At 53.2% G+C, this 135,397-nt stretch overlaps 10 protein-coding genes and 2 pseudogenes across 21 annotated transcripts; 3 read left to right on the top strand and 9 right to left on the bottom strand.

Annotated features, from left to right (window-relative positions):
* Positions 1 to 4,549: 4,549 nt before the first annotated feature.
* On the bottom strand, positions 4,550 to 14,609 carry ASGR2 (asialoglycoprotein receptor 2; the record flags this gene model as incomplete). Its single annotated transcript, XM_081110175.1, has 8 exons — positions 4,550 to 4,906; positions 5,291 to 5,397; positions 7,895 to 8,040; positions 8,118 to 8,204; positions 8,530 to 8,601; positions 9,108 to 9,203; positions 10,728 to 10,847; positions 14,486 to 14,609. 8 exons carry the CDS (start codon positions 14,607 to 14,609, stop codon positions 4,750 to 4,752), a joined length of 909 nt encoding a protein of 302 aa, XP_080966301.1. The 3' UTR covers positions 4,550 to 4,749.
* Positions 14,610 to 36,025: 21,416 nt separating this feature from the next.
* LOC308531807 (keratin, type II cytoskeletal 8-like) lies at positions 36,026 to 37,732 on the top strand (annotated as a pseudogene). The gene is made up of 3 exons: positions 36,026 to 36,102; positions 36,422 to 37,052; positions 37,306 to 37,732. The product of its transcript is annotated as a keratin, type II cytoskeletal 8-like (transcript).
* A 9,977-nt stretch (positions 37,733 to 47,709) lies between these two features.
* On the bottom strand, positions 47,710 to 51,920 carry LOC308532342 (asialoglycoprotein receptor 1-like). Its single transcript, XM_081109745.1, has 8 exons — positions 51,826 to 51,920; positions 49,806 to 49,922; positions 49,569 to 49,664; positions 49,420 to 49,491; positions 48,709 to 48,795; positions 48,454 to 48,605; positions 48,274 to 48,380; positions 47,710 to 48,119 (listed from the first exon to the last, which is right to left on the bottom strand). Exons 1-8 carry the CDS (start codon positions 51,890 to 51,892, stop codon positions 47,945 to 47,947), a joined length of 873 nt encoding a protein of 290 aa, XP_080965871.1. The 5' UTR covers positions 51,893 to 51,920; the 3' UTR covers positions 47,710 to 47,944.
* A 7,157-nt stretch (positions 51,921 to 59,077) lies between these two features.
* DLG4 (discs large MAGUK scaffold protein 4) lies at positions 59,078 to 82,150 on the bottom strand. 2 transcript variants are annotated; one of them, XM_081109889.1, is made up of 20 exons: positions 82,032 to 82,150; positions 74,630 to 74,695; positions 71,141 to 71,194; positions 70,950 to 71,009; positions 70,682 to 70,806; positions 70,415 to 70,584; positions 70,186 to 70,322; positions 69,911 to 70,055; positions 65,848 to 66,143; positions 65,614 to 65,716; positions 65,349 to 65,463; positions 63,829 to 64,005; positions 63,506 to 63,542; positions 63,389 to 63,416; positions 63,211 to 63,258; positions 63,031 to 63,132; positions 62,519 to 62,691; positions 61,466 to 61,575; positions 60,848 to 60,939; positions 59,078 to 60,606 (listed from the first exon to the last, which is right to left on the bottom strand). In XM_081109889.1, the coding sequence occupies exons 1-20, from the start codon at positions 82,059 to 82,061 to the stop codon at positions 60,500 to 60,502; spliced, it is 2,175 nt and encodes a 724-aa protein (XP_080966015.1). In that variant the 5' UTR covers positions 82,062 to 82,150; the 3' UTR covers positions 59,078 to 60,499. The 2 variants fall into 2 exon arrangements, with proteins under 2 accessions (XP_080966015.1, XP_080966016.1); XM_081109890.1 differs by having other exon boundaries at positions 70,950 to 71,000.
* A 2,820-nt stretch (positions 82,151 to 84,970) lies between these two features.
* Positions 84,971 to 90,228, top strand: ACADVL (acyl-CoA dehydrogenase very long chain). 2 transcript variants are annotated; one of them, XM_081109891.1, is made up of 20 exons: positions 84,971 to 85,130; positions 85,205 to 85,280; positions 85,547 to 85,612; positions 85,713 to 85,785; positions 85,882 to 85,946; positions 86,054 to 86,188; positions 86,571 to 86,715; positions 86,960 to 87,089; positions 87,180 to 87,305; positions 87,639 to 87,837; positions 88,067 to 88,171; positions 88,609 to 88,695; positions 88,777 to 88,839; positions 88,944 to 89,045; positions 89,119 to 89,216; positions 89,290 to 89,362; positions 89,462 to 89,534; positions 89,623 to 89,695; positions 89,784 to 89,859; positions 89,934 to 90,228. In XM_081109891.1, exons 1-20 carry the CDS (start codon positions 85,069 to 85,071, stop codon positions 90,072 to 90,074), a joined length of 1,968 nt encoding a protein of 655 aa, XP_080966017.1. In that variant the 5' UTR covers positions 84,971 to 85,068; the 3' UTR covers positions 90,075 to 90,228. The 2 variants fall into 2 exon arrangements, with proteins under 2 accessions (XP_080966017.1, XP_080966018.1); XM_081109892.1 differs by having other exon boundaries at positions 84,980 to 85,115.
* A 56-nt stretch (positions 90,229 to 90,284) lies between these two features.
* Positions 90,285 to 99,833, bottom strand: DVL2 (dishevelled segment polarity protein 2). 2 transcript variants are annotated; one of them, XM_081109887.1, is made up of 15 exons: positions 99,406 to 99,833; positions 95,346 to 95,415; positions 94,864 to 95,009; positions 94,633 to 94,742; positions 94,377 to 94,512; positions 94,177 to 94,267; positions 93,964 to 94,033; positions 93,726 to 93,865; positions 93,572 to 93,648; positions 92,879 to 92,946; positions 92,585 to 92,713; positions 92,347 to 92,478; positions 92,045 to 92,224; positions 91,424 to 91,642; positions 90,285 to 91,286 (listed from the first exon to the last, which is right to left on the bottom strand). In XM_081109887.1, exons 1-15 carry the CDS (start codon positions 99,597 to 99,599, stop codon positions 90,838 to 90,840), a joined length of 2,211 nt encoding a protein of 736 aa, XP_080966013.1. In that variant the 5' UTR covers positions 99,600 to 99,833; the 3' UTR covers positions 90,285 to 90,837. The 2 variants fall into 2 exon arrangements, with proteins under 2 accessions (XP_080966013.1, XP_080966014.1); XM_081109888.1 differs by having other exon boundaries at positions 94,645 to 94,742.
* On the bottom strand, positions 95,762 to 96,795 carry LOC308531731 (small ribosomal subunit protein eS1-like; annotated as a pseudogene). The gene is made up of 2 exons: positions 96,633 to 96,795; positions 95,762 to 96,384 (listed from the first exon to the last, which is right to left on the bottom strand). The product of its transcript is annotated as a small ribosomal subunit protein eS1-like (transcript).
* Positions 99,834 to 100,274: 441 nt separating the features above from the next.
* Positions 100,275 to 104,571, bottom strand: PHF23 (PHD finger protein 23). Of its 3 annotated transcripts, none has more exons than XM_081109690.1 (6): positions 104,296 to 104,502; positions 102,805 to 102,836; positions 102,556 to 102,648; positions 101,965 to 102,007; positions 101,170 to 101,806; positions 100,275 to 101,065 (listed from the first exon to the last, which is right to left on the bottom strand). In XM_081109690.1, the coding sequence occupies exons 3-6, from the start codon at positions 102,582 to 102,584 to the stop codon at positions 100,851 to 100,853; spliced, it is 924 nt and encodes a 307-aa protein (XP_080965816.1). In that variant the 5' UTR covers positions 102,585 to 102,648; positions 102,805 to 102,836; positions 104,296 to 104,502; the 3' UTR covers positions 100,275 to 100,850. The 3 variants fall into 3 exon arrangements, with proteins under 3 accessions (XP_080965816.1, XP_080965817.1, XP_080965815.1); XM_081109691.1 differs by lacking the exon at positions 104,296 to 104,502 and adding an exon at positions 103,166 to 103,290; XM_081109689.1 differs by having other exon boundaries at positions 101,170 to 102,007; positions 104,296 to 104,571.
* A 789-nt stretch (positions 104,572 to 105,360) lies between these two features.
* GABARAP (GABA type A receptor-associated protein) lies at positions 105,361 to 108,443 on the bottom strand. Its single transcript, XM_081109546.1, has 4 exons — positions 107,138 to 108,443; positions 106,503 to 106,581; positions 106,266 to 106,384; positions 105,361 to 105,822 (listed from the first exon to the last, which is right to left on the bottom strand). Exons 1-4 carry the CDS (start codon positions 107,225 to 107,227, stop codon positions 105,757 to 105,759), a joined length of 354 nt encoding a protein of 117 aa, XP_080965672.1. The 5' UTR covers positions 107,228 to 108,443; the 3' UTR covers positions 105,361 to 105,756.
* CTDNEP1 (CTD nuclear envelope phosphatase 1) lies at positions 108,436 to 114,649 on the bottom strand. 2 transcript variants are annotated; one of them, XM_081109544.1, is made up of 8 exons: positions 113,785 to 114,649; positions 111,180 to 111,246; positions 110,965 to 111,083; positions 110,692 to 110,763; positions 110,189 to 110,305; positions 109,854 to 109,965; positions 109,339 to 109,423; positions 108,436 to 109,074 (listed from the first exon to the last, which is right to left on the bottom strand). In XM_081109544.1, exons 1-8 carry the CDS (start codon positions 113,884 to 113,886, stop codon positions 109,014 to 109,016), a joined length of 735 nt encoding a protein of 244 aa, XP_080965670.1. In that variant the 5' UTR covers positions 113,887 to 114,649; the 3' UTR covers positions 108,436 to 109,013. The 2 variants fall into 2 exon arrangements, with proteins under 2 accessions (XP_080965670.1, XP_080965671.1); XM_081109545.1 differs by lacking the exon at positions 110,692 to 110,763 and having other exon boundaries at positions 113,785 to 113,988.
* Positions 114,650 to 115,084: 435 nt separating this feature from the next.
* On the top strand, positions 115,085 to 123,626 carry ELP5 (elongator acetyltransferase complex subunit 5). Of its 4 annotated transcripts, none has more exons than XM_081109541.1 (8): positions 115,085 to 115,158; positions 115,310 to 115,370; positions 115,443 to 115,523; positions 118,794 to 118,870; positions 121,218 to 121,399; positions 122,078 to 122,173; positions 122,314 to 122,414; positions 123,030 to 123,626. In XM_081109541.1, the coding sequence occupies exons 1-8, from the start codon at positions 115,113 to 115,115 to the stop codon at positions 123,142 to 123,144; spliced, it is 759 nt and encodes a 252-aa protein (XP_080965667.1). In that variant the 5' UTR covers positions 115,085 to 115,112; the 3' UTR covers positions 123,145 to 123,626. The 4 variants fall into 4 exon arrangements, with proteins under 4 accessions (XP_080965667.1, XP_080965665.1, XP_080965668.1 ...); XM_081109539.1 differs by having other exon boundaries at positions 118,650 to 118,870; XM_081109542.1 differs by lacking the exon at positions 122,314 to 122,414 and having other exon boundaries at positions 118,650 to 118,870; positions 123,030 to 123,625.
* Positions 123,605 to 126,092, bottom strand: CLDN7 (claudin 7). Its single transcript, XM_081109543.1, has 4 exons — positions 125,396 to 126,092; positions 124,471 to 124,635; positions 124,288 to 124,372; positions 123,605 to 124,200 (listed from the first exon to the last, which is right to left on the bottom strand). Exons 1-4 carry the CDS (start codon positions 125,616 to 125,618, stop codon positions 124,038 to 124,040), a joined length of 636 nt encoding a protein of 211 aa, XP_080965669.1. The 5' UTR covers positions 125,619 to 126,092; the 3' UTR covers positions 123,605 to 124,037.
* Between the last annotated feature and the right edge of the window lie 9,305 nt (positions 126,093 to 135,397).

The raw sequence follows: 135,397 nt of genomic DNA, 5'->3' as shown, positions 1-135,397 counted from the left end.
CTTGAAGATATATCATATCATGGATCATACAACAAACTTTAACAAACGTGAACAAATTAAAACTTTATAACATATGTACTCAGATCATAATGGAATTTAACTAGAAATCAATAACAGCAATGTAATTTAAAAATCACCAGAACCCAGGAACTAAGCAACCTGTTTCTAAATAATCCATGGATCATAGACAAAGTCTCAAGAGAAACAAGGAACTAATTTTGAGCTCAACTACAATTAAAATACAGCATATCAAATTTGTTTTAAAAAGGAACACAAGGAAAAGAGGCCCGAGACCTGGTGCTACTGTGGTGGTCAAGATGTTCTTCACAGCAGGCATCCAACACCAGCCTCTCATTGGATCCTTTGGTGCCTTCGAGACCCCCCTAGGGCAGTGATGGCGAACCTTTTGAGCTCAGCGTGTCAGCATTTTGAAAAACCCTAACTTAACTCCGGTGCCCTGTCACATATAGAAATTTTTTGATATTTGCAACCATAGTAAAACAAAGATTTATGTTTTTGATATTTATTTTATATATTTAAATGCCATTTAACAAAGAAAATCACCCAAAAAAATGAGTTTGCGTGTCATCTCTGTCATGCGTGTCATAGGTTCGCCATCACTGCCCTAGGGAACCCTCTCACCATGGAAGTCCCTCATGAGGACCATGAACTCTCTGGCTTCCTCTGTAATGGTCACCATGGGTTCCTGACCAGATGGCAGCTGTCACCCACAGTCGCTTTCAGCCTCACTTCTGATACGGCTCAAGCCTGACATCCACGGAGTCCACTAGGCCCCCTTGTCCTGGCAGACGGCCAAGTATAGCCTGGTTCGCTGATGAATGGGACAGCTCCAGCCGAGGTTTACATCTGAAATTTCCTTGAAATAATCTCCTTAGCTCCCTCCTCTCTTACAGAGGCTGGGAAGAGTGGTGGTTGCTTGTCTTCCCCTCTGCCTACATGGGTTCAACTCCTGTTTTAATGTCTGGGCTTTTACCAATAGTCATTTTCAGCTTCAGTAACCCAGCAAAATTTCTATGAAAACAGAAAAAGTGTCATTAACTTCCTATTTTATGTGGTTGTCACTTTTCTGTTCCTTAATTGAGATTGCCAAGATTGTATTTATCACATTAGTCTTTTCGGAAATGGATCTTTGTCACGAAGACAGAAAGACAAGCTGCACACTTGGAGAAAATATTCGCAAACTACATAGCCCCCAAAAAACTGACATCGAGCCCTGACCGGTTTGGCTCAGCGGATAGAGCGCCGGCCTGCGGACTAAAGGGTCCCAGGTTCGATTCCCGTCAAGGGCATGTACCTTGGCTGTGGGCACATCCCCAGTAGGGAGTGTGCAGGAGGCAGCCAATTGATGTGTCTCTCTCATCAATGTTTCTAACTCTCTATTCCTTTCTAAAAAATCAATAATAATATATATATATATTTTAAAAAACTGACATCAAGACTATATAAGGAATTCTCAAAACTCAACAGTGAAAAAACAAAACACAAATAATCCAATTGGAAATTGGCAAACACACACACACACACACACACACGCACAAGCACACATGCACACATGCACACACACACACACGAAAAGACATTCCTTCAGAGAGAATTACAGATGGAAAATAAGCACATGAGCCCAGCCAGCGTGGCTCAGTGATTGAGTGTCAACCTATGAACCAGGAGGTCACGGTTCGATTCCCCATCAGGGCACATGCTCAGGTTTCTGGCTCGATCCCCAGTGGGGGTTGTGCAGGAGGCAACTGATCAGTTATTCTCTCTCATCATTGATATTTCTATTTCTCTCCTCCCTTCCTCTCTGAAATCAATATATATATATATTTTTTACTATGTTTTATTGATTTTTTACAAAGAGGAAAGGAGAGGGACAGAGAGTTAGAAACACTGATGAGAGAGAAACATCCATCAGCTGCCTCCTGCACACCCCACTGGGAATGTGCCCATGACCAAGGTACATGCCCTTGACCGGAATCGAACTCGGGAACCTTCAATCCGCAGGCCGACACTCTATCCACTGAGCCAAACAGGACAAGGCTAAAAATATATTTTTAAAAAGAAAATAAGCATAAGAAAATTGTACAAATTATTAGCCATCAGGGAAATGCAAATTAAAACCACAGAATTATTTCATTACACACTCACCAAGATAGCTAAAATTTTAAAATAGTGTTAGCAACCAAATGCAGGTGAAGATGTGAGCAATCTGGATCATTCATACACTGGTGATCCTCTTATATAATAAAATGCTAATATGCAAATTGGCTAAACGGCAGAATGACCGGTCACTATGATGCTCACTGACCACCAGTGGACAGATGCTCAATTCAGGAGCTGCCCCTGGTGGTCATGCATTTATATAATATTTTTATATAAAAATTTTTATAAAATTTCCATTCACCCCTGTGACTCTAGGAAAAAAGTGCAGCTGAAATACCAGTTCTATGACCAGTTTGCACATGTAGATGATTATACTGCCAGACTTTTACAGTTAAGGAAGATTTCACAATAGGTTCAAAGAATATGGAGCATGTTCTTTTAAATAATTATAAACTTCAGAAGAAACAAAAGTTGTGCAAGAAAGGAAATGTAATCAGCTGATCCTACTTGGCTCAGCAGTTACCACTACTGACGCAGCCATAGTGGTAAAGATACACATTCTGAATTACGATGTAAATAGCAATTATTGTGAACTCAGTTGAAAGATTGTCCCGTATCTACAGGGTAGAACTAACCATTGGCACATAAAGATATATCTGTTTGTGTGCATTATCTAGAAATTGAGATGTCACTGGAAGAAACAGCTAAAAAGCACTGGGTGGTTTCTCTAAACAGCAGAAATGGCTTTTTCTAGCCTCACAAGACTTTACTTGTATGTATTACTACTTACATAATTTTTAAATATATTTTTATTGATTTCAGAGAAGAAGGGAGAGATGAAAACATCAATGATGAGGGAGAATCATTGATCAGCTGACTCCTGCATGCCCCCTACTGAGGATCGAGCCCAGAACCCGGGCATGTGCCCTTGAACAGAATCAAACCCAGGACCCTTCAGTCCGTACGCTCTATCTATCCAATGTGCCAAACCAGCTAGGGCTCCATGATTCCTTTGTACCTCATGCCAATCATACACATTTGGAAGGAGAAGTCCTAGAAAATTTTTCAATTCAAAATCAGGAAGTCTTTACCTATCACAGGCTTAGAAGAAAATTCGTTTGAAATATTATATGTGAAAACATACAAAAATGCCAACTCCTTATATACCACTGGGAATGAGTAGCTAACATAGGGCACATCCATATTTTGGAATTCTCCACCCTTGCTAAGTTCCACGGAAGAGCAAAGATTGGATCAAAGTGCACAAGGCACGGGAGAGCGGGAAAAGCCGCTGCGCAGTGCAGTGCAGTGTTGCAAATGTGCACGTACGCAGGGCACACCCACGGGAAACCGTTCATGTCCACCTGACTGGGCCACAGGTGCCTGGAATCGGGTCAGTCTATCTGGGTGCGCCTGGGAGGGTGTTTCCACGAGAGGAACGTTTGAGTTGGGAAAGCAGATTGCTCTCCCCAAGGGTGGGCCTCCTCCCACCGTTGGAGCCCTGCATGGACCCAGGGGCTGAGCCTCGTGACCCCAGAGAGGTCCTCCTGCCTGACCCGCTCCGATGGGGACATTGGCTTTTCCTGCCTTTGGACTCAGGGGAGACATCACCCCCTGGGCGTTCGGGCTGCTGCCTTTGTCATCCCACCATCGCTCCCTGGGCCTCCAGCTGGTCTGCTCACCCCAGGACTTGGGCCTGTCAACCTCCATAATCACAGGAGCCAAGTCCTTGTAATAAATCTCTTCGTGTGTGTGTGTGTGTGTGTGTGTGTGTGTGTGTGTGTCTCTAAAACATGTTTCACTAATTGTATATGTCACTTTTGTAATAAGAGTAAAAGAGAAATGGAATTGCTTGAAGACCCTTCTAAGGTTGGTTTTGGATGATGTTGGAGCATGAGGTCTGCCCGCGGTGGACATGTCGGGGACACCCTGTGCTGGACATCCGTCTAGATCTGTTTGGGTCACAAAGAGGCCGCCACGCTGAAAACAGGAGGACAGGGCGCCACCAGCCCTCCCTCTCTTACAACATTCTTCACCGCCTTTCGGCCCAGGCCACAGCTCCCAGGCTGAGGGGAGTGGGGTGCCCCTGCAGCCTCTTCTGGAGGAGACCCCATCTGCAGGGAAAGTGCTTCCCCCAGGAGCCCCTCAGGCTGTGGGCGTACCCTCCCACCCCGCTCTGGCACAGCCAGCTCCTCCCGCACCCCCAGCCCCGGTGCCTTCCACTGAATGCTCCTGCTCCCAGCTCTTCCCTCCCCTCCCTGGTCCATGTCCCTCAGGAATGGGGACCCAGGAGAAGCTGCCTAGGGCTAAACCTCCTCCCAGACCCTCTGCGCCCCCTCCTTTGCACCCTGCATTCCCCGTTCCCAATAACCAGTCCACACAGAGTGCCAAGTGTTTATTTTTTCCTTCTCCGCCGAGGAGGCTGGAAATGGTAGACCCCACAGTGAGTGGCAGGAGGAGGCGGGATCTGTGTCCCGGGGTCTGAGATTCTGAAACCATTCTGTTCCATCTTCCCTCAGCTCCTCCCAATGCCTCTGCCTGTTCTTCCTTTCTTCCAAATCCCCAGTAGAGACGCTGGGAGCGGGGTAGGGGTGGGGTGCAGGTGGAGATCTGCTGGGGTCAGGGCTCCTAGCCGGTGATGTTCCCCGTCATCTCGCAGGCCCAGCGCTGCACCTGCAGGCAGAAATCGTCGTTCCAGCGCCCATCATCCCGGACTTCGGCACAGTCTTCATTTCCGCCCTCCTCGTGCCCCTGCCAGTTGTTTGGTTCGCCAAAGGCCCAGTTCCTAGGAATGCAGGACAGAGCTCAGACTGACCACCCCATCCCAGCAATCGTCACCCACCTCACAAAAGCACAGCCTTGCCCAGCCGTGTGGCTCTAAGGTTGAGCATTGACCTATGAACCAGAAGGTCACGGTCTGATTCCCGGTCAGGGCACATGCCCGGGTTGCAGGCTGGGTCCCCAGTGTGGAATTTGCAGGAGGCAGCTGATCAGTGATTCTCATCATTGACGTTTCTATCTCTCCCTTTTCCTTCCTCTCTGAAATAAAAAATAAAAAAGTACAGCCTCGGACAGTTCAGGGAACATAAAGGAGCAGGTGGGAGTCTGGAGGGGAGAGGGTTGGGGATTTGGTCCCTAAGGATGGGTGGGGCGGGGAGGTGACACTTACCTGTAGCTGTTCCCATAGTCTGTGCCGTCCACCCACTTCCAGGAGCCATCGCTCTCAGTGAGTCCTATCCAGGTGTGAAAGGGGCTCGAGTGCTGTGCAATGAATCTCTGGAAAACAGGTGGAATGGAGTGTCTAGATCAGTGATGGCGAACCTGTTGAGCTCAGCGTGTCAGCATTTTTTATATATATATATATATTTTATTGATTTTTTACAGAGAAGAAGGGAGAGAGAGATAGAGAGCTAGAAACATCGATGGGAGAGAAACATCGATCAGCCGCCTCCTGCACATCTCCCACTGGGGATGTGCCCGCAACCCAGGCACATGCCCTTGACCGGAATCGAACCTGGGACCCTTCAGTCCACAGGCCGACGCTCTATCCACTGAGCCAAACCGGTTTCGGCAGCTCGTCAGCATTTTGAAAAACCCTGACTTAACTCTGGTGCGTGTCACATATAGAAATTTTTTGATATTTGCAACCATAGTAAAACAAAGACTTATATTTTTGATATTTATTTTATATATTTAAATGCCATTTAACAAAGAAAAATCAACCAAAAAAAATGAGTTCGCGTGTCACCCATGCTGCATGCTTCATGGGTATTATTTTATCTAGCCCTCAGAAGCCCTCTCATGCTTCTGATGTAAGGACCTCGCGGTGGCTGGGAGAGCCCCCTAAGTCAATGCAGTGCTGTTTGTGACGCCCCCACTTCATCCTCAACCCCTGGCTGCTACCCCAACGCGAGTCCTCTCCTTGTCTTCTGCCCACAACCTCAAACTCGGGATCCTGACTCTGGCCCACGGAGCCATCAGTGTCACCCGCCCCTCAGAGGCTTCTGCCCCGCTCCTGCTTCTGTGTAGCTGTCATCTCCAGAGGTTCACCGGGTCCTGGGGCTTCCAATTGGACCCACTGCCCAGAGCCCCAGATGGCGCCGCAGGTCTCACCTGCCCACTGCCGCCACCACACCACAACCCAAGCACCATCGTTCACGGGGAAGAGCCAGCCTGTTAGAATAGGCGGGGCCGTTGTTTCAGGAGCATCTTCGTGGTAACATTTGCTGAGTCTTTACTATGTGACGGGAATCCTGCCCTCTCTGCTCCTTTCACCCAGCTGCCCGCCACATCCCAGGCTGGCACACAGCGAGAAGGGCTCTCAGTGCCCCTGCGCTCTGCACCCGAGTCCGGCCTTTAATTAGTTGGTCTTTGCGTTCTGTCTCCTGACCTGCTCCTCACCCCCTGCTCACCTGGCTCCTGCCCCTTTGCCCGAGCTCCTGGCTGTAACCTTCCACCTCTGAGATCAGTGGCTGCTCCACTATGAACCGCCCAGCGTTCTGCCAGCCTGCTGCTTCTGGACTCTTCCCCAGGTTAAAAAAATTTTTTAAAGTGGCCCTAGCTGGTTTGGCTCAGTTCATAGAGCATCTGCCTGCGGACTGAAGGGTCTCAGGTTCAATTCAGTCAAGGGCACATGCCCAGGTTGCAGGCTGGATCCCCAGCAGAGGGTGTGCAGCAGGCAACTGGTCAATGATTTTCTCTCATCATTTATGTTTCTATCTCTCTCTCCTTCTCCCTCTCTGAAATCAATAAAAATATTTTAAAATAATAATAATAAAAACACCTGGCCGGTGTGGGTCAGTGGTTGAGCAATGACCTATGAACCAGGAGATCACAGTTCAATTCCAAGTCAGGGCACATGTCTAGGATGTGGGCACGATCCCCAGTGTGGGGTGTGCAGGAGGAAGCCAATCAATGATTCTCTCTCATCATTGATGTTTCTGTCTCTCTCTACCTCTTTTTTCCTCTCTGAAATCAATACATATATCCTATATAATAAAAGCCTAATATGCTAAGTGTCCGGTCATCCAGTCGGCCATTCAACCAATCGAAGTGTAATATGCTAATAATATGCTAAGGCCACTCAACTGCTTGCTATGACATGCACTGACCACCAGGGGGCAGACACTCCCACCAGTAGGTTAGCTTGCTTCTGGGGTCCGGCCGTTTGGGACTGAGCGAGACAGGCTGGACATGCCCTGGAGCCTGCCCACGGTCCCTCCAGCTGGTCAACCTCCCGCATCCCTCCCCAGCCCCGATTTGTGCACCTGTGGGGTCCCTTGGCCTGGCCTGTGCTCTCTCACAATCTAGGACCCTTTAGATTGGAGGATGTTGGAGAACCGGTTTCAGCCTGTTGGCAGAACAACCTGTTTCTATAACGTGCACTAACCACCAGGCAGCAGACACTCCATGCAGGAGCTGCCTCCTGGTGGTCCGTGCACTCCCACAGGGGGAGCGCTACTCAGCCAGAAGCTGATGCACCGCTGGCAAGTGCATCAGTGGTGACAGGAGCCTCTTCAGCCTCCACGGCAGCGCTAAGGATGTCCGACTGACGGCTTAGGCCCAATCCCTGATGCACTTAAGCCATCAGTCAGACATCCCCTGAGGGCCCTGGACTGTGAGAGGGCACAGGATGGGCTGAGGGACACCCCCCCAAGTGCATGAATTTCATGCACTGGGCCTCTAGTATTTTTATAATAATAATAAAGCGCTGATCCAGCCACCCAGGGTTCGCATTCCAGAGGCGCCTCCTGCTGGGGAGGTGCGGCCTCACCTGCTCCTCTCTGGAGTTGATGACCACCAGGTGGGCGTTCTCCAGCTGGCAGTACTTCTCGGCCTCGGGCCAGGTCAATCCAGAGCGAGAAAACCAGTAGCAGCTGCCTTCATACTCCAGCCAGTTAACCGGGCAGCATTCCGTGCCTGCAGGACGAGTGGGCAGGGAGGTGAGGTCCCGCTGGAGGGGCAGGCGCACTGGGCCTGGAGGCTCCCTTCCCTACCGTTGCTTCGCAGGAAGGCCATCTGACAGGACAGGATGCGCACGTCAGCTGGGAAGTGCTTCAGGTGAAAGAGCAAGGTGGTGTGATCTAGGGGACGGAGCAACAGGCCCGGGTGTGGGCAGTGCAGGCGCCCCATCTACCAGCGTCCCACACAGGACACACACACACTCACACTCATATGCACAACACACACACTGCACCCCACACACACACTCACACACATACACACACACACTCACACTCACATGCACCACAACACATACACACTCACATCCATACTATTATGTACAACACACACACACTCACACTCATACACACAACGCACACACACAACAACACACACACATCACTTACACCACACCCCACACGTACACTCACACACCACACACCAAGGGGGGCGGGGCTCTCAGACCTGCTCTCAGCTCCAGCTGCTGTTTCTCCAGCTTGGCTTCCAGAGATGTCACTTTGTCACCTGTGCTGCCTCCTGAGAAAGAGGAAAGCTGAGCGGGTTTCCTCCATTCCGCCTCCTTCCATCCTCCATGCTCACCCCCTGGAGCACCAGCCACCATCGCCTTCACCTGGGTCACCGGCTCTGCCCCCCGGGCTCCCTGCGCTGCCCGGTCTCCCTGCGGCTTTCTGAGGAACAAACCTGCTCAGGCCGCTCCCCTGCCTGAATCCTTTCCCTAGGTCCCCACATTCTCAAAAGAAAGCCTCACTGTATTAACACAGCTTCTTCCGTGGCCTGGCCCTGCCCACCTCCTTGGCAGATTCGTTCTCTCTACCTGGCACTAAGCCCCCTCCTCTTCACCTGCCTACCCATCCTTCAGGCTCCCTCAGCCCAGGGATCCGCTGGGGTATCCGCCCACACACCTCAGACACGCCCCTTTGCGGACCCAGCACCGGGCACCCACCTCGGAGTCCAGCCTGTGCTGCTAAGGGGGTGCCTCAACTAGCCCCCCACTGGCCCTCCCGGCTGGGGAGCGCTCTCACCATGGAAGCTGAGTGTCCGGATCTCGGCAAGGGTGCTGGCGGAGAAGTTGCTGAAAGCGTCTTTTAGGGCCCAAAACTCCCTTTGCATCTGTGCTCCTTGTCAGGAGAGAGAGGGCACTGGGCAAAGTGGAGGGGACTGTGCGCCAGGTGACAGCCTCATCACTGTCATTGCACCGTCCCCCCCACCTCCCCTCATCGTCCCAGCACTGCTCCTTACTGCCTCCAAGTCTTCCCCTGCTGTAGCTCTCACTGCCCCAGCACTGCCCCCAGCACTGCCCCCAGCACTGCCCCCAACACTGCCCCCAGCACTGCCCCCCAGCACTGCCCCCAGCACTGCCCCCAGCACTGCCCCCAACACTGCCCCCAGCACTGCCCCAGCACTGCCCCCAGCACTGCCCCCAGCACTGCCCCAGCACTGCCCCCAGCACTGTCCCCAGCACTGTCCCCAGCACTGCCCCCAACACTGCCCCCAGCACTGCCCCCAGCACTGCCCCAGCACTGCCCCCAGCACTGCCCCCAGCACTGTCCCCAGCACTGTCCCAGCACTGCCCCCAGCACTGCCCCCAGCACTGCCCCCAGCACTGTCCCCAGCACTGTCCCAGCACTGCCCCCAGCACTGCCCCCAGCACTGCCCCCAACACTGCCCCCAGCACTGCCCCCAGCACTGTCCCCAGCACTGCCCCCAACACTGCCCCCAACACTGCCCCCAACACTGCCCCCAGCACTGCCCCCAGCACTGTCCCCAACACTGCCCCCAGCACTGCCCCAGCACTGTCCCCAGCACTGCCCCCAGCACTGCCCCCAGCACTGCCCCCAACACTGTCCCCAGCACTGCCCCCAGCACTGCCCCCAGCACTGCCCCCAGCACTGTCCCAACACTGCCCCCAGCACTGCCCCCAACACTGCCCCCAGCACTGCCCCCAGCACTGCCCCCAACACTGCCCCCAGCACTGCCCCCAGCACTGCCCCCAGCACTGCCCCCAACACTGCCCCCAGCACTGCCCCCAACACTGCCCCCAGCACTGCCCCCAGCACTGTCCCCAACACTGCCCCCAGCACTGCCCCAGCACTGTCCCCAGCACTGCCCCCAGCACTGCCCCCAGCACTGCCCCCAGCACTGCCTCCAACACTGTCCCAGCACTGCCCCCAGCACTGCCCCCAGCACTGTCCCCAGCACTGCCCCCAGCACTGCCCCCAGCACTGCCTCCAACACTGTCCCAGCACTGCCCCCAGCACTGCCCCCAGCACTGCCCCCAGCACTGTCCCCAACACTGTCCCAACACTGCCCCCAGCACTGCCCCCAGCACTGCCCCCAGCACTGCCCCCAACACTGCCCCCAGCACTGCCCCCAACACTGTCCCAGCACTGTCCCCAGCACTGCCCCCAGCACTGCCCCCAACACTGTCCCAGCACTGCCCCCAGCACTGCCCCCAGCACTGTCCCCAACACTGCCCCCAGCACTGTCCCCAGCACTGCCCCAGCACTGTCCCCAGCACTGCCCCCAGCACTGCCCCCAACACTGTCCCAGCACTGCCCCCAGCACTGCCCCCAGCACTGTCCCCAACACTGCCCGTATCTCCTCCCATCACAGCCCATCCCACCAGCCTCTGCGATCCTCACTCTGAGTCCCGATCACGCAGACAGCCACCAGCAGCAGGACGTTGAAGCCCAGGACCAGCAGGCTGAGCCAGAAGCTGGAGCAGAGAGTCCGCAGCAGAAGGGGCTGGGGAGGGGGCGCTCCTGCGAGGGAAAGGGTGTCAGGAGGAGGTCTGTCCAGAGCCCACCTAATGGGAGCATCCAGGGGAGCAGAAGTCTCAGGAAGCACAGCCCAGGTGGGTGGGAAAACTATGGGCTTTGACCCTAGCGTTTCAGCATTGCACACGCATGCATTTGCACACTGGCACCCATATGAACACATGCATATGCTCACACCTACAAGTGCATGCAACATACCTGCGCATGACACCGATAGTCACATCATCGGTGTGTAAAGGCCCAATCTCAGACCCGGGGACCTAGGGAACAGGCCCTGTGTTCTTAAGATCCATGCCTGGGCTCCTCACGCAAGTCTAAAACCGGAACCACCACCACCCAGTTCCCCCGGGATGTTCAGTCCTGGTCATCCCACCACAAGCCACTCCCCACGGGCTGCTGTCCAAGTCCCCTCCTCTCATCTCCCACCCCTAGAGCCTCCCCTCCCACGTCTCTGCCCTTCCACCCCAGAAACCCTGTTCCTTCACTGTGAACTCTCCCCCTTCGCCCTCAGTCATCTCACAGAGACCTCTCCCTCCCTTTAGTCAAGCTGAATCCTGAAAACACTCACACACACATACACACACACACACGTTTTTCATTTCACTCTCACACTCATGACTGATACTCCTTGGCTCGGCCTCTGACTGCTCGCTCTAATACTGTCCATTTAGTGGGCCCTTGTCCTATTCCCAGCCTGACCTACGGCCTATAAAACCTCAACTCTGGGTCGGCTCAACCATCTGTCTCCGCACCTCTGTCCGGACAGCAGACCACCCATGGCTGAGTCCCACTGTGCCACCAACCAGCTCTGAGATCAGAGGCAAGTCATTCAACCTCTTGGCGCCTCAGTTTCCTTGTGTCCACTTACCCAACAGTCAAACTCATAGGAACAGGGTGGGATGGTGGTTGCCAGGGGCTGGGGATGGGAAATCGGGAATTGCTGCTCAGCGGGTGTAAAGCTACGATCACACAAGACCTGTGCGTTCTAGAGATCGGCTTACAACACCGAGCCTCGTTAACAAGCAGTGTTGCGCACTTTAAATTTTGTTGAAAGGGTCGATCCCATTACGTGTTCTTACCACAATAGAAAAAAAGTGGGTAAGAGCAGCAGCTACCTGATTGGGTTGTTCTGAGCATGAAATGGGTTTAATCGTGTGACGTGCTGCTCAGGCAAGTTGGAAAATAAAAGAAAGGGTCTGCCTTATGGAACAATAGGACTAGATGGGCCCTCCTCCCAGAGACACCAAAACAGGAAACAGCTACTATAAGAAACAACCACTTGCAAGGGACTGGCCTTCAAGCAACACAGAGCAATGGTCCCCGGGAGACAGGAGGCCAACAAGAGGAGGCCTATGAGTGTCCCCGCCTCGTGCTGGGGGAAGCTTTCAGACCACGGGGCAGAGGAGGGCAACCCAAGCAGAGCCCAGCAGACTCCCCCAGTTGAGGAGATGGGGCCAAGAGTCTAAGGAGACATCACAGGACAAAGTATCAGGGGAGAGAGCTGCACAGAGAAGTCCAGAGATCTGTATGGTGTTCCCTTCAAGCCATCGGCAGTAAACAAAACCACCAAGACCAGACAAAAACAATCTGCAAGGATTAGGGGGCAGTGCCTGGCACTCACACAGGGCCAGGAACAGTGCCTGCTCCCACCAGCCGGACTGGGAAACATAACCTACAAGGCACTGGGTAGCGGACCCGAGAAGCCCTTGCCCCGACATGCTCAGACCCACCTGACAAGTCATAAACGCAGCACCCAGAAGGACCAGATGATCCAAGTCACTTAACTACATCCCGGAATAAAGCTCAAGAGTATTTAGAGGAGCCGGAACCGGTTTGGCTCAGCGGATAGAGCGTCGGCCTGTGGACTGAAGGGTCCCGGGTTCAATTCCGGTCAAGGGCATGTACCTTGGTTTCGGGCACATCCCCAGTGGGGAGTGTGCAGGAGGCGGCTGGTCGATGTTTCTCTCTCATCAATGTTTCTAACTCTCTATCTCTCTCCTTTCCTCTCTGTAAAAACTCAATAAAATATATTTTAAAAAAAAAAGAGTATTTAGAGGAATACAAATATATCCAGCACACAAGAGGCAGAATCACAATGTCTGGCGTCCAACCAAAGATTCCTAGACATTCAAAGAAGCAAGAAAACACATTTTGTAACAAGAAGGATAATACATCTATCAAAACTTACCCAGAACTGACACAGGTGTTAGAATTAGCAGACAGGACACTAAAACAGATATTGTAACTGTGCTCCATATGTTCAAAAAGTTAAGTATCAAGGAGGATATTTAAAAGGCCCACGTTGAACTTCTAGACATGAAAACTACAGTCTACAAGATAAAAAATACACTGGGTGGAATTAATGGAAGATTAGACATACATAAGGAAAGATTTGTAAACTTTAAGACACAGCATTAAAACTATATAAAAAGAAACACCGAGAGAAAAAAATAATTTTTTAAAAATGGAAATAGCATCAGGGAACTGTGGGCCCACCAGTAGATGCAGAATTGGAGTCCTTGAGGGAAGGGGGAGGGGGGCGAGGCAGACACTGGCCAAAGTGTTTCCAAATTTGCTGAAAACAGGCATACAAGGGGCTTGGACATGGGAGAGGATGGCGGGCAGGCAGGAGGCCGACGCCAGCTCCCCTGCCCACGGACGCTTGCACCACCTCAGCGGTGCCCTGCAGTGTCTCCATCGGGCCTGTGGGGTGAGCTCCTTCTCCCATGAAACCCCAAACCTCTGGCCTGTCTCCAAACCACCTGCTTACACGCTGAACCCTCCACCTTCGGGAGATTCAACAATATCCCAAATCATTGTGAGTGTTCACGGCATACCAGGTGTCACGTGGGCACTGACAACGCAGAGGGAGTGAGGCAGATGAGGCCTCCGCCTACTGCCCACCTTCAGTAGACATGCCCGTGCCTCCTGCCGCTCCTGCCCTGCCCAGCTCCCCCAGCCACAGCAGCAGCCTCCACAGTCCGCCAGCCTCAGAAATGAGGGGGCTCTCCTCCCAGCCCAGGCTAACCAGATCCTCTCCCTGAGCTCCAAGCCCCAGCGCCCCCACCACCACCACCCCGTCTCCACAGAGCCTCACTCCATCACCACTCACCTGACACCCCCTCCCCACCCCTGGCTCCAGCCCTTCAGCCTAGAATGCCTCGGGTCTCTTTGCCTTAAGCCCATTTCCAAGACATGGGCCTTCCATCAAGATCTGCCAGAGAAAGATTTGGGGGGATGGAGGGGGGTGTTGGGGGGAGTGGGAATGTTCCAGAATATCTCTGTGTCCATTGCCCCACCTACCCATCCCCACACCCTCCCGCATACACAGACGCTCTCCTGGCTGAATGGGATTTCCCTGCACACAGCACTCGTCAGAAGGAAGAGGGGAGGAAGTCATCTCCAGCTCCCACTTACTCCCTCACCTCTGGGCACACACCCTTTCCTGGGGTCCTGAGGGTGGAGAGGAAGGTGAGGTCAGGGAGTAAACAGAGGTGTGGGCACCACACACCTACACGCATGGCGGGGCCTGGGGCCTGCCCACGGAGTGAATGACAGAGACTCAGAGAGACAGAGCAGTCGGGAGCGGGGGGTGAAGCAGAGCCCAGACACTGGGTACTTGCCTTTCCAAAATGCATCCTCTCTCCCGGGACTGCGTCCACGAGGGCCTGGCCCCTCGCCCCTGCCCAGCTGGTGGTCATTTTCCTCGGGGTCCAGCTGCTGGATGTCTTGGAAGTCCTTCTCCATGCTGGGTCCAGGGCCGAGCTGCACCTGGGGTTGAGTCAAGGCTGCTCTTAGGGCTGGGGCTCAGTTCGGGGCTGATGTTGGTGCTGAGATGCTAACTCAGGTGCAGGCTGGTGATGGGGTTGGAAGTAGGGTGAGAGTAGATCGAGGAGATGGCTTGGGTTGGGTCTGAGGTTGGAGGTGAGTTTGGGGACAGCCAGTCCTGTCCCCTCTCAGATGATTGCTTAGGCCAGTCATGGCGAGCCTTTTGAGCTCGGCGTGTCAGATTTTGAAAAACCCTAACTTAACTCTGGTGCCGTGTCACATAGAGAAATTTTTTGATATTTGCAACCATAGTAAGACAAAGACTTATATTTTTGGTATTTATTTTACATATTTAAATGCCATTTAACAAAGAAAAATCAACCAAAAAAATGAGTTCGCGTGTCACCTCTGACACGCGTGCCATAGGTTCGCCATCACTGGCTTAGGCGGTGGCATGGCCATGGAGGAGCCTTCCCTCCACACACTCATCTTCCCATCCGGTCCCCACTGCCCCTCAACCACAGTCTCCTAAATACCAAACATCCCCAGTCCCACCTGCCTCCCCGACATTGGTTACCTGCTAAAGGTGTGGAGGGCTTTCTCCCGGTCCCTCAGGCAGCCCAGGCCCCGAGGCTAAGGAGGAGCTGGAGCCAGGAGAAGGGGGGCAGGTGCTGCTGGCAGGACAGAGGAGGGGAGGGGGCTGGTCCAGGTGAGGGCCCTGAGCCGTGTGTCTGAATGTCCAAGTGGCTGTAACCTGGCATCTCCTGACCCCGGGACTTTGGACAGTAAACAAGCGGACATGGAGTTGGGAGGCAGGCGAAGCGTGGTGGGGGCTGGGGCAGGACTGTCTCTGTCTTTCTAGAGAAAGGGTCTCCTGGCTGCCCCCCTCACCCCTACAAGTCGGTCACCTCGAACCTCATTGCACAGTTTGGAAGGGAGGCCTGGCCAGGAGGGTGCAAGTGCAGTTCAGGGTTTCCCCTCGTCCCACCCCCTTTCACTTCCTGCCTCTGAACTTCCCAGAATTGTTGGTGTCTCCAAACACCCTGACCAGGATCAGAGGGGCCGGTTCCCTGTTCTTGCCCAATCTGGCATCGGAGCCCTGGCCCAGCTTCCCCGGCTCGGCCCAGGCTCCCCTGCGCTGGGCTGACGAGCTTCCCCCCACTGGGGACTGACACCCTGGAGAACTGGATGTGCGGGACGGGGCGGGGCGGGGTGGGGGGGGAGAGGTGTTAGGGGCAGAAAGAGAATATTGGGGACCAGCTTCAATAATAAGAAATACGAATCACGCTCTGTTAACCAGGATGGTTCTGTTCTGCTTAGAGAAAGCGCATTCTAAGCTGGCTGGGAGTTGCACGCCCTGGGACATGGGAGCTAACATCGGAACGCAGTCCATCCTCCTGTCCGAGAACTGCCTTTCATTATGGAAGGATTTACAGCCTCGTGGCTAGTCCCAGAGGCACCTGCTCTTTACAACCCCCTCCCCCATTGCCTGTAACCTGGTCCCAGGGAACCTGGAGGCACCCGCCCTCTGCGAACCCACTCCAGCCCACATGGCTTGAAACCTGTGATGATTATCCGTGCCTACCTCCCCGCGCCTGCAATTCCTACTCCCCCAGGTCATCTTTGTCCTTCCACCGTAAGCAGCTGGCTTATGGGGGGCTGCAGAGCAGATTTTTGTGGGTGACCTGCTGCTCTCCCATGCTGCCGGCAGGATTGGGATAGACGCTCATGTACGATTCAACCCTGTCTCTGCTGAATTGGCTCAAGTAGCAACAGGCAGCCCGGACCCCTTGGTTGCCGGGTTACAGAGGGAGGACTGGGCAGAAGGCAGCGCTCCTGGGGCAGGAGGTGTGCCACCCCAGGGAGCCCCTTGCATGGCCCTGGCAACACAAACCTTTGCCCTCACCCCCAGCCAGTTTCTCAGGTAACTCTCACCACACAGCACCCAGGGGAGAAAATTACCACAAAAATTAACCTCGAGGGAGGGAAATGGGAAGCAAAGCAGGAAAAGCAGGGGGTGGGGGGAGGCAGAGCATAAGAGAGGAGTCTTCACAGTCCTATGAGGAAGGTGGGCTCCGTGGACCGAGGAACGTGAGTAATCGCTGCCCTCACACTAACAATAGTCTGGGGAAGAAAACGCAGTTTCATGCCTGACTTTCAGACCCTCACCTACTTGGGCTGCTCATGAAGTAGCCCGCGGCGCCCTGGTGCTGAAAAGGGGCGGAGACAGAGGCCTGTGCTTTCCTTCTGTCTGTCTCTGTGTGTTTTTAATTGACATTTAACATTGTGTTGTTTCAGCTGTACCGCCTGTGCATTTTTTGTGGTAACTTCCCGACACACGTGGGAAGTGGCCACTGAATTCAATATCATGACTTTTCTACGAAGCCACCAAGGCAGTGGTGGCTGCTCTGCTGTGGGACCGTCGCCCACAGTAAGAGATGGGTTCTACCACGTGATCCAGGACACACTCACAAGCACCTGCCCCCGCGTGCACGTTCGTAGGTTTCACTGGTTTCTGAATCCCTAGTGCCTGGCATATAGGAGGTGCTCAATAGGTACTTATTGAATGAACACGTGATTGAATGAATGAACTTGTAGATATACTATTGACATGAAAGTTTCATAAAACAATGCTTACCTTACTACTTGCATTCTATTTCTTTTCTTAACAGTCTTTATGATCTTTTTAAAAATATTTTTTATTGATTTTAGGAAGAGAGGAAGGGAGAGAGAGAAAGAGAAACATCGATCGGTTGCCTCCCATATGCACCCTGTCAGGGATTGAACCTGCAACCGGGGCATGTGCCCTGCCCAGGAACTGAAATGGCCACCTTCTGGGGCATGGCATGACGCTCAACCAACTGAGCCACACCGGCCAGAACTGCTTGCATTCTATTTCATGACCAACTAAATTGAGTTTCCTGATCCATTCATCAGTCACCAAAGTTTGAAAACACTGTCATGAAGCCGTGCTTTTGGCAAGGACGTGGTTTCCGTTCTGAGATACAAGCAAGAGCTCAGCAAATAGATTATCAGCTGCATGTCCAGAGTCACCGACTGCCATCCAGGGATAGAGGGAGCCTCACTGGCCACCCACCTAGACTGAATAGATTCCAAGTTTCAAGGTACAACCCCCCCTCCTGGCACTAGCGAGGTAGGACAGAACACTATCTGAAAGTCAACATTTTAATTTACCAACATTTGACATATACTTAGACTATTTCTTACGTTTCCACATTGACTCATTACTTTTATGTTAGGGTTTTTCTGATTTGGGTTATAAAGTTCCATTTTATGTGGTTGATTTTGGTTTTGGCTGGGGGGAGGTTGTGTACCTAAGGCACAGAAAGTGAGGTGAGTCAATTTCTGAGTTCACAACACCCAGCTTCCTCTGCGGTCTGAGCAAGACCTTTCTCTTGTTTTATTACCTTCCCCCCGCACCCCAATTCCTCCACTCTCCACAGGCAGCCCAAGTGGTGTGTGTACATATACGGCAGTCTCCAAAGATGGCAGCCATCACCTTCTCCCTTCACTGTGTGTGCAAGTCACACTACCCATCCCTGGTAGAGTCCATTCCCCTCGCCTTGAGTCCAGGCTGACAGTGTGACTTGCTTTGACCAATAGAAAGTGCTTGAAGTCACACTCTGCCTAGCCCAGGGGTGGGCAAACTTTTTGACTCGAGGGCCACAATGGGTTCTTAAACTGGACCGGAGGGCCGGAACAAAAGCATGGATGGAGTGTTTGTGTGAACTAATATAAATTCAAAGTAAACATCATTCCATAAAAGGGTACGGCCTTTTTTTCTTTTAGTTTTATTCATTTCAAACGGGCCGGATCCGGCCCGCAGGCCGTAGTTTGCCCACGGCTGGCCTAGCCTTTAAGAGACCTGGAAGGTTCAGTTTTCACTCTTGGAAGCCAGACACCATGCTATAAGGAAGTCCAGCTATTAGGCGAGAAGTGGGGAGGGGGGGGTTCATGGAGAAGCCTGGACTGGGGGACTGGGCTGGGGCGGGGGGGGGGAGTTAAGACACAATATGGAGAGAAAGAGAGAGGGAGAGAGACCACCCAGAGGAACACCAGGCCCCCAACATGTGAGCAAAGCCTTCTGGGAGCTTCCAGAGCAGCACAGCCAATGGCTGGATGCATTCAAGCATATAACATAGCCAATACCACACGGTCCACCTGACCTCACCCTTTCTGTGTGACTGTATTTGGAGATGAGGCCTTTAAGGAGGTCATTAAGGTTAAATCAGGTCATACGGGTGGGGCCCTAATCCAATAGAGTTGATGTCCTTATAAGAAGAGGAAAAAAAAAAAAAGGAAAAAGAGAAAGAAGAGGAAAAGACATCAGGAATGCACACACAGAGGAAAGGCCATGTGAGGACACAGAGAGAAGACAGCTGCTTACAAGCCAGAAAGAGTGGTCTCACTTGGACTTGTCGCTTCCAGAACGACAAAAAAATAAATGTCTGCTGTTTAAGCCACCCATTCTGTGGTATTCTGTTATGGCAGCTCAAGCAAACCAATGCACTTAGGCCAGTGGTTCTCAACCTTCTGGCCCTTTAAATACCGTTCCTCATGTTGTGACCCAACCATAAAATTATTTTCGTTGCTACTTCATAACTGTAATGTTGCTACTGTTAGAATCGTCATGTAAATATCTGATATGCAGGATGGTCTTAGGCAACCCCTGTGAAAGGGTCATTCGACCGCCACAGAGGTCGTGACCCACAGGTTGAGAACCGCTGACTTAGGCAAAAAGACAGCATTTTTAAATAGGACATATGAAAAGATACATCAAGTCAAAAGATGGAAATAAATCAGATAAATGATCCTCTCAAAATAGACTTAACTGCACCAGGCTGGTGTGGTTCAGTGGCTTAGTATCAACCCATGAACCAGGAGGTCACAATTCGATTCCCCATCAGGGCACATGCCCGGGTTGCAGGCTCAGTCCCCAGTAGGGGGTGTGCAGGAGGCAGCGGATCAATTATTTTCCCTCATCATTGCTGTTTCAATCTCCCCCTCCTTCTCCCTTCCTTTCTGAAATCAATAAAAAATATTTTTTAAAAGAAATAGAATCAGCAATAAACAGGGCAAAGTTTTTAAAATATCCTGGATAGTTTATTTGCTAAATGAATGAATCTTGCTTCTACAAAACAAGAGCAGGAAATCACACCAGAGGAACAACTGATAACAGAAGAACAGTTTGGGGGTGTAACATGACCGTGGATAATTTCAAACACGATGGAGTATGTGAAGCGCCAATTGGTAATAGCAGGAAACAGAATCAGTGATGTAGACAGAAATGGTAAATTTCCCCCAAACTCAACGCTACAGAAAAAAGATTGTGCAGCCATGTTCGTAGCAGCGTTATTCACAATAGCCAAAGGGTGGAAGCAGGCCAAGTGTCCAGTGATGGATGAATGGGCAGGCAAAAGGAGCTACCTATGTAATGGAATATTATTCAGCCTTAAAAGGAAGGGAAATCTGCCCAGCCAGTGGCTCAATGGTTGAGTGTCAACCTATGAACCAGAAGATCACGACTCGATTCCCCGTCAGGGCACATGCCTGGATTGCAGGGTCGATCCCCAGTGTGGGGCGTGCGGAGGCAGCGGAACAATGATTCTCTCCCATCATTGATGTTTCTCTCTTTTCCTTCCTCTCTGAAATCAATAAAAAAAATTTTTTTAAGAAGGAAATTCTGACACATGCTACAATATAGATAAACCTTAACAAGGTTATGTTAAGTAAAATAAGCCAGTCACAAAAAGACAAATACTGTATGTTCGCATTTATATGAGGTGCCTAGAGTAGTCCCATTCACAGACAGAAGTAGGAGTTGGGGTGGTGAATATAGGGAGTAAACATTTAATGGGTATACAGTGTCAGGTTAGTAAGATAAAAAAAAGTTCTGGAGATGGGAGGCAGTGATAGTCTCACATATTTACTTAATGCCATCAAGCTGTACACTTAAAAATGGTCTAAATCAGCAGTTCTCAACCTGTGGGTGACGACCCCTTTGGGGGTTGAACGACCCTTTCACAGGGGTCGCCTAAGACCATCGGAAAACACATATACAATTACATATTGTTTTTGTGATTAATCACTATGCTTTAATTATGTTCAATTTGTAACAATGAAAATACATCCTGCATATCAGATATTTACATGACGATTCATAACAGTAGCAACATTACAGTTATGAAGTAGCAACGAAAATAATTTTATGGTTGGGGGTCACCACAACATGAGGAACCGTATTAAAGGGTCGCGGCATTAGGAAGGTTGAGAACCACTGGTCTAAATGGTTACAAAACCGAATATGGAGAACACGTTTCCAGGCTTGGGAAGAAGTTTTTGGAGAAGAATCCAAGGAGTTTACTGATGATTTGGGAGAAAAGAGTATCTTGAGACTGTGTCCACCCGAGGAAGCAGCAGCAGAGCTCCTCAGCGAAGTCCTCAATGGGAACACGTGGCCCCTGAGGCACTAGCCAAGGCTGGGCATCAGGGTGGTGCCTGTCTGACCCGACTCTGATCCGATAGAGGCCTCCCTCCCACAGGACGTGTTGGGAATTTGGGTGGATCCCATAGATTCAAGTTATCAGTATGCACAAGGTTCTGCTGACACTCAATCCATCCGAGGAATCTTCCCCAGGGACTTCAGTGTGCCCCCATTTTAATCGGTGTCTATGACACACAGACAGGGGTGCCCTGATGGGAGTCATCAGCCAACCTTTCCTAAGACCCAAATACCCTCAGATGGAAAGGATGGTGCTACTGGGGCCTTTCTTGCATGGGAATCAACATCTATTCATTTCATCTCTGAAAGAAATGGCAGTGAGCCCTGGCCAGTTTGGCTTAGTTGATAGGGCTTCGGCCTGCAGACTGAACGGTCCTGGGTTCGATTCCGCTCAAGGACACATTCCCCGGGTTGCGGGCTCGATCCCAGTAGGGGGCGTACAGGAGGCAGCCAATTAATGATTCTCTCATTGTTGATGTTTCTTTTTTTTTTTAAATATATTTTATTGATTTTTCACAGAGAGAAGGGAGAGGGATAGAGAGTCAGAAACATCGATGGGAGAGAAACATCGATCAGCTGCCTCTTGCACATCTCCTACTGGGGATGTGCCCGCAACCCAGGTACATGCCCTTGACCAGAATCGAACCTGGGACCTTTCAGTCCGCAGACCGACGCTCTATCCACTGAGCCAAACCGGTTTCGGCACATCGTTGATGTTTCTATCTCTCTCTCCCTCTCCTTTCCTCTCTGAAATCAACAAAAATATATTTTTTTTGAAAAAGAGAAAAGAAATGGCAGTGAACCTCCAAGCCAACTGGCTGAAAACACCAGCTCCGAGGCTGAACTCTGTCGCCGTTTTTTCAGCTGCCATTAGCACACGCGAAAGGGGCTGGCAAAGTGGCATTGTCGTGTGTGTGTGTGTGTGTGTGTGTGTGTGTGTGTGTGTGTGTGTGGAGACTGCACATTGTGGGCAGCGGGGCTGGTTACAAGCCCGTGTGTGTTGCCCAGGGCCTGTGGACCTTTACATCTTTGCAGAAGATGCCACATTCGAACGGGGCTCCCGTGCTGCGCATGCCACACTCGGGGCCAGGGCAGGGGATGGTGGACTTTAAAGAACGCGTGGATAGACATCCAGGCGCGGGCTTCCCTGGCACAGCTGGTGAACGAAGGCCCGTGGAGCGGATGGCTGGGCCCGCAGGGAGGACTAACTGCTACCCTTCTTCTCCACCCTCTTTTCCTCCATAGCGCTTGTCGGCGTGTCATATAGCATGCATTTGGGTGTGGTTACTCCCTTCCTGCACATACGGGAACGCAGGCTCATCGAGAGCAGGACTTGCCTCTCAGTCCTGGCTCCCAGGGTCTGGGTCAGTACTTGCACACGGTCTGCTTCCAACACCAGCAAGTCCGTATTACAGGAGTGAACGGATGGCCCGTGTCTCTCTCTACGGCGGGGTCTCTTTTTCCACGGCCAGCGCGGAAAGAGAGTGGTCTGGTTCTTCGAGTAGGGGCTGCTGGGGATTGAGAATATGAAAGAAAGAGACAAGGCACAAAGATGGAAGAAAAAAGCTGGGACCTGGTGGGACCGCCGCCCTCTTCTGATGGAGAGACAGGGACCCAGCACCGAAACCGCGTTTTTTATTTTCTATCCCAGTACCAGGAAGTAACGGCAGTTCTGGGCGATGCCTGTTCATTCCTGGTGCTTGGCTGGATTTACATAATGAAACCCACTCCCCGATACCTGGGCAAAGATGAAAGTCGAGCTGAGAACACTTCTGCCTTTTTGGTAAGATGTGTATCCAGGACGTGGCTCTGCCTGTTGTCGCCTTGGATTCAGCTGACAATTATTAAACAAATGCCCGTGTGCCTTCCCAGGGGGCCCTCTACATCTCTCCCTGTCTGGATGCCAGCTCTTTGAACTCAGAAACTACCTTCCTCACCACTCAACCTCCATGCCCAGCACCAGGCCCCCCAAAAAGCGAGGAAAAGGGAGACCCACCCTCTGTCTGAAGGCATAAGGAGAAGACCAGGGCTTTGGGAGTCAAACACAAGTTGGAGTTCTGGTCACGCTGCTTACTAGCTCTGTGTGAATGATGGACCAGCTACCTAAGATCTCTGAGCTTCCACTTCTTCCGCTGGAAATGGACATGGTAATAATACCTCCTTGCGTTGTCCTTGTGGGAATTGAGTGCGTTAGTGGAAGAAAACGCCTCTAACACTGAGCCTGTACGCAAAGCCCGCCTCAGAGCAGGTGCTCGATAAAAAGCCATTCCCTTCCTCCGTCCTGCCTCCTCCAACTGCTGCAAAGAAAGCTCTCCTCCCCCTGATGTTCGGGTGTCCACCTGCACCCACTCCCTGGGGGAGATGCCACAACAGGAACTGGGGAGCCTGAAAGCAGCTGGGACCCGGGGAAAGCCACCCCTTTCTGTGGCTCCGGCAGGGGGTGGGCGAGAAGAACGGGCCCCGGGCTGGGGACTCAGAGACAACCAAGAAGTTGGACAGGAAGTGAAAGGAGGCATGAGGCAAAGGGGAAACAGCAGCTTCACCCCTGGCCCCTTCTGGACGGTGCACACACTCCTACATCACAAAATGGGGAACCAGGAGAGCCAGCAGGAAGGGACAAGGCGGGGAGACTCACCAAGGAGGAGGAGAGTCAAAACGGCCCCATCTGGGCAGACACACACACCCCCCAATCCTACAAGCCCCATTACCCTGCTCTCACCCGGCTGGTCCCTGGCCACTGGCTGTGCTGGCTGCAGGTCTGTGTCTGCTCCCACCCTTACCTGCACCCGCCCGCCTGCGGCCCCCGACACGCCTCATTCTCCCTGCCTGGCTTACCCGCTCCATGTCACCCCAACTTTCCGTGGGGGGGACACACTGTGTTGAGAGGACAAGCATGCGCTTAAAGTTCACAAGGGGTCCTGGTGATGGACTCAGACGCCCACTGTGTGCAGCCCAGGGCTTGTGCCGGGGGGACAGACGTGAACAGGGACCGCTCCCTCAAGACCACAGATGAGAGGGAAGCATGGACTCATACACAGCACAAGCTCAGGATGAAGGGGGATGATTAGGGGGGCGGGGGGGACTTTCTGGAGAAGATGGCGGCTCAGCTGTCCTTGGGGGAGCCTCACCCACACCTCTCCCCCCCGACCCCCCCCCCCCCGCCCCAAGATCAGAGGATGGTCAACTCTAGGAGATCCACAGCCACACCATAGAGTGTTTATCTTAGTACACTTCTGTTTTTAATATAAAAATAATTTTAAATTAAATACTACTGAGTTGAGCCCTAGCTGGTTTGGCTCAGTGGATAAAGCATCGGCCTACAGACCAAAGGGTCCCCGGTTTGATTCTGGTCAAGGGCACCTACCTCAGCTGCAGGCTCCTCCCCGGCCCAGGCCCTGGTCAGGGTGGGCACAGGAGGCAACCAATAGATGTGTTTCTCTCACATCGATGTTTCTCTCTGTCTTTCTCTCTCTCTTCCACTCTCCCTAAAAATCAATGCAAAAATATCCTTGGGTGAGGATGTAAATATATATATATATGTATGTATTACTGAGTTGAAAGGATTTCCCAAGGAAAATGCACTGATACATGACCAAGCAATGACATAATCACGTGCATTGAAAGCTTTGGAAAACATGCTCTACCTCCACTACCTCAGTTAAGCTTAGTAATAGCCTATGGAGACGGTACGGCTATTACCCCCACTTTACAGATGAGCAAACTGAGGTGTAGAGAGGTTAAATCACTTCTCTCAGTCACTCACAAATCAGAGGCCGAGCCAGGATGCAGACCAGGTCCGTCCGACGCCAGAGCCAATGCCCTTGTTATTCTGCACCCGGAGCCATCCCTTGCCTCGCAGGCTTGTGTCTGTTTGAGAAGCACAAGCTAAGAAAGGTGCAAACTCCTTGCCCCACCTCCAAGCTGCACACATGCTCCGTGTCCCCCTCCCCACGTGCTGACCCCTCCTGAGCTGCAGGACACGACTTGTAGCCACCAGACCACAAGCTTTTGGCTTTCTTTGTTCCTTCGCACAAGCTTCTCACTGTCCTGGAATCCCAGCCCAGGCACCGTCTCTCCCCTCCTCCAGGAGGCCTTCCCTGACTCCCCACGTGGAGCTCACCAACCCCCGCTCGGCACCATCTCCATGACAAGCCTATGACTCTGTCATTGCTTCCGGGCGCTGTCTCCCCTGCTCCACCCTGACACCCTCCTGGCAGGAACCATGGCCTTGTCACCTCCTTGTCCCTCACACCCTGCCCAGAGCCTGGTACACAGCTGCCTGGATTCCCCTTTTGCTTTTTTTTTTTTTTAATAAATCTTTATTGTTCAGATTATTACAGTTGTTCCTCTTTTTTTCCCCCATAGCTCCCCTCCACCCAGTTCCCACCCCACCCTCTGCCCTCACACCTCCCCCACTGTCCTCATCCATAGGTGCACGATTTTTGTCCAGTCTCTTCCCACATCCCCCACACCCCTTTCCCCCCACCCCGAGAATTGTCAGTCCACTCCCTTTCTATGTCCCTGATTCTATTATAATCACCAGTTTATTCTGTTCATCAGATTATTTATTCACTTGATTTTTAGATTCACTTGTTGATAGATGTGTATTTGTTATTCATAATTTTTATCTTTACCTTTTTCTTCTTCCTCTTCTTAAAGGATACCTTTCAGCATTTCATAGAATACTGGTTTGGTGGTGATGAACTCCTTTAGCTTTTCCTTATCTGTGAAGCTCTTTATCTGACCTTCAATTCTGAATGATAGCTTTGCTGGATAAAGTAATCTTGGTTGTAGGTTCTTGGCATTCATCACTTTGAATATTTCTTGCCACTCCCTTCTGCCCTGCATAGTTTCTGTTGAGAAATCAGCTGACAATCGTATGGGTGCTCCCTTGTAGGTAACTGACTTTTTTTTTTTTTTGCTCCTTTTAAGATTCTCTCTTTGTCTTTTGCTCTTGGCATTTTAATTATGATGTGTCTTGGTGTGGTCCTCTTTGGATTCCTTTTGTTTGGGGTTCTCTGCGCTTCCTGGACTTGTAAATCTATTTCTTTCACCAGGTAGGGGAAGTTTTCTGTCATTATTTCTTCAAATAGGTTTTCAATATCTTGCTCTCTCTCTTCTTCTGGCACCCCTATAATTCAGATGTTGGGACGCTTGAAGTTGTCCCAGAGGCTCCTTACACTATCTTCATATTTGTGGATTCTTTTTGCTTTTTGCTTTTCCAGTTGGGTGTTTTTTACTTCTTCGTATTTCAAATCTTTGACTTGATTCTTGGGATCCTCTTGTCTGCTGTTGGATCTCTGTATATTATTCTTTATTTCAGTCAGTGTATGCTTAATTTCTAGTTGGTCCTTTTTCATGTCCTTGAGGGTCTCACTAAATTTATCAGCGGTTTTTAGAAAATTCTTGAAAAACCTTATAACCGTGGTTTTGAACTCTATATCCAGTTGTTTGCTTTCCTCCATTTCTGTCATTTGTGACCTGTTTCTTTGTCTGTGCATTTTTTATGCTTCCCTGTGTTGATAGAGTGGCTTTGTGTGCTAGGTGTCCTCTAGGGCCCAGTGGCTCAGCCTCTCCAATTACCTGAGGTGGACACTCTTGGTAAACCCCTTTGTGGGCTTTGTGCACAGTCTTGTTGTAGTTAAGCCTTGATTGTTGTAGGTATCACTGGGAGGAATTGACCTCCAGGTCAATTGGCTATGAGAATCAGCTGTGTCTACAGTGGGAGAACTTCTGTGCTGGAGACACCCTTCTGGGGCAAGACTTGCTTCAGTGGGGCTTTGGTGCTCCCTGAGTCTGCCCCCTGAGTGTGTCCCTTATGGATCTGAGGAGCTGCAATCTGGATGGTCCCACTCTGACCACCAGGCACACTGGCTCCTGGATCTCTAAGGAGGTGCTAATTTAGCCTCTGCCTGAGGCTACCCAGCAGGAGCTATGGAGAGATCTGCAGGTTCCTCTTCCTTGTTTGGGTTTTGGAGGTGCCCAGATGAGGCCCAGCTGTGAAGGAATGCAAGCTGCTGTGGGGCCTTGGGCCTTCTTTTGGATGTTCTGGGTCTTTCTGACCCAGCTGCAGTTTGTTAGGTAATTTTAGATCTAAAAGGCCAGCCCATTCATATGCAAAAGCCTCTGCTCACAGCTTGGGTGGGGCGGAGTCTCAGGGAATCAACAGGGCGGAGCAAACAGCTATGGCTGCTCCTCAGTCCTGCCCTAAGAGATCCCGGGTCTCAGTGTCCAGGTAATCGCTGCAAGCACCTCTGAGAGAAAGCCGCCCTCGAGTTCCACCCGCTGCCAGACAGTCCAGTTTCTCCCCAAATGAGTCTGGGTCCCCAGAGACTCACCTGGAACTGGAGTCAGGGCCGCAGGGAGCTTGTGACTCCCTCCTGATTGAAAAAGACAACAGTGTCCTCAGTTGCCAGCCCTTTCCATGTGCGCCTCGGTACCTCTGCACTTTACTTCCGCACCTCCTCTGAGTCTCAGTGTGCCTTTATCTTTCCTTCTAGTTGTAGAATTCCCACTCAGACAGCCTTCCTGTGGTTCTGGATGATGTCCATTTTGTCTTTTAGTTGTATTTTTGAAGTGGTTGTGCGAGGCAACAATTTCCGGTGTTTACCTATGCCGCCATCTTGGTTTCTCCCTCCCTTTTGCTTTTAACGTCTAGGTAGAGGACAGCTAGCATTTGGGTACAAACACTGGAATAGTCTGAGGAAACAATTCATCAAGAAGCATGCAGCACTGGATTCTTCTACCAGCTTTATAGTCCTTTGCGTCTTCTCACTCCCTTGGCCCTGCCAGGACTAAGTTGAAGCTGCTGTGGAGAGGGGGGAGGCAGAGTTTCAGCCGAGGAGGTCTCTGGAGCTTCACCTCACTGCTCCCCCCTCTCCCCTCCGCGCCCCCCCCCCCCCGCCCCAGCACCTGCCAAGCCGTAGTGTCCTCGAGGGCCCAGGCTGCAGGGAAAGGACCGTTCCCGTCTTGCTCAGTGCTGAGTCCAATTAGAAGAGCTTAGGCACATAGTAGGCTCTTGAGAAATGTTAGCTGTCTCAACAACTATTTGTTTTGAAGAAATAATGTTTAAAATTATTGTGGTTAAAAAAAATGTTGAAGGACATGAAGTAAACGGAAACTCTCCTCCATGCTGGTGGGAGCGCGAAGGGCGCAGCCATTGGTAAACTGCTTGGCAGGGTCTCCGAAACCTGGCCATGTGGCCCAGGAATCCCCGTCCTGAGGTGCACCCGACAGAACCATCCATGCGCTCCCCAAAATACACATGCCGTGTTCCAGCAGCAGCCCTCATAGGAGACAACACTGGGGAGCTCCCCGGACGCCCCTCGGTAGAGTGACTAAACCATGACGGGAACCTGTACAGCCACGAGGGTGAACCATCCACAGCGTGTGCAACGATTCAGATGAACCTCACAGACGATCGTGAGTGAAAGAACCACATGCATGGTTCCATTGACTTAAGTATGGAAACAGGCAAAACGAACCTATCCTGTTAGAAGTCAGAGAGAGAGAGAGAGAGAGAGAGAGGGAGAGAGAGAGAGCCATGACAGGAAGTGGGCATAGTACAGCCCTGGGTGCTCATAATGTTCTTTCTCGATCAAATTTCTGGCTGCCTGTGTGTGTTCGGTTTGTGAAATCTGGCCTGTGCAGACAATAGAAAACATGCATTTGTGCTGGTCTCTGGCACAGAGCTCCTAGGACCCTTGCATATTCCTAAGTGGTAAGCATCTCTTGTTCTAATGGGCTCCTGGGTGGCTGCTGGGTGGGGGTTGATCAGCAGAAAGACCAGGCCACAATTAGGGGCATTTTTAGCTCCCCCTCCCCCCATTCTCCAGAGAGGGAAGAAGGGCTGGAAATGGAGTTGACAATTGGTCCTGCCTGAGCGATGAAGCCCCCATAAAATCCCAATAGTGAGCGGTTGGGAGAGCTCCCAGGTGGGCGACACGTGCACGTACCAGAGGGTGACACACCCCCACTCCACAGGGGCAGAGGCCCGCACTTGGGACCCTTCCAGTCACCGCGCCCTTCTGTCTTCTCTTCTGGCTGTTCGTCCGCATCCTTTATCATACCCTCTAATAAACTGGCAAACATAAGTGTTTCTCTTCAATTCTGGGAGCAGCTCTATCAAATTAATTGAACCCAGGGACGGGGTCATGGAAAACTTTGATCTATAGCTGGTCAGTCAGAAGCACAGGTGATACTGGGCTTTCGATGGGCAAGGGTGAGGGCAGTCTCATGGGACTGAGCCCTTAACCTGTGGGCTCCGCCGCCATCGCTAGGTAGATAGTGTTAGAAATGAGTTAGATTGCAGGATGCCCAGAGAATTGCTTGATGGGGGGGAGGAGCAGGAGTGGACCTCCATACTTTGGTGACCAGAAGTGTCAGAAGTGAAGTGTTCTATGTACTAGTAAAAGAAAAGGAGAAACACAATAGGGAAGACCTGGATTTTTCCCTACCCAGGAAGAAAAAAACTTGAGTTTTTCCCAGTTTAGAAAGTTTCTGTAAAACTTCTTTAAGTTACTATAATAGGCATCAAAAGTTACTTTGGCTTGAGGGGGGTGGGGGGATGGAGGACATCTGTAAACGTGTCAACATTAAAAAGTTATACTTTTCTTATGTTCCCAACATTCAGGGTGGCAGCACCACCTTGTGGTCACCCCTGTGTGACGCTCCAGTCCATGAGGAATGACTCTACCCGCCACCAGGGACTTCCATCATGCTTCTCTCCAAATAGCTAAAGTGAAACATTAAATGGTAAAGAAACCATTCTTATCATTAAAAGTGTAGGCCTGCCCAGCCTGTGTGGCTCAGTGGTTGAGCGTTGACCCATGACCTAGGAGGTCACGGTTTGATTTTGGTCAAGGCACATGTCCTGGTTGCCCACTCGATCCCCAGTAGGGGGGGGTGCAGGAGGCAGCTGATCAATGACGTTCCTCTCTCATCCATGTTTTTCTCTCCCTCTCCCTTCCTTTCTCTCCTCTCTCTGAAATCAATAAAAACTTTGTTTAAAGTGCTCTAACAGGATCCATGTACTGCAGGCTGTCTGGGCTCAAAGGGTGGGTGACTGTCTTGGATGTTGTGTTCATCTGTATTGAACGATGACCAGTGACCACAAAGCAAAATTGGCTTTCAAGCCTGGTGTTACTAGTGGACAAAAAGGGAGCCACATACTAAACCTGACAAGCTCAGGGGAGGCCTGCATGGAAGGACTTATAAACTCAGAGACCTCAGGTAACCACATGGGATGGTCTGAAATTAAAACTTAACTAAAGGTGGGTCATGGCGGGTTGTCACATCCTAGGCTGGTACAGTCAATGGAAAAATGGCACCAGCTGTTACCGGTGAAGTTAGACCTCAGTCCTTGAGTTTGGCTAAGAAAGAATTCAGAGCCAAGAACTCAAATACAAGCAAAAGTTTTAGGAAATCACATAGCATGAGCCAGCTGAGCTGTGTGAACTCAGGAAACAAGTTACTGAGGCAAAGGAAGGGCCCTTGGAGCTTAGGAAAGAGCAAAGGTGCAGGCCTTGAGGGAAGAAAGGGGGAAGGAAAGGCAGGGACCTGCGAGAGAGAGAGAGAGAGAGAGAGAGAGAGAGAGAGCGCACACGTGCCCTGGGTTGTCTCAAGAGTTTTTATCTGGTTTCTAATGGCAGGGATTAAGGGGGAGGATTTCAATGGAATATTCATCAGCTTTCCAGGTGTGTCCTTTCATGGTTGTGGTCTCTACCAATTGGTCGGCACAAGGGTAGCGGGTCAGAGGGTCATTGGCCGTTGCACCTGGTCCTGATGTCAGCCGTGGCGTCACTTCACCTGGTTTTGCTGCTTTTCTGGGCCTGGCGCCGAAACAACTGAGTCCTAGATGTGATCGCTAGTTTGACAAAAACTCTGTCTCTGTGGTCAGTAGATGCGAGGCTTTGTTTCTAAGATTATTTGGTGCCTGTCAGGACCTCCCTGTCCTGAGGGCTTGCTGCTTCAGGGAGTGGCCGTGCAAGAGCTTTTATGGGAGTCATCAGAGGCTGTTCTCTGGCCCCCGTGTTCCTCCTCTAAGGGGTCTGCCATGTGACCAGCAACATGCCAGGGGAGACAAGGTCAGAGGAGGGTGCAGACTGCACGGCCAGCAGTATGAGGGGTCAGGGGGTCTAAGCTGTCTGATCGGCAATATGCTAGGAGGGGAAAGGTCATGCTGGAGGTGAGGTCCCACCCTACAATACTTGTTTTTCCCGGCTTTTCCATTGCTATGCAACTGGGCTTTCTGCCCTGGTGACCTTCAATGCCTGGCCTATCGCTCCTCTGCTCATGTCTAACTGCCTCCTGTATCAGTATCTTCCTTGACAAGAGTCAATCTTTACCTTAACTAAGCCAGTCTACTGTGACTTTTTTTTTTTTTTTTTTTGCATCTACAACAACATAAAAGTAATCCCCTTTATCCCCTTTATTCCAGACCCTCAGGGCACGATCTCCCACCAGAGCAGAGACCATGGAAGACATCATTGTTATCTTGTTGCCCAGATACCATCTCTATGTGCCCTAAGTGTTCATTGCTAACTAGCCTACACCCTACACCAGCCAAGGTACAAAGAAGTGTGTGTCTTCACTTTACTCTTTATCCAATCTCAGAGATTTCCCTATTCTCCCACCAATGCATTTCATGTAACCCTCCTTGGATTTTAATGTATAAAATAAACTGCAAAACTGCCATTCTCTGGAACATTCCCCAATCCATTGAAATTTTGCTTCTTGGCGTTTGTCATCAGTTTGACTCAAATAAATTCATAAAAATTCTTTACACGTTTGGACATTTCTTATGTAGACATATTTTATTGTTTACAGTTAAGCAATTTTGAAAATGCTCCCAAAAATGTAAATGGATTTTGTCACATCACTTCATTAATTAAACATAAAACAACCCCTTCCTGCCCCTCTCCCCCACCAACCCAGCCCCTCTGGTGTGGTTCAGTGGTAGAGCGTAGGCCCATGGACCAAAGGGTCCCAGGTTCAACTCCTGTTCAAGGGCACGCACCTGGGTTGCAGGTTCAATCCCTGGCCCTGGTCAGGACACATGCAGGAGGCAACCAATGACTGTGTCTCTCTCACATTGATGTTTCTCTCTCTCGCTCGCTCTTCCTCTCTGAAATCAATAATTCACAGGCAGTCCTCGGGTTACATCAGACTCCACGTATGTCGTTTTGTGGCCATCTCCATTTACAAAAAAAAAAGTTCCGTCATTTCGACACATGTACATATGTGCTTTATGTTTTTTATTTATTTACCAGAAGGTCAGGAATTGTTACCTTTTAAATTTTTTTTACTTTCACTTCATTACTGCTGTGTATGCGCTCCATGTGAGCGAGATAGGTGCTTAAGTAGGTGGGTTCCGACTTACGGCGAAAACCGCATTACGTCTCGCCATAGGAACGGATCTCCGACGTAAGCCCGAGGACCTACTGTATCTTAAAGAATAGCTAACTATGCTTCACTGCTACTCTAAAACCCCACTCTTTCAGGTGAATAGCTTATAGGTCCTGGATCTGATGTGTTATGGAATCTTAGCCTTAGTATTTTCATGTACAATTTATCTATCTTGGAAGTTAGGCCCTCTCGTCTACCCTGGGAGCAGTGGCACCATTCTCTAAACGAGCAAAGCAGGAGGTCATTGTCTTAGCCAAAGTCACATGGTCAAGACAAGATTCAGACGAGGCGGCCGGGGTTTCCTGCCTGGGTGCTCTCATGGCATGTCCTAAACTGAGTCCAGGTCCAGTGTCTGGGGAGCAGTCCTCACCTCCCTCAATTCCTGCCCTTTCCAGCCACCTGGGCTTCCATCCTTTCATTGATATCGCTCTCATTTTTCCATTGATCTGTAGTCCACTCTGCCTTGGAAACCTTTCCTTCTTGCTGCTCATTGAAGCTTCATTAGGAGGCCTGTTCTGCAGATGAGCTTGCCATAGGCCAGGTGCACGTTGACCCCAGAGCAGTCCATTTTCAAAGAGGGATAACATGAGAAATGAGCCTTCCCATGCCGTTGTTGGGGAAGAGGGACTGTAGCTGCTGGTTTAGCGGAGTTTCAAGTCCATCACCCGGGGATGAGAACCATGGGAAACTGAAGCCTGCGGATCTGGAGGGAAAGGCAGTGGTATTCCTGATGCCTTTCACTGGTTTAACTGTTGGCATAAAGTGGTGTGCAGTAACAGCAGAATCTGCAGAGAACGGAGGCCTCTGTGCAAGCATCAGTCTCATTTATGGCTGGGCTAGAAAACTAGTTTAAGGATCTCTGATTCGATACGTAAAAAACAGGGCCTCAGCCCAGCCGGCGTGGCTCAGTGGTTGAGGGTGGACCTGAGAACCATGAGATCACAGTTCGAGTCACCAGGCAGGGCACTTGACCTGGTTGCAGGCTTGCTCCACAGGGCGGGTTGGCGGGGGGGGGGGGGGGGGGGGGTGAAGGAGGTGGCCAATCCATGATTCTCTCTCTCCCTCTCCCTTCCTCTCTGAAGTCAATAAGAGGACAAATTGTTCCCAATCATTTACATTTTGATGAGAAGCTCATCCTCAGGCTTTGCTCCACTTCTTGCCTGTGATGAAATGAGAGGTCCAAGCACAGTCCTCAGCCAACGAGGCCGCCTCTCCAGAAACGTCCCTCCTCAAAAACCGACAGGGAAGGGATTACAAATGGCAGCAGAGTAAGTGGATGCCGCACAGACATGCTCCCAGGAACTGAAAAAAATAGGGTGCATTTAAGAAAGAAAGCACTCCATTAAAGAAGTTCGAATGAACCCAAAACTTGGACAACCATTAGAACGTAAGACGTCGAACTGGAGACTGTATAAGAGGAGGAGGCTGTAGAAGAGCGAAATCACACTCAGAGGCAACTTTCTCACGAACAGAACGCTGGAATATGACAAGATGGAAGTGTGACCAAACACTTTTGCAATACAAAGGTGATAGAAATAGCTCACAAGAAAATGAACTCTGAGGTTTCTAATAGTTCTGACAAAGAAAAATGCCTGTTGCATGAAAATCCCGGATGTTGCGGGATGAAATTGCCAAGCTACGACTGGACTTAGACACAGCAAAAAATCAGACCCAGGAAATGGGAAAAAATATTTTGAGAACATTGCAGTTGTCAAAGAAAAGAATGACCATCTTCACAAGACAACAAAACTGAATGAGGAAACATTAACAAAAACAATATTTCAATATAATGGACAGCCTGAAGTTCTGACGGCTGAGATGACAATGCTAAACTGTAAACCAGAGAATGAATAACAAAGCAGAGGAAGACTGGAAGCAGAAGTTGAATCATACCGGTCTAAGCTGGCTACTGCTGTACAGGATCATGAGCATTGTCAGACATCAAAAAGAGAGCTAAAACTTGCTGCCCTGACCGGTTTGGCTCAGTGGATAGAGCGTCGGCCTGCGGACTGAAGGGTCTCGGGTTCGATTCCGGCCAAGGGCATCTACATTGGTTGCGGGCACATCCCCAGTAGGGGGTGTGCAGGAGGCAGCTGATCGATGTTTCTCTCTCATCGATGTTTCTAGCTCTCTATCCCTCTCCCTTCCTCTCTGTAAAAAATCAATAAAATATATATTTTAAAAAAAAGAATGTAGGGGAGATGCTCTCAACGAAAGGACACTGGTTTTGGAAAGTCTAGAAAGAGACCTCAGCCAAAAACAGTGTCAAGAGAAGGAAACTGAACACCCGTATTAAAAGGAACAAGGAAAGTAAATAAGACATTGGAAAACAGGAATCATCACCGGAGAGTCTATCTCACCTGCAGAGTGAAAATATGTTGCTTTGACAGCAACTGGATCATGCTCAAAACAACGCTGACAGGAAAGAAGACAGTAATTAATATCCAAGATCAGTCTCAGAATGTCATAAAAATAGTGAATGCTGACAGTGAAAAGCATGTTTTTATGTTGAATGTAGTAATTAAGGAGTTAAACAAATGGCATCATTTTAAAGAAAGAATATGTCAATCTGAAAAGGATAATGTAGAAAGAGATAATGATGATCTTAGAGAAAAACTGCAACCTTCTTCAAAATGTATACATCTGGATGAAGAAGACACCCCTCACCAGGAGTTAGCAGTGGAAGCACTCAATTCTAAGGAAATACAAAAAACTAAAGGATGAAAAAGAGAAGTGGAAAGAAAAGGCAGTAAACCTCAAAACACACAGGGAAATGCATATGGTAGAAGACTGTGAATGAGGAGAGTATGAGCTGAAGATTGAAGGAATGTAAAGGACACAGCAGACAAACTGACACAGTCTGCTCATTTTCTCAGGGCTCAGAAGCAGCTGGCAGAGGTCAGCATCGAGTCCTGCTTCTTGCAGAAACAACTGAAGATGCCTGAGCACTGCTAAAATGAGACCGGTCCCGGAGAGACCTTGTGTTGGAAACCCTACTCTCAGTTTTGTATGCAACAGGAGATTCCTACTGTGAGAATCTTTTCTTATAAATTTAATACACTTGTAGTACTAAGATGATTAATTTCTGTTTTTAAGTGAACATTTTTGTCATCTTCTTACGTGAAAGAACATTAATTGCTACTTACAGCATTTTTCGGTTTTTAGAAAATGTCTTGCTGAGCAGTTGTACGTTTTCTAAACAGTTAAATGAAGGAAATATTTGAATTTGAGTTTAAAAAAACAAACAAACAGGGAAATGTGAGCTCTGTGTGTCCCCTGCTTTGTCCCATCTTTATCCTCCTCAAATTTACCTCCATCTTGCGTTTGGGTGAGCATCTCTCATGCAGAAATACAGGAGAGAGCCCTTTGGAAGTAAACGCGTGCCGACAATCAGTGATTCATGCCCTGTCCCATGTTTTTCACATGTAGCTCCGGTCTCATTAGGGCTAAATGGGCACATGGGTCCATGCTCATGAGCAAAATCACCACAGACCTGGGCCCTGAAAACGAGCCCTTCACGCTGGGCTTTTCGAAGTTCCCTGTGTCTGTTTCAAATGCCCCACCATGTGTCTGGGGAGACCTGTGCATGTGGTTTGGCCTGGAGTACAGGCAGGACTTTCAGCCCCACTCACTTCCTTGGCCCTTGGCCGAGTGCCCTCGCGCAGAGTAAAAAATGCACAACCAGCTGGGCAGAAGCAGTTTCCTCTCGACAGAAGCAGTTCCCATCGGTCCCCTTTAGACTTAGTCTCACAGGCACCCTTGGAGGGTGCTTTTACTTTCCTCACTTTTTTTATCCCGGAAGTTAAATCACACCAACTAGAAGCAGCTTTTTGGCTCCTTCTCAAACCTCTGTGTGGTTCAGCCTCCTCACCTCCACTCCGGCCATCATGATGTCCACAAGAGTGACCAGGAGACCCCCAAGTCCCCCGGGGCCTTCACCAGCCCCTCATGCTCGAGTGGGCCCGGCACCAACGGCGGCTTTTCCCGGTGGGCAGCGGCTACCAGCTGGCCTGGATGCCAACGTGAGTCTGGCCGGGGGTTACGGCAGGGCTGATAATGTGGGGAACCTCACAGCTGTCCAAGTGAACCTGCTGAGGCCCCTGAAGCTGGAGGTGGACCCCAACATTCAGGCGGTGCACCACCGGGACAAGGAGCAGATCGAGACCCTCAGCGACAAGTTTGCTTCCTTCGTGGGTGAGGTGCGGAGCCGGGAGCAGCAGAGTAAGATACTGGAGACCCAGCGGAGCCTCCTGCAGCAGCAGACGACTCGCAGTACAATGGACGACATGTTCGAGAGCCACATCAACAAATTCCAGCAGCAGCTGGACACACTGGCCCAGGACAAACTGAGGCTGGAGGCAGAGTTTGGCAACATGCAGGGGCTGGTGGAGGACGTGAAGAGTAAGTCTGAGGATGAGATCAGAAAGCGCAGAGATGGCGAATGAATTTGTCCTCATCAAGAAGGATGTGGATGGCCCTGGCCAGTATGCTCAGTGGTTAGAGTGTCAGCCCATGGACCGAAGGGTCTTGGGTTCGATCCCCAGTCGAGGGCATGTACCTCCGTTAAAGGCTCCCCAGTCCCTGTGACAGCATGCACAGGAGGTGACCAGTTGATGTGTCTCTCACATCAGTGTTTCTCTCTCTCCCCGCTACCTCCCTCCCTTCCACTCTCACTGGAAATCAATGGAAAGAGTATCTTCAGGTGAGGATTTTTTAAAAAGAAGATGTAGATGAAGCTTGCACGAGCAAGGCAGAGCTGGAGCCCCTCCTGGAAGGGCTGGCCGATCCGATCAACTTCTACAGGCAGCTGTATGAGGAGATTCATGGCCTGCAGTCCAGACCTCCCACACATCCATGGTGCAGTCCATGGACAACAACCGCTCCCTGGAGCTGGATGGCATCATCGCCCAGGTCAAGGCCCAGTACATGGAGATCCCCAACTGCAGCCGGGCTGAGGCTGCGATCATGTACCAGATCAAGTATGACGAGCTGCAGACATTGGCTGGGAAGCATGGGATGACCTGCATCGCATGAATACTGAGATTTCTGAAAAGAACCAGAACATCAGCCAATTCCAGGCTGAGATCGAGGGCCTCAGAAGCCTGAGGGCTTCCCTGGAGGCCCTATCACTGTTGGTGAGCAGTATGGGGAGTTGGCCATCAAGGATGCTTAGACACTACCTCCAGGGAGGGTGGGCGCTGAGAGGGTGGACTAGGCATCGAATGGCAGGACACATTCGGGCTGGCTCCTTGCACTTCTCAGGGCGGCACTGGAACCTTCAGAGCTCTACTGATTTTTTCTGAGAAAAAGAAAGAGAGAGAAAGAGAAACATCAGTTTGTTGTCCCACCGATTTATGCATTCATTGGTTGATTCCTGTATGTCCCTGTGCCCTGACCGGAGATTGAACCTACAACCTTGGCACATGGGGTGACACTCTAACCAGCTGAGCTCCCCGGCCAAGGCCTATAATGCCTCGCCTACCAATTATCACTTTTGATCATGAAAAACTCATGTTACAGATTTTTGTCCATCCACAGCCATACACCCCAGTCGAACACATTGGGAATCAGCAAGCATTTGACTGCCCGTTAGAGAGAAGAAAAATGAGCCCCAACTTAAACCTATCACTGGCAACACAACAAAAGGCTTCTTTGGAAAAAGTGGTTATTTACTCAGAACGTTCCATAGTGTGAACTACAGTAACCATAGTGAGGATTAGTCCCTTGGTCCCCAAGGGCCAAATGCCCGGTACTGAAGAAAAGCCAAGGCTAGCTAAAAATAATAGTAATAATAAAATAAAAAGCCAAGGCTAGAAGACCCCACTCAGTGAGACCCTCTGCAGGTCTACTGTGACTCCTCACATTCACATACCCCTTCCTGTCCTGCCTCAGACGCAGAGGGAGCCTGAGGCTTCCTCTCTCCATCTCCGCAGGGTGCCCGTGCTCTTGCTACCATCACAGGTGACCATGATTAACACCCACGGCTAACAGGTCCTCATCTGGACACGCCCTTCTCCATCTACCCACCGATTCTTTAGCTTGGTTCCTGATTCCACATATCCCAGCCCACATAACAGAAGGCTGTCTACAGAAAAAACCACCATGTCCACCCTTGCTCTTTGCTTACATTTAGGCAGGCATCTGGGATGTAGACTGAGATTTGTCGGGTTGTGTGCCAATAGGAATGTTCAATAAATCTATGGAATAATACTTGGGGCCCTAAAATACATTAGGAAAAAAGCAACTCTTGTCAGATGCCTACTTGGCTTTCATTTCACGTCATTTCTTTTCTTTTCAGCTTTACTTGGGGAACCATACAAAGCTCCTGACTGTGTGAAGGTCAAGTGCACCAGTGCGCAGCTGGGTGGTGAGGGTCAGGGGAGAGGTAAGGGCCCTGAAAAAGGAGGAACATGAGCTTGTGAAGCGCCCAAAACTGGGAGCCAGAGACCTGGGCAACAGAGGATAGCACTTAGCACTTTCTGATCGTGTTTTTACTCAGCTGTGGAAGGAGACTGAAATGCATGTCCTGCCCACCCTTGGGGTAGAAGGGAGTAATATAATTGGCCAAAACACTGTTTTGAAAAATAAGCAGCGCTATCTTTATCTAAGTAGCAGCGTCATCGTTTGTGATGTGCCCAGATCACTGACAGAGACCGTATGCAAGCTGTCCAGGCAGGAAAGCACATTTTGGACGTTACCAAGTAGGTGCCAATAACCTAATATGTAGAAAAATACCTAAAAGCAACCGAGTGTTTGGTGGGTGGATAGCCTGGAGCTTCAGAGCACATTTGGAGTTGGAAGTCTAAGCACATAAGAGCCCTCCCATCCATGAGAAGGGCTGGGTAGAAGCCTCTGTGATGGAACTAGAAACTCTCAGGTTCCAAATAAAACTTTCATAGGACAGTATCATTTGTCCTCTTTTTATAAAATTGCAAAACAAACAAAATAAACATGTATCTTCCTAGCCAGTTTTGTTCAGTGGTTAGAGTGTCAGCCCGCAAACTGAAGGGTCCTGGGTTTGATTCCGGTCGAGGGCATGTACCTCAACTGCAGGCTCGATCCCCAGCTCCAGCTGGGGTGCACATGGAAGACAACCAATCGATGTGTCTCTCTCACATAGATGTTTCTCTCTTTTCCTCTCTCTCCCCCTCCCTCCCTTCCACTCTCTCTAAAAGTCAATAGAAAAAATATCCTCATGTGAGGATTAACAAAAATAATAATGATCCTATCTAATAAAGACAGAGTATGCAAATTAACCATCACTCTGTGACAAAGATGGCGGCGCCCACAGGCAATAAGGAGGACATATGCAAATTGATGTGACAAAGATGGTGGCGGCCGGGGTGTACGGGACGCCTGCTATGGGGGCGTGGGGAGTGGAGGGAGCTCCAGGAGGGTGGCAGGGCCGGAGCAAAGGCAGAAGGTGGCTCCAGCCAGAGCAAAGGCCCAGGTCCCGGGTGACAGAGGGAAGCCGGTGCCAGCTGCCAGGGAAAGGAAGGCCTATTCTTGCCTGAATCTTCATGCACAGGGCCTCTAGCAGTAGTAGTAATAATAATAATAATAATAATAATAATAATGCAGCTACATTATTTGTTTAAAATTTTATCATTGATTAAAAATAAATTAAAACAAATAAAATAAAAAAATTTAATTTTATTATCAGGCAATTCCGACTCACCACAGTGTGTGTTTGGCAGACATTCAGTGTCAAATGCAGTTTGATTGTCTTGCCCACAGTCTCAATATTATTTTTAAATTGGCAGAGGCAGCAGAACAAAGCTAGGTAAAATCCTATAAATGGAAACACAGAGAATTCAATCAGTGGCAAAGGAGTTACCTGAGTAGGTAGAAGAGGCAGGCCACTTGCTACTCCTTAACACTGTAAATAAATAGAGAGGAGGACAGACATGCCCAACAGAAGGGTAAGTATGGCAGAGGGTATGGGAGGCCTAGAATAGAGGTGATAAGGACTAGAATTGGGTGACACTAATGCACAGTTTAATTCAGACGTATCTCCTTCTCCCAACCCAAAGTCTCACTTTGGGTTGAGAGTCCACAGGAAGAGGAAGACTTCTCAGAAGACTCCGAATAAGTCGCCAACTTACGGAGTCCCTTTCTCAATTCCTAATTGTGAGTGGGAAATATATAAGAAATTATTCTGGGCATAGAAACATTGTGTGGTGGGAGAGATCAACCAAAGGACTTGTATGCATGCATATAAGCCTAACCAATGGACACAAACACCAGGGGGGTGAGGGCATGAGTTGGGGGAGCTGGGGGGAGCAATGGGGGGATAAGTACACATATATAATACCTTAATCAATCAAGAAAAAAAACATTGTGTGGCTAAATAACAGATTACATTGGTCAAATCTGGGCAATTTGAACATTCAAAAGAAAACTGATAAGTTACAACATAATTAATTTAAAGAAGAGTTCATGAGTTCATAATGATACTCAAAAAGAAAAGAGGGGAAGCTATTATTTATAGAATAATGCTGCCAGCTAATAGATGTAGAAGGAATAATAGAATTAGAAAAAACGTGTCATTTTGTAACCACCAATAATCGATTCATGCGCAGATTATCGTTGATGCACAGTTGGTAAAAAGCTGAAAGTAGCCGAAACCGGTCTGGCTCAGTGGATAGAGCGTCGGACTGAAAGGTCCCAGGTTTGATTCCGGTCAAGGGCATGTACCTTGGTTGCGGGCACATTCCCAGTGGGAGATGTGCAGGAGGCAGCTGATTGATGTTTCTCTCTCATCGATGTTTCTAACTCTCTATCTCTCTCCCTTCCTCTGTAAAAAATCAATAAAATATATTTAAAAAAAAAAAAAAGCTGAGAGTAGAATCTTCCCTGATCCCAAAGTACCATCCCACAGATTTATTAATTACCAAGGGGAAAAATAACTTTACAACAGAGAGATCTGCACCAAGTGATCAAATGTAGCCCACTATGGGCCACCTGAAGTGATGAGGTAGGAAGAATACATCACCTATGTAGTAAATCCTCAATTTTTCGGACCTCGATTTAATGGACTTTAAATTTAACGGACAAAATTTCTGATCCATACGTCATATGTGAAAATTAACACCCTGTTAATTTTAAAATGCTTTTAACCAAGATGTGCTTATTATTAAATTAACAGGTTATTTTTTGTTATTATTTCACTGTTATTTTTAACAAATTTTAGCAAATAGGCCATATGTTGGAAAAAACAATGTAGTAATTTCACCAACATAAATAAATATCACATATCTGCAACTATAGTCTATATATTTAAATGCAAGAATCACCGCTTGCAAACATTGATCAGTGAATGATTAGCACATGATTACACTAAATTGTGTGTGGTAATTGGTTCTGTTGTCTCATGAGGATTTTCTGCAGCAGTTTTCGTTTGTTTGTTTGTTTGTTTGTTTGTTTGTTTTAATCCTCACCCGAGGATATTTTTCCATTGATTTTTAGAGAGAGTGGAAGAAAGAGGGAAAGACAGAGAAACATCCATGTGAGAGGAACACATCTATTGGTTGTCTGCTGCACGAACCCCGAGCAGGTCCTGGGCAGGGGAGGAGCCTGCAACCGAGGTACATGCTCTTGACTGGAATCAAACCAGGGGCCCTCAGTCTGCAGGCCAACGCTCTATCCACTGAGCGAACTGGCTAGGGCTCAGCAGCAATTTTAACACATGGCAGCCAATGTTCCCACCTGCACTAAGCCTGGCCCCAGCGTGTGCATCTGTTTACTCGCAGTGACTGGTGACTGCAGTATACCCATTCAGGATAAGTTTAAAATTATAATAATACATATAGAAAACTTTTCTGTGAAATTAAACTTTCATACATACTTAATTTTAATTACACAAACGTGTCTACAGAAGTAAAAACAGGTTAACTAATTTGTCCATTTTTTAACATATGCATTCAGAAAACCTCCTTTATTATGTAACGGATTTTTTGGCTTTAATGAGCACCTCTCACCGCAATTAGTCTGTTATAGTGAGGTTTTACTGTATTCTCCCCAAAATAGTTTACCTTGAATCTAATCACAAGCAAACAGACAGATCCAGACTGAGGGACAACATACAAGACAGCTATCTTAAGCACATCAAAAATGCCAGTGTCAGCCCTGACTGGTTTGGCTCAGTGGATAGAGCGTTGGCCTTCAGACTGAAGGGTCCCAGGTTCGATTCTGGTCAAGGGCATGTACCTTGGTTGCGGGCACATCCCCAGTAGGGGGCGTGCAGGAGGCAGCTGATTGATGTTTCTAACTCTCCCTCCCCCTTCCTCTATGTAAAAAATCAATAAAATATATATATTTTTTTAATGCCAGTGTCAGAAAAGACTTTTTTAAAAAAGCGTAGGAAAATGTTTTGGACTATAGGAAACAAAGACACATGTGATGCCTGATCTTTGATTGGATTCTGGATCAAGATTTAAATACTATTATAAAGGGAAAGGAATACTACTGGCTTTTAGCCAAGATGTAGTAACTAGGACCAATTTAACCTCCTTCCCTTCCTTTCACTCACTCTCTGAAAAACAAAGAAGGGAAATAATCCAATAAAATAAAATAATTTAATAATAAAATAAAATAATAAAAGCTGTTAAATTCCTGAGGTTGTTTCAACCACTAACTCTGTAGATGACTGAATCTTTGCCTTTAGATTTGTCCTCTTCTCTCAGCAACAACTTACCTATTCCGTTTATATACACACTAGAGGCCCACTGGGGCGGGGGTTTGGGGGATCCCTCAGCCTGGCCTGTGCCCTCTCACAGTCCAGGAGCCCTTGGGGGATGTCTGACTGACGGCTTAGTGCTGCAGTGAAGGCCGGAGAGGCTCCCACCACTGCTGCTGCACTCACCAGCTGTGAGCCTGGCTCAGGGCATTCCCCCTGTGGGAGTGCACTGACCACCAGGGGGCAGCTCCTGCATTGAGTGTCTGCCCCCTGGTGGTCAGTGTGCGTCATAGCGATAGGTCCTTCTGCAGTTTGGTTGATTTGCATATTAGCCTTTCATTATGTAGGATTTTTCAGGAAGGTCAGAAAAAGTCAGATACCTGTCTGCACCGTTTCCACTCAACCGGAAGCCTTCCTTCCCAAATGCTGTACGTACGTCCACCTGTTATACCACCATCATTCTCATCATCCAGGACAGAAATTTTACCAGGGTCTTATTCTTCTCTTTCCTCTACATATCCCCCCCCCCCAGCTCCAGTCAGTTACTAAGTCTTGTCAGTTCTGCCTTTATAGTGTCCCCAGGATTTTCTTTCTACTCCTGTCACAACCGCTCTGGTCCAGCGCCTTCTCACTTTACTCCTAGACTTTGCTAGAGCATTCTAGCAAATCAAGCTTTCCACTCTAGACCACTCTGCATATGGAATCTAAAATAATCATATTTCAATCATCTGTCTCATTTGGAAACTTTCAGTGGCTCTCCCTATTTCAGTGTACGTTTCACACCCTCAGCAGGTTTTCATAATCATACTAGAGGCCCAGTGCACGGATTCATGCACTGGTGGGGTCCCTGGCCTGGCCTGCAGGGATCGGGCCAAAACTGGCTCTCAGACATCCCCCGAGGGGTCCTGGATTGCGAGAGGGCACAGGCCAGGCAGAGGGACCCCACTGGTGCACCATTGGAGCCGCGGAGAGACCGCGGGAGGGCTCCAGGGCAAGTCCAGCCTGTCTCACCCAGTCCTGATAGGCCAGACCCCAGCAGCAAGCTAACCTACCAGTTGGAGCATCTGCCCCCTGGTGCTCAGTGCATGTCACAGCGACTGATCGAACTGTGGACCAGTCAGACACTTAGCATATTAGGCTTTTATTTTTCACTGCTTCCTAAACCAGTTCTTTACAGCCAGACGGGTCTGTTACATCCTGATCATTCCTACAGCCATGCTTTTGCCTACACTGTACTCACTAGTTTTTCTCTATTTAACAAATCATAGACTCCCTTTAAGTTCCAGCTAAAGTTCGAGCTTATTCATGCAGCTTTCCCTGACTCCCACACCCCCGTGACTACAGGCTCTGGTGAATTATAATATCTCTTTTAGTACTTAATTATATATCACCTCCCTTTTTATCCGTATTCCCTTTCTTCCCACCTATCATTGTTATGTTCTTTAGACAATGTCCTATTTCTGTAGCTTCCACAGCACTTAGGCCTGGATTGGGCACAAAATGGGTGATATATATAAATAGAAAGCCAGGGGGCAGAGATGAGTTCTGGACATAACTGAGGGATCCAATAATAATAATAGCTGACACATACATATGTTAGGCAGTGATATAAGTGCTTTCCATATATTAACTCGTCTAAATCTCACGACAATCCTATGTGGTGGTAACTATATAATCTTCATTTTCCAGAATGAATCCAAGGCTAATAAATGACATAAGTGCAAACCCAGTCACTCTGGCTCTAGAGACTCTCTACTCTTAACCACTCTGTTGTATCATCGCCGATAAGGTGAGGAGGGGGGCAGGTTGCTTTAAAGAGGATGGAGCAAAAGGGGGAGAATAGAAGGTAAGGGATGGAATGATGGGGCTAAAATCATGGATAAGGAAAAATAATACGGGTAAATACAGCTGCGTCTGGCGACTCTGGCTGCGGAGCTACGGTCACGTCCCGGGGGGTGCGAACTCGCTACCTGCTCTGGAGGCGGGCGTGTGAGTCCCTTCAGGGCACGTGGGAGAAGGACCCGCAGTCAGGACCCTCCCGGCGAGGCCGGTCCGCTCCGACCTGCCCCGCTCCGCGCCGTCTGCCCGCTTCCCCCGGGGAGACCTCGCCGGGGTCTGAGCCAACCGCTCCCGCCGGTAACGGACTCCCCACTTTTCCGTTGAAAATGCGTTCTCCGCGCCAGAGCAGGACCGGCTCAGCTAGAAGTCCCCGCCCCTAGTCCCTGATTGGTATTCCTTGATTCTGTGCATTTGGATCGTCCCACGCTCTATCCCGATTGGTCAGAATAGAGCCGCCCTGATTGGTCAGAAGTGCACAGCTGATTGGGTGAGGAAAGCCTCAGTCCTATTGGTTGGAATGGGACGCCTTTCATAAGGGTGCGCTCAACCACAGGAGCGCAATGCAGGCGGGTAGTTGACCGGCGCTGGTAGGCTTCAGTATCGTTAGCGCTCTTTTTTTTTTTTAAATATATTTTATTGACTTTTTACAGAGAGGAAGGGAGAGGGATAGAGAGTTAGAAACATCGATGAGAAAGAAACATCGATCAGCTGCCTCCTGAACACCCGCTACTGGGGATGTGCCCGCAACCAAGGTTCATGCCCTTGACCGGACTCGAACCTGGGACCCTTCAGTCCGCAGGCCAACGCTCTATCCACTGAGCCAAACCGGTTAGGGCTCCATTGATTTTTTAAGAGAGAGGGAGAGACAGACACAGAGAAACATCCATGTGAGAGAGACATATCAATTGGTTGCCTCCCACACACACCCTGACCAGGTCCAGGGATGCAGCCTGCAACCAAGTTGGTACACTGGACTGGAATCCGACCCAGGACCCTTCATCCCAGGGCCAGCGCTCTATCCACTGAGCCAGACTGGCTAGGGCCCCTTCATGTTATTTTATTCTCCAAGAATCAGATTTTAATTCTGTAGGTCAAATCAACATTTTCATATCCTACTTTATTAGGTTTTGCTTTTTTTAAAAAGTCCCTTTCTTCTATTTTGGGGGTTTATTTTGTTATTTTTTTTTTAAGTTTCTCGAGTTAAAACAGCTTATTTCAACTCACCCTTTCTTAATTTTTTTAATAAATGTGTTGAAGGCTCTGCACAGCTCCTCCTGGGCGCTGCGTTAGACCACCCACACCCCAGTGTGTAGTGCTGTCCTTGTCCATTTCTAATTCGCTTGCATCTGCTTTGATTTTCTCTTAAAGTTTATCTAGAAAGCTGGTGAGAAAGGCAGATGTGACAGTCCTTTTTGGTTCTACTTGTTTTCAGGTCTGTTTTATTGGGGTCCTTTTTAGAATTAGCTGGGGGCTTGTTTGTGGCTAATGGTGCATGTTTGCTGACAAACCCAGACGTGTCTGTAGAGCCTTGGTCTGTCTGTCCTGTTGACCCCTGTCCTGGGTTGTGGATCCCACTTCTCTGGGGTCTGCCCTTCCATGGCGTGGCGCTGGCTCTCCTCCTGGGCGTGGTGCTCTTGGTTGGGGCTCCGCTTTGGGTCCCTGCACTTGCCGCCTGTGGCCGCTGCTTCTCTCCACGGTGATGCTCGAACAGACGCCAGGAGCTTCAGCTGGAGGCTCGGGAGCGCCTGACACAAGGCGGCCCTGCTGGGTGTTAGGTTAGGTGGCCCAGGAGGCGGCATAGGAAATAAAGACAGTCCAGTGAATCAGAAAAAGAAAGAAAAGGAAAAGGTTTATTTCTGCGTCCCCGGGAGACCCACGTACCCCAAAGACAGGGCACGTGGATTCACACCAACAGAGAGGGGGAGGGGGGCGCTTTTTTTATACTGCGGTTGGGTGAGGGGCGGGGACATGAGCTGAGGTATTCAGCTGAGGAAGTTTCAGTTTCAGGGGGTCAGCAAGGTATTCAGGAAGGAGTCAGTGTCTGTGTGGGGGTATGTGGATTCAGGGAGAAGAAGCCGGTATCTGTGTCTGGCACATTGATCTGTGAAAAATTCCAGGGGAAGTCCATTATCTCATCACACGTCTGCATGTATCCATCCTGGGCTCTCTCCTGGGCTCTCTCCTACCTAACACTGGGGGGCAGGAGGGGAGGGGGCGTGTTGCTGGAAGGATGGTCCCAGCACAACACCGTGTTCCAGCTGAGACTCAGAGAGCAGAGTAACTTGCCCTAAATCACACACCTGTAAACAGCGAATCCCTCCCTCCGGCCCAAAGCCATACCGTTCCCACGCTAACCCATTACCTGCCCAAGGCTTCCCCGTGCCAACGTCCATTCCCTATTCTTTTCTTTTTTTCTTTTCTTTGTTTATTGATTTTCTTTAGAGAGAGAGGAAGGGTGAGGAATAGAGAGGTAGGAACATCAATGATGAGAGAGAATCATTGATCGGCTGCCTCCTGCACAGGATTCGAACCCTGACCTACTGGTTCATAGGTCGACACTCAACCACTGAGCCACACTGGCCGAGCCCATTCCCCACTGTTAATCCCTCATAATTAGTCAACTCAGACTGTTTCGTATATTTCTCTTTTTACTCAAAAAAAAAAAAGTTGACAATAACTTGCAAACCGTAGAGAGTGGCATAGCTCTCAATCTCCCCGCCCTTCCGAACATCCTCTGCATTCCTCGGTCACCATCCTCTCCCTTCCCCTACAGCCCAGATGAAAAGCCCCAAGAATGTGCAGGAAGCCCCAGGTAGGAGGATCCCAAAGTGAGGAGCCTTCAACAGGTGAAGGCATCGAGGAAATAAATTAGGGGAGCAGAGGCTTCTGGGTGGGCCTGCCCAGCTCTGCCTCGCAGACCCAGCGGTAGGGCCTCCGGCAGACGTCATCATTCCAGCGGCCATCATCTGTGAGGTGGGCACAGTCCTCGCCTCCCCCAAGCCCGTGCCCGGTCCAGTCGTCCGGCTGATCTGGCCTCCAGTTCCTAAGAAGACCAGACAGATTGGGCCCCAGGAGGCCAGACCCTCAGCCAAGCCGAGGAGCCCCTCTTGCCCTTGGACCCGCCAAGCTGGGACAGCAGGGCGCAGGGGAGGGGTTATAGTGGAGGCCAGTGCAGAGCGCACAGCACACACACTCACTGGAAGCCCTTCTCGTAGTCCGACCCGTCTATCCATCTCCAGGGTCCATCTTGGTCAGTGAGCCCCATCCAGGTGTTCACAGGGCCCATGTGGTGCTGGACAAATCTCTGGGGAGAGAGGAGGATGGTGGCCTCTCCGGAGAACAGACTGACTCCCCGAGGAGCCCTCCGGAGCCCTCACCTGCTCCTCCCAGGAGCCGACCACCACCAGGTGCCCGTTCTCCAGCTGGCAGTACTTCTCAGCCTCCGGCCAGGGCTTCGCAGTCCGAGAGAACCAATAGCAGCTGCCTTCATGCTCCACCCAGTTAACAGGGCAGCAGTTCTTCTCAGAGCCTGGGGGGCGGGGGGGGGGGTGCAGAGGGAGGGTGAGAGGTTGAGCTGCTGCCAGGAGGGGAAGTAGGCATGAAAGCGAGGCTGGGCATCCCTGACTCCTCACCATTGCCCTGGAGGATGGCCAGCTGACAGCTCAGGCTTCGTATGTCAGACACAAAGGTCTTCACGTGGAGCAGCAAGCTGGAGTGATCTGGGGGGACAGAGGGCGGGGGGAGGGGGGAGAGTGAGGAGGGAGAGAGGTCAGTGTAAATTCCGTGTGCAGGACAGAAGGTCAGTCCCAGGTGCCCCTGCCACAGGACCCCTTGGTTTGATGGAGAGAGAAAGTTTCTGTCAATAAAACGTTTGAGACTTGCAGGGCGGAGGGGAGGGGTATTTGTTGTCAAGACTCCTTGGTTTGGCCCAGCCGGTGTGGCTCAGTGGTTGAGCGTTGACCTATGAACCAAGAGGTCACAGTTTGATTCCCCAGCCAGTAGGAGGTGTGCAGGAGGCAGAGAATGTATTTTTATTGATTTCAGAGAGGAAGGGAGAGGGAAAGAGGTAGAAACATCAATGATGAGAATCATTGGTTGGCTGCCTCCTGCACACCCCCTATTGGGGACGAGCCCGCAACCAAGGTACATGCCCTTGACCGGAATCGAACCCGGGACCCTTGAGTCCGCAGGCCGACGCTCTATCCACTGAGCCAAACCGGTCAGGGCGATAAAAATACATTTAATTTAAAAAGAAGAAGAAGAAGAAAGAAGACCCCTTGGTTCGGCCTGAGAGACGCCCTGTGCTCCACACGTGGCCCCAGCACACGGGCTCCCCCTCCCACCTTGACTCAGCTCCTGCTGCTGTTTCTCCAGTTGGGACTCCAAGGACTTCATCTTCCTGCCCACACCTCCTCCTGGGGGAGAAACTTGCTCAGTGTCCCAACACCCCGAGCGTCCCACAGCCCCCACAGCCTCAGCCCCGGCCCCTCACCCTGGATGCGCAGGTCCTTGACCTCCGCTTCTGTGCTCACGGTGAAGTTGCTGAACGTCTCTCTCAGGGCCCGCAGCTCCTCCTTCAGCGTGGAGTCTGGACAGGAGAAGGTGTGAGTTAGACAGAAAGAGAGGGCTGTGCCCACCATCATGGCTACCAGCACTCCCCCCACCACTGCTCCCCCCCACCCCCACCTCCAACATTGCTCCCTTCCCCGCCCACCCCTGGGGCACCCACTCTGGGATCCGATCACACAGACAACCACCAGCAGCAGGAGGCTGAGGCCCAGGGAGAGCAGGAGGAGGCGGGGGCCGGAGCAGAGCCGTTGGAAGAGTGGTCGGGGAGGAGGCGGCCCTGCAAGAGGAGAGGGTCTCAGGGTGGCGGCAGAGTCCGGGGCAGCGCTGGGGTCCCGGGAGGAGAGCAGGCTAAGGCTCCTCTCATAGGCTCGGAGGAATGGCATAGATTAAGAAGCATGAGCGTGTCCTAGCCAGAGTGGCTCCGTTGGCTGGAGCATCCTCCCGTACACCACAAGGTCAGGGTTCAATTCTGTCAGGGCACATACCCAGGTCGCTGGTTCGGGCACATGCATTTATGTTTCTCTCTCTCCCTCTCCCTTCCTCTCTCCCTAAAATCAACAAAAGCACCAGCTGCATGGCTCAGTGGTTGAGCATCGATTGACCTATGAACCAGGAGGTCACAGTTCAATACCCAGTTAAGGCACATGCCCAGGTTGTGACCTCCATCCCCAGTGGGGGTGTGCAGGAGGCAGCCGATCCATGATTCATCAATGATTCTCTCATCGTTGATGTTTCTAGCTCTCTCTCTCCCTCTCCCTTCCTATCTGAAATCAATAAAAATATATATATTTTTTTTTATATATTTTATTGATTTTTTACAGAGAGGAAGGGAGAGGGATAGAGAGTTAGAAACATCGATGAGAGAGAAACATCAACCAGCTGCCTCCTGCACACCTCCTACTGGGGATGTGCCCGCGACCAAGGTACATGCCCCTGACCGGAATCGAACCTGGGACCTTTCAGTCCGCAGGCTGACGCTCTATCCACTGAGCCAAACCGGTTTGGCAATAAAAATATATTTTAATAAATAAATAAAAGCATGTTCTCAGGTGAGGATTTTTTTAAAAAAAGAAGAAATACGGGCAGTGGGTGACTGAGAGGCCAGAGGCCTCTGGAGGTGGGACGGGAAGAGCGCAGCAGATGGAAGCAAAGCTTTGACCTGCGCGAGCCGGGCCCTGGCCCTGGGCTTTGGCTGACACCTAGTGGCCGGACTGTGTCAGTGCAGCTGGTGAGCCTCCTCGGAGCCGTGAGGATGGAGTTTGTGAGCTGGAGACCAGCTGGGGAGCCAGGGCTCCTCCCTGAAGGTGGGGCCAGAGGCAGAGGTTTCTTCCTCCCTCCAGGAGTCCCACCGCTCTGGCTGGGGGCAGGCTGGGGCAGGAGGAGAAGGTGGGGTAGCCAGACTTCAGGTCCCTCAAGTTGCTCCACCAGGCAGCCCTGCTCCAGGGAGCTGGAGTGTGGGAGGCCTCCCTCCATTCTCGCCCCCTTATCCCCTTTCCCATCAAAGGGCCCTGCCCACTCCCACCCCCCAGGAGCTGGACCCTCGCTCAGCCCCAACGTTCCTGCTCACGGGAGAAAAAATGGGGGTCTTTTTATTATTGTTGTTGATGATGATTTTTAGATAGAGAGGGGGGGAAATCAATGTGACAGAGAAACATCAATCAGTTGCCTCCTATATGTACCCCGACTGGGGATCCAACCTGCAACCTAGCTATGTGCCCTGAGGGGACTCGAACCTGGGACCGTGGTGCTCCGACAGCCGCACTGACCAGGGCGCGGGGTCTGTTTCTTATGTAGGAGGGCCTCATCCTCCCTCAGATCAGAGACTCCTCAGCCTCTTCACAGAACTCCTATCCCCTGACCAAACTGATCACACACACACACACACACACACACACACACACACACACACACACACACACGGCTCACTGGTGTTGAAAGAGGAGAGGAGGAGGGGCCTAACTTCCGTCATTACCGCCACCCTCATGGGCCCACCCCCTCCCCAAGGCCCTGAGAAGTGGGTGGCATGGCAAGGGTCAGGGGTACCCTCCCCAAGACAGCTCCAACCCCACCCCCCACCTCCCCTTAGAGGGCAGCTATGTCCTAGCGACAGGGGAGGACCAGGGGCAGAGGCAGAAGCCGGAGCCTAAAGCTCGCCCTTCCGAAACAGTGGCGTCCCTCACCTCGTCTGACCTGATGGTCATTCTCCTCGTTGTCCAGGTGCTGAAGATCCTGATACTCCTTGGTCATGGTGGGGCTGGCTGGACCCCGGACTAAGTCAAGGCTGAAGTGAGGGTTGAGATTGGGACTGAACCGAGCTGGGGTATGGCGTCCTTCCCTTTCTGAGTGGCCCGTGGCGACGTGCAGACCTTCCTTCTTACCCTCATTCCAACCCAGGCCTGTCTCCCCTGAGTGTTCCCACCCAGCCCCTCGCCCCGGACAGCTGGTCCCCTCCCCCCCTCCCCCAGCCCGCCCCAGTCAGTCCTCCTGCCTCTCTTCCCCTTTTACTTGCTGGTGGTCTCGAGGGTGACTCCTGGATCCCTGGATGCGGTGCAGATCCCAGGCTAAGAAGGAAGCTGAAGCCTGGAGAACGGGGGTGTGCAGACAGCCCCGGACAGTGGGAGAGGGTCCATACAAGGGCCCGGAGCCCGGTGCTTACGCGTGGCTGCTTGTCTGTGTCCCTAGTGTGCCGAACCTGGCATCTCCAGTGCCAGGGACTTTGGACTTAAACAGAGGTGGAAGTGGATTTGGAACCGGGGGATGTGTGGGGGTGGAAGCAGGGGGATGGGTTGCCTCTGCTTTCCTCCCCAGGGAGGGGAGTCTCCAGGTCTGTCCCCCTCACCTCCACAGGCTGGTCACCTCGCTTGCGTGGTCTGGGAGGGGAGCCTGGAGGGCCTGGGTGCAGCTTCACGGTTCCCCTCTGTCCCTCACCCTGTCACGCCTGCCTCTGAATTCCCGGAATTGTTGGTGTCTCCAACGGGATCAGAGGGCCGTGCATTCTTTGCTCTTGCCCAACCTGGGCCTGTGACCTGGCATCTGAGCCTAGGCCCCAGCTTCCTTGGGGGCTCTGCCTCCAGACTCCCCAGCTCAGGCTGAGGGGCTTCGGTCTCCTGGAGGGTCAAGTTCCCCAGCATCATGGGCGGGGTGGGGGGGGGCGGGGGGGCGGGGGGATGAGATGTGGGGAGAGACAGGAGAGCAGGCTTCCCCTCCTCACCAGAGATTGGTGCCCACAAACCTCCGCTGACCCCTGCTGTGTGCCCGGGCTCTTGGTTCATTAACTCCTCTCCTCCCCAGAGCACATCCAGGATGAGGAAACGCAGACCCTGAGAGGTAAGAGCTAACCCCGGTTCACACTGCGAGGAGGCTGCACAGGGGGCATGGAGTTGGGGCAGCCTGACCCCAGGACCTTGTGCAGTCTCCGCAGGGCCCTGAGGTCTCAGAGACGGCTCAGTGGTTGAGCGTCGACCTATGAACCAGGAGGTCACAGTTCGATTCCAGGTCAGGCCACATGCCTGGGTTGCAGGCTAGATCCCCAGTGTGGGGCATGTAGGAGGCAGCCAATCAATGATTCTCTCTCATCATTGATGTTTCTATCTCTCTTCCTCTCCCTTCTTCTCTGAAATAAAAATATTTTTTAAAAAAATAAAATAAAATACTAGAGATAATCCTCAGAAACGAAAAAGTTACTAAAAACAAAACTATGCCACGATGGTGGTATATCTCCCTGTGCGCTCTGAGAATTCATCCACCCTTTACATTTATGCCTTTAAGAATATATGCCTCACCCTGGCTGGTTTGGCTCAGTGGGTAGAGCTTCGGCCTGAGGGCTGAAGGGTCCTGGGTTCAATTCCCACCTGCGTTGCGGGCTTGATCCCCAGTAGGGGGCGTTGCAGGAGGCAGCTGATCAATGATTCTTTCTCATCATTGATGTTTCTGTCTCTCCCTTCCTCTTCTTTTCTCTCTGGAATCAATATATATATATAATTTTTTTTTTTAAGATTACATACTACAGGGCTCATAAAGAGTTGCAGGCAGGATAGTGGTGAAGTCAGATCTCTAAGCTGATAGCCTGGCCGTGGAATAGGTCATGGGTCAGAGGTGGGTTGCTGAGCGGAGGGGGTGAGGTCAGGTGGCTGCGGGGCTGGTCTCAGTGAGGCCAGACGGGAGGGTCACTGGGGCAGGACTTGGCAGAGGAATGGCGTGGACCTGCGGCTGCTGAAGGTGCAGTGGGAGGAGGGGATGGGGCAGGGGCACAGCAGCACGCCCGCCAGGACCCAGAAGCCTGATGGAAACGGATCAGGAGTCCACAGAGCTTTCGGGGCTGGAGACACCGAACTCATCGTCGCGGGTGTGGCCCAGATGTGGCCAGTGCCCGAGATGACACCACCCAGCGAGAGGGCACAGTGGGGAGCAAGCAGCCAGGACAGAGTCCTGCCAGTGGGAGGAGCAGAGGGAAGAGCCCCGGGTTGCCAGTCATACCAACTGGAAGGCGAAGTGGCCTTCAGGGCCAGCTCTTGGCACCCGGAGTGCCAGGTTCAAGGCTGCCAAGGAGGGAGCGGAGGCTCCTCTAAGAGCCGGGAAGGGAGAAGTGCTCCCAGGTGGGGCAGCCTGGGCAGGTGAACCCCGGAGGGGAAGACGCTGGGGGTCTCGGGAAGCGTGTTCAGGGTGGGAGACTCGTAGGACAGCGGGGGAGGCCTGAAGGCCACCGTCAGGTCTGAGTTCACCTTCCTCGCGTCTGGAAAGCAGCTGAATGCTCAGCTAGAGTTATCGCCAAGGTTAAGGAGGAAATGGGCGAGAAGCCGCGTCGGACACATGAGTGCCGAGCACACCCTGTTTTCATTCTTAGCATCAGGAGCCGCACAGCCGACAGCTGAGTCCGCCTCCTTCTGCGGGAGAAGGCGGGGCCCGCACAGCGAGCTCTGGCCCCACATCCCAGAGGGTGGGTACAGCTTCCCTGGAGCCGGGCCGGGCCCTGGGGTGTCGGGCCCTGGGGTGTCGTCTGAGTTGTGAAGGCTCCCTGGGGCCGCCCTCCCTCTGCCCTGGCCCACCCTCATGGCACTCAGAAGCTCCTGTTTGGGAGGGGCCTGCCTTGCGCTTGCCCAGGACCCTGGCTCCTCTTGGCACCGCGCAGACCTCAAGGAGAGGGGCCGGGACAGATGGGCAGAGGGGAAAGGGAGGCTCCGTGCTGGCTCCCCACAGAGGGTGACCTGTGGTTCCCCAAATCTAGGAGAGGGTGCGGGTGGCACTGAAGCAGGAGATGCTGGAGGAGGTACCTCGGGCTGGAGCCTCAGGGCCAGGACTAGCAGCAAGGGGAGCGGGGCCCCAGGGCTGCAGGAAGAGAGGACCTCGCACACACGTCTAAACAGGAGCCGGAACAACCCACCCCAGGGCTTCAACAACCGCTCCCTCAGCCTGCAGTGCCTGGGGCCGGCCGCAGGTCCCTCCCCCTGCTGCTCTCCCCTCCCCTCCCCTCCCCTCCCCTCCTCCACTGCCTCCATCCCAGGCACCCCCCCCTTTCAGTCCTGGGGCGGCCAGGGTTCTGTGACCCAGGGCCCTCTCTGCTCCTCTTTCCGACTTTTAGAAAAATTTAAAACTCCAAATGTTTCCAGGGTTTTTTTAACTTTCAAGTTTACCCGGTAACTGCGACTAGAACATGAAGCCAGTGGCAGTAATGATTCCGTGTTGGCCCTGACCGGTTTCACGCGGTGATTAGAACCTTGGCCTGAGGACCTTGGGGTCTCGGGGTCCATTCCTGGTCAGGGGCACATCCTGGGCTGCAGGTTTGCTGCGTCTCTCTCATGTCGAGGTTTCTCCCTCCCTCCCTTCCTTCCTTCCACTTTCTCTAAAAATCACTGGAAAAAATATCCTTGGGTGAGAATTTTTTTTTTTAAATATATTTTATTGATTTCTTACAGAGAGGAAGGGAGAGGGATAGAGAGTTAGAAACATCGATGAGAGAGAAACATCGATCAGCTGCCTCCTGCACATTCCCTGCTGGGCATGTGCCTGCAACCAAGGCACACGCCCTTGACCGGAATCGAACCTGGGACCCTTGAGTCCACAGGCCGACGCTCTAGCCACTGAGCCAAACCAGTTAGGCCTTGGGTGAGAATTTTTTTTAAAAAATTATGATTACCGTTTCCTAAGTGCAACAGGAAGGGTGCCTAAGGCTACACGGATTATCCCCTTCATTCCTCTCAGGAGTCCTGGGAGGAGGGTGGTTATTACTCCCATTTCACAGCTGGGGAAAATGAGGCCGGAATGAAGTGGGGCATCCGCAGCGACACCGCACCTCATCCCACCCCACAGCCACCTCGGGACCTTCTCCACCAGCGTGGAGGCCGACGCAGTTGCTCCCTGCTTACAGCTCCAACAGGACTTCCTATGGCACTATTTTATTTTATTTTTTATTTTTATTTTATTTTTTTAATATTTTATTGATTTTTTACAGAGAGGAAGGGAGAGGGATAGAGAGTTAGAAACATCGATGAGAGAGAAACATCGATCAGCTGCCTCTTGCACACCGCCTCCTGGGGATGTGCCCGCAACCAAGGTTGCGGCCCTTGACTGGAATCGAACCCGGGACCCTTCAGTCCATAGGCCAATGCTCTATCCACTGAGCCAAACCAGTTAGGGCTATTTTATTTTTTATTGTTTATTGATTTCAGAGAAGAAGGGAGAGGGAGAGAGAGAAACATCAATGATGAGAGAGAATCATTGATCAGCTGCCTGCTGCACACCCCCCACTGGGGAACGAGCCCACAACCCGGGCATGTGCCTTGACTGGGAATCGAACCGTGACCTCCTGGTTCATGGGTCAGTGCATAACCACTGGGCCACACCAGCCAGGCCGATGGCACTATTTTAAAAATCCATAGACAGTCCTCAGGCCTTGCTTACTTCCCTGATCCAGCTACTTACCTCCTTACCTCCCTTCCCCCACCCTGCCGCACCCTCGTCCTCCTCTCTCCTCGGACAATCCAAACTTCTTCCTGCCTCGCCGCTCCTTTCTGCCCAGCACGCCCACCAGGTTCCCTCACCATTCAAGTCTCAACTCAAACGTTCCTCCAAGAGGAGGCGTCTGTGAGCACCCTGTCCAAACTAGCAAGGACACACACCCAGCATCATGTTCTTTGCTTAACATCATCATCATCTTAACTTATCAACACTGTCTGTTGTCCCCCCCACTCCCCCATGGGCCCCACGTTCCCTGAGGGCAGGCACGTTGCATTCCCAGCATTTTAAACTCTTCCTGACCCCAAGGAAGATCCAAACAGGTGTTCGCTGAGACCAATAGAGGGCCATGGAGGGGTCAGAACTGGAGCCTCGATGCGCCTGTCCATTCACACATGGTCTCCGTAACCAGCAGGAAGAGCGTCACGGATCTGGGGGACCACATCCCAAACTGATGGCGCACTTCCCTCTGAACTATGTGGAATGAGATGGGGAGGGAGCTTTTTATTTCTAGTCATATGTATTCCCACATTTACTTGAATGTCGGTAAGGTACATGTATTACTTTTGTAATCTAAAAAATACTGCACGTGCCCGGCCAGTGTGGCTCAGTGGTTGAGCATCAACCTATGAACCAGGAGGTCACGGTTCAATTACCGGTCAGGGCACATGCTCCATCCCCAGTGCGGGGTGTGCAGGAGGCAGCTGGTCAATGATTCTCTCTCATCATTGATGTTTCTACCTCTCTCTCCCTCTCCCTTCCTCTCTGAAATGAAAAAATATTTTTTTAAATGCATGCAAAACTAGGTAATTTCACCCCTTCTCGGAGAACCCTCCTTAAGCCTGTAGAGTCAGACACCTCACCTGCACACCTTCCCAGCTCAGACGTCTCCCTTCCGCTAACGGCAGAGACCATCAGCACAGCTTCGAAAGTGTTTCTACACAGAACCAAGCTAAGAGGCTTATTTGTAAAACATCTTGGGGAGCAGAGCTTCTCCACCCAGCAAGACATCAGATTCACCTGGGAGGCTTCCCAAATGCAGAGTCCTGGGCCCCGCCCCCAGGACGGGGTTCTGTCGGATAGAGGCCTGCACAGAACTGCGCATGCGGTCCAGAGAGCACCTCTCCAAGTTCTCTGCCTCTGACCTTGGATCGCTAGGGCTGGGGCAGCCCACCCTCCCCAGAACCAGTGCCCCTGGGGACTGGCCTTTTGCATCCCTCTCTCCACTTCCGTCAGGGGGGGCTGTAGGACTACCCTGTGGTCTGGCCGGTAAGCTCAGTGGTTGACTCCTGCACCAAGAAGCCGCTGGTTCAATCCCTGGTCCAGACACATGCCCTGGTTGTAGACGTGATCCCCAGGGGGGCAGGAAGCCGATCAATGTTTATGTTTCTCTCTCTCCCTCTCTCTCTCAAATCAATAAAAACATATTTAAAAATTTTTTAAGCTGTCCTTTCGCACTGTTCAGGATTGACCATTACGCTTAGCACCCTGCACCTCAGCCTTCCCCCAGGCCCGGAGGCCCCCCAGTCAGTGGGGGAAGGGCCGCACCACACTGGGACCAGCAATGGTTCATTTCTGCTGCCGCTGAGGCCTTCATGGCGGGAGCCTGTCAGCCTATGAACAGTGGCAGAAGCAGAGCTGAGAACCCTGCTCTTCATGCCGCATCTGAGGAGCTTCCGTTGGACTTAGGGCCAGAAAAAGGACTCCCTGAAAGGACGAGAGGCCCTGGCCGGGGAGCTCCGTGGGTTAGAGCATCATGCCCACATGCCAAGGTTAAGGTTTCCATCCCAGGCAGGGCACACACAAGGGGCAACCAATACCATAAATGCACAAACAGGTGGAACAAATCCATGTTTCTCTCTTGCTCTCTCCCTTCTGCTCTCTAATATCAATAAGTAAAATTTAAAAACAAAAGGACTAGAATTTTGTCTTTATATCTAACAATAATATATAAGTGTATGCTCTAACCCAGCCGTGGGCAAACTACGGCCCGCGGGCCGGATCCGGCCCGTTTGAAATAAATAAAACTAAAAAAAAAAAAAGACCGTACCCTTTTATGTAATGATGTTTACTTTGAATTTATATTAGTTCACACAAACACTCCATCCATGCTTTTGTTCCGGCCCTCCGGTCCAGTTTAAGAACCCATTGTGGCCCTTGAGTCAAAAAGTTTGCCCACCTCTGCTCTAACCGGTTTGGATCAGTGGATACAGCGTCGGCCTGCGGACTGAAGGGTCCCGGGTTTGATTCTGGTCAAGGGCATGTACCTTGGTTACAGGCACATCCCCATTGGGGGATGTGCAGGAGGCAGCTGATCAATGTTTCTCTCTCATCGATGTTTCCAACTCTATATCCCTCTCCTATATATATATATATATATAAATATATATGCCATTTCCTTTTTTGCCTGGTCTACTAGGAAGCTCAGAAATTATCTTTATCCTCATAGCTACAGTAATTGTTTCTCCTATTTTTATCTTTAATATTAAGTTCTATTTTCCTACCCTTATCAATTGCAAAACTGCTTCAAATCTTTTTTTTTTTAAATATATTTTACTGATTTTTTACCAAGAGGAAGGGAGAGGGATAGAGAGCCAGAAACATCGATCAGCTGCCTCCTGCACACCCCCCACTGGGGATGTGCCCGCAACCCAGGTACATGCCCTTGACCGGAATCGAACCTGGGACCTTCAGTCCGCAGGCCGACGCTCTACCCACTGAGCCAAACCGGTTAGGGCTGCTTCAAATCTTTTCTGTAGAGATGAGGCATAAAGAAATCCAATGAATAAGTATTTACACAGCATTTCTCATCAGCAAACCTCTGTGAAGACGGTCGCTGGAGCCCAGCTCAGGCCACAGCTCCATGAACAGGAACAGAAAGTGGCGTCCGTGTTTCCCTTCACTGACCTCGCGCTGCCTGACGGGACCAACAGCCCTGGGAGGGGTCAGGGCTGAGCCTCCTTGTAGGGATGTCAGTGAGAGGGCAGAGCTCCAGTGCCTCCAGGCTCATCCCCTGGTTTGCAGGTTCCCTCCAAGGCCCCTCCAGACCCCTCTACCCTGGGGGTGGGGGGTCAGCCCTATGCTCCCACCCTGTCTCCCTCCTCACCCAAGTCCCAAATAATCAGGCCACACACCAGGTTTCAAGTATCTGTCTCTTCCTTTCACTCTCTCAAAAGAAAAAAATAAATAAATTGCAGAAGGCGGCAGCATTTCCAGTCTTCCCCTGGACACCCAACCCCCACCCCCACCCTCCCTCCCACATCCCCACTCCCTAGACCCATCCCTCCCCTTTCCCCAAAAAAAAATCCCAGGGGGGAAAAAAAGCCACAGTTAACCCTTCCACTCATGCAAACCAGCAAAGATAAAAGGTGGGGGCATGTGGAAGGCAGGAGCCCACAGTGGAGTCCCCTACTTGTCCCCCAAAAAACCACCTTTGAGAAGAAAAAAAAAGGAAAAAATAAATGAGAAATCAAGGGAGTTATGGTGTGGGCAGGGGTGACCCCAGAGCTGCCTCAGGAGAGCGGAGGCCTGGGGCCTGCCTCCCCCAGCGGGTGCTCCCGGAGGGCAAGCCTGACTTCTGGAATGTGTGTGTGGAGACGGGGGAGGCGCCCCCCGTGGGTCTGTGTGTGCGTTGGGGGCGGACAGGGCCAGGGACCCTAAGGAGCAAGGGCCCGGGACCAGGAGCCTGGCTCCCCCCAGACCCAAGGCTCCTGGGGCTCAGGAGCCCAGTTCTGGGTGCAGGATACATGCAGGGGAGTGTCCCCCCCAATGGGCTGGATCCGGTTAGAAAGGAAATAAATAAGAAAGGCGGGAGGGAGGCCGGGGAGTGCGGGCGGCTTGGGCAGTTCAGTCCAGACCAGGGCCCAGGCGGCGGAGGCGAATTCAGGCCGCGCCCGGCAGGAGTCAGAGTCTCTCTCGGGCTGGGACCCAGATATAGGGGCCTGAGAGGTCCTCGATGACGCGCTTCACCTTGTGGTAGATCTCCTCAAAGCTGTCGCCCTCCACGATGGCTGGGGGGGGGGGGGGGGGGGGGGTGAGTCAGAGGAGCCAGTTGTCTGGCCAGGGGTGGCAACAGCCCAGAGAAAGGGGCACCTTTTTCTCATTCTCTCTAAGCCGTAAGCCATGCGGTTGCACCCACCCAAAGGGGGCACCTGCTTCTAAACCACCCCCCAGGGGTCTCCCTCCCTCTCCCACGCCCTGCGACCTCTGCTCTTTGACCCGAGCAGGGGCGCCTCGTGGGTGATGGCTCACCCGAGAAGCACTCCGTGAACTCCTGCTCCAGCTTGGTGGCTCTGTCGAAGGCTTTGCGGGCTTGCTCCTCTGTGATCCGCTTATTAATCTCTCTGTGGAGAGAGAGAGAGAGACGCCCTGAGGGCGGGTCCCCCTCTGCCCTTTATCTCCTCCATCCAGGGACGTTAAATGGCAAACGGTCTTTTCTCATTTGGAACACGAAGCAAAAAAATAAGAATTCCCAACATCCTCTGGGGCCACAGACGACTGCCCCTTCCCGCAACCCACCAGCCGCATGGCCACTCAGGGACCTCTCCAGAGCCTCCTCCCAGCCTTCAGCCCCAGTGAAGGGACTCGGACTCCAGCTCCCAACAGCTCTGGAGGCCCTGGTTAACCCCAGCAGGTGTGTGCCCCAGGGGCTGCTGGGAGTTGTAGTCCTGCCTAGTCCAAGGAGGAAGAAGAGGGGAGAGGCCTGAGATTCCTGCATCCTCCGGGATCCAGCTCTCTGTGCAGATTCCCCTCAAGGGCTGCTGGAACCACTGCCCTGGGTTACGAGGGGACAGTTCAACACAGGCCTTCTGAGGCCCAGGGCCACAGGTGTGGGGGAGTGGAGGGGAGGCCCCCTGGGACCATACTCACAGCACATTCTCCAGGGAGCGGGGGCGGATGAAGATGGCGATAGGGTGCAGGTGGGCCGCCTGCAGCCGCCGCACAGCATTGGCTGAGACATCAAGGATGCAGTGCTTCCCCTGGGGCAGGCAGGGTAGGCGGAGGGGGACCAGCAGGTGGTGGGAAAGGACAGACAGAGGTACCAGGACAGGACACAGTACATGGAAAGGCAGGACACAGGAGGTTGGCCAAAAGGGAAGTGACATGGATGTCAAAAGACACATTGGCAGAGAGTCAAGGTGAGAAGGGGGTATGGACACAGTGAAAGGCAGAGAGAAAGAGGGGAGGAGCGGACAGCGAGGGAAGGGCCAGCACAGGAGGAGGGGGTCGGAGAGACGGAGGAGGGTGAGAGACAGGCAGGGAGGAGACCCCGAAGAAGAGGCAGAGCAAGGCAACAGGGCAGAAGAGGGTGGGGGGATGGAAGGTGGGACAGGGCAGATGGGGCAAGAAAGCAATGGAAAAGAAGAGAGGAAGTAGGATAGAGGGAGGAGGGCGGGGAGGACGGACAGAGGACAGACAGATGGAAGGAGCCAGGAGAGACAGATGGGAGGGAGGAGAGGCAGATGGAGAAAGGATCAGTGGAGGGAGAGAGGGCAGGGTGGGGGCAGCATGGAAAGGAGGTAGCAGAGGAATGGGAGAGGGAAGTGGGGACCCCAGGAACAGAGGAGGGGACAGGGCCAAAGGGGAGTCAGCCGAATCGGGGGGACCGAGGTAGGGGAAGCCAAACCACCAAGGGCAAGGCCACAGGAAGCGAGGAGAAATGGGGCAAGGAGGAGGGAAGGGGGGAGAGGGGCCAGATGGCGGTGCGGAGTTTGGGGTCAGGAAGCAAAGGAGGCCGGCAGGAAGAGCGGGCACAGAGAGCAGGCGGCCAGACAGAGTTGCCCAAGAGGAGAAGGAGGTGGAGGAGTGGAGTCGAGACCCAGCAGGGAAAGAGACAGAGAGAAAGAGAGTTAGAGAGAGCTGGAGGAAGGCCATGGGGTGGGGAGAGGGGAGGAAGAGTGCGAGGTGCCCGCCGGGTCCTACCTGCTCTGCCACCTCTCGCACCGACTGGACGCTGGTTCCATACAGGTGGCTGTTGTACTGGCCGGCCTCAATGAACTTGTGCGCTTGAATGTCCTTCTCCATTTTTTCCCGGGATGACACAAAGTGGTAGTCCCGGCCATCTATCTCATACTCCCGCTTGGGCCGTGTCGTATCTGCCAGGAAGTCACCCCGCCCCCCCAAAGATCTAACCACCATCCCTCTAGCTCCCTAGCTGTCTGTGTCAGCCCCTCCTAGTGCCCAGCTGGTCCCTCCAGGCAGGGGCGCAGGGGAGACCAAGACAGAGGGACAGCCCCCGCCCAGCACCCTCCGCCTCCATCCTCCGAGTCTGGCCTCCAACGGCAACATGCATGGGACATGGGAGGGCTGAGAAGCACCCCTTTTCTGAGAACCCCAGTGTCCTCCTGCAGGGCAATGCCCAAAGGTGCCTCTGCCCCACCTCCCACCCGTGCCGCGCCCCCGCACTTCGGCCTCCATCCAGCCCCAGCACTCACGGGGAACACAGGATCCAAACTTGTCGGGGAACTCAGAGAGAAGGTCGTCGTTGGCACGGTCCTTGGTGGGCCCGAGGATGATGATGGGGCGAGCATAGTGCACTGGGGAGAGAGCGCTGGCTCAGGCGGGGACAGAGCCAGGAGCGGCAGGGGCTGGGCCAGGCCGGGCGCGGGGCTTACCTTCCATCTGCGTCACCGTCTCGTAGCTCAGAACCGAGTCTTCCCGACCTGGTGAGAGGTGGGTCATTGTCAGGGGCTCTGAGACAGGGGACTCGGGCTCCCTGTTGCCTTCCTGAGGACAGCAAGCAAAGCTCAGGGCTCCCCTCACCCCAGATCTTCCCAAACTGACCCTACCTACCCTGCGATCCAGAGCTGGAGCCCCAATCCTAGGAAGAAAGAGCAGGCCACGTGGTTGGTTGAGTTCACCCCAAGAGTCCCTGACTCTTCCACCCAAGCTCACCCCACTTCTACCTACCTTGGCCTTTAACCTTGACCACTCCCGTCGCTCAACCCTACGGGAAACACGGAGGAAGGGGGGATAGGGAAACGTCCAGTGAGGAGCCCCACAGCCCCAATCACTGGACCAGCTCATAACCCCCTCTCCCAGCAGGCCCAGGGCCCCTGTGCTCCTAAATGAGATGTCTGCCCGAAAGGCTCATAGGAGCTCTGGTGCCGGGAGGGCCAGCAGACAGATTCCCAAGAGGGCAGAGGGCACCTCCGCGTCCTATGGGCTGCCCACCCGGGACCTGAGGAGAGGCGGTGCCTGTGGCAGGAAGGCTGAAGGCCCGGGAGCCTCACCGCCGTTTGCTGGGAATAAAGCCAATGTCGTCGGTCTCGCTGTCGGAGTGAACCCGCCGTGCCTGCCACCATTCCTCATCACTGGCATCGATGACATGCAGCACGTCCCCAAAGTGGAAGCTAAGGGCCTGGCTCAGGAATCCGCAGTCCTTGGTCTTGTCGTAGTCAAACAGGGCCCTGGAGGACAGACGGCCACCGGTCAGAGCCTGGCTGAGGACCCCAGCCACCGAGGCCCAGCTCAGCGGTCAGGGGCAGGGGGCTACAGCAGAGCACGCTGCCGTGGCGCTCCCCCGGGTGCCTGGGGTCTGAGCAGCCCAGAGCTCTGAGGGACCCAAAGCTCCGCCGTTGCTCACGGTCATTCAGTCAATGCTGTGCCCGCGATCAGACAAGCCATGGACGCAGTGCAGTTTCTCAGGTAAGATGGGAACCCCACCCTCCCGGGGAGACAGTCTGCAAAGCACAGCACGTCACAGCCACAGAGGTAACCTGGAATCGCTCAAGTTCATAGGAAAAACAACACGCTGCAGACTGGCTGCCTTAACACCTCAAATCCCTGCCAAGGGGCCCTAACCTCTGGGGGTCGGGGCAAGGGGAGAAATGACCACTGAGAGAGCCAAGATGGAGAGCAAGACAGCGGGACAGGAGGAGAGACGCACGGCCAGCGGCGTCCCCTGTGAGTCAGCACTGACCGGCCTGCAGCCAGGAGACCTAGCAGGGAGGGACGGGCCGAGCAAGGCTCTGGTCTGAGCCGGGGCACTGGTGGTGCCATCAGCAAAAAGTAGAGAAAACACTGACTCGGCGAGACAGCAAGCACAGCACAGGAGGAGGAGGCGAGCTGCCTGGGACGTGTTGAATGTGAGATGCCTGTGGCACATCCCCGGGGACATGTCCAGAAAGCAGATGGCCAGATCTGCAGGTCTGAACGGGGGGAAAAGGTCAGGCCAGAGCTGACAGCTCTGAGAGCCACAGAGTGGAGAGCAGAACAGACCAGGTGAGTGGACGGGAGCCCAGAGGGAGAGGAGAGAAGACAGACATCTGGGGAGGGAGGGAGGGAGAGAGAGAGAGAGAGAGAGAGAGAGAGAGAGAGAGAGAGAGAGGTGGCCGAGGGGAGGAACCCAGAGAAGGAAGTCAACGCTACTGAAGAGACAGGTGACAGGAGCGCGCTGCCGCGCACCCTCCCTGGACTGCACATCCCAGAAGACATGCAGGCTGGGCCCACTCGGGGTAGCCCGGGGCCCTGTTCTGGCACTAACCTTCGCGTTAGAAAATGTGGGGCAGCTGGGGGGGGGGGCCCTAAGGGGAGTGTCAGGGTAAGGGGACTAGAGGAGTAAGGCTGCTTGAGGCCGAGGCTCTTTTTCAGGCGACAGGGAGTGTTTAAAACACTCATCTGTGCAGCTGAGCCCGGAGCACAGCTGAGTGTGGGGCTGGAGGGGCAGAGGGAGCCAGGCCGGGTTAGAGGAAGGGCTGTGTGGGGCTGGGGGTCCCAGAATGAGGAGGAGCCGAGCCCAGGAATCCCCCACCTGATGTAGAAACCCCTCTTGGGGTTGCTCCGAAGGGAGGCGGTCCCTGAGCCCAGGCTGCTGTTCATGAGCTGCTCCCGAAGGTCGTGGATCTTGGCCTCGAATCGGCTGTACTCTGAGGAAGAGCAGGAGGCTCCTGAGCTCTGGCCCAGTCCCACTGCCCTCCTCCTGCCCTCCCTCCCTCCGTGCCCACTGAGGCCAGAGCTGAGGAGACAGGGTCCGAGGACCATCGGAGCCCCCAAGCGGGGAGCTGCAGGCCTGGTACCTTCTGGCTTATACTGAGCGATGATCGTGACCGTCTGCCCCGCGTTCTTCAGGGCAATGGCGGCCTGCTCGTGGCTGGCATTGCGGAGGTCAACGCCATTGACCTGGAGGGCAGAGGAGGGGCTGGGTCACCGGAGATGAGGGCCAGGCTCCGCCGCCCAAGCCCCTGCCCCAGAGCCCTGGGCCCTGCCCTGAGGGGAGCGGGTGGTGCGGGCAGGGGCTGGCCTTCTCTCACCGAGAGGATCTGGTCCCCCTTCCGCAGCTCCCCACTGAGGTCCGCCGGGCCCCCGGCCAGGATAAAGGAGATGAAGATGCCTTCACCGTCCTCGCCCCCGACGATGTTGAAGCCCAGGCCGGTGGAGCCGCGGTGAATGACGATCCGCCTCGGTTCTCGGGGAATGTCTTCCTCCCCCAGCAGGTCCTTGGCCACCGGGGAGTAGCGCCGGGGGGACGTGGGGGTCATGGCTGTGGGGTAGTCCGTGCCCAGGTAGCTGCTGTGACTCATCTCGTTGTCCAGGTGCTGGGAGTAAGCTGGGGGAAGACGTGGGATAAAGGGTGACGCAGAAATGCATGGACTAGACAGCACCCACCCTCCCTGCTCCCAGGAACCAGGAGAGCCCGACTCGGGTGAAGGGGAAATGATTCTGGCAGATACACTGGGGGTGGGATCAGATCACAGCGGTGCCGGGGGCAGGAATTCACAGGTGTCCGGGCTGGTTCTCCTAGGACCTACGGCCGTGATGGCGAACCTTTTGAGCTCGGCGTGTCAGCATTTTGAAAAACCCTAATTTAACTCTGGTGCCGTGTCACATATAGAAATTTTTTGATATTTGCAGCCATAGTAAAACAAAGATTTATAGTTTTGATATTTATTTTATATGTTTAAATGCCATTTAACAAAGAAAAATCAACCCAAAAAATGAGTTCGCGTGTCACCTCTGACACGCGTGTCACCTCTGACACGCGTGTCACAGGTTCGCCATCACTGCCCTAGGGGGCCATGGATGTGCGGTTACATGTCCTAGGAGTGAAGGGCGGTGGGGTCAAGGGGAATATTAACCCCAGGCTCTTGGGGTTTTCTTTCAGTTGCAGAATGTCTTCGTCTAGAACATTCCTCTCCCTCTTTTCTTTTCCTCCTGGCCATCCATTTGGGAAAAACAAGGTCATTGTCTAACAGAGGTCCCCTCGTCCTGCCAGGAAAATCTCACTGGGCAATCGCTGCTTGCACCCTGAGGTGCGAACATGAGCCCCTGCCCCGTATCTCCTGCAAACTGGTCATTCAGACGAGAGACTCAGATTCAAGTTCAACTTTTCAGCAAGAACCCTTCCTGGATGCTGCTGTGTACTTTGCACTGCACATGTCCTGGTGTCTCTCCGTTGGCAGACCAGCCGGCCGCCCCGGGGCTTCAGCATCCGCCTCAGAGTTTCCGCAGCCCCGTGAGCGCGTCCTGGTTCTAAGGTGTCACTGGGGATAGCAATATGGTGACGTTCTACTGTCTTTACTTTTTTCTTTTTCTTTCCTTCGCGGGAGGGGCATTTATTAGTGGGAATCACTCTATAAAAAAAAATAATAACTATCGCGCAGCCGGCTTGGCTCGGTGGTTGAGCGTCAACCTGTGCACCAGGAGGTTGCGGTTAGGTTTCCGGTCGGGGCACGTGCCCGGTTGTGGGCACTGTCCCCAGTGAGGGACATACAGGCAGCAGATTCTCTCTCATCACTGATGTTTCTATTCTATCTCTCTCCCCTTCCTCTCTGAAACAAAAAAAATTTTTTAAACATATAACTGTCCCCATGGAGGATCCTGGAGACCATTATGCTAAGTGAAATGAGCCAACCAGAGAAAGACAAGTGTCACATCATCTCACTTATATGTGGAATCTAATGAACAAAATAAACTAACAAACAAAATAGGCCTGGAACCGACTGACAGATCTCGGGGGGGGAGGCGGGGGGGCGGAATGGAAAGACATTAACCAAAGAACACACATACATGCATGTATTCATAACCCACAGACCAGACAACAGTGTAGGAAAGGCCTGGGGCGGGGCAGGGGTGGGTGGGAGGGGGCAAAGGGGGGGTAACACTGTCAACAATAAAACAAATAATAAAACAGAACTGTCCCGTGTTAACCATTTGGTCACCCTAAGGTGCAGTTGCTCCAGAGGGAGTACAGACGCCTGACTTTTCCCCCTTATTCGCCCGTTTTCCGAATGAATGGGTCCTGAACACCCTCCAAAGGCACCTATTGAAGCGCCAGCGTGAGCTCCCGGACTTTCACACGTTCAATGCGTTTTCGTTAAACGGCCAACAGAGCCCCTCCCTGCATGTGGCTCCTGAGTCTCTGCGGCCCTGGCCGTCTCAGACACCCCCTGCTTTCTAGTACGAAAGCTGTTGTGAGCTCGTCGTCTACATTTCTTGCCCAAGCTTTGGAATCGGCCCTTCCTCCAAGAAGCCGCGGTTCCCGGTAGGCCATGGTGCTGAGAAATGCTACCACATGATTTTAATAGCGTTACAATATGGCTTCAGATGTGGTAGGATCAGTCATGCCTCATCATTCTTTTCCAAAAATTTCTTATTCTCCCAAATGTATGTTTCCCGTTGAACTTTAGAATCAACCTGCCAAGTTCCCAGGGAAGGAAGGGGAGAACATTAAAATTCTGATTAGGATTGCATAAAATGCATAGGCTAATTTGGAGAGGGCTGAAATCTTTAACATAACAAGTTTTTCCATTCAGAAACAGGGTGTGACTCTCCATTTTCTAAGTCTTCTTTTGTGTCCTTCAGTAAAGGGTACTCATTTTCTCCAGATAAAACTTACAGACTTCTGGTCGTCAAGTTCATATTTCTAAGAATGTTACAGAATTTTTTCTATGGTAAAAGGAACCTTTTTGCCCATTACATATTCTTATTGCTGGGAAGTCACTAATCCTTGTCGTTTATCTTACATATGGCCACATTCTTAAACTTCCATATTATTTCTACATTTTTTTGGATTTTAATATCAATAGACAATAGTATAGTTTATAAATAAGGACAAATTTGTTTTTCCTTTTCAAGTGTAACCGCTATCTTCCTGGCCGAGTAGCTCAGTTGGTTAGATCATCTTCCTGTTAACGCCAAGGTTTCAAGTTTGATCTCGGGACAGGGCACATACAAGATCAAACACTGAATGCAGACATAAGTGGGACAACACATCAATGTTTCTCTCTCTCTCTCTCTCTCTCTCTCTCTCTCTCCCTTCCTCCCTTCTCTCTTAAATCAATCATTTTTTTAATGTCTCAAATGTAACATCTATTTATTCTTCTTGCCTTCCTACGTTGCCTGGAATCTCTAACGCTGTGATTCTCAAGCAGGGTAATGTTGCTTCCCAGGGGCACTTGGCGATGTCTACAGACATTTTTGGTTGTTCTGACTGGTGGGGAGGAGTCCCATCGCCATCTGATAGAAGCCAGGGATGCTGTTACACATCCTGCAACGCACAAAACAACCCAGCAACAAAGAACCACCGAGTCCAGAAAGTCAACAGTACCAACGCTGAGAAAGCCTGCTCTCCAAGCAATGCAAAATAACAGCAGCAATAGAGACGTCCTTGCGTAGTTACCGACGGGATGGACACACTAAGGTTTATCATTAGGTGTTTGTTGTTAGATTCTGAAAACTACTCTTCACCACATTAAGGAAAATTCCTGCTCCTTGTTTACTGAATTTTCATCTGAAAACAGATATGGAATGTCATCAAATGCCTTTCGCACATCTATCTGAAATGGCCCTACAGTCTTCCTCCCTTAACTTTTTAATACAATGAATCAAATTAAGAGGTTTCCTGATCTGGAACCACCTTTCTGAAACAAACCCTACTTTGTGACAACCTATTCTCTTCACATGCTCCTGTGTCTGGTTTGTGACTCTGTTATTATAAACTTTTGCATTGCTATTCGGAAACAAAATTGGCCTGTGCTTGCTTTTACATTATCTTGGTGACCATTGGAACTGCCCTTATAAAATGAAATGTGACGTTTTATCTTTTCCCATACTCAGAGAGAGCATAAGAATAATCCATTCCTTGAGGGTTTGATAAAATTAGCCATAAAACCATCTGGGCCTTGTGCCTTCTGGGGGAGAGGCTTTTGACAATATCTTTTAGTTCTTCCACGGTGACCAATTTCCCATATATTCTCCAACCACAGGAAGTGACAGCAGCTATTTCACGGGGAGCATCTGAAGAGGAACAGTGACCAGAATGCCGGGGGGAGGTGGGGTGGGTCGTGGGGAGCTCTGGGTTTGGAGGACTCTCACAGGTTGTGATGTCTGGGGGAGCGTAGCTGTCGCTCAGGTAGGCATTGCTGGGCTTGGCCACCTTTAGGTAGACAACATCATACGTGTTCTTCAGGGCCGCCACGGCGTCCTCATGCATGACGTCCTCCAGCCCCACGCTGTTGACCTGGGTCAAGGGAAGCAAAGCTCAGACAGAGCCAGAAGCAGCCTCAAGACAAAGGCACCAGAGTGAGCTGGTCACGAAGCCTAGGTCTGCTCGGGGCCACAGGCAGGACCCAAGCAAGGGGGGTCCTCACCGCCAAAATCTTGTCTCCAATCTGCAACCTCCCGTCCTTATGGGCGGCACCCCCTTCGATAATCTTGGTGACGTAGATGCTGTTATCGCCGGGGATGTGCTGGTTCCCGACGCCGCCGGCGATGCTGAAGCCAAGACCTAGACGGAGGGAAAGGCAGAGGTGGGGGCCTGGGAAGCCAGCCCGGGGCGGGGGACCAGGGATACAGGGGTGGAGACACAGGGGGGTCTACCTTTAGGCCCCTTGATGAGCTTGATCTCCATGAGTTTCTCAGCAGGGGGCTTCCGGCGCATGACGTAGAGGCGGACTATGGAGCCGGCCTCTTTGAGGGCCTCCACCGCAGCCGAGTGGGTCACCTCCCGCACGTCCACTTCATTTACAAACAAGATGCTATCGTTGACCCTGAGGGCAGCAAGGTGGGCCTGAGCCAGGCGCTTCCTGCCACCCTGGTCCCCCCTTTGGAGGGAACCCGCATCCGAGCCCCGTCTCCTCTCCCCACCTGAGGCGGCCGTCCTGGGCCGCGGCCCCACCAGGAATGATCTTGGTGATGAAAATGGACGGGTCGTCACCGATGTGTGGGTTGTCGGTGCCACCTGCGATGCTGAAGCCCAGACCTGAGTTACCCTGGGCAGAGGAGGGGGGAGAAGGTTAGCTCCCCTCGCTGTCCGCTCTTGGCAAAGCAAGTGGGGAGCTGTGACCAGCGCCGGAAGGGTCAGGGTGAGGAGGCTGGCCACCTGGAGAGCAGCATAGACAGGGAACCTGCTCACCCTTTCCAATGTGATCTCCTCGTATTCCATCTCCCCCTCGGTCCCGTTCACCTGCAACTCCAGCACGGGCCAGAAACACAGACACAGTGAGACAGACATTCCCACCTGAGAACCTGCCCCACAGACACTGCTGGAACCCAGGCCACCCCACTCCTTCCTTCTGCATTGGCCCCAAACTCTAAACAACTCACATATCCCGGGGCTTCTAGGGTGTCTGTGTTGACAATCACGGGGGGAGAATTGGCCTGTGAGGGGGAAGGAGATGAAAAGTTGCCTGAGCGTTGGCTCAAGAGGGAGTCCGTCCGTAAGTAAGAGTCCGGCCAGCCCAGCTACCCTCCCAGCCTCTTAACCAAGCTCCTCTGCTACCCTTCGAGTCCCTCAAGGACCCAGCCTCAGTCCACATCACAATCACACACATGCACACGTGCACACGCTCCACTCTGCCCAGCCCAGGCCCTGCATGGAGAAGATGTTTCAGAAGCCGGAAGGGAGAGGCAGCCAGCCGGGGAGCAGCAGATGGTACAGAGGGGGGAGGGGGCCGGCTGGGGGAGCCTCTCACCGGATGTAACACCACCGGGTGTTCCGTGCCTTATGTGCTACACACGTAAACCCCAGGGCTGATGTCCACCAGGGCCTGCTGCCCACTTCGTGACCCATCCCTGTCCGCCTACATATACCCTGACACCTCCACAACCACCACCCGCCCCCCCAGACTGACCCTCGCCTTTTCGTACATTTGCCCCCAGCCCTCGCCCAGCGGAACCCAGGGTCCCCAGATGCAGGCCCCTCCCTCCTGCCCACCCGCCATCTAATCCACTCTCTTTCCTCGGGGACCTGGTTGCCTAGCAAGAGTATCTAAGCGCCGCCAAGGCCAGGGGAGACCCACCTCCAGGAGGCCCTGTCGTCAAGACAACAGGAGGGGTGGGCGTGGCCTAGGGGCGACCAGGCTCCCCACGCAGCGGGGATCAGCCGGCCCCGCCCCTCCCGCTCCGGCCCCGCCCCCGCCAGCCGGGCTGGGAGAGGTCCGGGCTGCAGGGGTTCGCAGGAGCAGCGCCTTCTGCATCACCTCCCTCCTCTGCGCCCCTCACCCTACAGTGCAAAGGACGCCAGGAGGGGAAGTGGTAAAGACATCCGGGTCCCATTCTCTCATCTATTCCTTCCCCCCCTAACCCCCCCCCCCACTTCATTAAAGAAAGAGTTAAAGTGGGGCGTGCTAAGGCCCCTGACGTCAGTGGCCTCGAAAGAGCAGGGTCTCTAGACTCCGGGGTGGGGCCAGCTCTAGGCCGGTCCTAGGGGCTTCCCCCATTGCCAGGGCAACAGAAGCCACGTCTCCATGGCAACGAGGGAAGGCTGCCCAGAGCCTCCTTCCGGGATCCCCAACCTAGCGCCTCCTTCAACAAATATTTATCTGGAGCCTACCAAGCGAGAGGCAGTCTTCACGTCTCCCCAGGCTCCTCTTTCTCCCCTGCAAAGGGGTCTCTCCCCTCCCCTACTGCTGCTTCTCAATACTACACATTACCATGTTCAATCGCTAATAGATTTCACACTCATAAATCTATTAGCACCATCCTCCGACCCTTCCGGTCTCAGTAAATGCTGTTATTCAGCCAACAGGCACTGACACCAAAATCCCCTCCACATGGCCATCCTCCACCCTGCAGCCCATCCTCAGTCCCCACCTAGCACCCTTTCCTCATCCTCTCTACCCCACCCCACACCCCCATCTATAAACCTGTCCCACCTCCATTTCAGTCTCCAGCCCCAGCCTCCACCCTCCATCTGCTTCCCTGCCCCTCTCCCACCTTCCAGCCCACCCCTATCAGTCTCGTGGCCTTATCCTCCATCCTCACTTCTGACTCCCCACCAAGATCAGCACCACTCCCCCTGACCCCATCCTCAGCCCCTCCAGATTCCATCCCTAAATCACAATCCTTCATTCTCAACCCACTCCCCATCTCCTCTGAAAACCGGGGTTTCTCCCGTCTGCCTGTCCTAAGGCCTCCCACACACACACTCGGGCCTCCACACTCTCCTCCACTTCCCTGTGCTTCCTGAGCTCTGACTGCAGCACCCCAGTCCTGTACCAGCTGCACCTCTCAAGCCTCCCTCTCTCGTCTCACCGCTCCCAGGGACGGAACGGCCCCACCTGGACAAAGCAGCTCTGGCGTCTTTCCTTCACTCCTTGCAGCCCCCAGAGCGTCTCGCCATCTCCCCAGCTCCAGGGCCTTCCTTTCCGTCCTTTCCGTCAGCTCAACCTGCTACCCTGATTTCAGTCTCAGCCCGGCCTGTGCCTGCCCTGGGACCTCTTACCCTTCTGCTGTCTCTCCATTTTGCTAAAGCCAGAGAATGGTCTTTCTCTCTCCAGCTCCTCTCCTGCCAGCCACCTCCTTCTCACCCCAGAACCTGCTGCTGCCCCTCCCTGCCCCCTCATCCCTAGGCTCCACCTCCTCCCCACCTTGTTAGTGTGATCAGCAAAGCCCCCTCCCCAGGGCATCCCGCAGGAGGCCCTAAGGCCCGGCCCTGAGCCCACAATGTTCCCCTCAATCGCACAGCTTGCCTGGCGCTCTCCATTCTTCCCATCCTGTGCCCCTGGAAGGGGAGATTGAGGGGGGAGAAGATGAGAGTGGCCTAGAGAATGGGAGGTCTCAGAAACAAGGCTCCCCCGACGGGAGAAGGAAACTCAGATTCCGGCACACAGGAGAGAGGGAAACAGGTGGTCATAAATAATAATGGGGGACACACAGGGCACAGAAAAAATATCTGGGCAGAAATGAGAGCCCAAGAGGATGAGAGGGGAGGCCTGGGAGCGGGGAGAGCAGTGATGAACAGTGAAGGGGGTAAGTGGGAGGGGGTGGAGGGGTGCCTGACTGACCCTTGAAGAGGACTGAGCAGGCCACAGAGGGCCTGAGCGGGGATCTGGGGGAGGGAGGCGCGTGCGTGGGAGGAAGAGAGAGACAGCATCAAGAACCAGCCAGCAGGGAGGGAAGGGCAGCAAGGAGGGGAGGACGCACAGGAGCGGAGCAAAAGCTGGGGCCGGGGACAGAGGCAGCGGGCGCCCCAGCCAGAGGTCTCAGGCCAGACAGATGGAAAGGACTGGAGACCAGGGAGACGGGGAGAGCCAGGCCCAGGAGCGGGAAGTGGGGGGAGGAGGCAGGGAAGGGACCAGAGCTAATGAGGGCAGCAGGAGCTCTGAATAGAGCTCTGGACAGGGAGACCGTGAACAGAGGTAGGGAATGTGAGGAATGGAGTAGCCCTGGGCTTGGTGAGCATCCTGCACACATCTCAACACATATGTGCGCAGACACGCAGGCAGGCAGACAGACAGACACACGCACGCACATCCAGGCTTTCAGCTCTGCACCCGCTCCCACTTGCCTGGCCTCTGCTTCTCTTCTGTAGGAACAAGGTTTCCAGCCCCCCAAATACCCTCTCCCCTCGGCCCCAGGAGCCCAAGTCCCAGCCCACAGTCCCAGCCTTCCTCCACCTACACAGCTTGGCTATCGCCCTACCGGCCTTGGAGGGCGGCTGTGGCTCCGAGGCTCCGAGGGCCGCACTGGGGAGGGGCTCCCTGAGTCTCCTACCTTGAGGGGGGAGAGATGGGCGCGGCCCACGACCCCGTGGACGGCCTCGAGGTGGGACAAGTTCCTCTCCGCCACGTGCACCAGCTCGGGGGCGTTTACCTGGTTGGGGAGGTGGGCCGGGCTGTGCTCCAGAGGGGGTGTGTCTTCATCTTGGTAGCGGTATTTCTGGGGACAGGGATGGAAGTGTCACTGGGGCCGACCCAGTGCCTCGGGCTCCAGGCCGCCTCCTCTTCCCCCCGCCAGTGCGGAAGGCCCCGGGGCCTGACCAGCTCCTCCCCCTCCCTCTCCTCCAGCCCATTGGTTCCCCTCTCTCCACCCTCCCACAGCCCCCTCTCCTGCCCTGGCCTGGGCACCTCTCATCTCTTTCCAAATCCCAGCTCCAACCCCCAACTCCTCTTCCTCCCATCCTAGGACCCCCAGCCTTCTACCCAGCAAACTCCCTCCTCTGGCCTCTGTTTCTTCACCCTCCCCCAGGCCTGCATCAAAAATCCCTCCATCCTTTCAGAGCGACAGCCCCTCTGACAGTGGGACCCACATTCTCTACATCCATCCAGCCCCAAATTCTTTGCTTCTCTCATCATCTTCATCCCACTTCCGTCGTTGCCTTAATACCACCCCCCAGGCTGTAACCTCCCTCCTCCCTATTCCAGTTGCTGCTCCTGCTCACCATTCCATCCTACCACCACCCCACCCTCATTGCCTCAGTCTCCCCACTACAGCTTCTACCTCAGAAGACTGGCTCTCCAGCACCTTCCATGCCCAAGGCAGGAACCTTAGTCAGGCCCTTCAAAGAGCAGGTACTTGGCATCAGCCCCCCAAGCAGGACAAAGCTAAACCTGGCCAGCTCTTTCTCCAAAGGCCCCGCTGGTTCCCAAGAAGTCAGCAGAGGGGCCCCAAGAGTCCAGCCCCACCCCAACAAATGCCCACAGCCCAGCCAGCTAATCGGATGTACTAGAAGGGGATGGGAGAGAAAGGGGAGGACAGAGGCAGCAGGGTTCAGGAAGGGGACAGGAATGGGTGTCAGGTTCCAGGGTCCCTGACAGGAAGAAGGTAGGGTGCTGAGCCTCAGGGTAAAAGCATGGTCTCCCTCTGGCCTTAAGGAGTGAAAGACCCAACATTACTCCCTTCCCAGCTAACCACCTGCCATCTCAAGGGCCTCCTGTGCTAGCTTAATAGGGACACCAGCAAAGGAGATTAACTGGGGGGCAGAGAGAGAGGAAAAGGGCAGCCGGAGACAGCAGAGAAGGGCAGCAACCCTGCCTGGTCCTCCCACTTCTGCTCTGACCTCCCGCTGCTCCCCTTCTCAGGACCGGCCGCCCACAGAAGCATAGACCCTCCCAAACTCCAGGCTGGGGAAGGAGGAGAAGGGTGCCGTCTGGAGGGGGACGTAGGATACACTCCCCAGTACACATGGGTAAAAAAAGAATTTCCTTCTCAAAAAAGTATCTGGGAAGCTGAGCATACCCCAACATTTGGAGGCCAACGGCTGCATGATCCAACTGAAGGAAGCCTATCAAGGTCAATGCCTAATACGACAGTCTGATTCTGAAATTTCTGAGGATGATGAACCAAGACGTAACTCAACTTTGGCTGTAGCTCAGCTTGCAGTAAAAGAACGGGGGGAGGGATATGGTGCTGGCAACATGAAGACTCTCGGCCCAGGGCACAGACAACTGGCATCAAGAATACCTTGATACATCTGAAGCCTCAAAGAAGGAAAACAGGGGCTCCTGAAGACGAACCCCGTTTTCTGGCCCACAGATGTGAAGAGAGCAGCAGTATCCTGAGCCCCAGGTTTCAATGCCACGGGCACAAAGAGCAGAGACGGGAGAGGAGGGGAGAGGATAAGCTAAGTATCCGTCCTCAAAGGCTGAGCCATCTTGGATAACAGAATTAACAGAATTCAGTGAAAGAGCTTGCTCATCCCACACCCGGAAAAGGTGGTCTTCAGCCAGGACAGTGCCCCAGAACCGGGGGGTCCAGGCAGCTCTCCTCTCTCACTTCACAAGGCCCCCAATTCCCTGATAAATGAGGCAGGGCCAAGGGTTGCAGCTTCAAGCTTAAGAGTCTGGGACAGGGTCTGCCCCATGCCCCTCCCTCTGCACCCCACCTCACAGAGAAGATTCCTGAACCGGATGATGAAATGCCAGGTGCACGTAAGGAAAAGGGAGGCATGGGAAGGGACATTTCATCGTTTATTCTAGAGAGGAGAGGGAGGTAAATGTTTATCACAGTGAGACTGCCATCACCTCTCTCTGCCCCACCCCTGTGGGGGGAGAGGGGGTCCAGGACGGGGGGGGGGAAAGGCTCCTCCAGATGGGAGACAATGTGACAGAAATAGAAGCAAGGTAAGGGACAAAGTTCCCAGAATGTGGCTGAAGGAGGTTAGAGCCTGCCTTCAGCCCTTGGAAATGTTCTAAGTACATGTATGGGGGGGGGGGGGCGCATCTGGAAAGGGGAGGGTGGGAGAGTAGCTCTGAAACCAGGAGGTGGGAGTTGGGGCCGGCACCTCTCAGTCCTCAATTAGGACATCTAAAGCAGAACGGACAGCAAGGGGGGATCCCCTAAACAGATGCTCAGGTCCCCTCCTGGGGCTGAGGCCCGGACCCGCGACAGCTCCAATGCTATTGGGACACCCCCAAGATATTAGGGCAGAAGAGAAGTGAAAGGCTTGGGGATCGCCGCTGCTCCTCCTCCCTGGGCCCCCTCCTCACTGTCGCCCCAGCTGCACAAAACAACCTGGCACCGAGGCTGACACCCCCAGCACAGAGGGGTGTGAGAGAAAGTGGATGGAGGTAAGAGGGGGGACCCCCCTGCGCTTGTCCGCGAGACACTGCAACCCAGAGACCCCGCGCCCAGCAGCAGCAGCAGCGTCAGCGCTTGGAGCTCGCACCCTGAGATGTGGAGGGTCCGGGAGGAGGGGAGCGGGGCCGGAGCCCGGATCGCGGCACGTACCACGCAGAGACACATGGAGGCGAATCTGTTCCGAGCCGACATGGAGAAGGGGAGGGGGCGGAGGGGAGGGGGCGGGCGGGAGAGCAAGGGTCCCAGGGCCGGGGAGGGGGAGGGGCAGAGGGGCGGGGGCTGCGGCGGCGGCGGCTACTGGAGGCTGCGGCCGCCGGTGGGGAGGGTGGGGGCCAGCGCCTGCGCAGTGCGGAGGAGCGTCACCAAGGGAGAGAGGGTGCGGGGAGACCCTCCGGGCCGTCAACTTTCCCGGCTCCAGCGGTTCCTGGCGGACTTGCCCGTCCGCGGCCGGCTCCCTCCACAAAGAGAGACGCTCCTAACGTGCGCCCATCCATCGTCTGGCTCTCCGGGCCCCTTCTTCTGCCTCATCGCGCACCCCGACAACCACCAGGCCCCTAACTATTCCAAAGCCTCGCTAGACCGCTCGTCACTGCTGGGCTGTCAGGGTGCAGGGACGGAAGCAGCATTTATCTCACCTTAGGACCCCCAAGGGGTCTACATTGTCTCCCACAAGCCCCGCCCCCCAGGTCCCCAAAGACTGGGCATGTGGACAGCATCCCGGCGGACGGACGCAGAGACAGCTGCTATTCTCACCGGCAGTCCAGCCCCGCCTGAGAGCCAGGGGATGCTTTTCAAGAGTTTCAGGACCACAGATCCTAGTCTGCCCTCAAACTGATCTTCCCCTTAAATCATCCCTTTCAAAATCATATCTATCCCTCCATCCACTAACAGAAATCTTGAAATTAATGCAAATATTACCCTTGCTCTAATGTAAACATCCAAATAAGCAGTTCTCAAATTCCTTTGTCGTCCCCTGCCCAAATACCCAAATCTAATAAAATACTCAGGCTTTTCTAATATACCAGTCCCTAATACCGCCAGACCCCAATTTTAGGTAATACTTCGTATATCTTAAAGCTGACGCTCCTAATTAAATGGAAACCTTTTCAATTTACCCCCAAACCCTTAAATTAAGAGGTATTTTTCTATTCTTTTTATTTACCCCGCAGTTTCATACATTATTCATCCCCCTCCATGATTCTGAGTTCCAACTGCGTTGGAAGATTGCTCCCAAATGTGCTAATCTGTCCCAGACACCAGCCTCAAAAAATATTCACTAAAGTAAGATAAGGTCCAATTTGCAGTGACCCACAAATTTTCCAGAACACCCCAAACCGACTGCCCAACAACGGCCTGAAAGCGTCTCTCCCAAATATTCTCCCATTGAACGCCCGCCTTTCTTTCCCAAAGCCCAGTGAGCAGTCTCCCCAAATCTGCTCCTCTGGCTTCTCTAAAACGCTCACACATGGCATGAAGGACGCCCTTCCCTAGAATCTCGCCTATGCCTCCTCTTTCCTGTGGACCCGAGTCTGTTAGATGCGCCCCCAAGATGACCCCCAATGCCCTAGTTTCATATGTGGATAGATGCTTGGATCCTCAAAGGAAACCAGTGCCGAAAGGGGCTGGACTCGAAATTTCTTCAAGGATGGAAAAAAATCACAGTTCTCCACTAGTGGGCGCTATGACCCAAGACCCCCACCCCCCATTTCCTTTTTCCCTCCATTTTCCGTTTCCCGGTTGCCTAGCAACGCAGCTATCAAGGACTTTGCTGTCGCCTAGTAACCGTCTCCTTGGAACATAGCGCTGAGGTAGGAGGTTGTGCTCTAATGAAATCTGAACAGGCCTCCATCTTAGGAAAATTGAGACGTCAGATGGCCCAACCCCCGGATTCTCCTTTCCAAAGACCCTCGCGCCCCACAGTTACTTAGACAAGCCCCTCAGACCCCCGTCTCATTTTGGCACATGGGACCACGCCACGCCCCTGCCAGGTCAGCTCCGCCCTCATTCAGTCAAGTTACCCAGCCCTAAGGCCCCGCCCCTTTCCGAGGGCTGTAGCCCGCCAACCTGGAGAGTAAGCCAGACCTCGCCCACCTGCCTCCAGGAGACCACGCCTCCATCCACTCCCCGCCCATTTGCTCGCCGGCCTCCCCCGTACTGTCCTTTCGCCACGCCCATGTCGGCCAATGAATGAGGCCGCTGGCCACACTGCCCCGCCCCCGTCATCTTAGCTTTGCCCAATAAGGACCACCCGGAGGGATTAACCGCTTCGCCTCCGAGGGTTCAAATACCCCTGGTCTTTCCCCACCATCCCCTTCCCCCGCAGTTCTGCTCCGCCCTCCGCCACCCGCGCCCGGCCCTCCAGTCCGCCACGCAACTTCAGTCGTCGCCGGTTACCATGGCAACGGCGGCAGCAGTGCGGAGAGAAGGGGGAGGGACGGGGGCGGAGTGGGAGAAAGAGATGCTCAGAGATCGAGAGACTCCTGCAGAGAGAGGCACAGAGTAAGAATAAGTGATGGCTATAAAAGCAGAGTTGGCACAAAGCACAGGGCCTGGCACATGGTAGATATTCGATACATGTTCCTTAAATTACTGCACCAGGTGTCTAAATATAGGTAATGGAAGATGGAGTACTCTCAGACGGAGCTGGGGAGCTCAACGACCTGAGCACCCGCTACCCACATAGCATTTTTGGGGGACAAGAGCCATGTGCCCCCTGCTGGTTCCTCCAGGGCTACCCTCCGCTGCCCTGGATAGAGAGGAACCACAACTCCCAACAGCCCCGTGGCAGCAATCCCCTAACACTGAGGGATCTTGTGCCTCAAGGCCTTATGGGAGTTGGAGTCCCCGCCATCCCGCAACTGACAAGTTTTCAGGCCAAGAAATGTGGCAAGCCTGAGTCTCCACGCCTCTGTAAAAGCCCAAATGCATCATCCTCTCTGTACAAGCTCCTTTCTTCAGGGGAGTCCAACCCTGGGCTCCATGGAAGAAGTGGGAGTCTGGAAGGAACACGGATAAGCGCCCCCTCCCAGAAGAGCTGCCAGTGCCAGGGAGCCCCTCACCCTCGCTCACACATGTGCACACGTGTTGGAAGCAAAGCCCACACATTCCAGCTGGCTTTCTGTGTACACCTGTGCACGGAACCACAGCCTGGGAGCCTAAGTCTCAGAAGCAGGCTAGGGCAGGAGACAAGAGGAGCTGAGGACCAGAGGACGTTAGAGAGAGCAGGCCAGAGAAACTGAGGCCCCCCAAAATCTACTGAAACCACAGGGGATGGGAGAGGGGTGCAAAGCAGCAGCGGGGGGAGAAAGGTCTCACTCAGTAAGAGGGACAAGCAAGCAGCCTTGGCGACATAAAGGTCCTCAGCCCCCAATCTCTTCCGTCCGTGCTCACACATGTGTAAGTTTGTGACAGGGAACATGTGTGTCCTCAGCTCCCTCCCCTGAAAAGCTGCAGTTCCCACTAAATATAACCCCCTCCCCAGCTTCTGACTCACCAGACCCCGCCTTCCCGGCCCCCACTTCCTGTCCCACCCCCCAACCCCCAGCTGCCTGCCACCAGCCCATGCCTCCCTCCACACACCAGGCATCCAGCTTTCCAGTCCCAGAGTCTCACAGCCAAGACCTAGGTATTCTGTATACCTTGTGCCCCCCATCGTGATCTCCTGCCCTTTCCACACTCCAACCACAGGGACACCTTGTACAGATCCTCACTGCTGCCAGCCCTGCCCTCCTCCTACTCCTTTTCGCCCCCGTCACCTTAAATCCAGGTATTTTCCCGCACCTTGAGCCCAAGTGTCAGAGGTAACAGAAACATTGCCCTCCATCGAATCTCCCTTTCACTCAACCAGGAGCAGATACCGTGTGGGAGGAGAGGGAGATATTGGGCACCCACCTTGCCCACCCCCAAATTTTGCACCACCCATCTGGCCCCCCTCCTCAAATCCCCTTTCTTCCAAAACCTCTCCTCCCCCTCCTCCTCCTCAGGAACCCGCTGCTGTCACCTGTGTCTCCCATGGGAGTACCCCAGAGCCTAACCTTACTTGGTCCATTCCCTCAGGTGATCCTTGTCAGGCCCCAGCCCTCCGACAACTCCCAACTCTCCCCATCCCACATGATCATGATCGAACCCTAAATTAACAGTTCCCTCTAATTGAGAAAGCACCCCCAAATGTATCTACCAGAAGACGCTGTTTCTATAGCCTGAAGGCCCACCCCTTCTCACCAGCTGACACCCCCAGACCAGTCAGGCATTCACAACCAATAACCTTCTACCCATACCGAAAGCCCCCTTAAATCAGACAGGGCACCCAGAGGCCAGCTTGTCCCCCAGGAGGAAAGAGAATCCCCCCCCATAGTCCACCTTCTAATATACAGGAACAGGACTCCCATGTGAGCCAGGCTTCTCCTTAAATAAGTCTCTCTCAAATATGGGTGGTGAACCCCAAAACCTACCAGACCTCCAAACCAGTGTACCCCAAATTTTCCATTTCTCTACAGGTACAAAGGGATGACTACAGGGGGCACCTGTGGCCAAACCCAGCGTTTTCTCAAATGTGAACCCCAAAACTAAATTAGGACCCCAAATACATCTTCTGATGCTCTAACTCCAGGACCCCCAGCCCCAAATTAGGCCGGCCTAACCTCTCCCCACAAACTCATACCCTCCCCCAGTTTAGAGCCCCCCCCATCATGCTTACCTTGGTTGTCACTATACAGAGACAGTCCATGTTGGGGGGCCTGGCCGCCGCGGCGGGTAGGGGGCTCTGACTTCATCGGAGTTTCGTTCCTCTCCTCCGTGGGTTCTCACCCCTCCCCCCTCCGCACCCCACTTTTGCAGGGGTGGCCAGGATGGGGGGAGGGGTGAGAGGGGAAAGAAGGGGTTGGAGAAGGGAAGGGTAGGGGAGCGTGGGAGGGAGGGAAAGGGGGTCCTAAAAGGGAGTCCCCAATGGAGGGGGGGCTTGGGGAGCACACCCCGGTTCTCAGGAGGGGCGGGGGCACCGGGGGCTAGCAGCCCCGGAGTTCGGGGGCTGGGGCATGAGCTGAGGTGGGGGAGGGGAGCTGGATTTCGGGGAGCCCCGGGGGAGCCTTGCCTGCTGGCCAGGGGCTAGGGGCCTTGGCGAGAGGAGTGGGGTTGGGGGGTTGGAGGTGGCCGCGGCCGAGGGAGCCGTGGAGCCAGAGGAGGGAAGGGGAGAGAGGAGGAGAGAGGAAGCAGGGGGAGGGAGGGAGGGAGCTAGGAGCCAGAATGGGGGGGTGCCTTGGCAGAGTTAACTCCTTCAGTGCTGGAAGGAACCCGGATAATGGAAAAGGAGACGGAAGCAAAAGCAGAGAGGCCCTGAAGCAAACATGGAGACCTGGCCAGGCACCAGCGATGACAGCAGACACGCTGAGGACAGATTTCATTGCTCAGAGGAGGAGGCTCCATAGTTGGGCAGGGAGCACCCATGGTTGTTTAAATACTGGAGAGAGGCCATGGCATGGTGGGAGTGAGGGAGGGGTTGGCAGGCGGGAATCCCAGGGTCCTAGTTCTCCCACTGCATTCGCCAGAGGAAGCCTTAAAGATCATTATATCCTCAACTCTTCGGTGCTGAAATGGAGGCCGGCGACGGAAAGGGGGAAGCCAGCGGAGAAGGGGCTCGGGGACAGGAGAGGCATTCTCTGTGCCCCTGACTCAGGATTTTGTCCCCAAGTGTCAGTTCAGTATCAGCAGGACTCTGCTCAACCCTCGGAAAGTTAGGCCCTCATCCTACCTACCTGACTCTCTGAGATGGAAGCCTCATAGCAGTCCAGGATGTCTGCCAGGAACAGCGCTGAGTTACCCTCCCCACCCTCGCCGCCCTGGCCACCCCACCTCCTGCCATCACCCTGCCTCCTGCTGTCTGGGAAGGGAGGCGCTCCTCCAGCCCAAGCTGGTGGACACTGAGGAGGAGCCCTGCGGGGGTGACCCCTGCATGAGGCTCTTGCTTGGACCACAGGACCTCCGGGCTCCCAACCAGCCCCCAAGTTCAGTAATTGCCCCCACAGGCCTAGGCCAGCTCTTTCCCCGACTGTTCCTTAGGAAATTGGGAGACCACTCACCCAGCAAGGCCTGGAAAAGGTCAGTGTGCAGCACCCTGAGGAGAGAGGGTGCCCATCGCAGCAGAGGGGGGGCCAGGAGCCAGAGGGCTGACCTGGGAGCTGGTGAAATGCAAGGGAGGGTGGGTTACGAGAAGAAAGAGACAGAGAGACCAATGTACTCACCTCATCTTCCCAGCCTTGGCCCTTTCACCCCAGACTCTATGGAAAGGTTCAGGGCGAGGGATCCCCAAAGTCTCAGCCCCCGTTCCACCCCCAGGTCTCTCCTCCATCAGGACTCCTGTTTTTCACCTCTTGGTCTCTCGGACATCTCTCTCTTCTCTCACTTTAATCTCCCTAATCCTCCAGATTGGCGCTGAGCTGTGTTCTCCCAACCCAATTTTAGCCATAGCCAAAGCAGGCGCTCTCTGAACCAACCAGATACCCATTCTTCTCCAGGTCTCCAGGCACCACCACCATCACCTTGCTCCACACACCCTGGCCCCTTCTCCCCAAAGCCACTCACAACTTAGCTACACTCTCCTGAGGGACTGAGGGAGATGGCTGCCTCCCACGGAGGCTCCCATAGCTCAAAAATAGAGCCCAGCTCTGTCTCCTCCTGGGCCTGTCCCCAGTGGGAATGGCAAAAAGAAGGGCATAAATCACCTGGGACTCTTTTAAACTTAATTTTTAGAGCGAGGAAGGGAGGGAGGGAGGGAGAGAGAGAGAGAGAGAGAGAGAGAGGGAGAGAGGGAGAGAGAGAGAAAGAGAGAGAGAAACATCAGTGTGAGAAACATCAGTGGGCTTCCTCCCGCACCCTGACTGGGAATCAAACTCACTACCCTTTGGTCCAACCAACTGAGCTACACTGGCCAGGGCCACCTGGGACTTCTTGACCCAGAGCTAGAGAAGTGTGGGAGAGGGAAGAGACATGAGGATCCCCACAGTTCCTCTCACGCCTGGAGAGCTCCATCTGCCCAGAGGTCTGGCCTGAGCACCTGTCTCAGGAAGAACAGAAGGCAGGTGCAGAGAGGTAGATGTTGAGGAAGGTCCCAGAGGCCCAAGGGGGAGGCAGTGAACCCCAGGAGGGAAGAGGAGGTCCTTCCTACTGTGAAAATGTTGGTGTTTCCCAAATTAGTGAACCTCCTAGGTCTCAGGAGAATATGCTTGGGACACTCACACCCCAGCTTGAGTCCCCCACCCTGACACATTCCTCCCTTTTGTGAATTTCACCGGGGAGACCAAAGAGTCATCCTTCCATGCCTCTGCCTCTGGCATCCAGCTTACACTTCTCTCTCCCCGCCTCTCCTTTCTAACCCACCTGTAGGCGCTCCTTTCAGCCCACCCTCCATCCCTCTGCTGCAGCTGCTAAGCTCCTCCCTCTTCAGTCCCGGCCTAACCGGTCACGCCTTCCGAGGGCTACCCTCTAGTTCGGACAGGTGGCAGGAAGGAGTTTGGGGGGGAGAGGGACGTTTGGAGATCACCCCTAGGTCAACCAGAATGCAGGGCTGGGGGGCTCCGAAACTACAGCTCCCAGCATGCCCCGGCGGCCGGAAGCCCCGCCCCCCGCCCGGTGCATTGTGGAGAATGAGTCAGAGGTTGTAGGACCCTGGCTTTCGCAGACAGAACCAGAGCGCGAGGTCAGCGCTCAAGACAGCGGCGGCTAAGGAAGGCGGTTCAGAGATGCAGGCGGCGAGGAGGGCCCCGAGCGTGGGGCGGCAGCTGCTGAGGTTGGCGGGCGGAAGGTGTGTGTATACCCGGAGGGCTGGGGGCGGCGGGCCCGGGGGCTGGGCCAGGACTGACCCTCCACTCCCCACAGCGCACGGCCCTGTGCGATCCTAGGCCACCCCCGGCCCGGCCCAGCCCAACGACCCTACGCCAGTGGGGCCGCTCAGGTAAGAAAGCGACGGTGGCTTTGGGGTGGGCGACCGTCTGGCCCCCACCTCCCTGCCGCCGCCGACAGGGGTCTCCCTCCTGGAGCAGTGACCCGCTGACCGCTCTGGCAGCGAAAGTGGGGGAAAGGGCGGGCCAGGGTGCCCTGGCATGAAACTGGGTGAGAGGTCGCCGGGTCTGCCCTGCCTGGCACCTCGCTCTGCCCCTCCGCTCTCCTTGGCATTTCGGCAGACCCTTCCCCAGCCGCGTTAACTATCCCTTCCCCCAGGCGGTTCTGGACAAGTCAGATTCGCTCCCCTCTGAGGCTTCGACCGGGGAGAAAGCGGCCAAGGCGGTATGTGCCCCCGATCTAAGCCGCCAGGGGCGGGGCTGGGCGGGCCCAGGGGTCACCCCAGCAGCCAGCTCCCTGAAACCTCCTCCTTCCCCTGTGACAGGAATCTAAGTCCTTTGCTGTGGGCATGTTCAAGGGCCAGCTCACCACAGATCAGGTGTTCCCCTACCCGTCAGGTAAGGGCAGGGAAGTCCGAGCGGGCGGGGGCGGGGGCGGGGGCGGGGCAGGTTCCCCTGATCACCTGGCCTGGCCTGCCTCCGCTGCCTCCGCAGTGCTCAACGAGGAGCAGACACAGTTTCTCAAAGAGCTGGTGGGGCCTGTGTCCCGTTTCTTCGAGGTAAGAAATAGCCTGGGCCTGGGGAATAGCGGGCTTGGTCCCTGTGGGGTGGGAGCGGTGTTCGAACCTTTAAAGGAGCCTGCAAGCGGGATCCTGTGCTCTCCCAGGAGGTGAACGATCCCGCCAAGAACGACATGCTGGAGACGGTGGAGGAGACCACTATTCAGGGCCTCAAGGAGCTGGGCGCCTTTGGTCTGCAAGTGCCCAGTGAACTGGGTGGTGTGGGCCTCTGCAACACCCAGGTAAGAGCCCCGCAGCTACTTCCCAGCATCCAGGTCTATGGTCTACTCAGCTTGGCAGGTTCAGCTCCTTCATCCCTGGGGCTAGTCTGCCCAGTCCCTGCCCTGGGACCTGCGGGATATGGACTCTTAAGATATGCACACACCCCCTCCAGACACATCACTGAACTGCATACAGTCCCCTAGGGCCGTGGACCCCCACCCAGGTTCCCAAATCCCGATGAACCTCGTGTAAGTGGGGACTACCGGACAGGGTAGGAAGCCATCATGACCTGGACTGGACACCCACCAGCCAGTGTCCTTCCCTGCCATGGTCCCACTTCCCTTCTCCTGGGAACGCCCAGGTCGGGCTCTGCCCACCAGTTACAGCCTGCTTCCCCTCCAGTACGCCAGATTGGTGGAGATCGTGGGCATGCACGACCTTGGTGTGGGCATCACCCTGGGGGCCCACCAGAGCATTGGTTTCAAAGGCATCCTGCTCTTTGGCACGAAGGCCCAGAAAGAAAAATACCTCCCCAAACTGGCATCAGGTAAGCAGGCCTTGTAGCCCCAGGGATTAGGGGTGTCGGGCTTGATGCAAATTAGGCCACCACAAAGCTTGGCATGTTGGTTGAGGGAGATTTGGGGAAGGCATGACAGGGTGCTGGTAGGGGAATGGGAAGAAACTGAATATACCCCGAGGTGTTAAGGGGTAACTTGGGGGGGCACTGAGGGACCTTCAGTGCCCATCAGACCCGCGGTGGGCCCAGTGTAAAGGAGCTTTCTGCCCAACAGGAGAGACTATAGCAGCTTTCTGTCTAACTGAGCCCTCAAGTGGCTCAGATGCCGCCTCCATCCGAACCTCAGCTGTGCCCAGTCCCTGTGGAAAATATTTTACCCTCAATGGAAGCAAGATTTGGATCAGGCAATCTTCCTCCCATTTCTCCCCTCCTCTGCCCGATTCCAGGCCACACTGCTCTGTCCTCCACGCCCTGACTGCCCCCTCTCTCCACAGTAATGGGGGCTTGGCAGAAATCTTCACCGTCTTTGCCAAGACACCAGTTACGGATGCAGCCACGGGAGCCGTGAAGGAGAAGATCACAGCTTTTGTGGTGGAGAGGAGCTTTGGAGGTGTTACCCAGTGAGTGGGTTTGGGGAGGAAGAAAAGGTTGAGCCAGGGAGGGCAGTACCGAGCTCTGGGGCAAATGGCTGTTACAGGGCACCTGGAATGTGTGCAGAAGCCAACACAGCTGGAGAGTGTTCCTTTGGGACCAAAACGTATGAAACTGATCTAAAGCTTTAGCTCCAGCAACCAATGAGGCCAGCACAGGGCCAGACCTCCTCGGCCCTCGGGCATGCAGGGAACTTGTGTACAGGCTACGAGTTGTAGTTCCTCCCTGGTTGATAAGAAACGAAGGGGCAGCTTTCCCTGCACCTTGTTGGACACACTCTGCTCTGCTCTGCCCTATCGCAGCGGGCCCCCCGAGAAGAAAATGGGCATCAAGGCTTCGAACACGGCCGAGGTGTACTTCGACGGAGTCCGAGTGCCGTCAGAGAACGTGCTGGGCGAGGTGGGGGGCGGCTTCAAGGTCGCCATGCACATTCTCAACAACGGAAGGTTTGGCATGGCGGCGGCTCTTGCAGGCACCATGAAGGGCATCATTGCTAAGGCGGTGAGTACCCTGCGAGTCCCTAGACAGCCCAGATCTGTCACATTGTCCCCCTTCCTCTATGTCCCTGTTCCCTTGCAGAGACCCCTCCCCCACCAGCAGCTCCAGACCTGATCACTTAGGTCCCCATCTAGCCTAGACTGGACTCTCCTTGGCTGTGGCCAAAGCCCAGCCCAGCCCCTCTCCTGGGAGGACTAGAGAACCACAGTGGGACACAGGTGCTCTCTTCCAGGTGGATCATGCTGCTAATCGTACCCAGTTTGGGGAGAAAATTCACAACTTCGGGCTGATCCAGGAGAAGCTGGCCCGGATGGCCATGCTGCAGTATGTGACAGAGGTGAAGCATCCTTCCCATGTTCCCTTCCTGTGGCCTTCTCCGTCGGGTCAGACTACAACCCCCAGCAGCACCTGGGGCAGTGGGTCTCCAGCTTTACACCAATGCCCTAGGGGATGCGGGGAGGCATAGTCAGCTCAGCCGCTGCAGAAGGGGGAGAGCCATGCTGTTTTGCTGAGGTGCTTTCCAGAGGGACCTGAAGTCTATTCTACCCCCACATCCACACTTACCTCTTCACCCCTTTCAAGAAGTCAGATTCCTAGAATCCCCTGATGAACTAACTCAGGGAACCAAGTATTTCAACATGCCTGACACGTGGAGTTAGAAGGTGAAGGCAAGGGCTGCAGGAGCTGGGGCAGATTTGGTCTTGGAGATCTGGGTGATCAGGTCAAATCTAATGCAGCCCTTTTTGTTCTCATGTTCCAACCACACAACCTCAGTCCATGGCTTACATGGTGAGTGCCAACATGGACCAGGGGTCCAAGGACTTCCAGATTGAGGCCGCCATCAGCAAGATCTTTGGCTCGGTGAGGTTTCAGGCTGCAGGGAGGGAGAGCCCAGTTCGGGAGCTCAGCTCCAAAAGCAACCTTCTATGGTTCTGTCCCTAGGAGGCAGCCTGGCAGGTGACAGACGAGTGCATCCAGATCATGGGGGGCATGGGGTTCATGAAGGTACGGGAGGGTTCTCTGCCCTTGGGAGCCGCAGTTGGGCTGGGAGGAGGAGGCAGGCACGTCTCACTCAACAGAGGCATGTGATTTAACTTTCCCTGTGCTAGGAGCCTGGAGTAGAACGTGTGCTCCGGGATCTTCGCATCTTTCGGATCTTTGAGGGAACGAATGATATTCTTCGGCTGTTTGTGGCTCTGCAGGGCTGCATGGTAAGGAGGAGGAGAACTGAGGGGAGGAGGTGGGGAAGACGGAACCCTGACTGTTGTACCCTCCTGCCCACAGGACAAAGGAAAGGAACTCTCTGGGCTTGGCAAAGCTTTAAAGAATCCTTTGGGGAATGCCGGCCTGCTGCTAGGAGAGGCAGGCAAACAGCTGAGGCGGTAAGCTTAGGGGCCAGGGTAGGGCAGGTTAGTGTAAGTGTATGGAACTAACCACTTTCCCCTGTCCTCTAAGGCGGGCAGGGCTGGGCAGTGGCCTGAGTCTCAGTGGCGTCATCCATCCGGATTTGAATCGGAGTGGTGAACTGGTAAGGAGTCAACGCTTGAGTGGGTGGGAGACAGCCTGCCTCCAGAGCTGATGGGGCTGTGTCCCCTCTGAGCCCTGGGCACCTTCCTCATCTCTTCAGGCAACACAAGCCCTGGAGCAGTTTGCCACTGTGGTGGAGGCCAAGCTGATAAAACACAAGAAGGATATTGTCAGTGAGTGAGACCTACCCCATACCCACCCCTCCCCCGTTTTCCTCTCCCTCCGACTCACACCCCTCCCCCCATCCTATCTACCTGACAGATGAACAGTTTGTGCTGCAGCGTCTGGCAGACAGTGCCATTGACCTCTATGCCATGGTGGTGGTTCTTTCCAGGTGAGGAGGCAGTGTGGGAGGCCTGGGCTGCAAGGGGGTCCTGGGCCAGGGTCACAGCCCTGAATTTTTGTCTCCTGCTTCCCACCAGGGCTTCACGATCCCTGAGTGAGGGCCACCCCACAGCCCAGCATGAGAAAATGCTCTGCGACAGCTGGTGCATTGAGGTGAGATTCGGGGTTGCCAAGAGCAGGTGGGGGGCCCAAGGCACAGTCCCGAACACCCTCTTCCCTGTTGCCAGGCTGCAGCCCGGATCCAGAAGAGCATGGCTGCTCTGCAGTCTGACCCCCAACAGCAGGAGCTCTTCCGCAACTTCAAAAGCATCTCCAAGGCCTTGGTGGAGCAGGGAGGCGTGGTCACCAGCAACCCCCTCGGCTTCTGAATACGCCCAGCCAGAGCGTGCCTTAAGCCAAAGCCTAGGCCCCTTTTCTGTGGGCCCTGGTTCTCCCTTGAAGGGGCCTTACTCCAGGACTGTGCCTGCTCTCAGAGGGAGCGTTCGCTGCCTTACAAATAAAGTCACGCTTTGCTACTGTGTCTGAGTCCTTTTCCTCGCTGCCTGCCTCCCTCCCAAAAAAAGGAGCCAAAGGCATAGGGAGTTTGCCCCTATTGCTTTATTTGGTGTTTTATACAAGTGACTAAAATAAATAGAATAACAAATGCAGCTACATTGGCCCCCAAATACCAAATACCCCAGCTTTCTTTGACTGCTGTCAAGGGTGACCAACCCCCCCTCTTCCTCCCAAGGTAGCAGGACAGAGGTGACTGGATGAGGTCACATTTGGGGGTTAAAAGAAGGGCCGGGAGATAGGGATTCTTCATATAAAAGAGGAAATATCTACTAAAAAAATAGTCTAAAATATGTAGAAAAATCTATTTTAACCCCCCAAAAAGCGTACAAAAAAAAAAAAATAACCAAAGGTCCCTTGTACACCCCTGAGGGAAGGGGGAGGAACCAGGCACTGCTGGTAAGAGTCACAGTGGTAACCTCACAGCAGGCAGCAGCCACAGGACAGGCTGAGCCCAGGCACCCAGGCACCACAGAGGAGTAATGAACACGCCTGACAAGACGCCCAGTCACAGGACAGGAGCACCAGGCGCTGACCAACAGGCCAGGGGGAGAGCTCCAACATGGCGCACTGTTGGCTCTACATGACATCCACAAAGAACTCGCTGGGGTTGCCCATGGCCATGTGGAAGCTTTGGCGGCTGGCTGTCAGCTCTGGGGGCACTGAGCCGAGGTCTCTGACTGGAGGGGCCCCCGGGGGCTGCACTGCTGGAGGGACAGGTGGGGGAGGTGGGGGCATCATGACCACCATCATGGGATTATAGGGAAGGGCCATACCAGGGGGTGGTCCATAGGGATGAAGCCCTGGGTGGGTTCGGAGGTTGGGAGCACCTCCCGATGAGCTCCTGGAAGGGGGAGGGCCCCCATCACCAGTCCCACCAGGTTCCCCGCCTCGCCGAAGGCTGCCCCCCCGGCTGGAGGGCTCCGACTCACTGCCACTGCCAGACTTGGACTCAGGGGCCCGCTCCTCAGGCCTCCCTGGGCGCCCTGCACCCCCATCACTGCGTGTGGACCCACTGCTCCGGCTCCCTGTTGGGGGAGAGGGTAGGGGGAGCAACTGAGCCCGGGCCCAAGGCCCCTCAGCCTCCCCAGCCCCTGCCCCTGCCTCTCCACCCTGGTGTCCCCGTCCCCCACCCACACTGTATCGGTGCCTGGCAGTTACTTACCTTCACTGTGCTGGCTGCTGGCACTGCCTCCACCGTAAGTGTAGGATGAGAGCTCATGGTAGGGTGGGGGCTGGGGGCTGTATGGGTGCGGGGCTGGGTACTGGTAGGGGAAGGTGTGCAGCAGGGGCCAAGGGGTGGCCCCAGGCAGAGGAGCCAAGGTGTCCTGGTCCGAAGCCCCACTGGAGCCGTCATTGTCATTCAGAGACAGATTGACTAGGTCTGGAAAGAGAAGAGACTAAGTCACTGCTTCAAAGGGCCAGGACGCCAAGACGTTGGATGAAGAGGAACTGTGAACTGTCTCCCCAGAACCATCCATGCCAGGGGTTCCAACACGGGCCTCTAACAGGAAGTTCCCCACCTGCCACTAGTATTGGGGCAGGAAACCAGCCAGGGCCACCACAAGTCCCATAGGCTTTTATGCACCTCAGGAAGAGGCGCCCTAGCCCCAGCAGACAGCCCTGTGCCTGGTGCTCAGCGTGTCCAGCAGAACACTGGTGGCCATTAGCCCCTACTTGTGTCATCGGCCAGTGCGGGCCTAGTGCAGGGCACATACTGCTCATCAGTCCACAGTGACCCTAACGGGTTTCTGGGCAAAGTCTGAGGTTAGAGAGAGGCACTCACAACCCTCACAGCCGCCACTGAGGTCTCCAAAGACATAATAGCACTGCTCAGAGAAGGTGATCTTGTTTACGGTGTGCCGGATAAGGCCAGCCTTGAGCAGTCCGCTGGCGTACTTTCGGGCCTCCCGCCGCTCAGGAAAGCCCTCCACGTGATGGTAGAGCCAGTCGACCACATCCGAACCTGGGATCACCCCGAGCAGAGAAAGGCCTCAGATCCCCCGACTTGTTTCACCCCTGGCCTGAGCCATTCCCAGCTTTGGCTCCTCCTCCTTCCCATGCCCTGTGCCCAGGCCCCAGCCGTACCCAGAAAGGCATTAGGGATGGTGATCTTGAGCCACATGCGGTCCCGAACTTCCAGCCCAGACTCTGGAGATGCCATGGCTTTGGTCACAGAGGCCATGTCTGTATGGATGGAGAGACCTCGGCCCTCACAGCCTGACATAGAAGCAGGGAATCAGACAGAGCCCACTCCCAAGGAGCAAGGGGATCACAACACTGCAGCCTTCTGGGAAGGGGGGATGAGGCGGGCCTAGGGGCTCACCATCAGGCAAAGAGGACCCTGATGTAATGGTGCTCATGGACGAGGAGCCTGGATAGGCTGGGAAGGTGCCGGTCAGCGCAGCCGAATGTGAGACCCAGGCAGCAGGGTCAATTGGCTGGATGGGCTCATCTAGGACAGAGAAAACCACCAACATGACCACTTCCTAGTCCTGGAGAGCCATCCCCGTCCCTCCCTGACTCTGATTTGACCTTCCTCCACCCACTGCCAGTGGCCCTGGGACGCGCCACAGCCCTCCCCGGCTCCCCACTGCAGGCCCTTCCGAGCATCACTCACTGCGGGGGAGAGTGAAATAGGCCTGGGGAGAGGGGTCCCAGCACTTGGCCACAGTCAGCACGATGGGGCTGTAGGGGAGAGAAGGCCAGTCAAGCAGGGTGTGGAGAGAGGCCTCCGGAGGACGGAGGCCTGGAATGAGCATGGGTTGAGGGACAGAAAGAGGAAGAGAAGAAAAGACATAGCTGGGCCCCAGAAGAAGAGGGTGGAAGGCTCCATCCACTATGAGGGTGACTCACCAGCTTGGATAACTCTGAGAAACATACTGAGTCAGACAAGAGTACACACTGTCCACTTCCATTCAGAGGAAGCCCCCAAGCAGGTAAAACTAAAGCATGCTGTTCAAGGGTACACGCATGGCTGGTAAAACTATCAAGCGCAGCGAAGATTTCGTCACCGCGATGACCACAGAATCAGGAGCATGATTACCCCTAGGGGCCGAGAGGAGGGTGGGAGCCGGAAGGGACACCGGGGGAAACTTTGGGGGTATCAGCAATCTTCTACTTCATGATCTAGGCAGTGGTGACGGGGTACTCATTCACGCTAGAATCACTCATTACATTGCGCATCTTTTGTTTTATACACCTTTTACATAAATGTTGTTTCACATTTTTAAAATATCTTTAAAATGATAAAACAAAAAGGAGAAAAGGCCGACAAGAGGACAGAGGGCCCGAGACCAGCTCGGAGGCTCACCCTGGCTTGTGCACAATGTCTCTCAGCACTCGTACCGCATCGTCGTTGCTCATGTTCTCGAAGTTCATGTCGTTCACCTGGAAGGGAGGGGCAGTGGGTCAGAGACAGGGTGGGAGAGGCCGAGACCCCTGCCCGAGTGCCCTGCCCAGCACACCTGCAAAAGCATGTCCCCCGGCTCGATGCGCCCGTCAGCAGCCACGGCCCCCCCCTTCATGATGGAGCCGATGTAGATGCCCCCGTCTCCCCGCTCATTGCTTTGGCCCACAATGGAGATGCCCAGGAAGTTGTACTTCTCTGTGGAAGGAGTCCATGTGATGAGGGGAAGCCCAAGCCACATGACCCCCGCGCCCGGAGACCAGGCCCCCAAGCCCCCGCCCCTGGCTCCCGCATACCCATGTTGAGTGTGACCGTGATGATGTTGAGAGACATGGTGGAATCGGTGACGCTGCTGAAGGAGGAGGTCTGTGGGAAAGAGGGGGGGCGCTAGCCTAGACTGCCTTCAACAACCCAGCGACAAGTCTGGGATTGTCTGGGCCCCCATACCCACTTAGCCAAGGCCCAGGTCCCCAACTTCCCCAAGATCCAGTCATCCCATGACCCCTCACCCTCTCCAGGCGAGGCGGCCGCTGTTTCCTCCGCCGCCGGTGGCGCTTGAGGAGGCGAGAGGCACTGCTCTGCTCCGTGGAGCTGCTGAACCTGTCAGGAGGTGGGAAGGGAGCACTTGCAGGCAGAGAAAGGTGAGAGGACTGGGTGCAGGAGGGAAGAGAAGGGGCTAGTGCCCTGGGGGAGATCTGTGGAGCCATACCTACTCGTGGTGTCGTCCTCGTCGGAGTCCCCCAGGCTGGTGCTCTCCAGCTCGCTGGTCATGAGGGTGGAGGAACTCTCGTACCCAGCCAAGTGGCGCTCCAGCCTCGAGGGGCCACTGGGCCTGTGGCCCCCAGCTGAGTATGAATGGCAACTTCAGGCACCAAGCCTCCTGCTCCTCACCCTCATCAAGGCTTGGGTCTGACCCAACCCCTTCCCAACTCCAGTCTACCCAGCCTCAGAGCCCGACCCCTCACCGCCATGCTCACTGCTGTCTCTCCTGCGAGGCCGCTCCCGCCTCAGAGACACTACTGACTCTGTTTCGGTCTCAGGCTCCAGATTTTCCCGGCTGCTGGACACATTAGGGCTAGAGGGGCAGAGATGGTGCCAACGGGAGGCAGTGGGACAGAGTTCCAAAGCCTTGGCTTCCCCGCCCAAGAGGCTTCTTCCCTCCTCCTCTGCCCCCCCCCAGAATCCCAAGGACTCACTGGAAGGATGGAGGTCTGGAGTCCCCAATGCCACTGGTCCTCTCCGGTGGTAAAGGGGGTAATGGTGGGGTTGGAGGCACCAGTTCTGTCCGAGGCTCCTGGGCTGGGGGAGCTATCTCGGGTTGAGGGTTATCGGATGACACAAGCTAGAAGGATGCAAGTGATAAAAAAAAAAAAAAAAAAAAAATCTACTGGGATGTGAGGCATATGAGATGGGAGTGAGGGGAAGGACTAGAAAGGGGACAGGGTCTGCCAGAGCCTGGAGAAAAGCATCAAAAAGCAGGAGGAAGCTTGTACATAAGTGTTGAGAGGCTCCAGAGAGAGAGGGATGAGGGACTTCAACTAGCTCTCCAAACAGGTGGGGAAGCAAAGAGCCAGGATCTCCAACAACTAATCAGGGGTTGGGCTACAAGGCCAGACTAAGGCTTGAAGGAGCTTGGTGACACAGGAGGGACTGGGCCCTCAGAGCCAGGGCCCCTTACCCAGGAGACAACTCTTCCGTTGAAGCAGGGAAGGCGGGCACTGTCATCTGAAATTTCTTCCTTCACCACCCTGTCGAAAGCCAGGATGAAAAGTCAGTGAGACTGGACGGTCCCTCCAAACCCATCCCCAAAGTTTCTCCCAATTTTTTTTTTTAAATCACAAATAGGATTTCTTTTCTTTTTATTGATTTCAGAGAGGAAGGGAGAGAGACAGAAACATCAATGACGAGGGAGAATCACTGACAGGCTGCCTCCTGCACTTGCCCCCTACTGGGACTGAGCCGGCAACCAGGGCATGTGCCCCCGACTGGAATGGACCCCAGGACCTTTCAGTCCACAGGCTGATGCTCTATCCACCGAGCCAAACCAGGCGGCACAAACAGGATACTTTATTTGTCACCATTAAATGTCTGCCTTTAAACAGATTCCTGGACTGGGGCTCATATCCATCAGCTCATTCAACTTTAGCACCTGCCTCAGCCTCAGTGTCTTTCCCAGAACTACTACCTTCACCGTGACGTTTCCCTAACTCTAACACGGGCTTCTTCAGCATTTTGACTTTCTAACAAAGACATCTTGGAGCAGACAAATAGATGGGCAAGCCTTTTCTAATGCTACCTGGAATCAACTTATTGGCCACTTCTTTCAAATCATCTGTGAACCTCTCAGGTCATGATTTCCATCATCATCTTCTGGATTTGGTGGACCTGTTGATGCTGAGCATAAGAGGTCTTCCAAATCTAATTGTTGTGTCTTTTAGTAAAAACAACACAGAATAGATGAAGCAAATAACCACCGGTCGTCTTGGCATCAACACGAGCTTCAGTCATGGTCTGCCATTTTCTGACTGCGGAGCACATTTTGTCTCCATGGTAAGATCCATGCCATGGAAATTAGGCAGGTCTGCCCTGAACATCCTCAGTAATTAGCTTGAATTTTCTAAATGCAACTTCATTACCCTGCAGATCAGCTACACTCACTTCAAAAACATGGCCTTTGAGACCTTTGGATGCAATTTTGGTTTCCTGTGTTCTCGTGACTAGTGTTTTTTCCAGTATTTCACATATATATATATATATATATATATATATATATATTTGATTTTTTTACAGAGAGGAAGGGAGAGGGATAGAGAGTTAGAAACATTGATGAGAGAGAAACATTGATCAGCTGCCTCTTACACACCCCCACTGGGACTGAGCCGGCAACCAGGGCATGTGCCTACGACCGGAATGGACCCCAGGACCTTTCAGTCCGCAGGCTGATGCTCTATCCACTGAGCCAAACCGGCTAGGGCTCCAGTATTTCTTATGTGGAACAGAGCTGGTGCTTTCACATCACACCAATCTTTCTTAGAAAATGGCTCAACCCCTTTCTAGCTGGCTCCCTTGCTGCCACCTTTTCTAAGGCACCTGTTCTTGCAGACCACCATGGTGTTGCTCAGAGAGCCAAAAGGGCTCTCCCAATCTCCATCCAGCTCAAGGATGTGATGCTGAATTTCTCCCACCCTGTCTAAGTCCTCTTCTCTCGCATTAAAACACTTCGCTCTTATACCTATGATATCTACAAACTCAATGCTGTTTCTTTCTTTCTTCTTCTCGCCCCAGCTCATCCTCAGGGGCTCAGTCTGCTCCGAAGATCTCCTTGAGCTGACTCAGATCTCTCAGCCCAATTTAAGAGGCCACCCCCTAAGTTACCCCAGTTGCCCCAAATATCTATCTAACCTTAGGAGCCTTGCTGGCAGCATCCACCGTTTCTCACGTATCTTCCCCCTCCAAGGTCGTTGGTCCTCATCTAAAACTCGGCTCTTAGGCTTCTTTAGTTTTCTCTAACTCACTTCCAGGGAGCCATCCACGTGCACTATCTTTGCCTGGGTAAAAATAACCATCGAACCAAACACTGGCACTTCCTCACCAGGCTGAGAGTTCCCAAGGGGAGGGAGGCCCTGCTTCCCATTCCTGTGCCTCACCTGCCACAGACTGCAATCTGCTCCACCTGACAGACCTCACTGACCAACCCTGGGGGTCCCATCTCCCCTGGGTTCCTTGAGATGGACTGGGCTTGCCCCTTTTCAACCACCTGTGGAATCAATTATATTCAACACCATGTCCTGGCCACACAGCAAAGTACCTGACACTTCACAAACATCAACGAATACTTGTTGACTAAAGGAATACACATATGAACTATGAGCCTCTCTGCCCTGAACAGAATCTCATACACATTCCCCCCACACACACCCCCACACCCCCGCCCCAATAGGACATCCTGTCTGATTAACCTTTTAGCCTAATATGGTCCTAGACCGCTGGATACATGCCAACTTAATCCCATTTGCTTTCAATGTAACAAACACAGTCCAGTCACTACCAATCTGTCCCAGCATAATGTCATATTCTTCACAGCATAATACCAATCTGTCTCAGCATAACCCAGCCTTCCCAATGATTCCGGTCTGTATTACCATAACCTAGTTTATGGACTAGTCAAACTCAATACTGCCAATTACCACTGGCCAAGAATTAATGTGTGCTATGCACCTGTACTAAGCATTTTACTCTATCTGCATTTCACAGATGAGATCAGGCACAAAATTTTTTAAATTGCCCAATTACACTGCTGACAAATAGAAGAACCTTGATTTAAATCCAAGGTAACTCCCCAGACAATACCATTTTCCCAATGGTCAACAATCTTTCTAGATGGAGCCCAGGTGATGTGGCTCTCCTAGAACCCAGCCTATCCCAGCCTATTCAGTCTGCTTTCAAGAGCTGAGGTTGAGCCCTAGCTGGTTTTGCTCAGTGGACAGAGCGTTGGCCTGCAGACTGAAGGGTCCTGGGTTCGATTCTGGTCAAGGACACATGCCCAGGTTGTGGGCTCAATCCCGGTAGGGGGGGTGCAGGAGGCAGCTGATTAATGATTCTCTCTCACCATTGGTGTTTCTATCTCTCCCTTTCCCTCTCCTTTCCTTTCTGATATCAATAAAAATATAAAAAGAAACAAAAAAAGAGCTGGAGATTGAGCCCTGGCCAGGTGGCTCCGTTGATTGGAGCGTTGTCTCATGAACCAAAAGGCTCCAGGTTTGATTCCTTCCTGGTCAGGGCACATAACTTAGGTTCCAGATTGGATCCCTGGTCAGGATACATAGGGAAGGCGACTGGTTGATGTTTCTCTTTCACATCAACATTTCTCTCTCTCTTCCCCTCTCTCTCAAATCGATAAAAACATCAAGTGAAGATTAAAAGGAGAGAGGGAGAGAGGGAGAGGGAGAGAGAGAGAGAGAGAGAGAGCGAGCTGAGGTTGAGGTTCAGTACCCAAAATTATAAACACAAAAGAACTCACTCTGCATTATTTAAAGTCCCAGCTTAGCCCAGAATGTCCCAAATTACCCCAGGATAGCCCAATATATTCTAGCACAGCCTAGAGTGTCCCCACACGCAGCTGTCTGCACCAACACATACTAGAATATCCCCATACAGCTGTCAGTATTGGCAGAGACACCAAGAGTACCGAGTGTCCCAATAAAAACCAGGCCCCAATACAAACCAACATCAACCAATCCAACCCAATAGAGACCAGAGCGGCCCAATCTACCCCCAGCCTTCAACGCCCCCATACAGCACCCTCTGCAGTAGTACAGACGAAGGTCCCAAAACAATCCCGGCGGCCCTGGCCTAGGACGGAGTGTCTCCAGTTGCCCCAATAGAGCCCAATCTACATCAGGTTGCATAGTATCTGCGCTCCAGAACTGCGCAGAATGAGAGGTAGAGCGATCTACCTCAGGGCAGTCCAGAATGCCCCGAATAAACCAGTGCGCCCCACTCTGCTCCAGGAGAACCTAATCCCCGCTAACCTGGCTCCGGGTTTAGCACAGCCAGTCTTCCTCCTACAGCTCCGGGCGCCTGTCTGTCCATCCCGGGGCAGCCAATCCATCCCACCCCAGCGGTCCGCTCCATACAGCCCGGGAAACGCCAGCATGGCCCAGGCTAAGCCGTGCCCGCAACACCGCCCATCAGCCCGGGCGCAGCCCCCTCGGCCCCAGGCTAGGCCTCGCGCTCACCCGAAATCCTGATCCATAGACTTGAAAAAGTACTTGGCGCCCGCGGGCCGCTGCAGGACGCTCTTGAAGTCGCCGAGGGTGATGCGCTCGGCGGGGACGGGGATCTTCACCAGATAGGGAGTCTCCTCCTCATCCAGGTGGTAAATCACCTTCGTCTCCCCGACGCCGCCGCCCCCCGCCCCGCCGCCCGCCATGGTCTCGCCCGCGCGCTCTCCGGCTCCACCGCCCACCCAACTGGGCTGCTCGCCCCGCCGCGCCTGCGCACACCCGCACACCGACGCGCGAGCGCGGGCCGGACCGCCCCGGTGCGAGGGGCCGGAGGGAGGAAGGCGGGGGTCCACGGGTGGCGGCCGAGGGGGACGGGCCGCGGGGCGCGACCCGAAGCCACGGACTCGCCGCCGCCGCTAACACCATCCAGCGCCCCGCCCACCTCTTCCCATGTCACGTGGCCCAAACCGGCCCGCCCTCTCGCGCCGCCCATACCACGTGACGGGCGCCGCACCACGTGACTGCTTTCAGCAACGGTCTCCCTCGTGGCCCCGCCCCCCCAATGCCCCCGTTCCCCACTCCCCTCCCCTGCCCTCCGGACACCCCGGCCAAGTGGGTCCCGGCAACACACTCCCTCCCCGCAGGGGCTCCAAGCAACTGTGGTCCGACGGCGGATGCAGGCGCCGGGAGGGCGGGGTTCCGGGGGTTCCGGGGTTCCAGACTGGGGATGACACGGGGCAAAGCCGACTGAAGCCAGAGTTGTTGGGCAAGACACAGAGGGTCATGTTGAGCTCCGGCTTTAGAGGTGGGTTTCAGGACCGCCTCCAGCCATCTTCTCTGCCAGCTTTTCCAAAACCTCCCTCCCAAGGACAGTCAGTGAGGGCTGTAAACACAAAAGAGCCCACTCTGCTTTATTTACAACACGCAGGCACCCGCACCAATGCGGGCCAGTATTATTAAAAACAAGAGGTGACCCGGAGAATGATCACCTGTCTTCCTTCCTCCCTCAGCCCGGCTCTGGTACTCCACCTCTGAGCTGCCCTGCCCAAAAAGGGGAAGTCCAAAATTAAAAACAAAACCAGTGTAGAATAAATGGGGATGGAGAGAAAAGATGAGGGAGGGAAGTGCTGTATTTACACTAGCGTTTTATAGACAACTGTCCCATTCCATCCCATTTCCAACCCTGGCACATTGAGTGAGAGGTGGCAGGTCCAAGGGACAGAGATTAAGTGTCTAGGGACCCAGACAGCCTCCCACCCCCAACTGTAATGGCTCCCATTTCAAGTCCACAAGGTGGGAAGGAAGAACAGAGTAACAACTCATTTCCAAACAAGGCTCCCTCGGGATTTCCTGCCTTGAAGTGGGACAATATCCAAGCTCCGGGGGATGGGCTGAGGACCCCAGGCTCAGTTCCCAAGTCCTGTTGTCATTTGGAAGTTCCAGCCTAGACGGTGATGTCAGGGCTCTCCAGATTTGGGAGGCCCCCCTAACCGCCGGGCCTCTGGCCGCAGTTCCTTGCACTTCTGGCAGTAAAAGAAGTCAGGGACATTCGTCTTCTTTATCTTAGCACATGAGAGGTGGATCCATGTCCCACAGAGGCTGCACTCAATCATGGGCCGCCCAGCAAAGGGCTTTCGGCAGTAACACGTGATCAGGTCCCACGAGTCATCACCTGGGGCAAAAAAGGTTGGTTTAGTATTGTGCCTGAGCTGCTGCATCCACAACAGCCCCATACCCATCATCCCAGCAGCCCCTGGGCAACTCCAAACTTCTCACCTGACTCTACCATGATGTCCTCATCCATGACCCGCATCTCCCCTTCACTGGAGCTGGCATCACCATCTTGGCTTGTTTCAGTGCTGCCCACCTCCTTGCTTTCACTGTCAGTGGGAGGGGCTCCTTCAGGGTGCGCTGGGGCAGGGAGCCTAGGAGCCTCAGGGGGTGTTGGCAGCACAGGGGCTGGGGTGTCACACCCTACCATTGCTGCCATCTCTTCCTCCTCCTCCTCTTCCTCCTCCTCCTCCTCCTCTTCAGAGTCTGTATCACTGGGAGGTGCCCGGGGAGGCCCAGGAGGTGGGAGTCTATCCCCCCGCTCTGCCTTTTTCAACTTCCGCTTCTTGCTCTTCTTGATTCGAGACCTCTTTTCCCCATCCGCAGGGGCTGGCCGAGGCCTCCGAAGCACCCCAAAGCCAGCCCCCCCTCCTGGCCCCAACTTTCTGTTCTTTCGGTCCTTCTTTCGAGGAGGCTGGGAGAGGTCCCCCTGGGAAAGGGGTACTGGGGTGAGAGCAGCAGAGGGCCGGGAGGCATGTGTGAGGGGTGAGGGAGACAGCGGAGATGCCATTTTGGGCCCATCTAAATCAAAGAGAGAGTCCTTGAGCTTCATCTTCTCAAGCAGGGTGGCACTGTCAGGGGCCTGCAGACGAGAGAAGGTGGACCTTGGAGGTCCTGGCTGAGTGGGACCTGCCTGAGCAGCCCGTCTCTTGGATGACTTGGCCTTCTTAACGAAGGTCTGGATGGTCCGGAGATCGGAGGGAGCTGAGTCCCAGCCGTCGCTGTCGGCCGCACTCTCACCTCGCAGTGGAGAGCTGGAGCCCGAGGCCGGCCAGTCGCTTTCCTTCAAAGAGGACAAGACCCGGGTCAGCAGGGGACCCAGTGTCGTCTCCCAGCTCCTCTACAACCCTAGCTTAAAACCTGGGGACTAATCTACCCCGAACACCCTGCCAAAAACAGCAAACCGCTACTGTGCTCAAAGATTGATCCCCACCCCAATTCCCATTAGCGTCTCCATGTTACTTCTGCCTTTACATTTTAGCCGTTTCTCCAATTCCCACTGCCTGCCGTTGCAACATTGTATCCCTCCAACAAGAATCTTATTGTCTAGCTTTCCATGTAGCCTGATTGGTTATCATGTACAGTTTCCAAAAGTTTATCCAAAACACCTTCCGTTAACAGAACCCCAAGGCCGTTCACTGCTGCTCAAGCCAGCTCTCTCCATTCATCCCACCCCCACCCCAGACCGTTTTCCTACTAGAATTTCTAATCGCCCTAGTCTCACATAGTTTCGGATGGGCTTCTTCTGTAAGTAAGTATAGCTCCAGACGCTCACCAGACCTCTACAGTCCTAGGCCACTACCCTCATGTCAGTTGACGGCCTGTTCCTACCTCTTTGCTGGGGGGGATGTAGCCAGCATAAGCCAAGACAAAACTGCAGAATTTGTTGAAATCCTCAATTGTTCTCCGACGTTTCTCGGGTGGCTGAAGGAAGGAAAGTTGTATCATACGGGGTTTAAGAGGGGCATTTCCAAAGGCATATACCCAGGAATAAGGAAGCTGGAGTAGGTGGGAGGGAGGGGGGGAGGGGAGAGGCGGGTCGGATAGCAATACTGGGCTGCAAGGTAAGGGGAACCTCACCTGAGTCTCTGGCTTCAGGGTCGGAGGTGGGTCTGTGAAAGCAATAAAAGCTGAGTCAAGGCACGAGGAGAGTCTGGGTGCAACCCCACCTCTGAGCCCTGGAGACCCCAAGCGAACCCCCAGCTCCCACCCCCAGCTCGCCCGGGTCCCAGAGCCCGGCCAGCAAGCCCCTGCGGAGCCCGCCCCGCCCCGGCTCCCCTGCCCGCCCCGCGTGGGGCGGAGCCTGGGCGCGGCGCGGCGCCCTCCGGGGCCTCGGTACAGCGCTCCCCTCCCCTCCCCCCGCCGCCGGCCGCGCGCTCCGCCCCCCCACGGTCTCCCTAGACTTGTCTACTCCGATCGCTCGGCGCCCCACCCGCCGTACCGCTCCCGGGGCCGAGCCGGGCCGGGGCCCGCCCGATCCTTCACAGGCGCCCCGTGTCCGAGCTCCTGCCGGGCCGCGCTCTCCGCACCGTCCCTCCGAGACCGAGCACGCCGCCCGCCGGGCCCAGGAGGACCGCGCCGCCCGCCGGCCGCCCTCCGCGAGCACGAGGCCGGCGCGCCCCTCACCCCACACACAGGCTCGCTCCGCCAGCGCCGCTCCACGTCCGGGACAGACCCGCGCGCTCGCCCGGACGCGGCCCCACCTGCCCCCACATACCGCGCTCCCCACAATGTCGCGGTCCCTCCGCCCCCATCCGGGGCTTTGGCCCCTCCCCGCCGCGAGCAGCTCGGCTCCCCGCCGGGCCCCCGGGCCCAGTTCGGAGCTCTCTCCGGCCGCCGCCTCCCCCACCCCCGTACCCGCCACCCAGTCCCGAGGCGACGGACCCCTCCACTCTGGCCCCCGCCCTGCTCCTCTCTCCCGCGCAGCAGCCCCCGCTGCCCCTCGCCCTCCGCAACTCCGAGCCTTTAACCCTCGCCGCCCGAGTCCCCCACTCGCCGCACAACTCGCCGGCTCGATCCCGCACCCCGCCCCACGCCCCAAACTCCTCACCTCCGCGCTCCCGCGGGCTCTCCCGGCACAGGTCCCTCTGCCGCAGACAATGCCCGGGCTCCCCTTTCCCGCAACTCTCCCCGCCCTCCAACAAACACCGGCCACCTCCGGCGGCAACTGCCGGGCGCTCGGCGCCGCCGCCGCCAACTCCCCACCTCGGGGAGCCGGCTCCCCACTCGGTCCACCTTCTCTCAACTACTCTCCGGCCCAGACCCCCCAGCCTCCCAGCTCCAGGGCTCCGACTGGCCGGAGGCCCTTTCGCCCCCTAACCCCAGGCTGATCTCCAGCTCCCACTCCCCCCTCCACCGCCTCACACAGCATCTGGTCTCCAACTACCCCCGGCACAGCCTCCCACTCCTCCTCCCCAAGGTCTCCCAACTCGTCGCCCTCCACCTCCAGGGGCAGCCCCCGAGCCCCTCCCCACCTCCCTCGCTGGACTCCGGGCTCGACCTCCAAGTTTGCCAATTGATTCCTTGCCCGCCCCCCTCCGGCTTAGTGCTCAGTGCCGGTCGAGAGCTCACCTTCGGGACTGGGCTCCGCCATGGCTTCCAGCATCGCCCCCTCCCCTCCTCCCGGTCCGGCGGCCCCCTCCCGAGCCGGGGATCCCGGTGCCGCCTCCGGTGCTCGGTGTTCCCGCTGCCTCGCTCCACAGAGGTGTCTGCCTGGCCCCGGTTGTGACTCGAGTCCGCTAGCCGCTGCCGCCACCTCCCTCTACCACTGCCTCCCGCACTCCCGGACCGAGCCCCCTCCCCCCGCGCCGCCGGCCGCCTGCTCCCTCCTCCTCCTCCTCCTCCTCCTCCTCTCCACTCCCTCCTCCCCTCCCTTCGCGGGCGCCGAGGCGCAATGCATCAAGGGACTTGTAGTCCATCTGGGGGCAGCGGGAAGGGGACCGCATGAGCCTTGGGAACTTCAATTCCCAACAAGCTACTGTTTCGCGCCGGCGCACTAAACCGCTCCCCTCCCCCTGGGAGTGGCGGGGAGATTGGTAGCGGAGGGTAGAGCGGAAACGCGCGCGCAGGCTCCTGGGAAATGTAGGCTGGGCGGGACTAAATAAGAAGGGGAAAGAAGGGATTAGAACTCTCGGCCACCATACTGCCTCACTCTGCAGTTTCTTTCTCCCTTGGAGGACCGCCCCACTTCCGGCCAGAGAAGTGGTTGCTGGGAGATGAAGTCCTTCTGGTAATAATAGATCCCTCCTCCTAGTCTTGTCTCCTCTTTGGATTCACCCCACTAGATCCCACATGCCCGCACAAAGTCTGGACAAGTGACAAAATCTCTTCCTTAATCCAAAAGGAACAAACCTGGATGTATTCATCTAAAGCAGATACTTTCAAACTTTCCCCACCGGAACCCAGTAAAAATGTTCCTCTTTTACATCAGGACCCAATACACAGGTATATACAACTGAATTTCAAGAAACAATACCCAGGATATCCCATCCATCACAACAAAAGCACCTTTTCATGCACAAGGAAAAGCCCAACATCAACAGAATAAACCAAAATATATTACTGTCCCCCCAATCTCATCTTTTCCCACCAACCACTAAAAAACAATAGAAGGTAGCAACACAAAGCAAAATCCAGTTCAGCTTGATGGTTTCCTCTTTATTGATGTGCCTCTTACCTTCCCCCCACAATTTCATCCCCTTCCATCTACCCCACAAAAAGATAGTGAAAGGGAACCAGTATTGGGGTTCTGAGCTCCTTGGGCAGTTAGAAAAGGAACAGAAACCAAAACAATCACTGGATGTGACAGAGATCGACAATCAAGTCTAAAGCAGAGTGGGAAAGGTGGTAGAAAGAAGAAGGCAGGAGAAAGGAGAGGTACCAGAGGCCATCTCCCCCATGAACCCCCTGCTAAGAGGGTCTGGAGAAGAGCCTCAAACATTAGGAAGTACAGGTCCTGAAGGAAGAAGTCAAGGAAGGGGGGGCCATCTCTCTCTATGTAGAATGGGACCCTCCACTACAGGCGCAGCAGCTTCACAGGCCATAGACACTTTCGTCGCTGTAGGCAATGTATAGAAAGAAGTCTTCTTCATGGTGCTCCTGGGGTGAAAGCAGAAAATAATGGTGCTCAGGCATCTGGCCTTTAGTTACTTGAACCACCCAACACCCAAACACATTCTTCAAAAACCATTTTTTGAAGACTCTCAAAACCAGTGCCTTAATTCTTCCCCCCAACCCCCACCCCCACCCCACTTGTTCCAGGACCTAGCAGCCTAACAGGAGGATTATCTCTAGCAGCAACCCTGGGCAAAAACCCCTCAAACTGTTCTCTGCTGCCTGGAACAAGGAGGGTGGGGGAGAGTCCATATCAGAACAGTTGCTCCAGCACGCTGTTCTCTCCTTCCGGTCTACTCCCACTGTCCTGTACAAACCTCCAACCCAGGACTACTCAGCTAACCCAAGAACTGCTGACCTAAAACTTTCTTCCCCTCAAGCTCTTCCAACTCCTCTCCAAAACCACCACTACTTCCCAATCGCCATACCTGGTACAGCTGACCCATCGTGGCACTGGTGGGTGGAATGACATTGTTGACAAAGAAAAACAAGGCATCCTCAGCGCGGAGGTGAATTCGCTTCCGGATCAAGAAATAGAACTGCCCAACTGCCCAAAATACAAGATGTGATAAAGTCACAGGTATCACAAATGCCCTCAGAATAACAGCTGCTGTGGAGCCTCCTCCCACGGGTAGCAAACCCGGGCGCTGTGGTAAGATTCCCACCTGTGAGGTCAGAGGGCACCAGGTATTTCTTTTTGTCCAGGTCTCCTATCCGAGCTTTGGGAGCCTTTTCTACTATCACCTGGCAAAGGGAAGATGAAAATTAGAAGACATCTGATATTATAGCCCCCAGCTCCACCTGTCAGCAACCCAAGCAACAACATTCCTAGCACCCAAACGCCCCAGACTCATTTCTTTGTCTCTGAACACGTGGTGCAGCCCTGAGTAGAGACCCGGGACCCCACTGACTCAACTCCCCTAACCACCCAGGTCCCTGAATGGAGGGCGTCATAATAAACAACTACCTGAACCCCACGGGACGACTTGTCTGGGCGGCTATGGGTTCAATCTCCAAAGCCTAGCTGGCTGGGGGAATGACCATGTGACATTCAGACTGTCAAACTCCCGACAGCCTCCGACCCAAATCCCAAGATCTATCTCCCCCATCCACACCCCTGAGCCCCCAGCTACCACCACTACCCCTCCTTCCACCTCCAGCCCCCGACAACAATTTCAGGTCGCTCCCAACCCCACCGCAGCCCACAGCCTGATGGCCGCGCTGCCCGTTCCGGACCCAAGCCCAGGCTGTGGCGTCAGTACCAGCGCCCCGCGCCCTCGGCCCTGGCTACCGTCCTCACCGGGACCCGGTCCGGGTATTTCTTTCTGATCTTCTCGCCCTCAGAGCGGCGCTTCTCGAACGGATGCTCCTCTTTATACACGAACTTCATCCTCCCGGGAACCGGGCTGGACCGGACTGGGCTGAGGGAACCCAGGGAGGGGGGGCCCGGGACGGGGGGCGGCGGCAGCGACGGTGGCGACGCGCAGGCGGATTCAGCGGAGCGATCCCAAGACTTGCGCTACTTCCCTATTCGCCAACCCCGCCCCCGCCCATCTGGGGCCGCCCTGCGGGCTACGCTACGCCACCAGCGCAGCAGCCCTAACGCGGATCGCTTAGCACCGCCTGACCGCACCCCCACGCCGCCAGCGTCATCACTTTGGAATCAATTTGTGGGCTACACGGCGACGTAGCAAATTTGGGTGGTTGGTCTTCGCTACCGTAAAAAATAACTGAAAACCCATTTCCCGACCTTCCCCACGCAGCTAGGAAAGAAAAGAAGCTAGGCGATCGTAACCATAGTTTGAGACTCGGCTCCCCCCCCCAAATTCTTTCCGGACATAACGTAGAGGAAAGCAGATAATTACAAGGACAGCTATTCACGAATAGTTGGTACGCAAAAGGCGGCCGTTGACACCAAAACAAAGTAGTACCCCAGGGGAGAAGACGGTCTTCCGAAATGGAGGGCAGAAACTAAGTATATGTTTGCAGAGACGCCCAGAACGCTTAGGTTTCGGGAGAGCGGACCAATAGGGACCGGAGAGCAGGCTCGAAAGGTGGGGACTAGGTCGGCGCGGAAGAACACTTTCAGCCTCGTAGCAACGAAATCATGTGATCCGAGGGAAGGGCGGAACGTCACGTGACGAAGGCGAGAAGTAGAGCCGGCTCGCGGGAGGAGGGCAGAGGGAGGCAGGGCCCGAAACTGCCGGAGTGGGAGACGGAGGCCGGTCCGGGTGGCCCGGGGGAGCGGAGGGCCCAGGGCGCCGCCGCCCGGGGGCCTAGACCGTTGAGCTGGTCTAGTCAGCCCCCAGCCCGGCCTTTCTCCAGCTACACGCATTCTCTGGCGTCCAGGCTTCTCCTTGCGTACATCTGTGTCCTGCTCTGCAGCTCAGGTTCCCTCAGGACGGACAGCTGTCCTTTTGCTCCCGCCCAGGACGCCCTGCCCATCCCGCCACTTAGACGCTTCCCACCAAAGCATCTGCTGTCGATGTTGACCACTCCATCCTCGCCAAGCGGCGGGGACCCTTGCCCTAGGACCAGCAGTCTCTCCCCTCTGCCTTTCACGTCCCATAACCCCAGAGAAGGACCTGGGGCAGCTTTGGTTTCAAAGTTATAATGCATGGTTTAAAAGAGGGGGAACAGAGAGAGAAAGCTGGTTACAGGTCTGAGGAAATCTAAGAAAGGAAAAGGTAGAGAAAAGGAGGGGAGGGGACAAGTCTGGGGGAAATCCAGTGGCCCAAATCCGTTTCCCACCCACAACCCAGCCCTTGGAGTGAAGAATTAGATCAGTTTTGTACAAGAGTTTTTTAAAAAATTAAATCACAACAAAGCTGGCTTGGCTTCTCTCTGAGCCTCCCGGATTATTGAATGTCTGTCTCACTCTGGCCAGTCCTCTCTCTCCATCAGACACTGTTTCCGCTCTCCTAGACCTCTGCTTATGTCCCAGTCTGGGGTTTCCAGGGAGTGCGAACAGGAAGTTAGAGAGAGGCTGCTTCAGAGTCTGGCCCATGTGTCCATCCAGGTTCCATATGGAGTGCAGGGCTCCCAGGGCAGAGAGGGGAGGGAGGGGCAGACCCTGCCCAGGCAGTCCTCACCATTGGACAGGGCATCAGACAGCATCTCGAGGGCTCACCCTCCCTCTCCCCCCCACCCCAACTCAGGTGGAGGGGGAGCAGCTGTCACCAGAGCCGGTGTTGGTGAAGGTTTCGGCTTAGCACAGAGCGAACATCAGCGGTGAACCTGGGATGACAATAACTTGCATTGGTAGAGTCCTTATAGTTGACAGAGGCAGCCTCACTGGAGATGTGGGGCAGTCACCATTTCACATGAGACTGAGGTTCAGTCTGCTCAAAACACAAGGGCTAAAAAGTCAGCTTTAGTATAAGACTTCCATTCAAATGCTAAACGCTGACGGGAAGAGAGGTAAGGAAGTAAAACAGGACAAGCCTTTAATCCCCCCACCCCCTCTTTTCCTCAGAAATCTAAGGGTCCAGTTTTCCTCACCTGAGGGCATCCAGCATCGGGAGCAGATTCAGAAGGGCGGTGTCGCTGGGGTCGCTGAACCAGGACTTGATGGGGATGGCATTGTCTAAGTTGAGTGGAAAATACACGAGAAGAAACAATGCATTCAAGAGGGACAAGGTGTTTTTTCTTTTGTTTGGGAGTAGGGATCATTACTTTAAAATACATGTATTTACCTCACCACCAGTCACCTACCCAAATCAATAACCTAAGTAAAAACCTTCCTGATTTGGACTCCAAAATAAAATTAACTTGCAATCACCATATCTCACACTAGTATGAGGCTTCTAGTCATACCTATTGTCATTATGACGTACATCTGCTGTGAGAAATCTGATTTACGAAATGGACATGTGGGGGAGGGGGAAACATCTCATTTAAAAGCGGAACAACTTGCATCTTGACCTACAATAAAGTAAGGCATCCCAGCTCCACGCATTCAGAATACTTCCTCGGAGCCACCTCCTGGGCCTGCAGACTCACCCCATTCCCCGTACCTGGATGGCTCCTGTAGGCCCCTGGGGAGTTATCCAAGATCACAATGCTGGAGAGGTCACTGTGGACCACAGAGAGGTCCTTGATGTAGCTGCCCAATTCCAAAGTGCAGTGCTACAAGGCAGGGTGAGGTGGGTATCAAAAGGCGACTCAGTCCTCTGTGATTGCTCCCCCCACCCCAACACCGCCATGGGCAGCCAAACTCCCACAAAGGGGACCATGCAGTAAGCCTCCCTCATGTCCCCAGGTCTCATTGCAAGGCAACTGCCTCAAACTCAAATCCCTCCCTGGCGACCTGCCTCCGGAGTTCACTGAGACCTGGATTCTAGCCCCTTACCTGTCTGTAATATCTCCTCTTGAGAATGCTTCTGCTATTGTCTAGTTTATCTGCCACAGCAGAGCCATAAATCTCCATGCTTGCTGTGAATACGACCAGCTCGTACCACTGGCTCACCTGAAATAGATAGGGGGAGGAGGTATCAGAAGAGATGATCATTCATTTAGACATATAGTGCCTTTTCACTGGGACTATCGAATGTCTCTGAGGACACAAAATTCTGAGTGCTCCCAAACTCAGAGTCTTAGGCACCATACACCCTTAATTAAGATTCAGAGATGCAAGAACAGAAGAGCAGGAAGCCTGTGGAAGAACAGAATTATACTCAGACAAATGAACCCAAACTACCAAAAGCCATTCTTCAACCATACCACAACCTCCCACCCCCAAAATTGCCCTCAGCCATTTCTCCTCACCCCTTATTTCCTCCAAATCTTCTAAATTACCAGAGCCCTAAAACCATTCCTTCATCACAGAGCTCCCTTTGGCTTCTGCAAACTCACCACTTCTAAGAAGAAATCCACATGGGGCCTCTTATGTACAAAAAACCGGACAGGATGTTTGTCTATTACCACCTGTAGAGGAACAGGGAAGGACTGGGGGAAGTCCTGAGCACCACAGCACGGCCTGAAGGACATCCCCCGCCTCCCCTCCCACTGCCTGCTTCCCTTCTTCAGGCTGACACTGGTGTCAGGGGATGGAACAACACATTCTGGGACTGGGAAAGGTCTAAGCAGAACAGACATAACCATTCCATCACTTCCCACAGCACACACCTTGAGGATGAAGTCAGGAGGTGTTCCAGGTCGGACCGTAGGCCTCAGAACCCCATCATGATGGGAGTGAATAAGTGTCTCATCCAGATCCAGCACCAGAATCTTCCTCTTCACCTGGCCTAAACCACAACAGGAAAAAATAACACCAACCAACTTCTAGCCCAGACCTTGAACCCTACCTCACCTTAAAGGATCTTCCCAGCCAGCATACTCACCTAGCCGATTCCGAGACACAGGAGATAAGGGAAGGATATCATATCGAACAGTTTGGTACTGAATTACCTGAGAACAAAAGAGAGGATTAGAATCCTTAACAAGGAAATCTTCCTCAGTAACAATAGTAGCACATGTTGAACATTTACCGTGTGTTGTGCACTGTGTAAATGACTTAAGATGACTTCATTTATTTCTCAAAACAACAATAATATCAGCTCTTGTTTTAAGAATAAAGAAACTGAAGCTTGGAGAGATTAAATACATTGCCTAAGGCCACATAGCTAGGAATTATATTATTTAGTTGTTTGTTCCAATTAGAATGAAAAAAACTCCATGAGAACATGGATTTTGTCTCCATCGTGCTGTCCTAGAACACTGTAGCAAGGGGTGGTCAGTTAATATCAGAATCGATAACGCGGTGGAGTCAGGATTGTACCCATGCAGTGCGATACAAGAACCTGCTCTCTTAACTCTGATATCCCCTTGCTACTTTGAACAAAAAATTGCACAGCTCTCCCCACCTCCACCCCAAGGATTCTTTGTGACAACTCCCATCAGCCTTAGATTCCTTAGTGGATACAGGGTAGGAGTCAAGAAGGGAGGTCCTCGGGCTCCTAGGGGAACAGAGGATGAGGGAATCCAGGGGTTGTCAGGTCAGCTCAGTTCCTCTGGCTGGGGGCCACCAGGCCTATTTTAACCAGCCACCTGTCCATTTCTGTCTCTATGAGCCAAGTCACAAGTTGCAAAGAACCTAAGCCCTCTGAACAGCCTCCTTTTCCTGGTACCCAGGGCAAGGCAGAGGACAGTGGAAAGCCCCACCCGCCAAGCCAGCTGATAGGGTGTGCAGCAGGCCCGAGTGAAGTAAGGGCTATGAGTAAGAGGTGAAGATGGGACAAGGACATCACTAGCTCAGCCTTCTAGTTTCTCCAAACCTTTCCCGAAGGCTCTTATTTCTAACACTTGCAAAGCCTGGCAATTCCCTCCACTGCTCTTTTCTTCTAAGGTACAGACCAATGCTCTTCAGTCCATCCACAGGCCCTGAGTGTCACCAGAACCAGGTTCCCCTTGCAAACCAAAGAGCCCTCACCCCTAATCCCAAGGCATCTGCCCTTCTTTTCTCCCTGGGCCATCGTGAGGGCCGACACAGCTCGGGTGTCCTGCCCTGCTATCTCGGGTTGCACATGCTGGGCATGTAGGGACTGCTCCAAGCATCTGCCAGAAAGGGGGTGGGGGAAAAGACCAGATTGGAAGGGAAGACAAAAGACTGTGGGGTCAGTGCCACTCAAAGGAAAGCAACTAACCTCTGGCTGGGCTAAAGGACTACTCCCTGCATCCAGAACAAAAACTGACGTGTCAGGAGGAGAAGGTGGGATGCTCAGAGCGAGGCCAAGCAAAGAGGGGTGGCAGCTAACATGTAGAGAAAACCCCAGGGGCTGACCCACACATCTGAGCATCTCACCCCAAATTCTTCTTGGCTCCTAACTCTTGTCTCAGCGAAATAGCCCCGCCTACCACCATGACCACCCAGAACAATCCACGCTCTAAGTCAGGAAATGGAAGTCGAATGGTAAAGGAGACACTCAATGCAAGGCCAGGCCCATTCCCCCAAGTCAATCAAGTCCACCACTACCACCCGGGGTTTTCTGGAAATTCCCTGGCATAGGCCGCTCCTGTCTGGTTTTCTTCTTTCAAGTGTTACTGAGGTGTGCCAAAGGGTACGGACCAGAGAACCTCCGCGCCCTCGCTCACTTCATTCTCCCCCGACTTCAGAGGATTCTCCCCAGTGGTGATGCGAACGCAAGAGCACATTCATCCAATGGCACTGGCCTCAGAAGCTTTGGCTCTGCAGAAAAACTGTGAGGGAGGGAACCCACACACGGATACATGCCGTCTCCACTGCCCACAGAGCCTCCCACAATGCCAGGGTTCTCGGGGAGAAACGGGGTGCTGGCCCTGGGATTCCAGCCCGCACCGACAAGCAGCGTCCCCTGCCAGGACACCCGAACTTTCCAGTGCTCCCTGCCACGGCCGGAGCAGCCGGATCTCAGTGAGTCCAGACACCCGCGCTCACATTCAGAAGGAAGTTTTCTGGGCTTTTTTGCAGGAGTTGCCTTAATGCAAACCGCAGGGGTTTCTCCCTCGCACCCAGGGCTTTTCTCAAGTTCCCACCCTTGTTTGTCACAGATACCCTTCCACCCACCCCCACTCTTGACCCCTACGCCTGTCTCTCCCTTGTTCAAGGCCAAACACAGTTTCCTAATCACAGGAGGGTCTCTCGCAGGCCCACATGAACACATCTGCTGCCATCAAACAGGTGTCCCCCGCCTCTCCGTTCCTTTAGCAACTCCAGCTTTTTTAAGAGCGCCCCACCCACCACCCTGGCCCCCAAGAATTGCCAAATCCTGTCCCTAAGCCCCCCGCCCCCATCTTGGTTCTACTACAAGGATCCCCCTCCTCCCCGTTCCACCCCAGGCCCTGCCGAAGGTGCCCCGGTTCTCTAAGGGGGGAAGCCGCCACCAGGACCAGACAGAGGCCGACCCCTTCCGAAAACCCGTGAGCATCGCTGACAGAGGCCCCCCACCACCAGCGCCCACCCAGGCTCACCGTGCGGATCTGCCTCCGCAAAAGGTAAATGAAGAAGCTCCACAGCTTGGCGGCGAAGGCCACGAACGTGCGCAGCCCCAGCAGACACTGCGTCCGCATCATCCCGATGACCCCGGCACCGCCGGCCCCGGGGCCCCCGCGGCCCAGCTCCGCCAGCCCCCCGGGGGCAGCCCCCCGCCGCCGGGAGGGGAAACGGGGGCCCCGAATGGCAGGAGAGGCTGCAGAGAGGGGCACGGGGCGGGCGGCTCAGAAGGCCACCCCCGGCGAGGGCAAAGCCCAGCGAAACCAGGAGCTGGGGGGCCGGCGTGGGCAGCCCGCAGGGGCCCACATGGGCAGGGAGGGGCACCGGCGGCTTCGCGGAGACTGCGGGCCGAGACAGACCGGGTTAGGACGGGGTCCTCCGAGCGCAGGAGGGAAGGGGATGGAGAATTGGGGGAGGGGGCGCCGGGGGAGGGGGCTCGGGAGAAAGGAGGGGGAGGGGGAGGAGGAAGCGGAGGGGGGCCCGCTGCGCAGGCGCGCTAGGGGGCTGCCCGCGGGAAAGGGGCGGGCGCGGGCAGCGGCGCGCGAAGGGCCGCGGCCCGGGAGAACGGGCCGGCTGCGCGAAGGAGCGGGAAGGAGGGGAGGGGGAGCCGAAGGGCGCGGGTGCCTGAGCCGGGGCGGCCTCCCCCTCCCCGAGGTCGGGGGCGCCTTAACCGCTGAGAAGCGGGGCTGCAGTTTCTGCAGCTGGATTTCCCACTCTGACGGGCGCCATTTTACCACCCAAAGGGCTCCCACCTCCTCTCCTCCCCCCTCCCCTTCACCTCTGACACTACTTCCGGTGGTGACGTGTATTCGCTTCACCCGGACTGCGGTTCCCGGCGGGGCCTACGGGGGAGGGACGAGGACCGCGGTGTGCGCCGCGCGCCAGGCCGCAGCACCGCGCACGCGCAGAAGGCGGCGGCGGGCAGGCCCTGGGGCGCAGCAGGCCCCGCCTCTGACGGGGTGAACGGGGCGGGGTGACTCCAATTGACCCCGAGTTCGGGCGGTCGGACGGGCTCGTGCGGCCTTCTCCCCCTCCCGCCGACAGCCGCCCCAACCGCTCCTCCCGCCCCGGTTACTGTAAAAATGTGGAGGGGGCGTCGTCCGTACGTATGTGCGCCAGGCGCGGGAGAGGCCCCTCCGCGCGCGCCGCCCCGGGCCTATGGGACATAGTGTGACCCCTCCGTCCAGACTAGGCCGGCTCTCCGAGGGGGGCGGAACCATGGTGCCCCGCCCCTTCCCCTGGAGGCGGGGTAGCGGTCGTGACGCCATCAGAGGGCGTCGGAGAAGCGACGGGCCGCTCGCGGGAGATGCTGGAGTCGCTGTTGGGTCCCGGCGGCCTGGTGCTGCTTCGGGGTGCGGGGCGCCGGCACGGGGGCTCGGGAGCCGGGCTCGAGGGGCGGAAGCGGAGGGGAAGGGCCGTGGGTCACAGCCCGGGCGGTGGTGGGGACGGTGAAAGCGGAAGCCTTGGTTCTCACGCTGTCTGTCCGCCCGTCGCTCTCCCCAGACTCGGTGGAGTGGGAGGGGCGCAGCCTCCTGAAGGCGCTCGTCCGGCGGGCCGCGCTGCGGTGAGTACCCGCGGCCCCCCGCCCCCGGAAGCCGCCCGGGCCGCTCTGACATCCGCCTCCTCTGGTCCTCAGGGGGGAGCGGGTCCACGTCCTGGGCTGTGAAGTGAGCGAGGAGGAGTTCCGGGAAGGCTTTGATTCCGGCACCAACAGCCGGTAAGTGCAGGTTGGAAGAGAGTCCGTGGGATGGGAATGTCCCTTAAAGCAGCGAGGCCAGGGTCTGGCGTGGGAGAGGTTCCCGTCCGTGACGCTTGGGCTAAACAGCCGCCTCGGGCGGTGAGTAAAGAAAAATGGAATTTATGTAGGAAAACGGGTTGGGGAACGGGGAAGTCCACAGGGAAGTGCGACACAGCACTAGGCCGAGGGTGTTGGGTCTCGGATGGCAGCAGAGCCACACTGAGGACAGTGAAACCAGGAAGGGCCTAGAACAGCGGTTCTCAACCTGTGGGTCGCGACCGCTTTGGGGGTCGCCTAAGACCATCGGAAAACACATATATAACTACATACTGCTTTTGTGATTAATCACTATGTTTTCATTATGTTCAATTTGTAACGATGAAATTGGGGGTCACCACAACGTGAGGAACTGTATTAAAGGGTCGTGGCATTAGGAAGGTTGAGAACCACTGGCCTAGAAGCAGCCACAGGAACGCCTGGGCTGGGCTGCTTGGCCCACTGAGAAGTCGGAGAAAAGGGGGCCTTGGAGACAGGGTCAGGGGGATTTGCCACTGCCCGTTGCTCCCCTGGTTGCAAGTCTGGTGGGGTCCCTTGGAGAAAAGAAGGGGGAAGGGAATGGCTCTGGCGTGTTCCCCTGGGGGAGAGTGGGTGCTGGGTCCTTCTTCCTGAGTGAACGTGTATCTCTTGCATTTGGGAGTCTTGGGGGAGGTCTCAGAGGAGGGTCTTAATAGAATATTCATCAGCTTTTCGGGTGTGTCCTTTCAGGGTTCTGGTCTCCACTGATTGGTCGTGCCAGAGCAGGGTCATTAGTCAGTGATCCTGAGGCAGCCATGGGGGTCACTTGTCTGGTTTTGCTGCTTTTGGGGGCCTGGAGCTGCAATACAGCTGAGGCCTAGATGTTATCTTTAGGGAAAAAAGGTCAGGCATCCAAACTGTGATATGACAGGAGGACAGCTTATGCTGGAGGCGAGGTTCTGGTTCTCCCAGTTTTGCCCTTGCTAGGCAGCTGGGGCTTTCTGTGCCTGGCCCTTCCTTCCTGTGTTACGACTGTCTAACGGTATGTAGGAGCAGCTACTTGTTCATTGTATGAATCGATAGGGATCTTTCAGGAGGCAAGAATGAGCAAGAGGAATGTTAAGGAGTGGTGAGTATGTGGAGAATCCACAGCAGAAATTATAGAATGTGAAAGAAGTCGAGGGCAAAGGCCAACAGACAAGTTTAGCACTAGAAGCTGTCCTGGAGAAGAAAAATAAACCTCTTCTGCCTTTTGAGTTATTCAGAATCGGATTCCAAACTTGCATCAACACTTAACTGCACACTACTGAGGGATTTGTCCCACAGGCAGAGGGAACAGCATATGCAACAGTTAGGGATGTATGGGGAAGGCATACCTGTTCATGGATGATGGAAGAGCTTACTGAGGTCAGACAGAAAAAGATACCTGAGCCCTAGCCAGTTTGCTCAGTGGATAGAATGTTGGCCTGCGGATTAAAGGGTCCCAGGTTCAATTCCAATCAAAGGGCTCGATCGGTGTATGCAGGAGGCAACCAATCGATGTGTCTTTCTCACATTGATGTTTCACTCTTTCTGTCTTTCCCCCTTCCTTCCACTGTCTCTAAAAAACAATGGAAAAATATCCTGGAGTGTGGATTAACAAAAAAAAAAATACCTGATAGCTCTGGCCAGCATGGATCAGTGGTTAGAGCATTGGCCCGCAAACCCAGAGGCCGTGGGTTCTATTCCGGTCAAGAGCACAGACCTGGGTTGTACATTCCTGACCCAGTTGGGTGCATTTGGAAGGTAATCAATTGATGTGGCTTTCTCACATGGATATTTTCCTCTCCCTCCTCCCTCTCTTCTCTCTCTAAAATCAATGGAAAAAATATCTTCCAGTGAGGATTAACAGCAACAACAGAAAGATGCCTGGTAGTGAAAGGTCTTACAGAGTCTGAAAAGGAGTTTAGATGTTGTAAAGGAAGTGAGGAGTCATTTGAAAATTTGGGAGGGTAGTCTCATCATTCCTGTTAAGATTCAGTGACCACAGTGTTGAGAAGTGTTGGCAGGGGGCAGCCTGGCGATAGGGAAACCAGGTGGGAAAATTATTGCAGTAATCCAGGTTGACTCAGGTGGGTATGTACTGAGCACCAATTGTGAACCAGCTACCCACTGGAGATAAGAGTAGTGAATGGGGCAGATAGGATCCCTATTCTTATGAACTTAGAGCATAATGGTAGGAGGTGACAGACCTGGCTGAGGGAATGGCAGTAGGAATGGAGAGTTTAGGACAAATGTTAAAGGACTTGAGCCACTTATAGATGGACTTACAGATGTGGGGTAGAGGCAAGCTTCCAGGTCAGGAGGTCCCTGAACCCATTTACGTTGCCTAATTAAGAAAGAGTATTTCCTGGTCTAGGTAGCTCCATGAATTATAACAAGTTTATATCTGTCCTTTGAGGCCTAATTTTGTACCAGTCATTGCGAGAGAGGTGATGCTGTATGTTAAGATGTCATTTGAAAGGGAACAGAAGATAGAGAGGAGGTTTCTGGGAACAAGTTCTGCCGCCATGAAGCTTTCCCAGGATTGTTAGCCCACACCAGCATCCCTTTCCTGAACTTCTGTTTTATCTGTAGTTCTTAATGATATGTAGGCCGCATAACTGAATTTGGGACCTTTGCTAAGCTGTTCTACAGGCTGGAACCATGTCTCGTGTTCTTTCCTTTCTCCTTATCCATCCAGAGATAGGCACCACTCGACATATTTGACAGTGATGACAGCTAACGCTTATCAAGTATTTAGTATGCTTCAGGCACTGTCCCAAATATCAAGAGGTTTGTATTCCTGTTTTACAAATGAAGAAACCAAGTCTTAGATTAAGTAATTTATTCTTTAGGTGACCTTGGGCAGTTAGCAAACCCGAGCTTCGAGTTCAGGGCTGTCTGATGCCAAAGTCTGTTTACTCAATCACTATATTTCTCAGTTACTACCTTTCACTGGTATATACGATATTGGTAAAAATTGAGAAAATAGTGCCACAAAGATCAGAGGATGAATTTCAGGAGTGGGGGAGGGGTAGTATTATGTTGTCTGCTATTTTCTCTTTGTAGGCTGGTTTACCATGACCTCTTCAGAGACCCTCTCAACTGGTCAAACACTGGAGGAGCCCTTCCTGGGGGGCCCCTGGGAGTCTTGAGAGCACTGTGCACGAGAACAGGTCCTGGTCCTGTCACCATTGCTCTTGATTCTCTTAGCTGGCTGCTGCTTCACCTTCCCTGCACCACACTCTGCCAAACGCTGCATGCTCTGAGCCGTCAGGACTCCCGCCCTGGTGAGACCCTCCTTCGGTACCTCCCCTCATATATGTCCCTCTGCCAAGGAACATAACCCTTTCTGCCCTAAGAAACAACGTATCAGGGATCTCCAAGTGGATCTTTTTTCATCTCTTTTTTAACATTTATTACTTTAACCATTTTTTAAAAATATGTTTTTATAGATTTTAGAAAGGAAGGGAGGGGAAGACAGAGAAGAGGAAACATTGACAAGCTGCCTCCAACATGCCCTCTCCTAGGGATTGAGCCCACAACCCACGCATGTATCCTGACCAGGAATCGAACTGGAGATCTTTCGGTGCATGGGTCAGTGCTCAACCAACAGCCACACAAGCTAGGGCCTTTTTTCATTTTTTTAAAAAGTATATTTTTATTACAAAGGGGAAGGGAGAGGGAGAATGAGAAAGATAGAAACACCAATGATGAGAGAATCATTGATTGGCTGCCTCCTGCACACCCCCCACTGGGGATCAAGCTCACAGTCTGGGAATCAAACCATGACCTCCTGGTTCATAGGCTGATACTCAACCACTGAGCCATGCTGGCCAGGCCTTTTTTTCATCTCTTTAACCTTTATACTAGTTCTTGAGTTCTCTGTAATGCCACCTACCAATCACTTTTCCAACTTCTTTTTTACTCATCTATCTTATTCATTCAGCAAACATTAAATACATATAGTATGTTAGATATTATTTTAGATAATAGGAAGATAAAGACTTTACTGTAGTCAGGTTCTTGTCTTCCAGGAGCTCAAAGTTCATCAAGGATGCAGACAAGTAAACAGGTAGTTACAAGATAATCTGATGAGAGCCATGATGATTGCCCTGACCGGTTTGGCTCAGTGGATAGAGCATCGGCCTGTGGACTGAAAGGTCCCAGGTTCGATTCCAGTCAAGGGCATGTACCTTGGTTGCGGGCACATCCCCAGTGGGTGTGCAGGAGGCGGCTGATCAATGTTTCTCTCTCATCGATGTTTCTAACTCTCTATCCCTCTCCCTTCCTCTCTGTAAAAAATCAATAAAATATATTAAAAAAAAAAAAAAAAGAGCCATGATGATCAATGACATGTACAGAGTACCTTAAATAAGGAACTGTCTTAGAGCAAGGGCCCAGCAAATATGGCCAGGCCCATGGCACTAGGAAGTACAGGGTGGGGCAAATGTAGGATTGCAGTTGTGAGTACACGAAATCAGAGTTTATTCTTGCATTTTTATTTATTTATTGTCTTCCATCTGAACAACTGTAAACCTACTTTTGCCACACCCTGTATACTCTGGGTACTAGCATGGACTTTGGAGTCGGACACCTGGCTTTATATTATGGTACTTGATCTCTCAGTGCTTCAGTTTCCTCTGTAAACATATGGAATTGCCATTTCTTATAGTTCAGATGTAGTCAAATGTCAAATATGAGCAAGTTCATATAGTTCAACCCAAAAATGCTGACCTTTGTAAGAATTGAAATGTTACAGTAAAGTGTTTAGTGTAAATGCTCTAGCACTCGTAAATGCTTCCCAAAAGGGAGGAAATCAAAGGCACTAATGGGATCTTGGCAAGTTCCAGAAGCTGCAAGTCGGTATGTGAGAAGCAGGAGCCAGATGACGAAAGTGTCAGTTCATCCTTAAGGCTTGGAGTTGCCCCTGAGAGTTGTAGTCAGTGGTTTCCTGATCAGATTCACATTGGAGTAAGAAAGTACCGTGGACCCTGGTGTTTGGAATGTCTCCTACCTCAATCCACTTCTCTGCCTGACCCCCCCTTTCATGCTGATACCTGTATGATGAGTCACACATCTTTCCTGTGACAAAGGAGAGAACATGCAAATATGAGTCAGTTTACTGTTAAAAATCTCAGGATGTTGTGCTGTGAATATTTTGTGTTTTTTTGCTTTTGTTGCTGCTTATACTTACTATAAAATTTTCATTTTTTGATGTACATTTCCTTTCCTTTTTGTTAAATTTTCCTTTACATTTCATATCCTTTTTGTTTTTAAAGTATTTATAGATTAAACAGTACAATAGACATGTACTATATATGAGGAAGGTTAAAACGGAATCATTTGGGGGTCTGGAAGGGATTCATTAAATTTACATTATTTCTAATGGGGAAAAAATGATTCGGTTTTCAAACAGCCTTCCAGAACAAATGAAGTTCAAGAAATGAGGTTCCACTGTACATGAGAGGTGAGAGCTGAAGGAGCTCAGTGCAGGGCCGTGAAACGGGGCACGCTAAGTCAGGAGTGTGGCAGAGAAGTGATGGCATGTGGGCCTGCTTCTCTTTATTTGATCCCAGGCCTCCACCCCAAACGCTCTCTCCTGCCCTCTGTGACCTGCATTTCTTGTCCCTCCAGATGACAGCTCCCCAGTGGAACGTGTGCGTGTGCTGGGCCTGCTACATGAAGAGCTTCATGGCCCAGGCCCTGTGGAAGCATTGAGCTCCCTTGCTCAGATTGAAGTGACCTTGAGTGGTTCAGGGGACCAGGCCTCAGCTCACATTCTCTGTCGGAGGCCCCAACATCGTCCAACACATAAGGTCAGGAGAAACCTGGGAGGAGCAGAGGTTGGGTTCGGACAGAGGGGAAGAACAAAAAAAACCCCACAAAAACTGATGTGATGAAGCACTTCTCTGTGCTTTCATCATTTCGTTATTTTCCTCGTTTAATCTTCACAGCTACCCTGTGAGATAGTTTTGTGTTTTTTTTTAAAATATATTTCACTGATTCTCTACAGAGAGGAAGGGAGAGGGATAGACAGAAACATCCATGAGAGAGAAACATCGATCAGCCGCCTCGGGCACACCCCCAACTGGGGATGTGTCCGCAGCCAAGGTACATGCCCCTGACCAGAATCGAACCTGGGACCCTGCAGTCTGCAGGCCGATGCTCTATCCACTGAGCCAAACTGGTCAGGGCCTGTGAGATAGTTTTATTACCCCTGTTTTGCAGCCTGGGAAACTCCGATCCTGTGAGCTTAACCAATAAAAGATACTGCCTTTCAGGAAATGGAAATGGAGAAAAGACTGGGAGCGGTTACTGGTGGGGAAGGAACAAGTCCATAAGGAGAAGTTTGAAGGAGGGGTGAGAGTTAGAGAGCAAGAGCTGAAAGCAGTTGCATAGCTGATTGGGGCTGAAGGTATTAGGTCTTTAGTTCTCTCTGGTTTCTTCAGTAAGATTGGAAAAAAAACTTTAATACTCTCCTTTCTTTTCCCCAGATTCAATGGTTCACCATCCTGCCTGACTTCAGCCTGGATCTCCAAGGGGGGTCTCCCCTAAAGTCCCAGCCCCACCCAGATCCTCGCACACACCCGGTATCTAAGAGTGCCAGGGCCAGAACAAGAGAATGGAGTTGGGATCTGGCAAAAAGAGAGAATAAAAACTGCAGAGGTTTGGGGGTGGGGTCAGAGATTACAGGGATGGGGCATAGTGACAGCATCCTTTGTACTTACAGGTGGATCCCACTTCTCACTTGACCTTTAACCTTCACCTGTCCAAGAAAGAGAAGGAAGCCAAAGATAGCCTGACCCTGCCCTTCCAGTTCAGCTCAGAAAAGTAAGGCTGCAGCCTATATCCCTGGGTCCTTAAGTATAGAGCCCAGTATCTGTGCCCAAGAGGTGGGGTGACAACAGGTTATTGATTAACCTCAGACTTTATAAGGGTTGAAGTCCATCTCCAGAGCCAAGTCTGGGGAGTGGTTCTCTACCCACCCATACCCCAACAATGACAAAGCGCCTTTGTCGCCTTCTTCTCCATTACAGCCTTGGGTCCCAGCCCCACATCTGGGTCTAAGCTGAGCCAGAACAAGACCCTGGGGAAAAGGCCCTGTCTCCAGGCAACAGTACCAGGACAGGAAGCCAGATGGGGAGGGCAAAGGCAGGTTAATAAGGGCTTAGTAGATACCTGTTCTGTGCCCAGTGTGTGGGTGCATGAAGTAAGACTGGCAGGATCCTTGCCCTCAAGCTACTAGGAGTATTATTAGGAGAGTGGTGTTGAGTATCTATTCCAGGACCAAATGGTGCTTCAGTATAACTAAACCAGGAGCTCAGAGAAAGGGACTTGGATCAAGAAAATACGGAGTACAAAGAAGGAGTCATAGTTACCAGGTATAGGGTATTCAGATAGGACCCTTGTTACCCACCCTCACCAGCACCAATTCTTCTCTCTCAGACAGCAGGCTCTACTGTGCCGTGGTTTAGGCCAAGCTACCAGCCGTATCTTCTATGAGCCAGACGCTTATGATGACCTGGACCAAGAGGACCCAGATGATGACCTAGATATTTGACTAGACTGAATTGGCGGGGGTGCGGAGACCTTGGGCCTATAACCATTGTTCCAGTTGGCCTTACCTTTGTTCTTCCCCATCTTTGTTTCCTGTGTCTCTGGAGACCCTACCCTCTGACCCATGAGCCAGGGAGCAGTGTCCAGTCAAGACAAAAAGTGGATGGGCCCTAGCCGGTTTGGTTCAGTGGACAGAGCATCAGCCTGCGGACTGAAGGGCCCTGGGTTCAGTTCTGGTCAAGGGCACGTACCTTGGTTTCAGGTTCCCCGGCCCTGGTCAGGGTGCATGCAGGAGGCAACCAATCGATATGTCTCTCTCACATCGATGTTTCTCTCTGTCTCTCCCTCTCCCTTCCACTCTCTCTAAAAATCAATGTAAAAATATGAGGATTAACAAAAAAAAAGTGGGATGGGGGCAGAGGGAAAGGTGAGAGACTAGGAAACCTATCACACACACACGCCTAATAATAAAGTATTTTTTTATTAAAAAAGAAACTCTGGTAGCTATTTAAGCAAGAGTTGGGAGTAGAAGGGACTGGAAGATGTCAATGGATTAAGGAAACCAAGTATCTGAGTCTTTAGACTCGGGGGTTTTGTTTGTTTTTTAGCTGAAACAGGTATACTAAGGTTCCAGGCTCCCTGCAAGGATCTCGTAGGAAAACGCAGAGGCCCTGAAGGGAAAGAAAGAAGCCTACTTTCCAAAACACACGTTTTATTACTGTACAAAAAGCACATCCGCCCTCGTTTGCTCTCCCCCACCCAGCCCCCAGGGAACTGTACGAGGTGTACAGGACTGCATGACCCAGGGCCGCCGCGCACATCCTGCCCACAGGCTGGGCTCTGCCCCAGGTCCTTTCAAGTGTCTAGGTTGCCAGGCTGGGGCAACCGAGTCCCAGCTCACACATACTCCTTGGCAGAGCTGGGCTTAGAGTAGGAGCGGGGCGCACCGTACCTAGCTTTGCCCTCACTCCCAGGGCAGGAGCAAGAGAGCATTGCACCTCCCAAGAGGACCAGAGCAGACCCTGCCCAGCCGATGAAGATGGCAGGACCAAACTCGTACCTGTGGGAGAGGGGATTGAGGTCAAACCCTGGCCTGTCTCTCCAGACCCCAGACCTGTCCCTTAGGAGGCAAGACCCCCATACTTACTTAGTATTCATGGGGACCAGCGGGTTGTAAAAGTCTGTGATAATCTTATGGCCGTACCAGGAGCAAGCTGTCAAAGCAGCCAGACCTAGAGAGAGGAGGATGGAGACAGCGTGAGACCCCTCAAAGCAGCACCACGTCCGCCCTCACTCCGAGCCCCGAGGCCACCTTGGACCCGTGACTCACCTGCCACGATGAAAAGGATGCCTCCGGTCATGGCTATCCGGGCCTTTTTCACTTTGTCGTCTCCCCCACAGCGTGTGCACTTCATGCCCATCATGGCCACGAACATGGCCATGAAGCCCAGCACGAGGGACACCACCATGAGCGCTCTCGTGGCCTGAAAGGCCGCTGCGAGGGAGGAGGGAGGCCTTTCATGACTGGGCGGCAGCAGCCTTCGGAACACCCCAGTCTCCGAGCCCGCGGCTGCCCGAGGCCCAGCCGGGCCGGTTCTGGGTGGATCCCGGCTCCGGGGCCTCCAGCTCCGCCCCGCCCTGCCTCAGCTCCGCGACTCGCCCGGGGCGCCCGGGTTTCGATGAAACTGCCCTGGGCAGGGGGAAGGGGGAAGGGACAGCGGAGAAGGCCGCTGGAGGCTCCGCACGGGCCGCAGACGGCGGCCTCGGCCCGGGCCTGACCCCACTATCGGGGCCACGGGGTTTGCGGCTTCGTCTAATCGGTCGATAAGATTAGAGGCCGCAGGCGTCTGCCTCGGTCAGACCAGAGCGCACGGCTCCTCCACCGAACCCCGCGCCACCCTTTGTCCGAGAACAGGGCGGGCGTAGGAGAGGCCACTGCCAGCCCGGGGCGGCGGCGGAGACCCCGGCCAGCGCCCGGCCGCCCCTGGGGAGCTGGGGTAGGGGTGCGGCTCCGGTGTAGCCGCCAGACGCGCCCGCTGCGGCCCCCACTGCCCCGTCCCGGCGCCTCCGCGCCCTCCTCGCCCCGCTCCCTCCTCTCCCCGCTGGCTCCCAGGCAACCCAGGGCGTCGGGCGCGGGGGCCCCGCCACCCACCCCTGACCTCGGCCCTGGGCGCGTCGGATGGCCCCGGCCCGGCCCCGCCACCCACCGCTGACCTCGGCCCTGGGCGCGTCCGCCCCGTCGGTCTCGGCCTTACCGGGCAGGGCGAGCACCGAGTCGTACATTTTGCAGCTAATCATCCCCGTGCTCTGCGTCACGCAGTCCATCCACAGCCCCTTGTACATGGCCTGGGCTGTGATGATGTTGTCGCCCGCGTACGAGCTCATCTGCCATTGCGGGAGGGCGGTGCACACCACCAGGCCCACCCAGCCCAGCAAGGCCATGGCGAAGCCGAGCAGCTGCAGGCCCGAGTTGGCCATTCCGCCCTCACAAAGACGAGGGGCGCGGGCGGGAGCCTCTGCAGCAAAGGAAACTTGGAGGGGCGCGCCCACCAGACGGCTGGGGCTGCAGTTATAGGTCACCCAAAGCGCAAACCAGTCTCTGGTCGAGTGACTGCCAAGTTTTTATCACCCGAAAGACACCAATCGCCCCTCCGGCGGGCGAGGGTCTCGGCAGAGGGAACAGGTTACGCTCCGAGGACTGGTGGCCGGCAAAGGCGATCCCCGGAGTCCAGGCCGTTCCCTCCGGTGCTGTCGGCGACGCTTCCCAAACAAAAGGTGGAGGCGCCGAAGGGGCGGCTCCGGGTGCTGAAGTCCCCGCTGGACCCTGGGCTGTCGGTCCCGGGCCGAGGTGCAAGCGGCGGTGAGCTGGCGGGTGCGGGCGGGCGGATGCGGGCGGACAGGTGCGGCGCACCGGGTATATGTAGGGCGTCGGGGGCGCGCCCCCGCGGGGCCTGGGAGCGCGAGGGGGAGCGGAACCGGAGGGGCGGCCAAGGGTGACCTGACGTCACCGAAGGGACACTCACCTGGGCCGGAAGTCCTGGCCCCCACCCCTCCTCTCCCAGGTATAGAGGAAGAAACTTGAGCAGCAGGGTCACGCCCCTTCACTTGCCCGTCTGTGACCACAGGTCGGGAGGAGGCGGCGGCCTCTCGGAAGTCAACCCCGCTGGACTGGACTTCGGTCGGGCCCCGGGATGCGCCTTCCCCGAGCCCCAACAGGTGCGCCAGGGGCGCGGGGGAGCCGGAGCGCGGGGACGCCCCCGGCCAGCCTTCGCTCCGCCCCGCTCCCCCTCCACCTCCCGCCGCGGGGACTCCAGGCATCCCTTTAGGCGCTTTTCGTCCCGCCCTCCCTCTCCCCACCTTCTGCTCTACGCCCTTCCCTTCTCTTTCCTCTCCTGGCCGACCCCGTCAGGGCCCTGGCTCCAATCCTTCGCCCTCTCCCTTATGCAGCCGTGTTGGAGTCGCCACCCAGAGCCACCCCAGCACGCGCGCCCGCTCCGCGGTCCGCTGCCCTCCTACCCGGCCCTCCACCGGACGCCCGGCCTGCAGGCAGGCCCTCCCGTCCTCTTGGTCCCCTCCATGCACATCCCTGCTGAAGTGACTCAGTGCCTGGGCCCTCCCAGCGGTCACTATCCCCTCCCGAATCAGGGGTCCTTGTAACAGAAGGAAGAAACCACTGAAAGCAGAAGCCAGCTGAAGGCGGGGTGCAGGGTAAGGTCTCCGGTACCGCCTTGGTCACATCCCTCACTCCCGCCCTGGAAGTCTTTTCAAACTTGTCCTTCGCCTTTGCCTCTTTCTCCCTCCTACTCCCTCTTTTGCCCCCCCGCTCCCCCAAGCCCCCAGCCCCCCAGCCATACCCCATTTCTCCTTCATTCTGAGCCTGGACCAGCCTCTCTGAATGGGCTCTCCCACCGCTCTGTCCTCCCTGACATCTGGCTCGCAGGCTCCCACCTCACCCTCAGGTGTCTTCTCTGACTCTCCCTAAACTCTTTCCCCATCCTTCCTCTGGGTATCTCTGCCCGCACCCACATCACTCATTCCTCCCACATAGCTTATCCTCCCCGCTTCCAGCCTTTTCCACGTCCTATTTCACTCCCCTCTCTCCAGCTCTCCTGGAGTCCAGCATCACCAATTCGTCTGTCTTTGCCTCCTCCTGCCCAGTTTCCTCCCAGTCTTCCTCGCCTCCCACCTTGTCACACCTCCCAGACTCGCACACCTTGCTTACGCTCTCTGACTTCATTTTTCTCTCTCCTTTCCCCCCCTCAACTCTCACGCATTTCCCATTTTTGTTCCTCCTTCTTAAACATGTCTCTGTAGGTCTTTCCTTCTTGTATTCAATAAACATATTAAAGAGGCCCTCATACTGCCGAAACCGGTTTGGCTCAGTGGATAGGGCGTCGGCCTGCAGACTGAAGGGTCCCGGGTTCGATTCCGGTCGGGGGCATGTACCTGGGTAGATGTACCGGAGATGTGCAGGAGGCAGCTGATCGATGTTTCTAGCTCTCTCTCTCTCCCTTCCTCCCTGTAAAAAATCAATAAAATATATTTTAAAAAAAAGAGGCCCTCATACCAAGTCAATTAACCTGATTGTTTGTTTGTTTTATAAAATGCAGACTTTAATGAACTCTTTTTTATTCATTCATTTTTTTTCTACTTTGGGGTTAATGGTCTTTTTTTCTTTTCTTTTCTAAAATTGACTTCAGAGAGAGGAAGGGAGAGGGGGAGAGGGAGAGAAACATCCGTGATGAGAGAGAATCACTGACACCCCCTACTGGGGATCGAGCCTGCAACCCAGCACGTGCCCTTGACTGGAATCTAACCCGGACCCTTCAGTCCGCAGGCCGCTGCTCTATCCACCGAACCAAACCAGCCAGGTCAATGGTGTTTGTTTAAAGGCGCTTTCCAACTCTAAAATTCCACATTCCTCATTACTTAGGTAGATACAGCTTCTCTCCACACGCACTGCCACCACCTCAGGCCAAGCCACCGTCCCCTCTTGCCTGGACACTACCTGTCTCCAAACCAATCCCCTGCTTCCCTTCTCGTCCTCCTAAAATCTAGTCTCTGGAAGTGACTTTTTTTTTTCCAAACAAACTTCGAGAATCTTGTCACTTCCTGTTGGAAAGCCTTATATCTTCCAATGGCACTCCTTTGCTCCTATTGTTCGGCTGGATTTGGCAAATGCCATACCAGACTGCTTGAGCCACACTGGCATCTTTCTGTTCCTGAAACATACTTTCCACCAAATTGCCTTCGCACACTCTGTTCTCGATGCCTGGATGTTCTTCTCCATTTACCCCCACCCACTTTCCTCTACCCAGCCAGCCAAGTAATCCTTCAGCTATCAGCTCAAATAGCACTTCTCCTAGGAGGCCTGGCCTGGCTACCCCACCTCAGGCTGAGTCAGATCACCTGCTGAACGCTGTCACCGCTACTTACCTATACTTTACTTTCAAAGCTCTTATCATAGTTTGAAACTATTTACATTGTGTGCTTATTTATTCAATGTCAGTCTCCCACTATACTAAGTTCCAAGAGGGCAGAGATGTGTCTGGGTTTTATCATCAATAAATATTTAATGGCCTGGCTAGCGTGGCTCAGTGGTTGAGCGTTGACTTATGAACCAGGAGGTCGTGGTTCGATTCCCGGTCAGGGCACATGCCCGGGGTGCCGTGTTGATCACAGGGTGGGGCATGCAGGAGGCAGCCGATCAATGATTCTCTCTCATCATTGATGTTTCTATCTCTCTCTCTCCCTCTCCCTTCCTCTCTGAAATCAATAAAAATATATTTAAAAAATATTTGATGAATAAATTTGAAAACTAACTATATTTTCACCCATGTGTTCAATAAATACTTCCTGAGTGCCTGTATAATGTACCAGGCACCATGTCGGACACTGAGGACACAACTGTAAACAAGAAAGATAAGGACACTGCTCACGTGACTTACATTCTAGAGAGAGGGAAGCAGACAATAAAATCATAAACAAAATGGCTGATGTTTTGAAGGCAATAAACCAGGTGAATGTGATGAGGTTGGCTCCACTCCCGAGGGAGACTTTTCTGGGAAGCGTGAATAAGAAGCCAGCCATGTAAGAATCATGTTCTAGCCAGAGGTCACAGCAGATGCTAAGACCCTGTGTCACCTGCCCCTTTGAGACTTGGAGTATTCATTTAAAGCAGGCTCTATTAACCTCACACATTTGATACTTGGGGTCAGATAATTCTTTGATACGGCTGCTGGTCCTATGCATAGGATATTTAGCATCCTTAACTTTTACTGATTAGATGCCAGTAGAATCTACCCCTGAACCCCAATGTGACAGTAAAAAAAAAAGGGGGGTGCAGCTCTGGCTCCTTTGGCTCAGTGGATAGATCCTCAGCCCACAGACACAGACTAAAGAGTCAGGGGTTGATTCCAGGCAAGGGCACGTACCTCAGTTGTAGGCTTGATCCCCAGGCAGGAGGCAACCCATCAATGTGTCTCTCTCACATCGATGTTTCTCTCTCTGTGTATGTCTCTCCCCCTCCCTTCCACTCTCTCTAAAAATCAATGGAAGGTGGAAGGATATCCTTGGGTGAGGATTAAAAATAATTTAAAAAATGGGTGCAAGGAGCAAGTAGAGGGATCATGGGGATTAACCGAGGTTGATGACTAAAAAGAGAGAGAAGGGATTGTTAAGGTATTTGCACGAGAGTGTTTTATGTTAGATCAGTGATATGAATTGGGTAAGAAGGCGCGTAAACATAAAAAAGGGGTTGGTAGATGGTACAAGAAGGGAGAGGATCAATGGTTTAGAGGTCTCTATGATGTGAAGGGAGTACCTGAGTAAATACACGAGTAAATGAACTGGAAGGCTGGGAGGTGACCATCAGGGGTGGGAGGCTCAAGCTCAGTAGATCAGAGGAGGTTGATTTTGGAGATGGCAAAGCCTAGGAATGAGCCAAAGAGAAAAATCACTAGAGATGAGACTGAAGGTGGAGAGGCTACAATTAGATGGAGAACCCTGATGGATTGTGAATTCAGCAACAGGGACAGGGACGTAAGTGTGACGAGGAAGTTAAAGTCATCGGTGAGTGTGGGTGAAAGAGCAGCTGGGAGACCCTAGCAACAATTAGAGGCAGTGAGTGATGCACTTGCAGACATGAACTTCAAAGGAGCAGAGGATTTTGAAGGATGAAGGAAGAATAATGGTCTAGAAGCAGTACTGGGGAGCAATACTCCCAGCTCCAGACCCTGAGGTATAAGAAATAAGATCAAGCCATGGTCGGTTGTTCAGTGGTTAGCGTATCCACCCACAGACTGGAGGGTCACGGGTTCGATTCCTGGTCAAGGGCAGGTACCTCCTTGCAGATTCCATCCCTGGCTCCAGTCAGGGCATGTGTGGGAGGCAACCAATCAATGTATCTCTCTCACATCTCTCTCTCTCCCTCTTTCATTTTCTCCCTCCCTCCCTTCCTTCTACTCTAAAAATTGTTGGAAAAAATATCCTCAGATGAGGATTTTTTTAAAAAGATAAAAAAAACAAGCCTCTGTTACGAGAGCTGACAAGGAAGTGTGTCCTCCAAGACAGCCAGATTTTTTTTAATATATGCCACATTTTAAAAAATATATTCTATTGATTTTTTACAGAGAGGGAGAGGGAGAGAGATAGAGAATTAGAAACATCAATGGGAGAGAAACATCGATCAGCTGCCTCCTGCACACTCCCTACTGCTACACACTCCACAACCAAGGCACATGCCCTTGACTAGAACCAACCTGGAACACTTCAGTCCCCAGGCCAATGCTCTATTCACTGAGCCAAACCGGTTAGAGCAGACAGCCAGATTTCAATAAGGTCTAAGAAAGGAACATTCAGAGAACAGGCTGGGAATATAAGGAGTTCAAAGGTCACAGAGAGTGAAAGATCTAGTCTGGCTGGGGGGTTGGGTCAGATTAAGGGAAATACGCCATAGCATGGAAATGACTGGTGATATGATGAGGTAAGCAGCCTGGTCTGGAAACCTGACTAACTTGTTTGTTTCTATAAGAAAGTGTTCTGAGTTCTGAAAAACTGATAAACTTTGGAAACTTGCAATATTATTTTAATACTAGAGGCCTTGCTGAGACCGGTTTGGCTCAGTGGATGGAGCGTCAGCCTGCGGACTGAAAGGTCCCAGGTTCGATTCCGGTCAGGGGCATGTACCTGGGTTGCGGGCATATCTCCAGTAGGAGATGTGCAGGAGGCGGCTGATCGATGTTTCTCTCTCATCGATGTTTCTGACTCTCTATCTCTCTCCCTTCCTCTCTGTAAAAAATCAATAAAATTTATTTTTTTTAGAGGCCTGGTGCACGAAATCCATGCATTTGGGAGGGGGGCGATCCCTCGGCCGGGCCTGCGCACTCTCACAGTCCAGGAGCCACTCGATCCATAGCCTGGCAGAGGGATTGATTACCTCCCTCATTGGGGCAATCGTGGGGTGATGGGGCCTCCCACCAATCACATGGCACCCACCTTGGCTGGCTGGGGCCAGTGCGTGTCATAGTGTGGTTGTCCCGATTGGTCGTTCTGCTGTTTGGCCATTCAATTTGCATATTATTCTTTTATTATTATAGATTATGCATTATTACTTAAAAAACCCTAATTATTATATTGATCACTGATTTTTATTTTACTAGTTAGGCCCCAAGGCAGATAGAATATTCCAACTTCTTCTTTTTTTTTTTTTTAACTCTGATTTCAGGCCACCAGTTTGCTATCCTTGTTCTTTTTTTTAAAATGTATTTTATTGATTTTTTTACAGAGAGGAAGGGAGAGGGAGAGAGAGTTAGAAACATCGATGAGAGAGAAACATTGATCAGCTGCCCCCTGCACACACCCTACTGGGGATGTGCCCACAACCAACGTACATGCCCTTGACTGGAATCGAACCTGGGACCCTTGAGTCCACAGGCTGACACTCTATCCACTGAGCCAAACCAGTTAGGGTGAATATTTCAACTTCTAATTCTACCTCGGTTTTATTTGGGGGGAGGGAGAGGTGTTTTATTGATTTTTTTTTTTTTTTTTAGAGAGAGAGAGAAACATCTTTTCCCCATGCATTCACTGTTGACTCTCGGTGTCCCAAGGAGTGACGGAGTGACCAGCTCATTGTATGAAGCTGGGTAATCTCGCCTCTGTGCCCTGACTGGGGATGGAACCCACAGCCCTAGGGTATCAGGACAACATTCTAACCAACTGAACTACCCAGCCAGGAGCCAGGACTAATTCCACCGCATTTAGAAATTGTCTTGGTTGGGTGGCTAAGTTGGTTGGAGCATCCTACCGTACACCAAAAGGTTGCTGGTTCAATTCCCCGTCAGGGCACATATAGGTCTCCGGTTCAATCCCTGGTTGGGGCACGTTTGGGAGGCAACCGATCAATATTTCTCTCACATCATTGTTTCTCTCTTGACCTTCCTCTCTCTCTAAAATCAATTTAAAAAAATTCCCAGCCAGTGTGGCTCAGTTGGTTGAGCATTGTCCCACATACCTAAAGGTCTCCGATTATAATACCAGTCAGGGCATATGCTCGGGTTGTGGGCTTGATCCTCAGGAAGGGGTGTGCGGGAGGCAGCCCATTGATGTTTCTCTCTCACATTGATATCTCTCTCCCTCGCCCTTCCTCTCTCTCTACTGTAGAATCAATAAAAACATATATATTTTTAAAAATCCCTCAGGGGAGGATAAAAAAAGAGAATCAACCAATGAATATATAAATAAGTGGAACAACAACAAATCAATGTTTCTTTTTATCTCTTCCTTTCTCTCTAAAACCAACACATTTAAAAAAATAAAATAAAATAGAAATTTATTCTTGGACCTCAATTGTCTCATCTGTAGAATAGGAGTGGAGATATTTTGCCTGCTTAGGAAACAGGAGGCGAGGCCAGACGATCCCCTGTGGTTCAGCCGAGAGCACATATTTAAGATACAGTGTCCCAAGGAGTGACGGAGTGACCAGCTCATTGTATGAAGCTGGGTAATCTCGCCTCTGAAATCAGTTAAAGATCATGTGAGCGCCTGACTGGTGGGCTCAGTGTGGTTACAGCAATGGCGGCCTCTGCACGAAGGAGGGTCTCAGGTTGGACCCCCACCCCCAGGGCATGTGCTGGGAGCCTGGGGGAGGCAGCCAATGGATGTTTCTCTTCCCCCTTCCTCTCTTCCACGCTCTCTAAAAATATCAATGGAAAAAATGTCCTCAGGTGAGAATTAACAACAACAAAAAGATAATGTGAGAAAAGTATTAAAGGTCCATTTCATCTATAAATACAGACACAAAGAGCATTTGATAAGTTTCAACAACTACTTATGATAAGAACTCTTAGAAAACAAAGATTAGAAAGAAAATTCTTTTTATTTGTATGAGTTTATTTGAGTCAAACAGGGAGCAAGATCTCAAATGCTCCCAGAAAGGAAATTTTTATACTTAATGAAGAAATTTTAGACTAATCTCTTTTATGATGGAAAAAGGACAAAGATGTTCACTGTTTGACAAAGTCCTAAAGGTCATGATTAATACAAGGAAGGAAAATAAATAAGTAGTGCAAAGATTAAAAGGGACAATATAAAACTGATTTACAGATGACATAATCACCTGCTTGGAAAAGCAAACAGAATCAACAGAGACTACTAGAACCAGCAAGGATGCTCATCAAGGTTGCTATATACAAGAAAAAATTTTTTCCCATAAAATATATTTCATTAGCATTTTACTACACCAGTAATAACTAATTAGGAAATGCAATAAAAAATAACATTTAAATTGCATCAGTGACAAAATTATAGAGCACCTAGCAATTAACCAAGTATTCATAAGACCTCGATGGAAAAAAAAAACCAACTTTTATTTCTAATAAGGGACATAGAAGATGACCTGAATAAATAAATAGTTCATTACAAAGATATCAGATGTCCCCAGGGAAATTTATTATTTGATACATTACCAATAAAAAACCAATTTTTAAAAAAAGATATTGATAAGTTTACCTCCAAATTTGTATGGAAAAATAAAAGACCACAAATAGTAAGTTGACATTGATAAGGAAGAGTAACAAGAGGGGTCTTGCCCTTCCAGAAATTTAAACTTGCTACAAAGCATCATGAAAAACAGACACTTGTAGTCTTAATAGCAGGGCAGTATTAGTGCAAGAACAGACCGCTACCCCAATAAAACAGAATCCTCACTCAGAAACAGACACTTTTATTTTATTTTTTTAAAATATATTTTATTGACTTTTTACAGAGAGGAAGGGAGAGGGATAGAGAGTCAGAAACATCGATGAGAGAGAAACATCGATCAGCTGCCTCCTGCACACCCCCAACTGGGGATGTGCCCGCAACCAAGGTACATGCCCTTGACTGGAATCGAACCTGGGACCTTTCAATATGCAGGCTGACGCTCTAGCCACTGAGCCAAACCCGTTAGGGCTACAGACACTTATATATCTCAGAATTTGATATGTGGTAAGTATGGCTAAATAAGAGAAAAATAAATTGGATCTCTAACACCTAAAACAAGGATGTACTCCAGATGGGTTAAAATGGGTGGGCACACTTTTTGACTCGAGGGCCACAGTGGGTTCTTAAACTGGACCGGAGGGCCGGAACAAAAGCATGGATGGAGTGTTTGTGTGAACTAATATAAATTCAAAGTAAACGTCATTACATATTACATAAAAGGGTACGGTCTTTTTTTTCAATAGTTTTATTCATTTCAAACGGGCCGGATCCGGCCCGCGGGCCGTAGTTTGCCCACGGCTGGGTTAAAAAGACCTAAATGTGAAAAGTAAAAGTAAGCCCTGGTGGGGTAGCTCAGTTGGTTAGAGTGTCATCCTGATACACCAAGGTTGTGGGTTCCATTCCTGGTCAGAGCACTTACAAGAATCAACCAATGAATGCATAAATAAGTGGAAGAACAAATCGACGTTTCTCTCTCTTCTGTCTCAAATCAATCAATAAAATTTTTTTAAAAGTAAAACTATAAAGTTATTGGAAGAAGAAAATAAATATATGTTTTTTGTTAATCCTCACTCAAAGATATTTTTTCCATTGATTTGGAGAGAGTGGAAGGGGGGAAGGGAGAGAGAGAGAAACATCGACACACAACGAGTGGAGATCCAACCTGCAACTCAGGTACCTGCCCTTGACTGGGAATCGAACCCTTGACCCTTTGGTGCACAGGCTAACGGCATTCTAACCACTGAGTGCACCATCCATGGCTGGAAGAAAAAAAT

This window comes from Myotis nattereri (genome assembly GCF_964212035.1).
Source record: "Myotis nattereri genome assembly, chromosome: 16".
Lineage (NCBI taxonomy): Eukaryota > Metazoa > Chordata > Mammalia > Chiroptera > Vespertilionidae > Myotis > Myotis nattereri.
This window is presented reverse-complemented; position numbering and strand designations above follow the sequence as displayed.

Bases quoted from the DNA above. Each gene is read 5' to 3' on its own strand.
- CLDN7 (XM_081109543.1), bottom strand. From the start codon at position 125,618: ATGGCCAACTCGGGCCTGCAGCTGCTCGGCTTCGCCATGGCCTTGCTG. The intron at 124,373-124,470 runs GTGAGTCACGGG...TCCTCTCTCTAG, and splicing joins CATCCTTTTCATCGTGGCAG to GTCTGGCTGCTTTGACAGCT. The intron at 124,201-124,287 runs GTAAGTATGGGG...CCTCTCCCACAG, and splicing joins CTGGTCCCCATGAATACTAA to GTACGAGTTTGGTCCTGCCA.
- ACADVL (XM_081109891.1), top strand. From the start codon at position 85,069: ATGCAGGCGGCGAGGAGGGCCCCGAGCGTGGGGCGGCAGCTGCTGAGG. The intron at 85,947-86,053 runs GTAAGAAATAGC...GTGCTCTCCCAG, and splicing joins CTGTGTCCCGTTTCTTCGAG to GAGGTGAACGATCCCGCCAA. The intron at 86,716-86,959 runs GTAAGCAGGCCT...TCTGCCCAACAG, and splicing joins CCTCCCCAAACTGGCATCAG to GAGAGACTATAGCAGCTTTC.
- LOC308532342 (XM_081109745.1), bottom strand. From the start codon at position 51,892: ATGACCAAGGAGTATCAGGATCTTCAGCACCTGGACAACGAGGAGAAT. The intron at 48,606-48,708 runs GTGAGGAGTCAG...CCCGCCCCCCAG, and splicing joins GGCCATCCTCCAGGGCAATG to GCTCTGAGAAGAACTGCTGC. The intron at 48,381-48,453 runs GTGAGGGCTCCG...CTCTCTCCCCAG, and splicing joins TCGGCTCCTGGGAGGAGCAG to AGATTTGTCCAGCACCACAT.
- ELP5 (XM_081109539.1), top strand. From the start codon at position 115,113: ATGCTGGAGTCGCTGTTGGGTCCCGGCGGCCTGGTGCTGCTTCGGG. The intron at 115,524-118,649 runs GTAAGTGCAGGT...TTCTCTTTGTAG, and splicing joins GATTCCGGCACCAACAGCCG to GCTGGTTTACCATGACCTCT. The intron at 122,415-123,029 runs GTAAGGCTGCAG...CTTCTCTCTCAG, and splicing joins TTCCAGTTCAGCTCAGAAAA to ACAGCAGGCTCTACTGTGCC.
- DVL2 (XM_081109887.1), bottom strand. From the start codon at position 99,599: ATGGCGGGCGGCGGGGCGGGGGGCGGCGGCGTCGGGGAGACGAAGGTG. The intron at 94,034-94,176 runs GTGAGGGGTCAT...TCTTTCCCACAG, and splicing joins GGCCGCCTCGCCTGGAGAGG to ACCTCCTCCTTCAGCAGCGT. The intron at 93,649-93,725 runs GTGTGCTGGGCA...CCTCCCTTCCAG, and splicing joins CGGGGGACATGCTTTTGCAG to GTGAACGACATGAACTTCGA.
- GABARAP (XM_081109546.1), bottom strand. From the start codon at position 107,227: ATGAAGTTCGTGTATAAAGAGGAGCATCCGTTCGAGAAGCGCCGCTCT. The intron at 106,582-107,137 runs GTGAGGACGGTA...TCCCTTTGCCAG, and splicing joins AATACCCGGACCGGGTCCCG to GTGATAGTAGAAAAGGCTCC. The intron at 105,823-106,265 runs GTATGGCGATTG...CTTTCACCCCAG, and splicing joins CGATGGGTCAGCTGTACCAG to GAGCACCATGAAGAAGACTT.
- PHF23 (XM_081109689.1), bottom strand. From the start codon at position 104,329: ATGCTGGAAGCCATGGCGGAGCCCAGTCCCGAAG. The intron at 102,008-102,555 runs GTAGGAACAGGC...TCCTCTTTGAAG, and splicing joins ACATCCCCCCCAGCAAAGAG to GAAAGCGACTGGCCGGCCTC. The intron at 101,066-101,169 runs GTGAGAAGTTTG...TTTTTGCCCCAG, and splicing joins GGACATCATGGTAGAGTCAG to GTGATGACTCGTGGGACCTG.
- DLG4 (XM_081109889.1), bottom strand. From the start codon at position 82,061: ATGGACTGTCTCTGTATAGTGACAACCAAG. The intron at 70,323-70,414 runs GTAGACCCCCCT...CCCTCCGTCTAG, and splicing joins GCTCATCAAGGGGCCTAAAG to GTCTTGGCTTCAGCATCGCC. The intron at 60,607-60,847 runs GTGAGCCATCAC...CCCCCCCCCCAG, and splicing joins GTTCACGGAGTGCTTCTCGG to CCATCGTGGAGGGCGACAGC.
- CTDNEP1 (XM_081109544.1), bottom strand. From the start codon at position 113,886: ATGATGCGGACGCAGTGTCTGCTGGGGCTGCGCACGTTCGTGGCCTTC. The intron at 111,247-113,784 runs GTGAGCCTGGGT...TTTTGTTCTCAG, and splicing joins TGCGGAGGCAGATCCGCACG to GTAATTCAGTACCAAACTGT. The intron at 111,084-111,179 runs GTGAGTATGCTG...GTTGTGGTTTAG, and splicing joins TGTGTCTCGGAATCGGCTAG to GCCAGGTGAAGAGGAAGATT.